This window comes from Amphiura filiformis, chromosome 14 (assembly GCF_039555335.1).
Source record: "Amphiura filiformis chromosome 14, Afil_fr2py, whole genome shotgun sequence".
NCBI classification, from domain to species: Eukaryota; Metazoa; Echinodermata; class Ophiuroidea; order Amphilepidida; family Amphiuridae; genus Amphiura; species Amphiura filiformis.
In genome coordinates, this window is record NC_092641.1 from 55,743,176 (window position 1) to 55,887,354 (window position 144,179).

Consider the following 144,179-nt stretch of genomic DNA (forward strand, 5'->3'; position numbering starts at 1 on the left):
AAAATTTCAGTTGATTCCGATTTTGCGTTCGCGAGTAATGCATGATTATGTGTATTACATACACTGCTCCATAGACAATGCGTTGTAATTTCGTTCTGGTGCACCAGAACGAAATTCAAATTTCACAATATCTTTGCTAAACGAATTAATCTGCAAGAAATATTTTGTACATAAACATTATGTAGCCAGAGGTTTCCAGTGATATAAAAATCTCAACTTTTTTGAGAAAAGTGGGGGATGAGGCTGTGGATCACATTTTGTTAATTGGACTTTGCTTTCTCATTTGACACCCTGTTTGTGAAAAACGAACAAGAATTGACCAAGATATGCGCCTCCAAAGCCTCAAACCCCAAAATCAAAAGTTGCATTTTCAACGATTTTCAATGGGAACGCATCGTTGTATTGCACACAAGCAGTCAAGCACCACTGGCCAATCAATAAAGCACACAGTGTAACAGGCACAATTGAACCGTTAAAATTGCAACTTTTAATTTTGGGGTTTGAGAGTTTGGAGGCGCATATCTTGGTCAATTCTTGCTCAATGTTCACGAACAGGGTGTCAAATGAGAAAGAAAAGTCCAATTAACAAAATGTACATTTCAGAATAATCCAAAATTATCAAGTTATTGAGCAGCAAGGATGAATATAACTGACGAGTTTCTTTTTGTGCCTGGTGTAGTTTTTTAATTGTCTCATTGGTGACAATCCAGGTGATAATAGAAAGCAATCACAATTCTTATTATTAAGGTTTGATGCTGCGACCACCACTCTCTTCTGGCCTTGGAATGATAAAATTTGTTATAACGTTTCTCTTCTTTTAGCTTCATTTTGATTAAAAAGAGATATAACCTCGTCACTCCTATCACTGTGAACCACAATGGACTCATCCCAATGGCATAGTTGAATAACCTCAATTAAACAAATATAGTGCAAAATTTGACCTCAAGTTGCAAAGTATGAGTTAAATAACTGTGGTATGTTGTGGATCCTAGCGTATGTAACATTGTTAAAAGGTCATTGCAGTTTATTCCTTTTAGTCTGTGGTCTGGATGCAAACTGTTGTTTTATTGGGTTAGATGGTTTTGCCAGTTACAATGTTTTTCTTCGCTGATTATTATTCTATAGGTGGTACAAAATTAGATTATGTGGTGTGTGCAGAATTGTCACCCCTGGGCAATTCAAGATTTCCAAGGTCAAAGTTTATACAGGGGTCAAAATTTGCGCAGTTTTGAATTTTGACCCCTATATTAACTTAAAACCCATACCAAAATATTACTCTGAAAATGTATATTCGAGTTATAATGTTAATTTTGAAGAGCCACAGCGGCCAAAAGAGATAAAATGCTCCAATTGTTGATACACTTGATAAAGAATATAGTTATCGATTTATAATAATATTAACAATACGCTTTACAATAACTCTACATGTAGGCCTATATGTATGCTATTCGCCCTATTCGGAACATACTGCAGTTACTGTCCGTTTTCCTATACACAATACACAATGCTCTTTCCCATTGACGCGTGACCTCTACAAATAGCCCTACGTTAAAAGTATGGGGATATGACTAGTTAACGTCGCTGTGTGAAAAATAACCGGCCAATATTAAAAGTACTCTTCTAAAGTTCTAGAAAATATAGTTTTTAACATGTCCTAAATTTTTAGCTAATTTAGATGTTTGGAAATATTCGTACTTTGGTGTTTTAGTTAATGTTATAGGTAATAGTACATTGCCTAGTTAACGTCGCTGTGTGAAAAATAACCGGCCAATATTAAAAGTACTCTTCTAAAATTCTAGACAATATAGTTTTGTAACATGTCCTAAATTTTTAGCTAATTTAGGTGTTTGGAGAGGGTCGTACTTTTGTGTTTTAGGGAGGATATGTAAACGACAGATAACACCAAAAATATGAAGAAATTATTTCCAAACCGTGTTAAGTCAACAATCATTATGTTGCTCATTTTCAAGAATGCTGGTTTACAAAAAGCACGCCATTGTCTCATTTCGTGAACAATAGTACACATACCATTGTTTCCTTTCGTTTCCTTTATAATCGGTTACCCAACTGAAGCTATAATACAAACTTTATTGCGATATCGCACATGAAAACAGTCACATGTGCACAGCCAGAGAAGATCCGATTTAATCAGTTGAGCTGTTTCAATGAGTGTTATCTTGGTTTAATAGCTTTTAATGGGGTTAAGTCCTGCAAAGGTCGAGATGAATTCTACTGTAGACAAGACTGCATCATGACAACTTTAGAAGAGGCAGACAGTGTTGACCTGCTCGGTCTTACTGTAAACAAAGACATGTCATGGACCCCTGTAGTGGACAAGATGGCAAGAACAGCCAGCCAACGTCTTTGTCTCCATCGTCGTGCGGCCCCCTACCTTGTTCCTTCTCAGAGAGCAACGATATACAAGACTATGATTCGATCCAAGATGGAATATGCATGCTCTGCATGGATGGGTGCTCCACCCACTTCTCTGTCTAAACTTGATGCTATATAGAGAAGAGCGGTACGCATCATTGGCATCTCAGAAGCAGATGGAAAGAACCATCAAATACAGCACCTGAGACATAGAAGAGCAGTGGGAGCTATCACTCTATTTCATCGGATTTTCTATGGCGAAGCTCCAGAACTCCTTCAACATCTGTTACCAGATCGTATGATTATTGATCCTCGTCTGCGGCGCTCTGTCAGATCCCACGACCAAGCTGTCAAAATCTCAAGATCCAACCTGGTCATCCACCAGAGGTCATTCCTTCCATCCTCATACCTTTGGAATGCTCTACCTGATCAACGGGAGGTTAACAACTATCTTGGCGCCAACCCATCAGCGCTATCATACCGATAGCAGCTTAATGCCTTGCATAGTTCAGACATAAAAGAAATCACATAAAGCTGCCGATCGCTACATGGTGGCTAAGACACAACTTTTCAATTTAGCATCATTCGTTTTAGGGATACAGCGCTATGCAAGCGCAATACCCTAATAGCATACATATAGCCTACATGTAGAATAACTATTGCAGTCAGTTATAATACTCACCTGTACGAGGTTCCAATGTTGAGCAGTCTCAGCAACAGGCTGACTGACAACGGAACACGAAGCACCCAATAGTACAGGTTTGATTGGAGGTTCGCTGAGAAGTTCGAAGAGACCTTTCATACCAACACCAGGTAGACACTGTAAAACAAAATATGAGCAAAAATAACAAATAAAACAACCATAATTTTAACTGCCTCCCATTTTAGTTTGCCCCTCTAATTTGTAATCCTGTATGTTGCAGCATTGTTTTTTGCATGGTCAATTGTTTTGCATGGTCAATTTATAATACCTATGTACGATATGTGAGGGTAGTGAGGGGTCATACTGCAGTTACTGTCCGTTTTCCTATACACAATACACAGTGCTCTTTCCCATTGACGCGTGACCTTTACAAATAGCCCTACGTTAAGTATGGGGATATGACTAGTTAACGTCGCTGTGTGAAAAATAACCGGCCAATATTAAAAGTACTCTTCTAAAGTTCTAGAAAATATAGTTTTTAACATGTCCTAAATTTTTAGCTAATTTAGATGTTTGGAAATATTCGTACTTTGGTGTTTTAGTTAATGTTATAGGTAATAGTACATTGCCTAGTTAACGTCGCTGTGTGAAAAATAACCGGCCAATATTAAAAGTACTCTTCTAAAATTCTAGACAATATAGTTTTGTAACATGTCCTAAATTTTTAGCTAATTTAGGTGTTTGGAGAGGGTCGTACTTTTGTGTTTTAGGAAGGACATGTAAACGACAGATAACACCAAAAATATGAAGAAATTATTTCCAAACCGTGTTAAGTCAAAAATCATTATGTTGCTCATTTTCAAGAATGCTGGTTTACAAAAAGCACGCCATTGTCTGATTTCGTGAACAAAGCCACACATAACATTGTTTCCTTTCGTTTCCTTTATAATCGGTTACCCAACTGAAGCTATGAATACCAGCTTTATTGCGATATCGCACATGAAAACAGTCACTTGTGCACAACCAGAGAAGATCCGATTTAATCAGTTGAGCTGTTTCAATGAGTGTTATCTTGGTTTAATAGCTTTTAATGGGGTTAAGTCCTGCAAAGGTCGAGATGAATTCTACTGTAGACATGACTGCATCATGTGCACAAGGACGACGCCTGGGATATATTTATTGGCATGTAACGTCATTGCCCGGCAGTATGCGCGCGCATTATGGCAATTTCCATTGTTCTTTGCCCTGCAGTGTGCGTACGCATCGTAGTGCTAAGGGCACGTGCATTTTAAATCGCCCGCCACATTTCATATAGTACAAGAAAGCCATTGAACAGTGTAGCGGCTCGTTCAAGCATATCGATAAACGAGTCCCTTGCCTTTGTTGATAAACAGTGATGTCAAGTGGTCTATAGGTAAGGAAACTAAATCAATACCCGGGATCAATACACGTGTAATTGCTATGCACGATTTGATATTCAGACGATAAATCTTTGGATACCGGGGTAGAAAATGATGAATATCTCCGTAATCTTTTGATTCTAAAGAAGCCAATTTCAAGGCTTGTACTTGAATATATGTGTTGAAAGAATATGATAGTCGTTTGCGTATTGAGAAATACAAAGAACCGTGCGTTTTGGACTCAAAAAATGACAAAAATTCTGATTTATATGTGCCGAACAAACACTCGGGTCACGGAAGATACATGACGGTACTATAGCGCAGCGTAGGCCACTGGTGTAGGCAGTCTAAAACAGATGACGTATACCATGCTCACTGACATCTACAGAGGTCAGTCACCAGGCTATTGTCAATAGCCTTAGTCGGATGTCCCTCGGGCCATTATTCGTCTCAAAACTATTAAACAGGTCGGAACAAAATGGCCATGCGTGGCCATGAAGATATCGGGCGATGACACTGTGGGGTGTAACCTAAAGCACTTACCACCCTATCCTTGACCGAGAGGTATCGTCTGCCATCTGGAGGCCCGAACTGTTCTAAATCTCAGGATACTTTCAGTTTAGGTCATGTATAGCGCACACCCCGCCGCACCGCTTAGCTGTGTATCTGGGGTGAGGGGCCAGCAACCCCCACTCTAAGCTGATGTGAACTACTGATTGGCCCATGTGGTTATATTTTATGTGCCTATATACGTTCTTGACCTGTGCCACTCCTCATGGGCTATTACTCCAGCATTTTATGAAAAAAATACAACTGATTAGGGTACGGTTTGCGGGTTTCACTTTCTTTCATCTCAAAACATATTAATAAAAATTATATATAAATCATTTCCTAAGCGTAATAAGGCCAGACTCTGCAATTATAAGTACCATATTAAGAAATCAAAAGCATAGCTTTACATTGTTCACTTACTGAAGTGTGTCATCAAATTCAAAACGTTTTCATTTTAAGGATAATATAAGACAGAGAAATATTTCGAATGATTCATTGTGTGTTACTGTTTATGATCGTTCCGTGTTATGTTTTGAATATTTTACTGACTATATAGGCCTAATGTTTCTGCCAGTTGTTGCCGTTTAACAAGGCAAAAACTGTCAAAATAGATTTCTACCGGATTTTGTCTATTGGCCGGTACAAACCTGCTTGTCGAATATATTGAATTTGGTTACATCAATATTTACAGCAATACTTATCCTTCAAACATATGCTACGTTTGGGTAAAAACTACATGGATTGAACTTTTCATTACCAAGGTAGAGGCAATATATTAACTGCTGAAATCAATAAGAAACAGAAGATTTTGCGCACTTCTTTTGCCAATAACTCAAATCAATATAGCGACTTTAGACTCACTTTCCCTTGATCATGACGCATTTTATTTAGTCACAAAGCACGATAGTTACCGTAATTGTTACATTTATTGGTAAAATAACAAAATAATAGTTTATTTGATGAGTTGACATAATGAATATATTTATAATATAATGACAACAAAATCACGGCATTCATTGACAACTTTTTTAATATTCAACGTCAAATGTTCAATAATTTCATTAGTTTATCTGCACCATGTACTCAACAACAACACTGCCACAGTTAATTGATTACATTTAAAGTTAGCAAGTCCACATTATGAAGATCTGAACACAATAGTACGTTGTTATTACTTCTATTAATTTAGGAATTAATTTTCTTAATCAAGTCTCATGATTGACCCTTCCACCACTTTGTCGGCTTTGAATAGCATTTGGATTTTCAAAATTATTCAAAATATGTGACTGGACACCAAGAATCAGCCGTAAAGTGGGCCCCGGTAATTTTTTTTTGTTTTATTTCGTGTTTAGAAAATATATATCATAAGCTTTAAAATGGTATATATTTTCCAGAAGCGGGGTTATGGTTTGTTTGTCGGTTCTACGTGTGTCTCTTTATCCACATTTCTGGTAATAAATATCAAACAGTCATAATTGGCGGTTATTTCAAATCATCCCCAAGTCAACGAGGTTTATGAATGTCCTCTCATTGTAAATTATTGGTAATACATACCTAGACAAAATACAACGCTTTGTTATCCACCACTTAAACAGGATTTAGCCAGAGCAAACAAAGACAAGAACTACTAAGGAGTCTATAGAAATAGGTAGAGAAGCTTATTATCCTCTTCAGCAATAGGATTATTGATTGGTTTAAACAGTGTTTGATCAGATACTTGTCGCACCGAATTGAGATACATATGAATACGACCTTCATGCACATTTTACACTGTAACTCAGAATACAATTTGCCGAGTTTACGGCTCATTCGTAGTGTCCACTCACATATACGAGGGCGGTCAGTAAGTAATGAAAGTTGTCTTGTGACCCATGGATTATTTTCAACGCATTTCTCTATGATCACATAAACATTGTACCTTTTGTCTTTCAAGCAACACAATGTAAAAAGGATATCGCACACTTGATATACGTCACAGTATTAGCATAAAACAACGGTATACAGTCACTGGCTGAAAACGAGTCGATTTCTTTAGGGAAATAAGATGCTGAATGAGGTATTGTTTTATTTTTTACATTTTTTCAGGAATTAAAGTATGGAGAATGCTGCCTTTTGGAATAGTAGTAGAACATAAACTTCCAGCTCATAAAACCACCTTTGTCGAGCTGTTAAGGTTTTAGTTTATTTATAATGTGTAATCAGCAGAGAGAATAAATTGTAATATCCTTGATGCATTTACTATCATTTATATATAATGTAAATAATATGGGACCAAGAATGTACACTTGGGGTACACCGCAGCTTATATTTTAAAACTTGAATTTAAAAAAATCAACAACATTATCTGGAAAGCAAACTATTTCAGATGTTGGCATTATATCATCGTAAGGACATTTTGTTGATGTTTTTAAGAATACTTTACCCGATTAAGAATATTGTAAATGATAAACATGTTAACCAAGACCACCATTCTCATTACTTTGTGATGTGATTTAAGGTGGTACTACACCCACTGATAAATTTTGTGACTAATTTTGCATTTTTCTCAAAAAATAACTACACACTGGTAACAAAAGTTATGTGTATTATAGGGGCAAGGAATCCAATTCAAGACAAGTGGTTCATTATATATGTTAAGAAATGAGGTACATTCTAGCGGTAGCGGTACCTCTTTTCTCATCATAATAACGTACGGTACCGCATGTCTTGAATCACTGAAATTCCAGTGTAGTAACTGGATTCCTTGCCCCTATAATATAACTTTTGTTAGCAATGTGTTATTATTTTTTGAGAAAAATGCAAAAATATTCACAAATTTATCAAGGGGTGTAGTCAGTGGCGTAACTAGGGTTAGTAGCGCCCGGGGCAAGAAACAAAATTGGCGCCCCTACACCCCCCCAAGAATATCTTAGACGTGGGCAATTCATGAAACAATTGCGCGGGGATCGCGCGAAATTTTGGACAAATAAGGCCTACCACTAATTAATTTTGGTTACTAGAAGTTGAATATCGGTCTTAAAATGTTCTTTCAATTGATTTTATGCTGAAATGCGCGCGAATCTCGCGAAAATTTTGACTTTCATCGCTTGGAGGGCGCATAATCGATGCTGAATTGGTCAATTTGGCGCCCCTAAGGGTAGCGCCCGGGGCATGTTTCCCCCCTCTGCCCCCCCCCCCCCTAGTTACGCCACTGGGTGTAGTACCACCTTAATAGCTACATAAAATATGTGATGTGATCAACCAAAATCAGTCGGAACTCGGAAATATTGATTTTGAGATATAACCAAACAAAGGGAATATTTCCTTTTGTTTTTTCTTGTTTTGGAAAATCTATAATTGCTTATATCTTTGAAAATGGCTTTTTCTGCAAAACGCAGCTTTGAAAATGTTTCTTATTATCCTATAAGAAACTGAAAATTTAATATTTCCGAGTTCCGACTGATTTTGCTTGATCGCATCACATATATCGATTTTGAAAGTGCCTACGACTCGATTTTTATTGTCGATATTTGAAGCCAGCTTTAGCTCGATGAAAGTACACACCTGGTTCACGAATATGTCAAATTACCGGTATTATGTTATATAAAATGCCAATCAGAAAACAAATTAGTTGGAGCTATTTAGAAGGGTTTTTTTTTCATTTAAAATATAAATCCATTTACTTGACATTATTTTACTTAGCTACAGCTCGATGAAAAAGTAAATGCCTGGATCATTAATGTCACCATGGTCACGTTTACGGTATTATGTATGTTCAGAGGATGATTTAAGCACTTCCCAGCAAGTCTTGCGGTTAGCACAGCTGTGAGTGAACATGACACCACTGCCCGCCCACTGCATACACACATGCATGGTTAAATTTGAATTTGGACAGATATATTTACAATAAAAACACCTTCAAAAAGTTGGTCGATTTCACATTTTATGTTATCTACAGAAGGTGTGAATTATCCTTCAAGCTTCATGCATACATCACTTTAGATCTGAAATCGACCAAGTAATAATGACACACGGGCAATTCTAAAACAACATCTTTTGCACAGAGTTCAATGGGATTTGAAAAGTAAAGTGGCAGTTGAAACTCTAGTGATAACACTTTTACAGTGCATGATGGGGCTTCCTTAAATCATCCTCTGATGTATGTTAATCAGTATGTAAAAACGAATAAAAACTCTACTAAAGTGCACACAGGTGCCTACAATTTCATATAATTACAATATCTGTAAAATGTTAACCAGAAAAGAAAATGTTTGGATTAATTTAGAAAGGTAGGTTTTAGTTCTTTTGTTGTTGCAAACATATTAATTTTTCTAAAATTGTTCAGCCAAAATTAATATATTTTGGTCCAAAAACGGTTGATTTTAGCCATATTTAAAAACAAATTCTCCAAAAAAACCAATTCACTTGAAAGAAAACCTGGAGAGAAAAGGCTTCGACCGATACCACAAACTATACCTTTTTTTGCATAGAATTCTCTGACCCCATCAGTCTAACTTTGTGGAGGTACTTCTTTAATTCCCTGGTCATTTGTCGGGCTGAAACTTGAATAGTATAGAACTATTTTAAGCACTGCACGAACTTTTATTCTCACTGCACGAACGTGCCAGGAGGCAATTCAAAATAAAAATAACATCAGGCTTAGGACATACTATGCCGATATTAGCACATACATGTGGCAACTTTCAAGAAAATTGTATACCGTATCATTTCACTTTGACCCTTAAAAATCTTATACTAATTATCACTCACTACTCCTATAGATAGGAAAAACAGTAAAATTAGATGGGAAGGGTAATATTTTTATTGTTATTATACAGGGTGTCCCAGACTGATTTATGAGCCATAATTTTTTTTCTGACATAAGTGTTTTTTTATGTTTCGATAGGAATGCGTGAGTTTTTGTATAAAAAAATTATGTTTTGATGACAAACACTTTATCTACCAAATTAAAATGCCAATTAACGCCCTGCGTTTGTGGTCCATAGTGCAGTTATGTCCACGGCAAATTAACCGTGACCTTTCCAGCCATAAACCCGTTTAGTGAAGATTAAACCGATATATGCAGTACTAACCCATTATAGTAATCTATTGTCCAATGCAAATTTATTACCACGTGATAATATTAATCCAATGAGCGATCGAATTGTCCGCTACGGTCGACTAATCCAATCGATAATGTCGCTATTGACATGTACGGACGGAGCTCCACTGACCGAGTTTTGGGGTATTTTTCACTGGTTTGCTGTCATTTACTCATCAAGGCGGTCACCCGTTATTATAAGGACTATGCTAATGATTTAAAGATTGACATGTAGAGAATAAACCACATACTTGATTGACAGAAAGTACTAAATGTGTACCTATCACCGTTTCGTGACACCAATCTTCCAAATACGACCAAGCCAGGGCTGCCCGGTGAAGCAAAATGTGCATTGGAATAACACGGGAGTTTGGACAGATGGTAGGATTTCTTTCTCATACAAATGTATGGTTCCCCGTTATTAAAGCTTGTATCGGGTTGAAAATGCATATATTTTGAAACGAATAAATAATTCAAACATAGAGCAAGTACTAAAATCATAGCTTTTATACTTTTTGATATATGACGCTAACTATAGGGTGCACAACTTATAAGTTCCCCCCTACATATTTTTTTTAATAAATCGAAAACTTTTTGACGAAATGCAAACCTGTAAAATGATATGGGTAGCCTTATTTGTTTTACACATGTGGACCAAATTTTAGCGTCACACGTCATTGCGTTTAGTCACAATGGTTCATTATGTAAAAAAAGGAGACCGTTTTAAACAGTGTTAAAGTTGCATCTGAGTCCATAGGACTCAATTCTCAAACAATACAGTAGGCCAGGGATATTCATGTGTTTGTAAAAGAAAACTTAATCTTTGGTATTCTTCTTCTTCTTGAAAAGCAAAGCAGGCGTTTTATTCTTTTCTTTTTAATGATAAATGTCTGAGATGGAAGGGATATGTACTGCAGTGAGAATAGACCACATCGCCAGTAGTTCATCACATGTGAAAAGTAATAAATTTTAATAATGCCACGTTTGCCCGAATTTCTTCGCGGTAGAGCAATAGGTTGGCTGGATGAAAATGTTCCGGAGAAAGAAATTGCTCGTCGTATGGGAGTTGCGTCTAATGCAATTCGAAAATTGAGAACAAAATTTCAGTTGGGACCATGTTAAAAATGAGAACCTTATCAATGAAAACACAACACTGCAAGAGCTAACCCGAGCAATCCAACATGTATGGAACAACATGGACCAGCAACGGGTCCGGAATTTAATAAACAGCATGCGGCGACGTTGCAATGCACTTGTCAACAGTGCAAGAGGGCACATCCCCTACTAAACATCTAGACTTTAAGTTTTATTTCCATTACAAACACATGGACAGGCCTAACATATTGTATTGTTTGACAATTGACTCCTATGGATTCAGGTGCAACTTTTAAAACTCCCTCTTTTTTTACATAATGAACCATTGTGGCCAAACGCAATGATGTGTGACACTACAAATTGGCCCAGGTGTGTAAAACAAATAAGGTTACTCATAACTTTTTACAAGTTTAAATTATGTTAAATAATTTTCGATTTATTTTAAAAAGCATTAGGGGGAACTTATAAGTTGTGCACTGTATAGTTCATCTCCTATATCTACAACACAGCGCTACCAGTAGAGGTCAATTGCCTATTGTGAGTGCCCCTGTGTTGTGTGCATACATGTAGTTAACAATAACTGCATGATGCAGGTATTTTAGATATATTATTGTTGTCAGCGTCCGTCAAGGACGATGCATAGCTCACTATACTGACATCATGCACATGAAACATGAAGTTACGTCGTAGTTCCTAAGAAAGCATATTATCCTAATTGTATTTCACGTATTAAAATTAGATACACTGTTCGGTATAGATTATTCTGGGACACCTTGTAGTAAAAAAATGTTTAGAACCATATATGAATTTGTAAGCGCTCTTTAGCATAGTTGATTAGTTCATTGAATTTACAACCGTGTGACAAAACAGGCGAAATAAGTACACTTTTTACACAAGATTTGTAATTTAAAGAGAATTTGCCATTGATCATTCTAATTAATAAATGTAGCTAGTATAATTATAGCCAATAGTGTGCTCTTTCATTTAATGACATCAAATTTGAAAAATATTGTAAGGAACACTTGAGGTTTTGACTTTAAAACCCAACAGTTTTCAACAGATTTGCCACATTCGCCTTGCTATAACATTGAATTGCGTTATCTGTTGACCTAATGTAAAAATGCGTTTTTAGGGGGACGTGTAATAGCTTTCGTTCGATACAAAACTCTCTGAAGGGAAAACTTGAGTCTTTGGCCCGCTACTTACCCGCCAGATGCGTACTTATTGCTTGACTACCATAACACTACTCGCAAATTTGGAACAATTTTGTGACTTTAGCAAGGAAAATTAATCTAATGTCGAATATATTCAAGTTCAATTTGTTTGAAGATCAAACATTGAACTCTGCACATGGATTGAAATTTCCATTACCAAGTTACAGGCAATACCAATGAGAAACAGAAGCATAATTCGCACCTTTTTTGCCAATAACTCACATCAATATTAGCGACATTAGACTCACTTTCCCTTGATCATGAAGCAATTTTATTTAGTAACAAAACACGATAGTTACTATATTATTGTTACATTTATTGGTAAAAATTAATAACAAAATAATATTCTTTGATGAGCTGAAATAATGAATATATTTATAATGATAACAAAATCACGGCGTTCTTTGACAATTTTTTTAATATTCAACGTCAAATGTTCAATAATTTCATTTGTCTATCTGCACCATGCACTCAACAACAACACTTCTAGTTAATTAATTATATTTATAAATGGTCCCAAGTGCACGTTATAATGAACTGAATACAATAGTACGTTGTTATTATTTCTATTAGTTTGGGAATTAATTTTCTTAATCATCTTTCGCGATTGACCCTTCCACCACTTTTCCGACTTTGAATAGCATTTGGATTTTCAAATTATTTCATCGAGTTAGAGCCAAGCTTAGACGTTATTGTCGCTTCATGAAAGATTTTTTTAAATATAATTAATCATATTAGGCCCCCCCCCTATTATGTTAAGTCATTCTATGAAAACTAAATTTCGTAAAATAAACTTAGAATAAGTGCTCATACTTTAATGATAAAAGGTCCTAATTTTCCCCACAAAACATTGAGATATAGTGATACATAGAACATGTATAGAATCTGTTAAATGTTATTAAAAGGTTTTGAAAAAAACATTTTAAGAACATTTCTGTGTTTACTGGGTTCAAATATTTTAAGATAATGTTATTTAAGTATTGACACAATATTTGGCAAAGATGTTTGCAAAAAATAGTTTACAATAACATTTTTTGAAAACATTTAAAAATATTGTTGTAGTGTGTTTTCATATAAAACGTTTTAAAACGTTATCATGACCTTTATATAACCCGACATTTTAATGTTATTAAAACGTTTTTACCTAAACCAAAAGCCAAAATATAACTTATTTAAAACGTTTTTAAAACGTTTTTGTGTTTGCTGGGATTCCATTTGACATCCATTATAGCCCGGCCCCTAATATGTATGATATTACCTTAAACTCCGTGCACACAGGGAGTGTAAATTTCAAAGTGGGTTACTTAAATGTGTGACTCCACTTGAAATTCACACTCCATGTGGGAGACAATAATTTATAAGGTTATGTACTTCCATACGGGGTGTATGGATTTCAACTGGAATAACCCAATGAAAAAATACCTGCCAATGAATTTGAGAAAAGAGTACTGCATTAGCAGAATGTTAGACTATGCCATAGTCCACTATGCCATAGTCGATTTTTGATTGATAAATAAAAAATATGTTATTAATCATGATGAACGCATTCAGTTGAACTCGAAATTATATCAAAATACTAGTAAATGGTTGTGAATTCTGAATTCCGATTTTAGAATATCCCAGTTTATTAATCGCGAAAGCCCGAGTTAAAATTCACTTGGGAAACCAACAAACAGAGGAGGGAGTACGGTGACTGAAAAGATCTGATGTGAAAATCTATCAATTGTGCACAAATTAAATAAATTAAATGAAGTTTTAAGCTTTTAAGCTTTTAAGCTTAAAAATGCAATAGCCAGAGTATGCACGTGGACTACGGAGAGGTCTAGCAGAATGTTTGCTTCGTGGAGTTCTTGGAATATTTTTAATTTAAAATAATAGTGATATTAGCATATCAATCGGTAGATTGTTTGTTTTTATCAAGCAGAAATAAATGCCATTAATTGGAAACTTAAATGTGGGAACATATACGCTCGTATTGCACAAAGGATTAGCAGTGAAATAGATTGTTAATTGCTTATCGGGAAATTTAATTAAACAGGGGCTAAAAAATAAGGTTTGCTTCACAAATCCGCGCGCATAGTAAGCCATGCTCTGTGGTGAAAGTCATTGCAAGTTAAAGCCTTTTTATCGAGTTTTTTAATCATTATTCAGAAGAAGAAAACTCCTCCATCCTTATAGTTTCTTTTACACACACATGCAGCAAGCAAAAACATAGTAGGCCTACATTGTATAGCACACAGCACACACATTTTGCCATATTGTAGCTAAAATAGCGAAATACGAGCTGATCAAAAAGAAATAAACTCGTGTTTGTGACGCTTTCGTATGAAATCTAGAAGGAATCCGCTGTAAATGAAAGTATCATTGAAAAGAGCAGATTCTGAAAAAGAATTGTTGAATTTGCTTACACCAAAGCGATATTTATCGAAACCACTAATGCAACATAAATTTATATTGCATTTGAATATATATCAGTCAACACATCAGTCAAAAATGGGTAGTATTATTCAAATGAGTATAACTTGGGTTTCGTGTATGCAAATAAAACCATTCTTTTTTAATTTAGACGTTCAGAAGCTGCTCTTTCCAAAGATATTTTCATTCACAGCTGATTCCTTCTAGATTTCGTACAAAAGCGCCACAAAATGGAGTTCACTTCTTTTTTTAATCACCTTGTATGGCGCAAAAACGAAACAAATTCGTGCGAAGAGCGTACAAAACTTTTTATGCTAAAATGGCCAAATATGAGGTTAATTTGGTCAGAAACCCACATAAATGCGTCAACACGAAGGGGGGTGATTGTATCGACCATTCCCCTTATCAAAATATTGGAGTGATTCATCCCCACCCCGCCCCGTATCTATATGCATCTTACACCAAACCCTCTTATCCGTACCTTGGAATTCCTCCAATCCAGTTGAAGCCAATATCCCGGTAAGACAGACTCATTTCTGTTGATATATTCCAATGCCATCTGAGCCGCAGACAATATTCCAGATCCATCCCAGGCCGCGTCTTGTCCACCAGTACTAAAGAGTCCTCCTAGTGTTATGTTTGTTAAACCGACACCACTGGAGAACATGGATGAAAATATCAGGAAGAACTTGAAGATTGGTGGTGACAAGGCTTTCTGCATTGCAAACCACAACATCTTTGCAACTTGCTCTAGGTCCTGTGAAAGCAAATTGTTTATATTGTAAGCTAAGCTTATAATTGGCACGCATTAGGCCCCATATCCACAGGCTGTTCCCTTGTGGCGTGTGCCCTTGTTCCGTGTTCACTTGTTCCCATGTGACCTGCCACACAGACAACCTATGGATACGGCCACTAAGCAAAACAAAGGTTCGTTGTCTGTGTGGCAGGTCACATGGGAACAAGTGAACACGGAACAAGGGCACACGCCACAAGGGAACAGCCTATGGATACGGGGCCTAAAACAGGTTTAAAGTATACGGTATACAAGTACATATAAATGCAGTCCCTTTGTTTTATGCATTTTCCTTGTTACTTATTTCGTAATACATAGCAGTGATAACTGCGAACAAAACATCCATTGCAATTTAACGATATTGTCATCTAAGATTGTATTTTATTAGTAGTGTGTTTCATGCATAAACTAACATATCTTACTCCTTATTCCAGAAAAATACCGTACTTATTTTTTCAGGATTATAAGGAGAGGCTTACCAATTTGGACTTACTTCCCCTTACTCTCAGGAGAGACAAAAGTTATCTCTTGTTTTTTTACAGATGTAGGGAGGGTCACTATGATGTTAATATCAATAATTATGTTAAATTCAGCCAAGGGAATGGGCAGGACCATCCCACCACTATTATCTTCCGATCCATTTAAACTTAAAATTCAACGTTGCAAAACCAAAGCGCACATGACTTTTTATTTTAATCGCATTGTGCAGCTTTGGAATCGGCTGCCCTTGTCTACAAGGACAGCCGGTTCCTTTTCTTCCTTCAAATCCGGGTGGTTGAATTTTTGAATTCTCATTTTACTCAAAATTTTTGTTCTTTGAATACATGCTCTTGGAGCTCTTACTGCAGATGCTCGAATTGCAGGCTTATTTAATTTGGGATGGGGCTGTGATGGGTTTTTGGGGTTTTTTTTCCCATAAATTGTTTTCAAAAATCGAAAGGTGGGATGGTCCTATTACCTGTTTGTCCCATTCTTTTCGCTGGCATTTTATTCTTTTTACTTTGTCTTGATTAGTATGTGCAATATTTATATGTAATATATTTGTCATTGTAGTTGTATATGAGCCAGTGATGAAGCATAATAAATAAATAAATAAAATTATCTATTATTTTGCAGTTATTTTACAAGTTTTACAAGTCTTCATATTAGCTATGAGCCGATGGAGATTTTTTTATCTTTGACAAATAAATTGTCTAGCTTACGCCTTTATTTCTGAAATTTTCTATATTCTTTCTTTCTCTTTTTCTTTCTTCGTACCATTATTATTATGAAATACCATTTCCCACACTCTTTCATACACGCCATGTTTTTCCCAATACTGAATACACACGGGTTTCGCCAGATCGGTATTTAACATACTATAAATTTCATTCGTTTCAAGAATGGATATGTGTTTAAATTGCCTATTCTGAAATTCAAAAATAGTGAACGATTTTTCTTTACAGGAGGACATAGAGTTACTCCTGACCCCTTTTTTCCAGTTTTCCGGAATCGCATGAATTAATTTGTGAAATAAGAAAATGTTCAGTGGATTTTTGATAATTTGAGATAGTTCATTTAAATGCATCACCTGCATCAATCCATTCCTTGAAGAAAAGAACTTTATTTTTATGTCTTATATTTGTATTGCCCCATAATACAGTATTTTTGTTTACAGAAATCTTTTTCCTTTTTCTGTTTTGCAGTGTATACCAAGATTTTAAAACCTCTTTATAGAACAGAGGCATTTTGTCATTCACGATTTCTTTTATGTCTTTCGCATTACAATTAAGCTCGAGTATCTTAAAAGACAAGCCACCAAGCTGTTTGAACCAATGTTGTGATATTTTCTTCCATATAGCATTATTGTTATTTCCATCTAAAATTCTAGCAATCCATTTTATTTTTAAAGCAGCTATTTGATGCTCTAAGTTTATCATTTTCAAACCACCATATTCCATATAACCTGTTATTGTTTTTCTTTTAACCTTTTCTCTTTCTGAACCCCAAAAGAAATTAAAAATTTGTTTGTTTACGTTCTTAACAACATACTCGGGTACATTTAGATTACTGGCATTTTTAAGTATTTGTGAGATACCCAGCGTTTTGATAATCGTTATTTTACCATAATATGTTAGTTTTCTCGCTTTCCAGCTAATTAAGGTTTTTTGCAATTTGGTCAATTTAGGTTTCCAGTTAAGATCCTCGGTAATCTTCTTATCCTTCCCAAAATATAAACCATATAAACTAAATTTTGGTTTATATGGAGCCGATGGAGATACTGCTCGTCATATAACACTAATATATTTTGAGACGTTACTGTGCGGTCCATGACCAGCGACAATCTTGTAAGCATAGTAATTTTACCAGCCCCGGGAACCACAGCTTACACACCGGTGTGTGATTTATCGTGACGATGTTTTACTTATTATTACAACTTACACACCGGTGTGTGAACACTTCTGGTTTATTTTTCTATAAAAAAAATCCTCATTAAAGTCGTTCTTTATTTAGTTTAACTCTAGTTGTTTTGACGGTTAAAACCGGTCTGTATAAATGTCCTGCCAATTGGCGCTTCCACAATGATAATATTTATCTGACTTTAATTCAACACCTGTATTGCACCTTAGTTGCTTATTGGCAGTAAAATGGAATGTTCCATTTAAAATCCACACTACCGCTGTGGAAGATTTTGGAAATATCTTCCACAGGGGGAGTATGTTTTTCAAATGTAATTTGTCAGGGTTAATCATTTTGAAACCCACACTCCCCAGTATTATGGCTTTACCTTTATCTTCCACAACTGGAGTGAGTATTTCAAATGGAAGTTACTCAACTGTCTATTCTATGTGAAACTCATACTCCCTCTGTAGAAAGTATTTCCTATCTTCCACAGGGGTAGTGTGGATTTTAAATGGAACAGCTGAATCTTTTAAAGAGCATTAAAAACTCACCTGTCAGAGCCGTCTCCGATGTGTTTCAAAACCAATAACTGTTTTCCGCTTGGTATTTAATGAAAACAATATCACTTCTTTAGTAATAAGAAACTCAAGCGTATTTTCTTAGTGCTCTTAAAGCGCAATGAACACGAACAGAGTAAGGAATTACAGACCGTGTGGCTTCTAATAGATATCAGCGTTATTTGATAGATTCTTGGTGACGATTGGAGTGTGGCGTCACAACTGCCACCAACGAAACTGATAACACTAATAGATGCAATGAGAAAGCATCATTTTATGTATAATGCGTTAACTTCACACCACGGTTCTTCTACATTATGCACCGAAATAATTACTTACATAAATCATTAACATAATTATTGATATTATATGATAGTGTGTAGGGAGGGGTGTTACCTTTCATGGAAAATATTTGTTAGAAATATCAAAATATCAAAACATCTTCTTGTATATTAGCAAGGCTATAGAAAGTATCTCTACTCATGTACTAGACATATTTTTGAAAAGTTATAACTGAATTTCAAAAAATAAAAATATGATTGAAGAAACCTCAAAAAAGGATGCGGTAGGGGACGTGGATGGAACATGTTTATTTTTCTTTTATTTGGCCTAATAAAGCTGCATGGCTTAGGGACCGTTCACAAACACTTGTAAGGGGGGGCCTGATGCAAAAACATTTTATCGCGAAAATTTTTCGGGGCCCCCCTTTACAGACCTCGAAAATTTCAGGGCCCCCCTTTTTTGACATGAAAATTATCGGTCAACCCCATAGAAAAGCATATAAACATGGCCATTGGTCATTTTATTCAGGCCCCCCCATTTTCAGGCCCCCCTTTTTGCATCAGGCCCCCCCTTACAAGTGTTTGTGAACGGTCCCTTATTGTGGAGTAAATAACATCGTGGAGTAAATAAAGCAATACAAACGAGAATAAAACAGTGGAAAATGGGAGTGGCTGGGAAGTAAGGGAAAGTGAATTAACATTGTCTCCTTTTTGAGGTTTTTTTTTCAAATCCTGTATAGTGATATGACTTCGTCAAAGTGATCAAGCGCACAAAGAAGATCAATTTAAAACGTCATACTGTCAATTTTGTCAAGGTTTGGGGTATCACAGATATTGGATGTGTTCCAATATCAATTTTGTTAAATTTATATCAGATAAATAACCCTAAAACTATATACGAAAAACCGCAAGCGTTTACGCCCAAACGACCTAAGCTAATCGTATATCTATCCTTTGCGCTCATTTTTGTGATTAAATTTTTACCCCAGCACCTTACCCGGGGTAGGATGACCATAGAGGGGGATGGTACTTGTTGTACTAATTATACATTTACCCTAGAAGTACGAAAAACCGCACGCGTTTACGCCCAAACGACCTACCCAGCAAACACAAAACGTTTTCGACATCATTCGCAAAAGGTTATAAAAGGTTGTCAGAAAACGTTTAAATGTCGGGTTATATAAAGGGTATATTAAGAGTATAAAACGTTTTCATAACCTTAAAAAACATTTTTGATAATCTACTGCTCAGCAAACAAAAATGTTTTACAGAAAACGTTGAAATGTCGGGTTATATAAAGGGTATAAAAACGTTTTAATAACATTCCAAAAACTTTCTTGAAAACTTGATACAAAACATTTAAAACAGAATGTTATTTTGGGTTGAAAAATATTTTGCGAAAAATGTTTGCCCAAAATATTTTCAATAACGTTTTAAAAACGTTTTCATGACCTTTATATAACCCGACATTTAAATGTTATTAAAAGGTTTTGAAAAAACATTTTAGGAACATTTCTGTGTTTGCTGGGTTCAAACATTTTAACATAATGTTATTTAAGTATTGACACAATATTTGGCAAAAATGTTTCTAAAAATAGTTTCCAATAACATTTTTTGAAAACATTTAAAAATATTGTTGTAGTGTGTTTTCATACAAAACGTTTTAAACGTTATCATGACCTTTATATAACCCGACATTTTAATGTTATTAAAACGTTTTTACCTAAACCAAAAGCCAAAATATAACTTATTTAAAACGTTTTTAAAACTTTTTTGTGTTTGCTGGGTAAGCTAATCGTATATCCATCCTTTGCGCTCATTTTAGTGATTACATTTTACCCCAGCACCTTACCCGGGTGTAGGACCGGTCATCAAAGATGACCATAGATGGGGATGGTACTTATTGTATATACTTATTATACATTTACCCTAGAACTACGAAAAAACCGCACGCGTTTACGCCCAAACGACCCAAGCTAATCGTAGATCCATTTTTTGCGCTCATTTTAGTGATTAAATTTTTACCCCAGCACCTTACCCGGGGGTAAGACCGGTCATCAAAGATGACCATAGATGGGGATGGTACTTGTTGTACTTATTATACATTTACCCTAGAAGTACGAAAAAACCGCACGCGTGTACGCCCAAACGACCTAAGCTAATTGTAGATCCATCCTTTGCGCTCATTTTAGTGATTAAATTTTTACCCCAGCACCTTTTCCGGGGGTATGACCGGTCATCAAAGATGACCATAGAGGAGGGGGGGGGAGCTGGTACTTATTGTACCTATTTGTACTTATTTTGGTATCACTGGATAGAGGAGACCCATAGCTATACATTAGTACCAAATATTAACATACCAAATATAGACGGGGATGGTACTTATTGTACTTATTATACATTTACCCTAGAAGTACGAAAAACCGCACGCGTTTACGCCCAAACGACCTAAGCTAATCGTAGATCCATCCTTCGCGCTCACTTTAGTGATTAAATTTTTAACCCAGCACCTTACCCGGGGGTAGGACCGGTCATCAAAGATGACCATAGAGGAGGGGGGGGGGGGGGCTGGTACTTATTGTATATACTTATTTGTTCTTATTTTGGTATCACTGGATAGAGGAGACACATAGCTATATATTAGTACCAAATATAACGGTATGGTGGTACATGACGTTTATAATTAATTGGAAATTAGGAAGGGGCTGCAACAGCCCCCCTTCGTAATCCGTGTTACAAAATATGGTTCAGTAGTTCTAGGGTTAAGGGATCGGATAGTAACGTATGCACAGTATTTTTGTGGGACCTGAGAGCACATTAGACACACCAAATTGATTTTGACTACGAGGAATATCCTTCTAATAACAAATAATTTTGACCTTTTGATATTCGCGATATAATACAAATGTTATGGGAAATTATTACAAATTGATATAACAGTCCTCGAAGTAAAATGTATAAATCTACTTAATGTGTATGTAGCTGGGAGGAAAGGCCATCCATCATTTAAAACATTTGACATTTCAATTGAAGATATACATTTTTTCCCCAAAGCACTACAAATTTTAGCTGTTTATGGGGAGAAAAGTATATATATTCTGCAATTTGATGTGTCGGATGTGCTCTTATGTCCTACAAAAATAATGTGCAGACGTTGCTATCCGATTCCTTAAAGCTCTACAAATAACTTTAGAATTACGATGTGTGCAAAAGACACTGACCAGGCTCACGACAAACATGACAATAATTGGTATAGGGTAAGATGGGGTAAGTGGGACAGTGGGGTAAATTGTGGGACACTTACTATAGTAGATCTTCATTGCAGCACTAAATCCACCAATACGATACCAAATGGTGACTTACCCCATTGCAAATATGTATGTTATAATTTCACTGCTCAATATTGGAGTTGTATTTGAGCTGCGGGAGATGCTTGAGACCAACAATACTTTGATGTGGCGGACGTCTTTGAGGAATTATACTTATTTATTACCAAATAATTTTAATATGACCATAGAGGGGGGTGGTACTTGTTGTACTTATTATACATTTACCCTAGAAGTACGAAGAACCGCACGCGTTTACGCCCAAACGACCTAAGCTAATCGTAGATCCATCCTTTGCGCTCATTTTAATGATTAAATTTTTACCCCAGGACCTTACCCGGGGGTAGGACCGGTCTTCAAAGATGACCATAGAGGGAGGGAGGGTTGTTACTTATTGTACTTATTTGTACTTATTTTGGTATCGCTGGATAGATGAGACCCATACCTATACATTATTACCAAATATAACTGTACGGTGGTATATGACGTTTATAATTGAAAATTAGGAAGGGGGTTGCAACAACCCCCCTTCGTAATTCGTGTTACAAAATGTGGTTCAGTAGTTCTAGGGTTAAGGGATCGGATAGTAACGTTTGCACCGTATTTTTGTGGGACCTGAGAGCACATCAGACACACCAAATTGATTCTGAATACGGGGAATGTCCTTCTAATATCAAATAAATTTTGACTTTTGAAATTCGCGATATAATACAAATTTTATGGGAAATTATTACAAATTGATATATTACAGTCCTCGAAGTAAAAATGTATAAATCTACTTAATATGTATGAAGCTGGGAGGAAAAGCCGTCCATCATTTCATAATTTTGACATTTCAATTGAAGATATACATTTTTTCCCAAAAAAAACTTACAATTTTTAGCTGTTTATGGGGAGAAAAGTATATATTCTGCAATTTGATGTGTCGGATGTGCTCTCATGTCCTACAAAAATACTGTGCAGACGTTGCTATCCGATTCCTTAAAGCTCTACAAATAACTTTAGAATTACGATGTGTGCAAAAGACACTGACTAGTCTCACGACAAACATGACAATAATTGGTATAAGGTAAGATGGGGTAAGTGGGACAGTGGGGTAAGTGGGACAGTGGGGTAAGTGGGACACTTACTATACTAGATCTTCATTGCAGCACTAAATCCACCAATACGATACCAAATGGTGACTTACCCCATTGCAAATATGTATGTTATAATTTCACTGCTCAATATCGGAGTTTATTTGGTATTTGAGCTGCGGGAGATGCTTGAGACCAACAATACCTTGATGTGGCGGACGTCTTTGAGGAATTATACTTATTTATTACCAAATATTTGAAAGTCTTTGCTGAGAATTAGGAGAAATTGAGAGATCATATATTTCATTTACCATAAAAAAGAACAAATTTACCCCTACCCCTTATGTGTCCCACTTACCCCAACACTTTGACAGTTGACAGTTGAGTCATTACATAATTGGCCCCGCCATTCTGTACTGAATTGGATTATCGCCCCAAAACTAACACCAGACATTGTTCTAGGATTATACTTGAATTATAAAAACATAAGTCCAATCTTTATTCACTGACATGAGTTTTATATCCAATAATATCCTTAAGTGTCCCACTTACCCCATCTTACCCTAAGTCTAGCTCTCTGGTGGCAATATTCTTTAATCTTAATTAAGATCTTCTAAAAACATGTTTTGTTCGTGACCTGCATTTAGATGTGCCAATGCTATATTCTACGGATTTAATGAATATATTATGAACTCTATGCCCTTAGGTCTAACGAAACATAATGGGATATAATAGTATACAACAACTAACAAATAATAATTACTTGAATATTATTTCATATTATGTGATCCGTTTCAAACAGGCCAAAGACGGCAATTGTGAAATTGAGGTACCGCCAAAAATAGTTTTTGTTTATAATATTCAAAAACTATGACTATCTAAGCAAAAAGATTATACTAATCATATCTGTGTTTTTGTACAGTTTGGTGGCTCTGAAAAGAGCCGTTCATTCTGTGGTTAGAAAACCTTTTCTGTCTATTTTATAGAGACTTGGTGGCTCTGAAAAGAGCCGTTTAGATAACTTTTTTGTCTATTTTATACAGACTTGGTGGCTCTGAAAAGAGCCGTTTAAAATTATGGTTAAAAATTCAATTATTTATAATAAGCCTGACTGGGCTTAAAAAACATCAAGGCCGCAAGACCGGCAGGGCCGAGACCGACGACTTTCATAGTGAGGACTTGCAACTAATGGCGTTCCAATATATCAAATAATAGAAAACTACAGAATATCAAGTCAAAAACTGAAGGCAAGATCAACTAGTATATCAATAAATGAACATTACGTTTTATATTTAACCTTTATTAGCCTATTAAATTCAGCTTCTCATTTATTATTGTCTGTCCAACGTTGTGGGCAATTTCAGTTGAAATCCATACATGACATCTACACTAATAAACATGGATTATAGATTTCAAATGGAGTCGCCCATTCAGTAAACCCCATTTGAAATTCACACTCCCTATGTTGAAGTTTAAAGGTCATGTCTTCCATATTGTAGCTAAGGGGTGTATGGATTTCAACTGGAACAGCCTAATGGCTTAACAATTAAGGTTACTTAAAATAAATGATTAGTCTATCCATGATGCTAGTAGAGACTCTCTAGTTTCATGGTCTATCTGATTTCTTTCGCTTTTACTTCTCCGCATTTTGAGTTCAATATAAGTCTTATGTTATTTATTACTATTATTATCTTGTTTGTTCGCTGATGACAAGAATGGAACCTTGAGTGAAACTCTTAAACAATTATGTCCCAATAATAATCCCATTAAAAAAAAATTAGAACAACGTTAAAGCCATATTATAAAATTTGTTGAGGAAGACGCCCTCAATATTTTTCAAAATTCTTTCTTTACACGATTAGGGCCCTATATTGTATTTTATTAAACCAACATCCCCTGCGAGACTGTAGGTGCTGTAGTTTTGCCAAAATCCGAGACTTTGAATATAAAACGCAGGAACCGTCGTTTTATTTTACGATGGAATTATTAGTCGAACGCATATACCCGGGGCGCATACACGATGTTCATGGCGTGCAGGACGGTGATCTACACAAACAAAAGGATCGTACTCATAACATGACCGAAGGAGTGATACGTATTGGCGACATCGGCGCTGGTTGGCGCTGATAGTAATTTCAAATTAATTTGCTTTGCTTTGCCTCCAATAGTTGTTCGGCTCAAATTTAAAAGGGGATATATCTGACAGTAAAAGCTAACATTTTATGGCAAAGAAATGCTAATCTATTTTGTATGAAAATGTTATAATATGGCTTTAATGAAACACTAGGCCTATTAATAAAATGCAATATAAAACCTATTGCAATGTGCAATGTCCTTCTAATATAACGAGGCGATGTAAACTCAACTAATTTACATCATGTACATGTGTTCTCCAGAATCACCGTAATAACCTTGCGAAAACATGGCGGACACACAATTGTTGGTAACTCCAAGAATCAGTCATTGCCTGACCATTTTTACAACGATGGTATTGAAATTAGTGATTTAGCTGACATTGCCGATTCATTAAATGAGTATTTTACCCACCATTGGTCCAAAGCTTGCAAATTCTAGTCCACATGTAAACATTCATCATATGTATTCTTGTTATTCTTACATATCAAATTATATCCTTTAAAAAAAATCCCAACAGATCCAGAGAAAGTTGTTGCTAAACTTAAACTTGGAAGTGTTGACATAAACATATGGTCTTCAAGGAAGTTATCCATATCTTGCTTTGCCATATACGTCTTCAAGATGTCCCCCAGTCTGGTATCGTTTCTGGTAAACTGAAAAGCGCTAAAGTCATTTCCATCTACAAATAAGATGACCCTAACCAGGGGCCCTAAATTCTCAAATATCGCGACCGATCTCCGTTCTATCTTGTTTTTCAAAGATACTGGAACGGCTTGTTTACAATCGTATTACTTGTCTGCCTAGTCTCCTTCACAATAACCAATTTGGCTTTCGCGCATTTAAATCATTCTACTGATATGGCCATTGCCCATCTTACCCAAACAGTTTACGATCGACTGTCGATCTGACTGTCGGTGTCTTTATTGATCTGTGAAAGGCTTTTGACACGATTAACCGTTAAATCCTTCTCAGGAAGCTTAATACATATGGGACAAGAGTCTTGCCTTGACATGGTGTGAAAATTATTTGAATAACCATCAACAGGTCGTGAACTTCAACTCTCGGCTCCCATCACATCTAGCTATAGTATTATTTGTGGCATACCCCAGGGCTCTATCCTTGGTCCTTTGCTTCTTTATGTTAATGCTATTTTCCAAGTATCTTCCGAGCTTCCTTTTCTCCTTTTTGCAGGTGACACAAATATCTTCTTCTCTCATCCAGACATAAAATCCCTGGTCGCAACCATGAACACATAGTTATAGATCAAATTGCTTCATGGTTTCATCCCAACAAACTTTCCTTGAACGTATAAAACTTCGTTAATGCTTTTCACCGCCAAAGCTATGAAGAAAAAACTTCTTGCTGTTCTCGATTGATAAAAAAAGTTATTCTTACACAAAATTCCTGGGTATTATTTATTTCTAGGGTCCAAGTTTCAACGTTATTTTTCGTTCTAAGTAGGCCTATGGTTCTTTTTTTTCGTTTGTACCGTTCGCCGGCAACCCGCACCGTTCGTCCCGTGTTGCCCCAAAACTTTTTTCAGGTTTTTCATTGATGCCACTCTTATCTATCTCGTCACAGGCACACTTAACGTGTCCTGTCTCTTGTCCATTATGTTGTTTTTGTTTCTGGCTCTTCTTTTCTCTGGTTTTGCCCCCTGGTGATCGCATTTTACTGTCAGCAGTGGGATGGTGATCGGCTTGCTTTGGTATTTTATGTATACAATTTTTTTGTTATTTCTGGCATTTGTCATTATATAGTCGTCTTAGGGCATTTAAATAAAGGCACTTAATTTAATGCCCACGTGACCAGATGGGCGCTGACATTACAGCGTCTAGACAGGATGTCTGGAAAAGTGACCTTTGGCACAGCAGGTGGTCTTCCTGTGCATTTCAATTGGAAACGCGGGATGCATGTCCAAATTTTTTTGCAACTTTGTAGTATTATTGTAAGAGTTTCCGTCGATAACTTTTTTTTCCGTCGAGCAAAACTTTTAAAATTTAGTTCTTGAAAACATACTAAAAAACAGAATCCCCCAATGTATAATTAAGTTGCCTATATAATTTTCAGCAATTTTGATGTTATTTGTCTGAATAATTCCTATCTCTTAGCATTGTAGCACATCTACTGATCACTTGGTGGTCTTGGTATAGCGGCGCCAATGCATGGGTCACGTGAGCGTTAAATTTAGTGCCTTTTATTTAATACCCTAGGGTAACTGTTATATCTTAATACTAATTATGGCGTGTCCGTCCTCTGTCCGCGCGCTATCGCGTGCGCGTGGCTCGCTAACGCGTGCTCGCGGTGCGTATAACGCGAGCGCGCGGTGCGTATCGCGTGTGCGCGGTGCGCTATCGCGTAGTGCTGCGGAGTACCGACGGGCGCAATGCGAGCATCGGAAAGCATTACAGTGATTAACAGGTGCATCTCATCGGACCAATAGGCCTATTTTAAAGACATGATTAACATACCCGTTTGCGTTCACATTTCTCCCGATTGAATTGACGGCCTACATCCAGACACTACTAAAATTTCGGGGTATTTTTGGGTCCTCCGATGTGGTTGCAGGACAGGGTTTGGAAGAGGCGAACGATGGGTTTTCAGATTAAATAGGTTCCGAAGTAAGCGTCACAGCTACAAAACAGAGTCGATAGTTGTGTCTTAATCATTGAGAGACATAATCGTATAGTAGTTTGAAAGGTCAGGACAAGTATTATAGGTAACGGGCGTTGGGTAATTAGAGATAGGCCTATCACGAGAACCGCCCAACCCGAGAACCGCGAAATCTAGTCATGTATATTATTGAAGTTGTGAAATATTTCTTGAATTGAATTGTACAATTAGGCAAATGCTTGTGCAATATTGCATGTTAATACTAAAAGCATACTTATTATTATTCTTTGCTATTTTGTGCTCTTCCTTAGCGATAACAAACATATGGAATAAAATAGTATGCAGACAAATAATTGAACTAAATAGTTAACCTGGAATTTGAATACATATTTCTACAATAGAAGACTCTTCAAAATATGCGCTGTTTTATCAATAACAAGCAGCAAAAACACTATCTTATGCAGCGATTCTGTAGAATATTATTTAAAGAACGTGGGGACATCTAATTGGGATATTGAGAAAATAAATTGATCTATTTCAAGGATTGTATTTAAATCATATGTTATGATAATAAACATCCGTCTCCCGAGCGATATGCAATTACTACCAGAGTCACCGAGATATATGAACTAAGTAAAATTTCAGCCTTGAGAGAAAATGCAGATTAGCCCATACATTCGTAGAAAATGCGCGTCAATCACGAGAATGGGTGTTTTTTTTGGTGCTGAAAGAGTCCTCTAAATGGAACTTCCTTGACTCTGATGCAAGAGGTCCCCAATTCAATTACCAATGGAGGCACATTTTAAAAAACGTATTATCCGCTCTCTCCATAATACTGCATTCGAAATGTGGGGCAGATGCAGTAAATGACAAAGACCTCGAAGGCAGTTCCGATCAGGGTAAATTAGCCTGGCTGTCTGTGACCACACTATACCCCGAGCATCATGGGGGAACAATATCTGATATTGAATGATTCTCACAGGTTAAATAAGATATATAAATAATAATAATAATAATAATAATAATAATAATAATAATAATAATAATAATAATAATAATAATAATAATAATAATAATAATAATAATAATAATAATAATAATACTAATACTAATACTAATAATAATAATAATAATAATAAAACAGGGAGAACAGCGTGGGCCATGCAGTGATTAAGGTCTTTGACTCTGGTGCAGGAGGTCACCGGTTCAATTTCCGGTTAAGGCAAATATCAGAAATGTATTATCCGCTTTCTCCAGTACTGCATTTGAAATGTGGGGCAGATGCAGTAATGACAAAGATCTCGAAGGCAGTTCCGATTCAGGTAACGACTGGCTGTCTGTACCCCCTACCATGGGCACCACGGGAGTACATATGGCTCATTCTTGTATTATGGGGTCCAATGGTGTCCGGTTATGACCGACACATAATTTGCCCTGAATTTTGAAAACTGTAACAGGTATTGGCTTATTTGTAATTTTTTATACAAAACAAGTGGGTTATTACTAAAAACTTTCAAAAAAGAAATTGTTAACAGCTATTTTTAATTTTTATTATATGTAAGGTCTCGAAAATCATGGACACCACTTGTGACAAAAAAAGATCATCTACATCTGGTTGCCTGTTAGTTTCATTTATATATGACCATTGCTTATTTTTTTGGTCTTATTGAGTGAATAGGATGTATACTAAAATTGTATTATGAAAGAAATGTTAGCGACAAAACATCTGTTAACAAAGACAGCGCTTACGCAAAGTACATATGTTGGTGTCCGCGTTATGCGCGACGTTATGACCGACATGTAAAAATGCAAAATGTGCTATATTTTTTTAAAATGGGGTAATTTGTAAACAACAAATACTTCAAATGATATATTATGACATGTTTAAATATATGACTGACAAATGGAAATTGCAAAATAAGTTGAATTAAAGTTAAAGCTGGATATTGTACGACAAACTGGACACCGAGTTATGACCGACACATGAAAATGAATAATATGTCATAATTTTTAAAAATTGGGTATCTGATAAACAATGAATACTTAAAACAACAGTGTGATATGTTTAGATAAATTTGCAGGTCAAATACACTTTTCAAAGTATGACATAATTACAGATAGCTTGTTATTGTCAGTCATAACTGGACACTAAATATTTTGGTGTCCAGTTATGAGCGACACCACAGAGCACCTTAAATACTCTAATTTGCCCAAACTTGATGTTATAGAAAGTCATCCACTTATCTATTATGCCACACTTGTGCTGGCCCCACATAAAATGGCAACTTTTAATCTAAACTGACAGAAATTGTACAAAACAGGCCCAATAATTAACTTTTGGGTCAATTTTTGACCATGTATTTTGACCAAAATGCAAATATGCTGTTTTGAAGGTTACAGCAACTTCTTATAATGTTATTTTATTTTTACATTATAAAAGCTCCTAAACCACATTTAACTTGCAACTTTTTAGCCATTTTGGCATTTATATTTTTTGTTTAGCAGGGGTTAAAACATGTTTGGTGTCCGGTTATGCGCGACATTTTAGAGTGATTTCTCCACAGTTACGTGCTTCGTACAGATTTCTGGGCAATCATCGCTTAAAATATTTTGCAGATTTTGAAAGAGTATATAATTCCACCCAATTTAAGCTAACTTTTGACATTAATATTCAATTTTGAAAATTTGACTGTATGTCACACCATTGGACCCCATAATACAAGAATGAGCCATATACAGTGCTTGACATTTGATTCACCCAGGTTAAATAAAAATATATATAAAAAATAGAACAATGAAATAATATTGCACTTAAGGATCTGTGTAAATGGAGAAAGAATAACACCGAAATAATTTCAACAATGAGAATTTAAAAGAGAAACATCCAACAAATCCAATTAGCATTAACAATCCCTATAAGTAGGTTAATAGATGCTACACTAATCCAATAATGTGACTTTCTAACGAGAATTGTCTTGAATGAAACATTAGGTATTGAGTTAAGGGATCTAAAATGAGCGTTTATTGGGTTTCGACAGTATTTTTTGTGGGACATGAGAGCACTTCAGATCTATCGAATTGCATTCTGAATACGAAGCATGTCTTTCTGATACCAAATAATTTTCATTTTTTGAAAATCACAATATAATACAAATTTTATGACAAATTATAAAAATTTGATATTTTTCAAATTTTTGATATATATAACAGTCCTCGAAGTAAATTATATAAATCTAATGATATACTCTTAAAGTGTATGTAGCAGGGAGAAAAAGCCGACGGTCAATTGAAAATTTTGACCTTTCATATTGAAGATATGGATTTTTTCCCCAAAAGACCTAATTTTTTTGGTGTTTTGGGGAAAAAAATCCATATCTTCAATACGAAAGGTCAAAATTTTCAATTGATCGTCGGCTTTTTATCCCACCTACATACACTTTAAGTATAAATCATCAGATTTATAAAGTTTACTTCAAGTACTGGTAAATATCAAAAATATCAATTTTAATGATTTGCCATAAAATGTGTATTAAATTGCAAATTTCAAAAATCAAAATTATTTGATATCAGAATGACATTCTTCGTATTCAGAATGCAATTCGATATGTCTGATGTGCTCTAATGTCCCAAAATAAATACTGTCCAAACGTTCATACCCCAGCCCTTAAGTGCTTCTCATTCTTCAAGCACGCTACACGTATATATATAACTAGATTTGGGCTTTTGGCAGCCTTTATACATAAAATACAAACTACATTATATCATAATTATGTTTCAAGGCCAGCTTGGCTGCCCTTTAATTTAATAACATTTTCAAAATAACTACCACTATTTTGACTTGAAATATGGGTTGATTTTTCCGAGACTAAATACATTATCTATTGATGTTGGTTTCCGTGTTTCTGATTTGAAAACACACAATAATTTTATAACAATAATATGACTGTGTATGAATTTTAAAAAAAACACAAAAAAAACTGATATTCGAACACTTGCACAAAATTGTCACTATTTTAATAGTAGAGGGTTACAATTTGATGTTTAAAAACACACTTTACTATGTGCAGAATAGCACACTATGTTCATCCCGGGGATGGAAAACGCACTTTACTATCTGCAGAATAGCACACCATGTTCATCCTGGGGATGGAAAACGCACTTAACTATCAGCAGAATAGCACACCATGTTCATCCTGGGTGTGGAAAACGCACTTTACTATCTTCAGTATAGCACATCATGTTCATCCCGGGGATGGAAAACGCACTTCACTATCTGCAGAATAGCACACCATGTTCATCCTGGGGATGGAAAACGCACTTTACTATCTGCAGAATAGCACACCATGTTCATCCTGGGGATGGAAAACGCACTTTACTATCTGCAGAATAGCACACCATGTTCATCCCGGGGATGGAAAACGCACTTTACTATCTGCAGAATAGCACACCATGTTCATCCCGGGGATGGAAAACGCACTTTACTATCTGCAGAATAGCACACCATGTTCATCCCGGGGATGGAAAACGCACTTTACTATCTGCAGAATAGCACACCATGTTCATCTCGGGGATGGAAAACGCACTTTACTATCTGCAGAATATCACACCATGTTCATACCGGGGATGGAAAACGCACTTTACTATCTGCAGAATATCACACCATGTTCATACCGGGGATGGAAAACGCACTTTACTATCTGCAGAATATCACACCATGTTCATCTCGGGGATGGAAAACGCACTTTACTATCTGCAGAATAGCACACCATGTTCATCTCGGGGATGGAAAACGCACTTTACTATGTGCAGAATATCACACCATGTTCATACCGGGGATGGAAAACGCACTTTACTATCTGCAGAATAGCACACCATGTTCATCCCGGGGATGGAAAACGCACTTTACTATCTGCAGAATATCACACCATGTTCATCCCGGGGATGGAAAACGCACTTTACTATCTGCAGAATAGCACACCATGTTCATCTCGGGGATGGAAAACGCACTTTACTATGTGCAGAATATCACACCATGTTCATACCGGGGATGGAAAACGCACTTTACTATCTGCAGAATAGCACACCATGTTCATCCCGGGGTGGAAAACGCACTTTACTATGTGCAGAATAGCACACCATGTTCATCCCGGGGATGGAAAACGCACTTTACTATGTGCAGAATATCACACCATGTTCATCTCGGGGATGGAAAACGCACTTTACTATCTGCAGAATAGCACACCATGTTCATCCCGGGGATGGAAAACGTTACTATCTGCAGAATATCACACCGTGTTCATCTTGAGGATGAAAAAAAAAACATCTTAAAGTGCGTTAAAAAATCTATAGATTATGACACCATGTTCATCCTGGGGATAGAAACACTCTTTACTATCTGCAAAATAGCATAGTATGGAAAATGTACTGTATATAACTAGAGAAAAGCACATCATTGTCATCTTTGGTCTTTTTACGAAGGGATCCCACACTAAATTTTGAAACAAATTCTGTATCAAAATATTTGTCAGATGTCACATTATTTATAGGTAGTCTTGTGTCTTCTTTATTCACGCAAACCACCAATTAGGATGCCATAAATTAATCAATTTACAGCACAAAAAGACTGACACTGACTCAATTTAAAAACATCAAGTTGATTTTGTGACTCCTTTGTTCTCGTAACCCACTAATTAGTAAGCTATAAATTAATCATAAGCTATAACTTAATTCAGTTTACAACACGAAAAGATTACGACACAGACTCAATTTAAAAATGATCGAGTTGATTTTATTATTTGATATTAGTACAACACTATGAAATTGTTTCCAACTTCAGAACTACTGAAAATACTGAATAATACGTATAACAAACACATTACATTGTAACACTGATTAAGACTTTACTGGAATGTCAGTCTGCGATATTATACACTACATACTACATTATAAAAGGCACATTTTAATGGCTCCGTATATCAAATGTTAGTAAACTTTTTAAAACAGTCACAAATTGTATAGAGATTATTTCTAAAAAGCTGCATATAATATAAATTCATTTCTATTTCTAATAATGTGATATAATAAAAATAACATGATATATAATACATAATGAAAATCTTATCAAAATTGCTATTAATGCTTTGTCATGTATTGTCTGAATAAGTAATGCAATGCCAACAAAACGTGAATCATTAATCAAATATAACATCAAACCAAACACATTTTGAAGCATTTCAAGTTCATCAGTAGTCTTATAAGGCCAAGTAATAAAAATCTGTCTAGCAACCCAGCTCACTTCTTTTTTAGGGATACTGATTTTCGCCTGTATGTAGTTAATATATTGACAATTAGCTTCTGTCCAATTAGCATTTTAAAGCAGATTTTGTGTTAATCGATGCCTAAATCTGCACAGAGCCATAAAATAAAAAAGATTTTCCACTTGCAAATTACACAACTGATGTCAATATAATGGGTGATTTTGCATTCTCAAAACCAAGAAAAAAACAGGGCCTCCCCTTCCTTTTTTCCAAAAAAGGCTGGACGCTAAACATGTTTTTTTCTTCTTGGCCTAACTGTCATCCACAGGAGACAAGCACTCTTTCTATCATGCCTTGTTTCAGTCTTAAAGGTGCATGACCCGATGAATGGCCTTATCCCACATGTCTTCATCAAAACTGCGATTTCCCCCCCCCCCCCCCGTACCATGTTTCGTTTAGATGGTGTGAACAAAACTGGCTAATTGTGGTATCCACAGTCGGAAGTATATACCATCTTATGGTATTGTAATACATACCGTATTTCGTCAAATAGTCGCCCCCCCTCAAATAAACGCTCCCACCACTTTTTCAACCAAGATGTTTCAAAAATTCCGATATTTCCATGCTATCTTGTGTAGTAAGTTACCACGTTGCTCACATGGTTGATAATAGCAGCAATAAATGGCGAAAATCTGCATCGGCAACCCGGAAGCGAACCAAAAGTCAGTGTCAAAAGTTCATAGTTCGTCATTTTAGCGTGACTTTTAAGCTTACCTAATGATTTTACGGGAATTGTCGTGCTAAAAATGACCTCTAATAAACGCCCCCCTTGGGAAAATGTAACGCCCCCGGGGGCGTTTATTTGACGAAACACGTATTTGTTTCTCGCATCATCACTGCGTCTTTATTTCTTGACATATTTCAACGAACGGAGTCCTAAATGCGAGCCAAAACATGCAGCTATTGGCTGCTAATTATGACATTATCTGTCTTTGTTTAGAATAAACAGGGATGAAAATAACTGGTACCTTAATTCGTCTTAATTCTTTTTGCCCATGTGTGATCTAGCTGTGCATCATGGGAAGACATGATTAATTACAGTGACTGTCACCTGTCATGACATACGAACAGTATATATCACACACTACCATTTCTAACAATGTAACAATACAATATAATAAAATGACACTATATACTACACATGACAGATTTTCACCTATACAAATGAATTATCGTTTCAACTGACATTTGCCTGCGATCACATATAAGTATATGGTATAGGGTATTCACTATACGCTCATTTGATCAGGCTGAGTTCACATAGGAGTATACTATGTGAGCTCAGCCTGATCGAATGAGCGTATTTCGTATAGCGAATACCATATACCGTACGTGATCGCAGCCTAAGCAGTTAAAATTGGCTATTCCTGTTGAAATCCATACACCCCCTATGGAAGACATGACTTCAATCTTCCATTCAGGGGTGTAGATTCCAAATGGAGTCACCCATTCGGGTAACTCCATTAAAAATTGACACTCCCTGTGTAGAAGATTAAGGTCATGCCTCCTATAGAGGGGGTATGGATTTAAACTAAAACAGCCAATTTTGGCACTTTAGCAATACAACACTTGTGAATACATCACTGCTCCCTATTCCAGAAAAATACAGAACTAATTTTTTTGGATTAAAAAAATATTATCAAGTTCTGTCAAATGAAACATAGCTCAATCCTAATCATTCATTTAATCCTAACTGGATATAAAAGAAAAAAAATCACTATTTTACTAATTTCTTGCAAAAAGAGCCAAAAACATGCATTTTTGGCATATTTTCTGACAATCGAGTCACAAAAATCAAAGACTTGGAACAAGTCTAAGCATTCAAAATCTTGCTATGCTGAAAGTTTACTGTTTTTCACTTTTTTGTGTTACTTTAATTAAATGGTTGGTTATAAGAATGAAACATGTCTTTTCCAAAACTTAATGCATAAACCCCGGCATAAACTGAAATTAGTCGTAGTACAAGTCTTTGGGCTTGATTGTCACAGTATATAAAAACACCCTAAAAATGCATGTTTTTGGCCCTTATTCCCAAAAATTGGCCAAATATTAAAATTTAGGACTAACTAAAGGATTAGGATTTAGCTATTCTCTTGGTCGGGCTGACGTCACAAAGGGGAAATAGCCTTGTAAAACCAGTGTGCGCATGTGCAGTTCCCCTTTCTCGAGCTGGTTGTGCAAAGGGGATGAAGGGGACAATGTTCCCGGGTGTCCGACCGAGTGAATGTTTCATTTGGCAAAACGGGATAATATTTTTTTAATCCCCAAAAATTAGTTCTGTATTTTTCTGGAATGGGGAGTAGTGTACTGCGTACATAGATCCTTAAGATCACACTAGCATGGATGGAAGACTTTGAGTTTAGAGCCATAAGCAGGCTATTTACACAATATAATTATTTACACAACAAATACAGATGCACCATTAATTTCAAGAGTCATTTACAAGATTCATCATACTGTTTAAACAAAATTTCAGAAGATTTTAGGTTCATTAAAAAAGTGCTGATTCATCCCTCACATTCACTTCTGTAAAGAAGAGGGCGAGATGGCCGAGTGGTTAAGGCGTTGCGCTGCCGGCTGGGAGATACGATCAGCGAGGGTTCGAGTCTTGGGCTTGCCTTAGGTGAAAATTCTCTTCCCTCCCAAAAAGTTCCTATGTGGTCGGGAATCCTTCAATTAAGTTCAGTTATTTAATTTCAGAATTTAATTGAAGAATTTCTTCTCGCCCCATACACTGCTTAGCATGCAGATATAGGTAGTGTATGTGCTTCGCCCGTGATTCGGAAGTCACGTAAAGCCGTTGGTCCCATGTACAGGAAGAGTCAAACCCTGTGCATGTGAAGTGTCAGAGATAATCGAAAAGAGAAGGGGGACCATCCCCAGTTCTGATATCTGCAATCAATCCTAGGTTCCAGGATCGTACATAGGTAAAAAACTGTGCAAGTTAAGCCGGTGCGACAATACTCAATTTGAGGTATGCACGTATATAGGAAGAAGAATGATAGCAATCTTTCTATGATTATAAGCTTGGATCTTTTACCGTTTCGGTGTACATAATCTTTAGTGGTTCTGAGGTCATCTACAAAATTGGTAAAAACACTTCTACCCTCATTTGTAGCTGACAGTGATACTCCTTATGTAGTCCTGTAGTTTAGTTTAACATGTAATAAGAGTTGAGGCAGAACTTTTGAATAACCATCCGCTACAGGGTGTATCAAAATGATTGGTACCCATCAATATCCCGAGAGCATGGCCAAGACTGCCACATTAAAATACAGGATAACATCAACCTATTGTAGATTTAAGGTCATAACACTAGAAGTTGCAGTCATTTAAAGAGGATCTAATATTGAATTTGAAAAAAAAGCAGGCATTTCATTAGACGATAAACCTGATCGGTACCAATCATTTTGATACACCCTGTATATCACTATGTGTATTAAAGACCCATTCAGTGATCCCAGCGCAAGTGTAAAAAAATGAAAAATGTTATAAATTGCTTAAAAGTGAAGGATAAGTCATTCAAATTGTCATTTGGTATTTTTGAAATGACAAATTTGGCAAAAAACAAAGAAAACGGCAGTACTGGCTAAGTTGAAGCCCCATTCAAATACATGTAGCTAATTTAGATACTGTCAGTATCTAAATTACAGATTCGTGTAAAATGTCTTGTTTTGTCTTAAATACACGGCTTTCGACTGAACCACTCGCAGGCTATGTTAGCACATCTATGACAATGACAAAGGTACCAAAATCTGCATTTTGATGATTTTTTACGATTGTCTGGATGAGCAAATCACTGAATGGGCCTTTATACTGCATGGTATAAAATCTTATAAAAGTCTTCTTATAGCACAAGCTGCCTATTATTTTATCTTTTTTAACTAATTAGTAATTAGCTGTCAAACCGGTAATTATGCTAGCAATTTAATCATCGAAAGACGTCATTGACACATACTTTTTTTAAAGTTGCAAACATTAATCAAAATATTGATGCAAGTGTCACCTCTTAATTACATGCCTGTGTACATACAACCATTTCTTTATCTCCAGTACCACAATGTTCACCTTTTTATCAGTATCTCTTATCAGCCAACAATTGCTTTTTCCATTATTTTAAAAATGTTGTTAAATGTCAGTTTTATCTTTTTTCCGTCTGTTCATACAAGTGATAATGCAGTATGTATTTAATTTGATCAACACTTGCTTAAGTGACATCGCATTGATTGAAATAACTCAAGTGAAATAATCAAGATTTACGGCAACAACATGTGAAAGATAGCATTAGGCCAAGTAAAAAATAACATGTATATCGTCCGGACTTTTTCAAAAATCGGTGAGGGAGGTCCTTATTATTATGTTATTTTTTTGCCATTCATTTCTGTGTAAAATTGCAATTGCAAAGTGTTTGTCAACACATCATAAAATCGATGAGGCCCCTTAACATTTTTGTTATTTCACCAAAGCCCTACCCCTAGCTTGAAGAAAGTGTTTGCAATGTGTTTATAAATGATAACCAAGAACTTCTGAACATGTCTTTTCATCACAACAATTTTAGAAACAAAGTAATGAAGCAAATAGGAAAAATAACAAAAATATTGAAATCTCCAAAAATCGGTGAGGGCGGGGACGATACACATGATTTTTATTTTACTTGGCCTTATAATGTACGTAACATTTCTTACACAAGCAGATACTGGATGATAAGATCACCTTGATACGTGTTTAGTTAGCATTTCACACGCTCCCTGATTGGAATGTAATTATATCTCACAGTTGTCATTAATAAAGTTGTCAATGTAATCCAGTGTTGTCAGAGCTATTCAAACCACACCTAAACATCGCAATTCATGTAAGCCATAATGGGCTCTTCCTGTTGAAATGCACACTACCCCTGTGGAAGATTATAGAATTATCTTTCGTAGAGGGAGTATGTTTTTCAAATGTAATTGGCCAGGGTTAATCATTTTGAAACCTAAACATCACACTTCATGTAAGCCATAATGGGCTCTTCCTGTTGAAATGCACACTACCCCTGTGGAAGATTATAGAATTATCTTCCGTAGAGGGAGTGTGTTTTCCAAATGTAATTGGCCAGGGTTAATCACTTTGAAACCCATACTCCCCCCTGTGTTATGGATTTACCTATATCTAACTGGAGTACAGTATTTCAAATGGAAGTTACCCAATTGTCTATTGTATTCAAAATTCATACTCCCTCTGTGGAATACTTTAGCTATATCTTCCATAGGGGTAGTGTGGATATCAAATGGAATGGCCCAATGTATGATTTCAGTCAAATTTCAATTTGTTATGCTTTCATAAAAAATGTGTAATATATTTTGTAATAATTGACAAGGATATTTTAAAGAGGTAAAATGGAACTCTTATGGAAGACTTATTACATTTTTTGCAATTACAAAATTTACGACATTAATGGACTATTCCAATTGAAATCCATACACCCTCTACAATGAAAGTCATGACTTTAATCTCCCACAGCGGATTTCAAATGTTGCCCATTCAGGTAACCCCATTTGAAATTCATACTCCATGCATGGAAGATTTAAGTCATGTCTTCCATTAGGGTTTATAGATTTCAACTGGAATAGCCCAATACATTATTTTCCTACAAACACAAAAAATTTGGCTGATTACAATTGGGTGTAAGTTGGACTTAAACTTTTAATTACTCACTTTAAATTACGGGTGCTTAGACTTTTGTTTGAAAAAATATGACCTCTAAGGCTAAAAAAATTGTTGTCTTAAAGCTCAGGCGCGTGTTCGTTTTTTCTTAGCGTGCCTATGTCAGCTGATACGGCAAATAGACGTTTGGAAAAAAAGGTATTTTATAAAGATTGTATAAAAAAATATTATAAAAAAAAATAGCAGCACACCCCTATGTAAACCAGCCATGAGTACCCTCTCAGCTGCATGTGTACATTTTGCAATAGACAGACAGCAACTGATGAACATCATAATTTAGTACTGTATCGGCATGTGTACAACTGTTTATCTTGTTAAAATAACTGTTGACCTGTAAATCTCCTCATTCAGTTCTCCTCCTCAGCCTTCTCCAATCTGAAACTGTAATAAAAAACACACAAGAAAAAAATCAAAAACAATTATTTTTGGATCCATAATAAATTAATATAACAAAATAATGATACAAAACAAAATTGAAATGATAATTTACCACTAAGACCCACAATAATCACAGCTTTATCTAACAACATTATTTAGTAACTTGACATAAAAATGATATCAACCTTGGGACACATTACTTCCAATAAATGATTGGAAGTGCATTACCAACATTCAGCTACTGTGTAAATATTCAGATGCAGTTAAGGGATCTGGAATGAGCGTTTCGACAGTATATTTTGTGGGACATGAAAGCACATCAGATATATCGAATTGCATTCTGAATACGAAGATTGTCTTTCTGATATATCAAATAATTTTCATTTTTGAAATTAAGAATATAATACAAATTTTATGACGAATTATAAAAATTGATATTTTTCACATTTTTGATATATAACAGGCCTCGAAGTAAATTTTATAAATCTAATGATATAAAAAGTGTATGTAGCTGGGAGGAAAAAGCCGATGATCAATTGAAAATTTTGACCTTTCATATTGAAGATATAGATTTTTTTTGGTGTTTTGGGAAAAAAAATCCATATCTTCAATACAAAAGGTCAAAATTTTCAATTGATCGTCAGCTTTTCTTCACACCTACATACACTTTATGTATAAATTATCAGATTTATAAATTTTACTTCGAGTACTGTTAAATATCAAAAATAACAATTTTTAATCATTTGTCATAAAATGTGTATTACATTGCGAATTTCAAAAAATCAAAATTAATTGATATCAGAAGGACATTCTTCATATTCAGAATGCAATTCGATGTCTGATGTGCTCTAATGTCCCACAATAAATACTGTCCAAACGTTCATACCCCATCCCTTAATGATGACCCTTATCATTCCCAAATCAACACCAAGTGATGTATTGGGCTGTTTCAGATAAAATCCATACATCCCCTATGGAAGACATGACCTTAATCTTCCACACAGGGAGTGTGAATTTCAAATAGGATTCTGTGATTTGAAATCTACACCCCCTGTGTGGGAGATTAAGGACATGTCTTCCACAGGGGGTATGGATTTCAATTGGAATATTACATAAATTTAACATGCGACTATTGACTAGTCACATCACAAAGCTGCACTTTGCAGTAAACATCAAATTTGAAATGTTAAGTAGAAGTTTAACAGCTTTATTTTTTTCATGCATGATTTCATCGATAGCCATGTTGAAAAGCATTTGCGGCAAACTCCCACTTTTGATGTGCCTCAAATAATGTGATTCCACTTTAAAGGAGTATTTTGTGATTCTAGCATTAGGTCTTTTTATGGTATGTTTCTGTATATCTACGAAAAAACTTATTCCCTAAATAAAATTTCAGTCAATTCCGATTTTGTGTTTGCGAGGTATGCATGATTATACACAGCCTACTGTGTTGCAATTTTGTTGTTTTTAAAAAAGAAAGAATATAAATACAAATTTGACAAAATTTTTACCAATCGAATGAATCTGTAAGAATTTTTTTCTATGTAAAAGTGGGGGGATATGAGGCTGCGGATTTATTCTGACAGTCACACAACACTTGTCAAAATTATATAGGCATTCAGATTTTATAGGTGACTTCTTCTTGTTCTTTAGTTTTACTTGCATGAAAAGCACTTTGCTGCAAACTCCATGCAGTGTGCAAATTAAGAAAAAAAATCGGGTCATCAGCGGATGACCAGATCATGAAATCTGGTCATCCGCCAAAATTTTTGGTCATATCATCCGTATATTATTTTTAATTTAAAATTTTTTTTTTTTTAAATTAAATTAAGAATTTTGCATATTAAAAACACATTTTGTTAAAAATCAGCCATGAATGATCCTAGCAATTAGCTCTAGGTCAAGTAACACTCTAAAAGGGAAAATATTAAATTTTTTGTATAAAGTATGGGCATCCGACAGATAACCTGCAGTGAATTTCTGGTCATCCGCCAGCAAATCTGGGCTTCAGGATGACCGGATGACCACTTAATTTGTACACTGACTCCATTGCCTTTTGATGGGACTTGCCGCATTGTGTGAATCCATTTCAAATGGTTCATAACAGGAAATTTGTTCCTGTTAATTTGACCTTAATAATAGTTTGCATTAAATGCTTATTACTTCAACAGGATATTAAAAACTTGGCTAAAGAAAAGCTTTCTTTGATAATATATGTGTAATTGACTAAACAGAAAGAGTAACAAAATGTTTAGTTAAATAGATCTGAACCAAAGCAGGTGAAAGGTCTATCCCTTCATGCTTCATGTCATGATGTGCCATATAAAATGTACACAAAATCATTCACTTAAACTTTTAATTACTCACTTTAAATTAGGGGTGCTTAGACTTTTGTTTGAAAAAATATGACCTCTAAGGCTAAAAAAATTGTTGTCTTAAAGCTCAGGCGCGTGTTCGTTTTTTCTTAGCGCGCCTATGTCAGCTGATACGGCAAATTCATTTTAAATTTTTTTGTAGTTTTTTGCCGTAAAAAACTAAAATCATGAAATTCTGAGACAAATTTGGAAGAAAGTTACTTGCTTCGATACCCGCATTGTTTAGGTATTAAACAATTGATATTTATACATCAATTGTGTACTTTTGAGCACTCAAAAATGACATCTTAATTTAAATTTTAGTTAAAAAAATCTTTAACAATAAAATTCTTTAATAAAACCTCATTCTGGCTCAGACTTTACATACATTTTTGATATGGAGCAAGCAGATAGACTGCAATGCATGATGGGATACTCCCTTTAGCTGCTGTGGATTTAAACAGTTCTTGACAAAAGGTATATAAGATAACATGACATATTGATACCGACAACAAAATTTATGCTCTAAAGTATCAAAACCTCCATTATTCCATCAACATCGAATTCAAAGAACCACACTGGTGTTTATCTTGATGCATATTAATTTTATGAAATTGAAATTAAATGTTTCTAAATCAGTGTTAGGCCAAGTAAAATAAATAACATGTATATCATCCCCGCCCTCACTGATTTTTTGGAGATTTTCAAATAGTTTTGTTATTTTTCTTTGCTCCTTTACTTTGTTTCTAAAATTGTTGTAATGAAAAGACATGTTAGGAAGTTGCTTATCATCATCAGGGCTCGAAAAAATGTTAATTTCCCAGGAAGCAAGCTAAATTTCCGACAATTTATAGCATGTTTTTATACACAAAAAGACACAATTTCCCTCCAAAAACCAGAATTTCCCTTGAAACATTTATTTCCTGGGAATGAGATTCCCAAATTCCCCACTTTTTCGAGCCATGTTTATCATTAAAATAAACACATCTCTTCAAGCTAATGGGGTAGGGCTTTGGGGAAATAACAAAAATTGTAGGAGCCTTCCAGTTTTTATGATGTGATGACAAAGACTTTGCAAATGCAATTTTACACAGAAATGAATGGTAAAAAAATAACATAATAACAAATAATAAGGGCCTCCCTCACTGATTTTTGAAAAAGGCTGGACGATATACATGTTATTATTTTACTTGGTCTTATTTTGATGCTGAAGTGAAAACAGTAACCTCAGACAGGGTTGCTAAAAGATTTCAGCCTGAATCGCAGGTCAAATAATCAAAAGTCACCCAATTTTTCTCTTTACCATTGGTTTCTATGGGGCAGGAAACTATCGGAAGTCGCGGGAGCCAATGTTGAAAAGTCGCCCAATTTTTTTTAACCATTGGTTTCTATGGGACAGGAAATTGTCAAAGGTCGCTGGGAAAATCTTCATTAAGTCGCCCAATTGGGCTACCAAATCGCGGGTTTGGCAACCCTGACCTCAGACCCCATCAATTAAAACAATTTCTCTTTTTGTGATCTTGGAATAACTACTCTCCGAAAATCAAATAAATTCAACTGAATTGTTATTTCCAGTGATCAAAAACAAACAAAATACATTAAAATCACACAATGTATCACAAAGAGAATATTAACGTCCCATTATTAGAAATGGACAATAGTTGATATTTTTGTAAATACAGGCAGCGCTTTTTATTATAAAGCGCGAGACCTTGTAATTAATGAGCCCGTACAATCGTTCACTTAGCAAAGAAGTCATACAAAATGTATTATCAACTTTTCCAATAAACACTGTGTGTTTTGTATCTGAAAAGTAAGCTACAGACTTGATAATTTCAGACAAGTAGAATAAAAGTACACTTTAAAGGGGGTACTACACCGAATTTTTGTGTGTTTTCTTTGCATTTCGTGAAGAAATGAGAAAAAAAAAATTAGACAATGGTATGCAAAATGAAGGGGCAAATCTTCTTGTTCTATTGGTGGCATCGGTATCAATGTAGCTTACATGCTTTTTAGAGTGCACACCAGTAAATACAAGTCTCCTACACCCTGGGAGGAAAAAATAAAATCTAGTGTTTCAAATGAGGAAATGTGCAACAAGACTTAATTTAAATACATTAGAAAAGGCTTAAAACCCAACTATTAGGCCCTGATTCATATTTAATCCTCATTTAGGCCTGGGAAATAGATAAATAGATTGTCTGTGAAAAATGAGCAGTAGCCAACTTTTTATGACGATTTGGCAAAAAGTTGCATTTTGAGGGCCCTATATCTTTGAAAGTAAAGGAGTTACAAGTTTTCTGATGCCAGATTTGAATTCTACACAAACAAGTACCCCATGATACATACTTTTCAAAGTTGTAAAGGGTTCCCTTTATACATTTATGGGCCTCCAAACATCGTCTTTCGCGTTGCAACACATTTTTTACGCTGACCCCCCCTAAATTTCAAATTGATGCCACGGGAAAACGAAATGGAGTATGAAGCTCAAATTTTTGTGATTTTACTTCCTCATCAATATCTACCACCACACAGAAAAAGAAAAAAATTGAAGAGGTGCTGCGGTGCACATCCCTGGAGTTGAAATGGAATGGGTCAGAAGCCAAAAAGTGGTACATCAGGCAACTGAATATCCTACCTTTGTAGATATTCCATGACATTACTATAGCCACTCTGTTTAGCCAGATGAATCAAGATTCCTGTAGCACGACGTCCTGACTTGGCACGGCAGAAACTACAGTTGCAAACACCACGACAGGGTGGACATGACCAATTCTGTAGAGCATACAAGTAATGAACAAAAGCTAGCATGATTACATGATATTATCAAGGATACTCGATTAATAACATACTATAGGGTGAATGATTGTATGGACCATCCCCCCTGGCAAAATATTTGGGGGATTCCCCCCACCCATCTCCCCTGGGATCTACGCCTATGAGCAGGGTCAACAATTAGCAAAATGAAATCTGAGCATGTTTTGGAAATTTGACCTTTGTCTGTGTTTTCTTGCAATTCTGTGCAGGTGTGTACAGGTATGTGTGGGATGTGAATGGAACTTACAGGATCCATGAGCGCAGCCCTTGCATCCTCACCATAGCGATTACGTAGACATGGCCCGCAGAATTGACCTCTGACCCCATAGCATAGACCAGAGCGGCACACAGTCTTCATATCGTTAGTCTTCTGCCTACATTGATGACAAGTTGAACCCTGTAAAAAATGAAGACATGCAATTTAGCTTAATAATAAAATCTCTCTTAATGTCATGATCCCATGGGTGCAGTTAAGAAGAAAATGCTAAATTAGTATGAAAATGTTCTTGAATCTAAGCCAGAGGATCTCAACAGGCAGCTCACAGGCCAAATCCGGCCCGCAAGCGAATTTCAAACGATAAACGAAGAACTGCCAAGTGATAAAATATTATAAAGGACCTGTAAACAAATAATATATAGGCCTGTGTACAAAAATGGAACAGAAAGACATTGCAGGTTGCACGTCATAAGGTGGTGTAATTTGTACCCAGGGGAGGCGCACTCAAATATATTGACATACGTCATGTGCCCATGAAAAGACACCAGTATTTTGGGCAAATCCTACACCCAATGACCCCGTTTTTCAGCAGCCTACACTGAATGACCCCCTTTTTTGAACAATTAGTCCTCAAAATTGAAATTTCAACGCGGTACGCTTGCATTTTCAGCAGAAAAATTAAAGAGTTTTGTCTATTTTGTACTGTAAAATTGGGTAAAAAGCTATTTTTTATTGTCAATGTGTAATTTTGGGCGCTCACATACAAAATCACCCCATTTTTGATTGCCAACACCGAATGATCCCCTTTTTTCTGAAAATTTCTACACCGATAGACCCCTAGTTTCATATGCTGGTGGGCACAGGTACGTACGTCACTTTCCTATTCGAGTGCCCCCCCCCCCCCTGGAATTTGTACTATATGGTCAAAATTGACAAAAAAAGGTATTTTTTGATATGTTGGATAAGTAATGCCTCTTCTTTTTACATATATTAGTATGTACACAGCAATCTGAAATTTCAAATGTGTTTTTCCATTGCACCTTCTTCACACAAAATACCTCAACAATAAATATCTGTTGGATATAGGATTTTGTCCAATGTGCCTGGATATGTTCACAATGTTCGTAATGTTATCACGTTCACGATATACAGAATACTGAATTTTCAACAAAAAAATCATTAAAAAAAACCTGATTTTCGCCAAAATTTCAACCATTTTTGGTGTAAATTTCTGCAAAGTTGGTCAAAATTCAAAAAAATAAAAAAATGAGTCCCAGATATTTCACGGCATCGCCAGTACGTGCATTTTCGATAATAAAGTTTTTTGGTTTATACGTTGGTAAAATATTTCCTCCAGTAAGGGATTCCGTACAACCACCCCTATGACGTCACAGGTTTGATGTACACAAAGGGTTTCCCCCAAAGATCGAAATGACCAAAAAAATGTTGAAATAAACATCAATAAAACTCGAAAAATTAGAGAGAATAATGTCTAAAGTGTATCTTATTATGTAGTGTTGGTCTATTTTTACCACAAAATAGCAATGAAATAGAAAAATAGAGTTCTAAAGATCCCGAATATTACGGCGAACGGTGGACACCGTAATGCTTGCTTACGTGTATTCCCGCGCCGAGTGTGAACATTTACAAAATTCGCAAAACCGCGTTCAGAATTTCTTCAATTAAAAAAAAATCACCAAGTTTCATAAAACCACAATACTGTAATAAACAAAAAATAGTATACTCTATTAAAATATTCTAAAATTGCATCTGGGACACATTTTAAAATGGAAATATCATGAAATGTCCATGCACTATTTTTGCGTTAAAATCGGCTATGCATTAGCTGGCTGCCTATGCACCGGTATGCACTGCAGTATACAGCGCGTAGTGCTATGCTATACTCGCCCGTGTGCTACGGCGCTGTATATCGCTGTGCATTGGCAAGTTGAGTTCGTCAAGAAATGACTTTCTCCATAGATGGAAGATCATTTAGAGGCCCTTACACGCCTATGTAGGGTATGTTCCGAAGCAATCAATGTAAAGGAAAGATTTGGAATTGTTGAGCAGTGTGCGAAAGAGATTTCTGCTATTTGGAACATAAATGTGTGGTTTGACTGTTGTGATATTCACCCACCCAAAGTTTGTCATAGGTGTTTTAGAAAAATAAAACACGTTCGTAGCGGGACTAGAACATATGTAAAAATCCAGACTTTGAAGTCACCGTTTTTAGAAAACACCCAAGAACAGGAGATTGCGGAGTGTGCAAGAAATTAAAAACTGTACAGAAAGGCACCATAGGAAATCGGTGGAGATTTCACAACAAAAAAATCAACGTACAACTGTTTCTTCTTTGACTTTGGACAAGCCCCAGGCAGAGGATTTACCATATTCATTTACTGACACTGACATTTTTAATTTATATTCTGTTCATTACCCATCTGATTATAGGCTAGACATTTCTTCACTTCCACAAAATCAACATCAATTTTTCACCTGTCCAATTTGTTTATGTGTAATTTCAAATCCCGTTCAAAGTAATTGTCAGCATCCATTTTGTTCAGACTGTTTAACTAAATTATTTCAATTCCATAAAGACTTTTCTGTTTCCTGCCCAGTTTGTTCCCAATTAATTCAATTCCAATCAGTTCAAATATCCCCCAATATTTTAATAACGCAATTAGAATCTGTACCAGTTAAATGTATCAAGTGTAATTCTGAAGGAGTAAATAAAGATCTCCAAAACCATCTGTGCTCTGCGACAATCTACGCATCACCCAACAAGAAAATAGTATCACCACCACCAGGAGCTGCACTTCTTTCACCTCTTTCGTTTGCAACAAAACTTTACATGAACTCGCCAGCAAACATGTTGCTGGCGAACCAAATCCCATCCAAAATTGCGGCTATGACCGACACGTGGACCTGGTTGCGGCTGAAAGCAGCAAAAGATCGTATGCTGCAATTGAAGACCAGGGGACAGGTAGGCCTATGAATCCTGTTGCATTTCTCACATTTATGTCACATTTAAAAAAATAAATAAAAACCTGTTCTACGGGCGGGCAGAACTTTCGAGTACCCAAAAAATCACCAAAATCTGTAAATAATTTGCAATATTGAGAAAATACAAAAAATAATTGTTTCTGAAATTTCCTAAATTTGGGTTGGTATTCATTGGTACCGGTACAGGAATTTTTTCCCCAATTTGTTCAGAATCTGTGTCGGCCGGGTCCGTAGAACAGGGTTTTCTTTATTCACCGCCCTACATGACTACGGTATTAAAAAAAAAAAAAAAAAAAAAAAAAAACATTGTCATTTGATGAACCGTATTCATCCCATTAACCGCCCATGCCACATTTGTGTGCAATTAAAAAAAAAGTGTGTAAACAACAATGTCAAAATAAGCGCCCACCCAAAATGACTTTGAAAAACACCCTGGGCGGTTGTTGGAATGAATACGGTAATTATGTAAATGATTTAAAAAATAAGTGCCCACCCAAAATGACTTTGTGAATTTAGTGCCCTGGGCGGTAATATTGGAATGAATATGGTAGGCCTACCGGTAAGGTTTTTTTTTTATGGATACCTGGAGTATTTTCATTTGATGAACCGTATTCATTCCATTAACCGCCCATGCCCCTATAAGCGCCCCACCCAGTTGATAATGTTAATGTCAAGCAAAATTGAACAATATAAAAAATAAGCGCCCACCCAAAGTAACTTACTTTGTTAAGTGCCCTGGGCGGTTATTGGATCGAATACGGTAATTATGTAAACAATTTTAAAAAAGATCTACATGATTGTAAGCCAAAGGATAAAAAAAAAAATCATACATTGTACAAATTAAAGTACCGTACTCATTCCAATAACCGCCCATGCTCTATAAGCGCCCACCCAGTTACTTTACAACAAGCAAACTGTGATATTAGTTTATGATCGAACTACCGGGTACAAGCAAATCTGACACATGGTTGGAAACATACACATTGTACGCTGATGATGATGAATGAATATTTTGCCCATTTTTTACATACATTGTATTGTACAATATGTAGGCCTAAACAATGTAAAAAATAAGCGCCCACCAAAAATGACTTTGTTAAGGGCCCTGGGCAGTTAATGGAACGAAAACAGTATGCAATATAATGAAATTTTACAAATAAAATGATTGATCATCATTGCACATTTCCTATCGAGATTGAACAAACACATATCTGGGTCATTCCATGAAGTTGAGCCACAAAGTGTGACATGATGAAAAAAAATTCAAATTGAATTAAAATAAATGTCTTGCATTCCAAGTGATTTCATACACTTTATTAAACATTATCCAAACTTACTCTGACAGAATATTATAGTGAATGAACATTTTGGAGAGAGTCACATCAACTCCCATAGAGTTAGTGTGGGAAAAATAAGGATGTAACTGGGACACCGTGTACCTGTTACATCTGATTTGATGCATCCTAATAATGGTATTTATATTGTGCATAAAGTATCCAAATTGTTATGGTTGGTAGAAAATGTCCTCGCATAGCAAACTTGTCATTGGCTAACTATATGTATTAATATTTTCATTCAATAATACATTTTGCTTGACGACCGATCAAGATGTAACACATGGGACACCATGATTTCAAAGGTGACAAACTCACACAAAATGAAGTTAAATGGCTGATCTCTTTTGGGTTTTGAAAAGTGTGTTGGACAAGTATTTTTACCAGGATAGTATTTAAATCTTGCATCCAGATTATCAGTGAAATATGGAAGAAAGTTCCTTAAATTTTCAGGATGTAACGTGGGACACCGCCGTCTCATCTTGTTCTATTTTGTGCCAAATCTGAAAAACGATCAAATCTATTGTCTTTAAAGGGTATTTAAATTATAACCATAGTCATATATTATGAATTTAATTTAATTTTGATTTCATTTGAAAGATATTATGGAAGCAAGACACATGTGCAAGATGTAACAAAATTTTTAAAGTGGGACACCGCACAGTTACATCTTGATCCTTGTACTTATTAGCTATATAACATGAAATAGGGAAGAGATATTGAAAATGTGACTTGTTCCTATGATTTTATATGTGTTTTTGACTAACTTTATCAATAAAAGAATTTAAAAGATACATTTCTTCAATTTCTAAAACTTATTTGGAAAATGTTCATATTTCATGTCACAAAATTTACCATATTTTACCCCGGGACACCATCAAATTTACCGAAAATAAAGAAATACATTAAAAATAATTTGCCCCAAGTTTGGTGTCATTTGAAAGCCTCTGATTTAGTCTGTAAGTTAAACTCAAAATCATTATCAAAGCTGGTGTGGTTTAATTAAGAAAGCCAATTTTATGATCACACATAGCAATAATGTGTGTGTGGCTCAACTTCATGGAAAGACCCATCTGTATTAGTGATAAACAAAACGCCCCCTAGAACTAACTTCTATGAACAGACTGATTAAAGTATCGGTTCAACTTTGCTGGGGTATTTTTCTGTAAAAAATACTGTTACTCGAGATTGTACGTAAATTAACCGAAAAAGAAAATAGAATTTTGCAGTTCTCTCTACAGGCCTACAATCACATAGGCGGATAGGCCTTTACATTACGCCAAGAGAAAATCATCGGGATTTTGAATTAATGATTTTGAAATCATTCTCATTTTTCTACAGCCTGCAACAATACAACAAGTGACAATCCCACGAAAGACATCAGAGGAAGTCACTGCAGCATACCGTCACCAAAGGTCCAAGTAAGTACCGTACTACAATTTTTCCGGATTTTTTTATTTTCGACTCAAGACCTTTTTTTTTGTTTGTTTTTTTGTGGTCTTCAATATTCATGTAGATGTACGGTTCAAATTATATTGTGTATGTGTAGTGTCTCTGCATGGTGCACAGGTACAATGTACATGTACGAGTCACTATATATTGACCAGTGGAATTGAACCACCGATAGCATGCTATACATGTATCTACCATAAGCCAATTGAATGCAACTCTATCCATGTTGTACAAACTTACAGAGTACATGATGTGTATGATTTCACAGGGCTGTGGTGGCATACAAAAAATGTGTTTCTCCCACTAAACTTGACCCCTACTCCCATCCAAAATATAATTTGTCATTAGTTTGAATTTTTTTTTTACAGATCCATCGCTACATACAGAAATTTGGTTAGCAAAGGTGCTGATCAATGCCAACTTGAGGATGAAGTGTCCAAATATGTCACCAAACTGGATGTAGACAGTTCACTAGCAATGATGAAGGATATGCAAGCTTCATGGCAAGCATTAAGGGACCAGAGAAGGTTTGTTTTTATGTGTCTGGGTAAATGTACATAATTTCTCTACAGGTCTCAGGGGCTGGAACCCTAGGCGAGATGCTGGAACCCTAGGCTAGATGCTGGAACTGAATTTTGAAATTTGGTATCACAGTTTTACTTTACGTCACTACCACTAACCAGGCCTGGGAAAAATGTGGTTTGTGGATGGGAAGCTCCTTCCCGTTAAATTTGGCGGCTTGGAGGTCGTTTTGAAGGGGAATTTTGATCATCTTCCAGGGACATTTTCATTTTTTCCAGCCCTGGTCACTACATATAAAATGTAGGGCTCCCTCCCTACATTAATACAATGTAGATAAATTTATACAAAGTAGTACAATTAATACCTACATACGTACAATGTAGGCCTACATCGTACATGCCAGCCCATCCAGACAGGTACAATGTATATTTTCCCAAGTACCGTAACAGTCCATCATCATCCATCATCTACATGTACCGGTACATGTCTCTCTCCAGTCATTTTGATGCACATGAGATTGAGAAGTATGTGAACAAAACATTTTTAATTTGTAGTTTTTTTCACAGATCTTTGTACCAAGGTGCCCTAAGACAAATTAATATTGTCAAGTTCCTTTTTCCACCCCCTAATACCAAACCATGCATTGTTCTGTACAGCAGCTATATTATACTAGTACGGTATGTAATTATATTGATACCAAGATCTTAATGTTGAATTTTGTACAGATATCTGAAAGTGCTAAAAACTGGCATGGCATCTGAAAATGCCATGTTAGCTAGGAGAGAAGAGATACTAGACAACAACATCACAGCAGAAATGGTCCCAATGGTGCACACTTGTGACACTGCTGAAGGCAAAAGTGGTTACCAGACTAAACCAACACCCATGGTTTACACCAGAAGCCTGAATGCCCTCGTCTCCAGTCATCTTGATGCACATGAGAAGTAAGTACGGTAAAGCATTTTTAATTTGTAGCTTTTTTCACAGATCCTGGAAACGCTTTAAAAAAAAAAATTGCCTTTATTTATCTTGGAAATTTCATGGGCTTGTCTCAAAGCTTGCGCGCGCATTTGTAAAATCCCACGATTTGACAAAAAACAAATGCGGAAATTATTTTTATTTCAAAATTTTTTTATAGTTTTTTCCAGAAAAAATCAGCGAAAATCAGACTTTTTTTTTTTTCTCAAAATACCATGAAAAAAAGTCGGGGATGAAAAAAAAATCGCATTTAGCATTTGTTTTTAAATTTCTCGTGAGCTTTGAGACAAACTTTTTTTTTTTTTTTTTTTTAAGCACAGAAGAAATGAGTTAAAATTGGGCCTGACAAGGGTTTGAAATTTGCTCAGTTTCTCTAATTGCTATGCCCTTGAATAATGTGCATTTGCCAATACATACAAGTGCAATTGTTTATTGCCAGGGAGGGTCTGTCACATCCAACACTGCTAGTCAGGTATTTAAATATAAATTTGTATTTTTTTCTTTTTCCTCTCTTTTCAGACTTGGCAATTTGCATTGGCACGATGGTCTTATACCATCAAAAGAGATATGGATCAAAATAGGAGCGGACAAAGGGGGCAAGCCAATTTCCACTATGAAATTCAATTTTCAAATTGTGAATGTGAAAGAGCCAAATTCATAAATAACACCATTAATTTTGCACTCTTTGAAGCACAGGATACTGTCACCAATGTGAACATTGCCATGGCACACTTTGGTGAGCAATTGGCAGACCTTAAGGCCATGGAGTGGAGGTAAGTTACTAGGCCTACATGTTATTGTTTAAAGTTGTAGCTGTAGGCCTACATGTATATGTACATCATAAACAATCCACACACATGTATACATGTACATGTAGGACATACAAGTACATTGTACTAGTAAAAACATATATCTGAATCGACCTGCTTACATGTATTATTACATGTACATATGTATAAATGTATGCCGGCCTATGTGTGTACAATTCCCAAATCTAAATATGTGTAACACTCCCTCCCCCAACCACCGTCTTGTAAAAGTGGGGAATTTGGGAAGCTAATTCCGAGGAAATGTTGGTGTTTGGAAGGAAAATTCTGGTATTTGGTGGGAAATTTTGTCTTTTGTATATAAAAACATGCTATAAATTGTGGGAAATTTAGCTTGCTTCCCAGGAAATTAACATTTTTCAAGCTCTACCCCCCCCCAAATGTTTTTGTATGTATGCACACATGATCCATTGATCCTCCATGCATCCAACTAGTTACTAAAGCGACCAAAAAAACCCTCCTGTTATACAGGCCCAATCGACCCAGATTCTTTTACCAGGATCCAAACACACATTAAAGATGGAACAATAAAAAATCCATATGGTACAATAGGCCTATGTTTAACGGTACTCAATGTAATTATCATGAAAATTTCTATTTCAGAGGAATGAAGACAAGGCTCCTTCTCTATGGAGATTGCGAATTCATCTGCAAGTCGTATGGCATCCTTGGATGTAATGGTTAGTATCACTAGCGTACCAGTACTAGAAATTATACTGCACCAATTACTATTATTCACAATAATCTTATTAGGTACCGTACAAAATGTATATTATCAAAACATGTTTTTACATACTGAGCACAAACCTTGCCATTCCAAAAGGGTAAGCCCATTATTCCGAAGCCCAGATGTTATTTCAAAATCAGAAATCAAGCCTTATTCCGAAAAGTAGTTGATTCTCATAGAAATTGATTCAACTTTTCTTTCATTTCAAATAGCATCTTATGCTTGCCCTTACTGCGAGGAAGCTACCAGGAGTGGCAAACACCACTTGCTGAAAGGGGACCGTTTCCAAAGCGATCACTTCTTAACATCAACCAAAACAATCAACACTTCATAGCTGATGGGGCTAGGAAGGAGAAAGCAAAGGTCATCAGCAAGAGCATCGTCAGAGAACCACTCTTCCCAATAGAGCCTGAAGGCGTAAGTATTGGTATACAATGTAAATTGTATGCCTTCTGTCCAGGGTTAACATTTTGGTTGGAATCCTGTTTCAACCAGAGAACCATATGTACCTGGCAGAAATCCAGCACTGTGAATCTTTTTAGCTTATCACCAAATGCTAGACACATGATCGGAGATAGCACGCCACAGGATTACCTTTGCTGACCAATCGACCAAGCTTTTCGTGCCTGTATGCCTATTGTACATTACCGTGTCCGTATGTATGTGATGCCGGATGATGAAGCAATCAAATCATTTTGGATTTTTAAAAACAAAAAATGTAATTGTGGTTGCACACTTTGATTTGTGCATTTTTTTTTTGAAAATGTACATGCTTTGCATTCAAGGCATTTACATGTAATAGGCAGAGGGGTTCAAGGTGTCATTTGGATGCCCTGTTTTCAAATTGGACACTCTAAAATTATGATTTTTATAATGGAGTGAATAGGAAGTGGACACCCTGATTTTGTAGAATCTTGTACACTATATTATAAAACCACATGTGTCAAATAATGATCCACCTGTAAATTACTCCCCTCCCCCCCCCCCTCAATAACCCTGATTTTAATATGCCACTGAATTTGTACAGGGACACTTCTTTCTTTATATTCAGATTGTTGTTCCATCACTTCATCTTGGGCTTGGCATCTACAAGAAGCTTTTCGACCATCTTGAATCAGATTGCCATGACATTGACAGCCTCATATATAAAGGGATGATGATGGACGGGGAGGAAGTAGACCAGGCAGATTCGAATTTCGAGCAACAAGTTAACAAGCAGATACCAGAAAATGAACGACTGGAGAAGAAAATAAACAAAGAGAGAGCGAACTTGAAGACGTACTGGAAGACATACCGCTACAGCTACTTGATGACTCCAAGTCCGAGGACGTGCAGGTCACTGTTTCTCCTAAAGTACTTGGTTTAATTGCACGGAAAAACCAAATCCAAACAAACATCAAATCTTTGGTAAGTTGATTTCAAATGTATGGCTACTTGCATGTATGCAGATTTTACACAGGCTAGGCTAGGGAATACAAAATGCTACATGATATTTTTTAAACAATTTGATAAAATTTTTCCCTACATTACATTTATTTATGCAGGAAGAATCCAAGAAGAAGGTTGGCCTCCAATATGGCAAAGGGCCAGTTGCCAGTGGGTTGGATCCGTTACTGAAGAAGCATAAAGTTGAAAGACAGGCCTACCATGGCAAATCATTTGTCGGAAACCACGTAAACAAGTTATGCAAGGTAAGTTCTTATCATGACCAATCATTCACCGCCAAACAAAGTGAAAGGTAACAACTTAATCAAAGATACATTTGTAGGCACCCAGGACATGGAAAGTTAACATTGTAATCAATAGGCACCCAGGATATGGAAAGTTAACATTGTAATCAATAGGCGCCCAGGATATGGAAAGTTAACATTGTAATCAATAGGCACCCAGGATATGGAAAGTTAACACTGGAGCCAATGGCACCCAGGATATGGAAAGTTAACATTATAATCAATAGGCACCCAGGATATGGAAAGTTAACATTGGAGCCATGCATGGTGCTCTACATGTAGCCTACATGTTTTAATTACAGCTCTACGGTGCCTTATTATGTTTACAAATTTATTGTTGAATGGTCTGACTCTGTACCGGTACAAATTTCTCTATGGTTCACACTACATTTGTACATTTTTACTCCAAGGCCAGGCCTAAAAAAATTGTTTGATTGGCGTAAGATTAAAACAAAAAATTAGGGTAGGTAAATGTAGGCAGGGTTTTTTTAGGCTGCAAATTGCATTTGAACTTCTTTACTTTTTTTTTTTAATTACGGGGTAATTAATTTTTCATTTTTAAAGTCAGAGTTGGGCTTACTTTTAGGGTTGGTCAGGTTACGCCATCAAACAACTTTTTTTGGCATTTTTAAAGCCTTCATTTTATTTAGATACTGACTTACGGTATCTCGATTCTGCCCTGTGCCACACAACAAACATGATATTCCATTGCTGCTTTTATATTTTTCCATGTTCCCATTTCCAATTTGTGCATTCGGTATTCATGTGCATTCATGTATTCGTACATGTGAAACTAGCACATTTTACAGATTTGTAAAACAAATAACATACATCTCGGAACGAATTGTGTATCATCACTCCAAGGATTCCAGATTATAAATTTCCAATGAACATATGGTATGATCCTCTGGTATAATAATTTGCAAGTTGTAAAATTGATATTTTTACAAATGATGTACATGTAGGTGGCTCCAATCAAGGATCTGGTAGACCATGCAGTTGACACCACAACCATGATGTATAACAAATCTGATGATGGCGTGCGGTGGCAGCAATAAAGAAGGCTAAGGACATCAAAGCAACTTATGAACCAGTTCTGACTTCATATGCTGAGGTGCATAACAACATTAACCATGGTAGACAGCTCAGTGATGATGAAATTATCCATATAGGTGAGTATAGGGAGGTGTGAAATATTTCCAGGGTTGATCCATGGCATCACTTGCAGTTGGGTGATAAAATCCAGATGTCCTTTGGGATAGGAACCCAAGCATCAAATACTCCCAGCTCCAGTTTGATTTTAAAAAACACACAGGAAAGTATAGCATATCACTCACACGCTGCGTTGTATACTGCAGTCCATACCGGTGCATACATTGTTTGTACCCAAGAGATGCAATTACGTTGCTGCTGAGTAATACTATTGTTATTTCTTGCTCTTCCGTTTGTTGTGTTTTTGTTTTTGTTTTGTAATCCAGGAATCAATTCAAATCAACAGTTGCTGTCAGGATGAATCTCCATGGCAGAATCTCCAGTTGGGTGATAAAATCCAAGCATCAAATACTCCCCGCTCCAGTTTTATCACACAGGGAGTGCATTGTAGCATAGCATTATGTGCTGTATACTGCAGTATAGTAGAGTATATTGTTACAGAGTTATACTATTGTTATTTCTTGTTCTTCGTTTTTTTGTTTTTGTTTGTAATGCAGGAACATCAATTCAACAGTTCCTGTCCTTATACAGGAGAGATCTCCACGGCAGGATCTCCTTAAAGATGCATATACTTGAAGACCACACTACTGATCAAGTTGCAAAATTCAAGACCGGTCTTGGGAAGCTAAACGAAATGGGTGGTGAAGCAACACATGCAGACCAGAACAAGGATGCCCGCCGGGCTTATAACCTTCAGCACCAACCTTTAAAACGGCTACATTTCCTCATGAAAGAGCACCTGGTTAAGCTCCATCCAGATATCCGTGCAAAGTCACTAAAAAATAAAAAAAGAAAGTATGAAGAATAGTGCCAGGTTGTCCACACATGTGCATGTACAATTTAACAAAAGCAGTGAAATTTTTTGTAATTTATGGGACTGGAAGAACATTTACTCACATACCAGTACATATACTATGCACACATGAGTATATTGTACTCCCCCATGAATTTACACACAGTATACTAACAGTATGTATACATGCCGAGTGTAATGTTCCACCAGGACCAAGAATTTATGTAGTTGATGAGGGTCTTAATGGAAAGACCGTTTCAAGTGCACCATGTTGATAAAATTTTCACACATGCATTCAGGAGTGCCTATTCTCTTTTGGCAATCTGCTATTGTTCTACATGTGTTTGTGTGTACAACTCTTTTAAAATGCCATTATCATTGGCAAATCTTACATGCATGACTGCATGTACAAGCTTGTAAAAAGCTGAATTTAACAAAGTGTACAAAAGGTACATGTACTGTACAGGTGAATGCCGTGTTTACATTTTGACATTGAAAACAATTATAATTTTAACAGGCATTTATAATCATTTTTCATCATGACGTGGCAGTATGAAGCAGCTGTTTTGCTCGCACATCTATGCAGCATTTTTAAGCATGCGGGTGTGTACAGCAGCGATTTGAGCAAACGCTAGCGATTCAAGGCTGTGCCAAATGAAATGCGCACTGACATCACTAGTCCACATCAGAGTGAAAAATGGTATACATCATGTACATTAGTTCATACTACGCATGAATGAATACAAGAGAAGACTGCAGATCTACACATTAATTGCATTCATAAACATGTACCTGCTTCAGCTTTTAAAAATCTTGATAAATAATGTCTGTTGTGGTTTGGGCTTACAGGGTGTATAAAACTGATTGGTATGGAACCCATAATAATATCCAAATGCAGCATAACATCCACCTGTTTTTGTATGTCTAAAAAAGGGCATGAAACAATTAGTCATATCAAGATCTAATTTTGAATGTGGAAGAAGCAGGCATTTCCTTAGACACCAAATATGATGGGTAGTTTGGTACCAATCATTTTGATACAAGTTACAACCTGTACATGTACAGTATGTGCAGTACATTTGAATATTATCCTGTAAATATAATGTGATCCAGAAATTTTAAATTTTAAAACATTGAAAGAAAAAATAGTGAATGTTCAATGTATGAATATGTTTAAGTACACAATATACCTGTGTTGTTGGCATCCGTTTGTCTTCGCAGACTATATAATTAATAATATATGCAGTAGCGCCATCCGAGGTGGTTGAGGAGCATTGTCTGGTGTGGCTGAATAAACCAATGCGAGACTTGCACATTTTGTTGGAGACCAGGCATGTGAAGACTGATCTGCGTATGGTTGGGTTTGCTTTGATGTTTCACACTGACCGTTGACTTTGCGCCATGCTGGTTTGTCATCATTTTTGTCATCGTTTTTCTGTCGCTAGCATTACATGTAGATTCCCATGTGATCCAGGAATGCATACCTGTGTACCGGTATAAATAGTAACCACATGAAAATTAAATCACATACTGGAAGGCATTAAAACTTTATACTGTACATGCATGAATATTATAGGAAAAATGTACAACCACAGGAGTATTTGAAAGCTGTACAAATGTATTATAACTAAAAAAATTCAAACATGATAACATTTTGTAAATAATCCTGTACACATTCTGAAGCTATTAGTACAAAAATTGAATTTATTGCAGACAAAAATTATAATCCCAATCCAGCGCACAGGAGAATTTCATAAAAAGTTAAATATTCTATTTCATGGTAAAATGTACAAAAAATGTACATGTATAATGGTGCTATCAGTGCCCGATTAGATAATGACAACTCTTTTGTTGTGTTACTTTTTTTTCATTTTAAAATAAAAATGAAAGGACATGGTATGATGAGCCATCAGTACGGACCGGTACCCATCGGGCACCTATATCACTATAATAAGGGTGTATGAGCATATTGTATGTTGTTGTTTTGTCTATTCAGTGGCGTAGCAAGGGGGGCACATGCCCTGTGCACCGCCTTTTTGGGTACTGCATTGCTCCTGGTTGAAAAATTTTGGGTCAACAAATTACGTTTAAAAATTTGTGATCCCCTTTTTAGATTCTCGAGCGCATGGAGTAAACAAAAGAAAAATTAACAATTATTTCAGAATCGGTTTTTTACAAGTTTGGGGCATCATTCTGTTTCTTTGCCCTGGGCGCCACAACCCCTTAGCTACCCTACTGACAATATTAAGGTAAGCAGAGGTTGTTTTTTTATCTAGAATCATATGCACTGTACAATAAAATATTTAAATGTTTTATGTTCCTTTCATCTTTGTGTCAGTTTACTCCAGTATTTTGTAATGTATTTATTTTTTTTCTGTTACGTTTTGACTGGCCACCGTCATGACCATGTAGGCCTACATAGTCAAAGCAAGGTTGAAATATTCCAATCAAATGATTTGTCAGTCTACAGATTCCAAGTTTGTTACACGTGAACCAAATTTGAAAACAGCCCACCGGCCCAACTTTATGCCCCCCAGTCATGCCAGTCTGAACTATTGCCCCCCCCATGTAAAAACTCAAAATTACGACAATTTCTAATTTTTTGATTTTGCCCCCTGAAATTCACTTTGCCCCTCAATTACCCCCAAAAAAAAAATTCCTGGTCATATAACTTTGTCAGGGCTGTCAACTTTTTTGGAATTGCTTGGCGTGAGACAGAGCCGTACCGGGATATGTTGACTACAATGTTCATTTTGACCCATGATTATTTGAGCCATAGAATCTGAAAAGCGGGGAGGTAGGAGCAACAAATTATTTTGATGCGTGAGATTTTACTCATTATCCAGCATTTTGTGTGAGATTTACTACCTAGGAGTGAGATTATACGACCTTGGCGTGAGACCGTGAGAAAGTGACCCAATGCGTGAGACTCACGGCCAATGCGTGAGAGTCAATGAGAGTTGACAGCCCTGACTTTGTATGATAAAACCACAATTTTGTTGACGAGAATCTTTGCGAGAATGGATTCTCAGATTCTCATGAATGTCTGACCCTGCAAGTTTGTTTTTAACTGAATGCACTGGGTGCATTTAGTGCTGCATTTCCACTGACTGACAAAAGTTTGCAGTGTACCCATACCCACCCCGCACTCCGTGCATCCGCAGGTATTCTTGCTTGTTAGTGAACTTTAAAAACGCCCCCTTTTACATCTCATTTCGCGAAGTTTTAGGGAAAACACCCCTTTTTTAGCCATTTCACGAATTATTTGCCCTTCGACAATAACCCCTATTTTCCCTAAAACGTGAACGATATTTCTAATATACCCTGGCAGAAACCTGTCGTAGGCTGCTCTATGAAAATAGCCTTTTTGTCAATTTCGCGAACACATGGTTTGAAAAAACCTGTGTTTCCCAAATCGTGTTTCTTCTCGAAAACACACCTTATTTCCCGAAATTTTCGACGGGCATTAATACCCGCGGATGAACAGAGTGCGGGGCCGGGACCCACCTCAACCTGTCAAGAACTAAATTATTGCCCTATTTTAAAAAATTTGGCTCCTGATCAAAATCTATAATGACACTCACACCCTGGCACTCACATACTAGTCCGAATAATCAGACCCAGAACAAAATATTAATTTCTGACATGATCACATACAAATATTTTTTATAAACAACATGGCTGTGTGGACACATGTAGTAGTAGTCATGATTGATACATGTACATATGTGCAGTGCAGTGTGTACTGCACTGCATGAAGGCTCAGCATGCTCGCTCATGATGTTACACATGTCCAATGTGTCCTGCGCATCATGCTTACAATCAATGATCAAATCATACACCTAAAACATTTTCTCATTTTTTTTTCACTCTCTAGCATGTGCATACCGATGCTAATATTCTTTAGAACTTACATTATTTGTCAAAAAGATTGGTTTACTGCTAAATCCAGTGGATTTATGACCACGAACATGACAGGTGCAACGTCTAGACAACAGGTGATCGAATCGAATGCTAATTGCTAATTGATCACACGTGGTAAAAAGTCAATCCATAGCCGAGAAATGTATTCAAAAATCAAGGCACAATCTTTAACATATAAATATTCTAGCTCATAGTTTACTAAAAATATAATAAAAACTACGCAACAAGGCATAATAAGTATAATATATAATACATTTCTTGATCTATTTGATATACTCATCTAGTTATTTTTATATTGTTTACGCGCGGTAGAACAATCAGCCCGCCGTAAATAGCTACTCAAAATACGCCCACACGGCTCATTTATGCGCCCAAATAGATGGCAATATTCCGCCCGCTATACAGGTTCACTGTATTAACGAAACCGCCAATGCGCCCAAACGCCGATTGTTAGTACACCCATTCGGTGTAAAGTATGGCAACACGTGTAACGGCAAGTCGTAAACAAGACGTCATCAGTTTTATGAATGAAAGTGGGCGTAGACGCGACGTAGACCAATAATCTAAAAAAATCACTATGAATTCACTTTTTTTGGCCCCGGGATATTATAAATTTACACAAAAAGCAGACATTCTGAAATTGTTAATAATATAAAAGCTTTTAAAAGTCTTCGCAATTCTCTTTTACGGGAAATAACTGAATTTAGGTCATTTTAGCAGTTTTAACACCACGGATTTCTTATCTGTACAAATTGAAGGGTTTATAAAGCTGTAATTTTTTCGCCTACACATCCAATGTTTATGTCAGTAAAACTTTAAACTCTCCTAAACCTTTCTTTATTTCTATTCAATTCATCTTTCAACCATTTAGACTGCCCGAAATTTTAATAAACAGAGAGAAATAGACGCATCAAGATAACACTATTCGTTTTCGACGAATTGTCAATCATTATTAGTGATGGGCAATACACGATATTTTACGTATCGCAAATTTAGTCATGGGCAATCTTTTTTCTTGCCGAAAGATGCCGTGATTTTTATCTAGTTTTTAAAATAAAAATTGCTGTTTTTTTACTCAATAATTTTTGTTGTGATTGCTAGAGTGTTCCTTTAAAGTCCCATTCAGTGATCCCAGCAAAAGTATAAAAAAAAATTAAAATTGTGTATAATCCCTTGAAAGTGAAGAATAAGTAGTTAAAATTGTCATTGGGTATTTCTGGAATTTAAAATTTGGGGAAAAAAAACGGAAAAAAAAACACATTATTGACAAAGTTTAATACCCATTGAAATACATGCAGCTAATTTATATACTGTCAGTATACATGTATAATTACAAATTCATGTAAAATGTCTTGCTTGTCTTTCATAGATGGCTTTTGGTTGAACCACTAGCAGGCTATGTTAGCACATCTATGACAATGACAAAGGTACCAAAATCTGAATTTTGATGATTTTCACTGAACAGGCCTTTAAGGTTAAGAGCCAATCCTCTTTTTGATGGCGTAATGCAGCCCATCAGATTGTCTGAAATTCTCAAATCCAAAAGGTTAAAACCTCTTGACAAATGCAAGACAATGAAGCATCAATTTTGATTTTAATTTTTCCTTCCTTTTCATGACAATTTATGTAATTTTGTATTTCATTTTGTGTCTTATCAAATATATTCTACGGGCCTATTCTGTTATTTAATTTCAATAATTTCATAATAATATTGGGAAGCATATTATGCATTTGACTTGACTTAATTTTTATATCAGTAATTGCAAATTACTACAAATTCACACTAAATTAAGTGACCTCAAGTTTTAATTTAAAAACTATCTTTTGTCAACAATTACATAAATTTATATGAAGAGGTTTATTGACATGTAATTAGCATCTCACTCATTTTGTGGCTATTCCAGTTGAAAACATGCACCCCCTATGGAAGATATGACCTTAATCTTCCACACAGGGAGTGTCAATTTCAAATGGAGTTACAAGAATGGGTGAATCCATTTGAAATTCACACTCCCTGTGTGGAAGATAATGTCTTCCATAGGGGGTGTATGGATTTCAATAGCCCAATGGGTCCATTTTTGTAGCTTAAGGGTAGACAAGGTATTGTTGGTCGAAGCAACCTAAAAATCTATTTTCATTATCTAGATCAATATATTATTGAAAATTAACACCTTGATGTTTTGCAAAAATTAATTCTACAAATCGTATACTCTGCAAACTTGCTTAATTTATTGTTGTTTTAGTTATGTACGTTTTACAAAAGTGTTGTTGTTTCAGCCCTCTTCACAATGTAACTCAAGAACCTCAGCACCTATAAAAGTATATCTGTGATATTTTAATTCTTCTACATGCTCGCTATGAATTGAGTAATGCAATTTTTGCCAAAGCTCACTACTAGGCCTGGCATTTTCGGGTAATTTTGTACCCGGGTACCTTTTTTTTAAAGTTTTTTATTTTTCGGTTTTGTAGTGTCCCTGGACCTAGACCTAAATGCTAGGATCATTCATGGTTGATCTAAAAAAAATGCATTCAAAATGCATTCAAATTTAATGCATTTGAAATCATTAATAGACTATGACATGAATACAAATTATCAATTTTCATATTAAAAATACAAAACATCTTGAATTTTTTTTTTTTTTTTTTTTTTAATTTCGGGTACCCGGGGCAGGGTATTTCCTACCTGGGTAATGTAATCTCGAGCGGGTACCCCCTAGCCCGCCTCGAAAATGCCAGCCTTACTCACTACCATTCGTAAGATGCTGTGAACTACCAAATCACAACAGTTTAAAATAATTAATAACCTTAAAAGGGCATTTTGTGATGCTCAGCCTCATCCCCCCACTTTTCTCAAAAAAAGTTGAGAGTACTGGAAACCTGTTTATACAAAAAAATTCTTGCAGATTAATTCGTTTAGCAAAAATATCTGGTACACCAGAATGAAATTACTACACTAGTCTATGAAGCATTGTAATACACATTCTTATGAATTTTGGTAAATTCATGTTACGCATGCATTATTTGTGAATAAGAGAACAAGGGATCAATACTTTACATAAGAAAGGGCAACATATCTATTTTTTTTAAACAGAGATCAGATGATAACAGCATATTAAGTAATCAAAAGAGGGCGGCATACAGGGTTAGCTAATGGTGCATCGCAGTACGGTCTGCGATTAGACGCATCGTTAGATGGGGCTCGTGCATTAATAGACGCATCAACATCTCAGTAAACATGCATTATTTTGTGATACACATTTATTAACCCCATGAGAACTACCTGCCGATTGGTCAAAAAGAAGTTTCATTATCAATTGGACCAATCAGCAACATTGTTAGAATAATTTCACCACACAAAAAAATTGGGGTGAATTATTTGCAAAGCTCCATTCCGATTGGTGATTAAAGTAAAGATATCATGTAATTGACCAATCAGAGGCAATGTTACATCGGCAGGTAGTGCTCAGTGGGTTAACCTATAAATACTACTTACAGTGGCAGTGGAGTCATATTCTTTGTCCTTTACAGAGTCTGCCACCATTTCTAGTTCTTCTTGTGTGATATCATCTACAGGCCTTGGTGCTGACGGCTCACTACGGCGCACTGTGTGTACCTTCCTACGCTTCTTGGGGCTGGCGAGTTCTTGATCCTGTTATGAAATAGTGACAAAAGTACATGTGACCGTTTACCTCTCAAAAAGTCTGTAAATTTGTGAAAATGTGCATGATACAATGTCATCTTCAACATGTCACAAAGTGCACAGTTAGTTCAACCAATCATAACTCCACTTCTGAATATTGTGTGAAGTCAAATGATACAGCATCTTTTGTAAAGCTTATAAAACTTTTGGCATGATGGTAATGTTTACACATGTCCCAACTTACGCCTAAATGGAATCGGCCAAATTTTTTATGTCAGGTCAACAGCGCAATTTTGACATAATCTTGTATACATTAAGTCCACCATAGAACTCCCAGAAACAACCAAAATAGCCAGTGGGGTTTCTTTCACTTTACCTAATGCTATTTTGGCTTAAAATAGACACAACTTGTCCTGGCAGTTGTTAATAATAATATTTCAGCATTTTGAGTTGAGAATAACAAAATCAAAATTTGACAGATGGTATATTATGGCTTTAATGGCATCAGGGTCTTAGCTAGCCACCCGTCTGGCCGTCATTTTAGACGGGGAGTTTGCTCCTGGGACGGGCAAAATTAATGCCTTTGACAGATGCTATATTATAAATTGTATGTTTTGAGAAGCTAATTGACTTTTTTAGTAGACCCAATTTGTAACACAAGGCCATATCAACACATATTTGAACTCTTTGAACCCACAATGGGCTATAGACATCTGGTAAATGTTTTAAAGGTCAAATTAGGACAGGCAATTTTATTCAAATGACGGGCAACTCTCAATTTCTAGCTAAAACCTTGAATGGCATGCTCTCAGTTCGAGGCTGTGCAAGAGGTAATTACTCAACCTGTGTGGCCCTTGTCAACTACAGTGGGAATTTCAATTGAATGAACACAGCCTGACATAGCGCGACAATTTATCGCATACACTGCACGATGTATGGCAGCGTGTGCAACTGTGTGTGCGTAATACATACATGATTCCAACCATGGCAACTCACTCGTGATTGGTTAGTTGTTTGATCGGTCGGTCGTGTACAGCTGTTAAAAGCTGTGTTTAATCAATTGAAATTCCTACTGTAGGTCCTCAACTCTGACAACAGTGTTTTACTCGCCAATTATTGGTTCAATTCCAGTTCACTTATTTTTGCTCTTCATGCAGTCTAAGTTTTCTTGTATGAATATTGCGGACACTCATCAGGATAGTAAATTATGATAATTTGATTACTCAGTCTCACTTTTTTAGGCTCCATGGCTGTTCCGAAGACCCCCTATTAGAGATCATGCCGAGTTCTTTAGCCCCATTTGACTCCCAAAATTGCCTGTCTTTAGCCAGATTTTAGGAAAATTTTGAATTTTCACAGCTCCACAACCTAGATATTTGTCCCAATTTTAGTTTATTAGACACACCCCTAGCAAAAGTGAGCTCCACTGGGGTCTGACCCAAAGAGTTTACTTACTTCATAGACTTCAAAGTCGCTATCCGAGTTGCTGCTGCCATCCTCATCGGAGTTGCCATCCGAACTCTTGGCTTTCCTCTTGCCAAATAAACCAAATTTGATCTTCAATTTCTGAGAAGAAAACGGGTAAGACCAAAACATTAAAATAATAATGATAATTTAATTACACTTTCGGTCAACAAAAAGGTTTAAAATACCAGTGGCGGGGGAACAGGGGCAGTGTTCGAAATAAGCACTTATCCTCTTGTCCAAAAATCACTGGGGACAACCAAATTGAGCTATGTACTTATCCCCTGGACAACCACTATATTTTACCTCCAAAAATATGACACATTTTGGGGACAACCAAAATGCTTTGAGGACAAGCAGAATTTATGCTTTAGTTGTCCTCCGGACAACCTCCATATTTTCCTTATTTCGGACACTGAACAGGGGTCACATCTGACACGTCTGCGCGTCCATGGATTCCATATTTTTTATTTTGGCCGTTTTGGACTCCTTAAATCACAAGTGACCAAAAATGTTTTTACCATTTTTATGGAGAATTTTCCAGTTCCAGAAATATAACAAATATACATCAAATTTCTGTAATTTTTTTTTTTTCATAGGGGTTAATTTCCGGATTCCGGAAAAGTTACATTTCTGCAAAATACAAACCTGTCCTGGCTCCCTTGAGAACACCTCTTCTTCCCCTTCCTCTCCTTCTCCCACATCCACCTGTAATTCCTCCTTCCTTTGCTTCTTCCTCAACCTCATACTCCTAGTCTTCACCGCAAGCTTGCCATTAGGTGTGCTACGAGCTGAACGACCTGGATTGCGACGACGGGCTTCACCGGAGACTGGTGTTTGTTTGTCTTTCTTAGGTGTTCTCTGTATAGGTTTGGATTTCAAAATATGGAATTATGATATAGTTTTGTCTTTTAAAAAGAAATCTACAATACGGTACTTATTTCAATATTATGTTTCAAACTCCTTCACTCTCTGTTGGCGCTAGAGACCGACTGATCAGATCGGTAGCTTCCGAATCGGACCGATTATTAGCTTATCGGTAGTGATCTTCATCCGCCGATGTAATGCACCGATCACCCAATATCATGAAAGTAATTGTTGAAGCTTAAGGTGGCTGTGTACTCTCAGACATGCATGTAGTAAAAGTGCAATAACTTTGTAATTATTCAACATAAAACATATAAAAGTATACATTTTTATGAAGGCAAGACATCAATAAATCTTAATATAAATACAGATTTGGGGTAAAAACAACAATTTTGAAGAAAATCACAAAAAGTGAGTTTTTGGCAATATTTGTTAGGTACATCATAACAAAAAGACACTCTTTCCAAAATATTTTATTTTGTTTTTAGCTCAATCTTGAGGCTCCATTCCAAAAACGTTTTTTTTTTTTTTTTGATATTGGCCTTATTTTTTGAGATATTGACCATATAAGGCATCAAAATGAACTTTTAAAATTCAAAAACGCCTATTTGCACAAAATGATGCCCAAAATCTGAAATAGACCAAAATATAAAAAAATGAGAAAACCATTTCTTGAGTCGATCATGCTTTTTACGATGATCATATTTGCTTACCTATAGATGCTGTATTTATTGAGTTATCGTGTACCTAAATCGTCATTTTACCGAGAAAATGAACATTGAAATAATGGCCGTTGAAGTTTAAAGTGGTCACATTTTGCACTTTCATCGAATCTCACAGGAGAATGCGACAGTTTTCGCTTTTTGTAACTTATATTACGTGAACATCGGGTAAATCCACAGCCCCTTGAGAAGTTTGAGCGAAATCCATTCATAACTTGATATTTAAATCGGGGAAAGAACTTGAAAAAACCCACATTTTATCAGCTAAAACGGAGCCATTTGACCACTAGGTTTTTGTGAAATCAGTGCTTCCGTGGTGTTTCCATAAGATGCGCCGGCGCATGCAGATAAGCGTTGCGTATGCGTCGGCGTATTTGTGCGTTAACAAATTGCGCGACATACGCGATGAGTTGTTGCTTGCGCGTGTACCTTGCTGGTACAACAAAGATTTTCTTTCCTTTTCAATTTCAAACACGAGTGGAATAGTGAAATAAAATCCTTAAAATATTGCAGTTGGAGTTTACAAATCTGGATTTTCATTCCTTGTATTTATAAAAAACATAACAAGGTACAAACATATCATAAAAACTCAATTTTGAGAAAGAAACAATGGCTAGAGTACACAGCCGCGTTAACAAGTATTCATTTATTGGTATATTTCTTTGAATTAGACTAGTTAAATCAAGCGAAATTTAGCAAAAGAACAAACTTTGTAGGCGATAAACCTATAATCATCTACCGTGATTCAGGCACGCAGCTGAGATAATCAGGTAATTCCCGCATGCACATACGTGTACGTACGCCGTACGGCCAACAGATGAACATGTATTGTAGTTCTTACTTCCGGGTTGAACATGTGCGTGTCAGATTGGAGAGCGCTATGGGCCGTGTGCAAAACTCAATACTTCCGGGTTGAACATGTGCGTGTCAGATTGGAGAGCGCTACGGGCCGTGTGCAAAACTCAATGCTGACTTGAACGTATTACACAATATTAAAATGGGGCGATCGAATAATTGACGGACTCGGATATCAGGGGAAAAGGTAAATTGAACTTAGAATAATCATGGTCAAATTAAGTATTGTAAATGAGCACGGAGTGTACAAGTACCCTTTCAACATACGGGTGAAATTTACTCATGGCGATGGCAGCCATTGTTTACAATTGGGGAATTGGTAATCGGTGATTGAATCGGCAGATCAAAGAGGGAATTGATCGGCCAATTGGCCGATTCAGATAAGGATCTGATCGGTCAGACACTAGTTGGCGCAGATGTATAGACTAACTCCATCACTCGTCTACACTGCTCAAATGTAATTGTATGCTTCGTAGTGGTGACTGAATAACTTACAGTTCATATTGTGGTGGACTCATGAAAATATTCTCTTGAGACTTTGGTTATAAAAATGCCACACAGCGCAACTACTAGCAGCGCCTCTGTACCGTACCATTTGTACCGTGCCGTTGTGAAAAGATTGCACTCTGAAGTTCAAAAAACAACAAACTCGGGTCAAAACATCAATTTGAACACAACTGCGCAGTCTCAGTGCAAGTTCAAAGTTCAAGTGACAACTGTCTAAGCGCCCCTTATACAATGCAATACAAGTATTACTAAATTCTAAGTCTCAATAAAATGACCTTTTAACCCTCCCAGTTCAATATTTATGCTGATTTTAACTTCAGATACACCATATTTTGAATGTGTGTAAATTTCCATTGGTCGATATGATAAGTCTGTAGGCAAATTACCATGTGTCCTGAAAATGTTAATCGTGTGTTGCTTGTTATTACACTTGAACAGCATAGCTATTCATTGAATAACAAGTACCGTCGGATCCGTAGCGGTCGCTGTGGGACAAGGAATTCAATTTTGCAGTGTTGGTGTCTTTGAAGCAGGTTCAAGTTTGTAAAATTTCAACAACAAAAAAATCGGAAAAAAAAAATGTCAAAAAAAAAATTTAGGAAAAAAAAATCCGGAAAAAAAAAAAAAAATTAGGAAAAAAAAAATTTAAAAAAAAAATTTAGGAAAAAAAATTTGGGAAAAAAAAAAAAAAAAATTCGGAAAAAAAAATTTCTGAAAAAAAAATTACGGAAAAAGAAAAATTCAATTTCCTTAATTCTCTTCAAAAAAATCCCAATTTCCTTAATTCTCTTCAATTTCCCTTAACTTCCTCAATTTCCCTCATTTTCCCAAATTTCGGGACAAAACTCTTTTTCCAGTATGGGGCGGTATAGGCCCTCCCCTCACCAAGTATCATAGCCATGCGACAAACAATGTAGACGTAACAGCATATTTTAGCGTTTGTTACTAACGGACTAACGGACGAACAGACGGAGAGACATGGTGACTTATAGAGCTGCTACCCGCAGCTGAAAATGAGTGAGAAATTTCCGCGTGGGTGGAAAAAAAATTAGGGTCCACAATGTAACATTTTCTATCTGCAAAAAATTACAAAGCCCACCCTGGGTGCTAGATACCTTACCTTGACTTGCTTCCTAAGCATTGGTATTCCAGGCATGCCATTAAGCTCTGATAACAGCTTCTTCAACTGAAAATACAAGTTTTTCAATATATTACATTAAATAGGATTATATAATAGAGGTAAAAAAAAGTTAGGCCACAAAAAAGAAATATTCTATGGGCTTGACCGACCCAGTTTGAGTCTTTGGGACCTGAAATACAGAGATGCCGCCCACTTATTGCCAACAAACCTGAAAATGAATATCCCAGCGACAATTATTATTTTTGATGTTTTTCTTTTTTTCTGGCAGGTATTGGAGTTGTCACCAGTAGCTTTCTTTTCACCCATTTTTCTTCACAAAAACTGAGACTTCGGTATCTAAAGGAAGCTCATATTTTTCTCATTACCCCAGTGAAATTTAACGCCAAGACATTGTTCAAAATGGTGTGAACAAAAATGTAGTGATTTGTGGAAAGCACACTGGAAGTATGGGGTATTGTACACATTGTTGCTTCTAACAGTTCATATCAACATCGCTGTCAGAGTAATACAACTCATTATGTTATGTTTTGATGAATCCAAGTGTGTGAAAATATTGGATCCAAAACATAATAATGATAAAATTGTATGGTTTACGCCCAATATTTATTGGTCTCGCTATGAGTTTTAAAATATTGGACTCGACTACGTCTCGTCCAACTACGCCTCGTCCAATATTTTTAAAACTCATAGCGAGACCAATAAATATGGGCACAATCGATCCAATTTTATACCAAAATTTGGAAACATATTGTTTTAATGGTAGCTCTAAATAAGGATAGAAAACAGAACATGAACATTTGGACCACACCTCGTTCAATTTAACAAATTTAAATATGTGCAATGTATTTAATTGTCAATATTTCCCAATATCTACTCATAGCTTTATTTTCATCAATATTTCTGTATCTACCAATGTACCATAGCTTTATTTTCTTCCATATTTCCCAGTACCTATAGCTAAATTTATTTTCACCAATAATTTCCATACCTACCATTATTAGTACCATAGCTTTATTTTCATCAATATTTCTGTACCTATCATGTAGCTTTATTTTCTTCCATATTTCCCATTACCTATAGCTTTATTTTAGTCAATAATTTTCATACCTACCATAGCTTTATTTTCTTCAATATTTTTCTGTCTCATCTGTTCGTATGTTGCCTCTGCTTCTTCCTGAATTGAGGGCGCTGCACAAGCTCCTGCCATAATTCCATCACCAGCCTTAAAACAAATTTACAAACAATTGGGAAAGACTTTTTTAAAAATACTACCAAATACAAATTATGTAATTCATAAAAATCAATTAGGAAATAACCTCAGCAACATCTTATCTATTATAGGCTATATATGATCAGCTCCAACAAAACCCGGAACAAGTCGCCAGGCATGTTTTCTAAAGATGACATTCCGATAAAAAAAATCAAATTTTGGAATTCTTAATTTTAAATCCTTGAAAGTACTTATTAAAAAGAGGTTTATTTTTATCAATAAATGACAGTTGAACTATGATAATCCCTATTCAATCATGTGTAACTTAGGCAGGAAACTAATTAGCACATTACTCAGACTAGCAATTTGGGAAAAATATCAAAGTATCATTATTTTACAAAATTATCAATTATCTTAAAAAGTATTGATGATATAAATTTTGGTATCAATAAAAATATCACATGGCCCATTCCATTCAACTTTTTCAGATATTGATGTGCGAACATAGCACCTCTTCAATTTTTTCTTTTTCTGAAAAACGATGTTGGAGGTCCATGAATGGTAGATTTTGATGAGAAAAGTCAAAATCCGAAAATTTGAGCTTCATACTCCATTTTATGGTCCAGTTTTCCGTGGACATCAATTTGAAATTTAGAGGGTCATGCGTAAAAAGTTGTACATAGTCATTATACGATGTTGGAAATCAAAATAAAGTGTACAACTCTATGGAGAATGCAAACCTTATTGATGTGTTGAAGTTATCGAGTCCCAAAGCCAATATCTCTCAGAAATGTTGTCCAAGGACATATCTTCAACATACCTGAAGTTGATGGTGGGGCAAAATGTCTGACATTGGTTTTCAGGGGGTCAAAATGTACAAAAATGTACAATTGGGGTTTTGCATGGGTAATATCTCAGCTAAAAGTATTCTAATAGGCTCAATTTTGGATACGAGTAATGTAGGGCTCTGACTGGCAAAAAAATGGACAATAAAATTATTTTTACTTTTGGAGTTTTGACCCCCCAAAGTTGGTCCTGGATGGACGAAGTTGCGTTTTGAGGGCCCTGTATCTTTTAAAGTAAAGGAGTTACAAGTTTTCTGATGCCAGATTTGAATTCTACACAAATAAGTACCCCAGAATACATATTTTTCAAAGTTGTAAATGGTTCCTTTATACATTTATGGACCTCTAAACGTTGTCTTTTCGCTAAGCACACATTTTTTACGCTGACCCCCTAAATTTCAAATTGATGCCACGGAAAACGTAAATGGAGTGTGAAGCTCACATTTTCGGGATTTTTGTTTCTCATCAATATCTACCACCACACAGAAAAAGAAAAAAATTGAAGAGGTGCTGCGGTGCACATCCCTGGAGTTGACATGGAATGGGTCACATCACATTTAATACACTACAAAAATCCGGGACAAAAATGTTATTAGTTCCCAGTTAAGACTTTGTAAAGAGCTCTACAATTCAATGAAAGTCGTCACGTCAAAGAGCGCAAGATAAATGAGCTATTTTTAGCCATGCGCCAATCCACCATCTTCGGGAAATTCCCCTTGCAGGTCAATGCGCAATGCTCTTGCTCCAAAAAAACTGACCAACGTGTTCAGAAAACTCTAAAATTTCATTTTATAAGGGTGTAGTATGGGTGTAATGCCCTCAGACCGTTATTTAAACATTTCTGACCAAGAAAATACTCAAAAACTTCACATAATCTGACGCCAAACTTCTGCAAATATATCAGTGAAAACTTGGCACTTCAAAATGGGGCATATTTGGTATCAAACGATATCTCGCTAGTGACAGTCAGCAGAGGCACTGAGGGGTGGTGCAATAATTATGTGTACCGTACCTCGGTCTGGTGAATTATAGGGGGCAAAGATTTTTGGCAGGCCAAAAGGGGGCAAGCATTTTTGGCAGTTTGAAAGGGGGTAAAGCAATTTTGGCAGGTCAAAGGGGGCAAGCGATTTTTGGCACATATATTTTGGGCACCATTTCTATATTACGCCTTAAAAGGTGTAGGAAAACGTTAATAGGAACACATTCAAATATATGCAAAATTTCCTGCTCACTGCGCTTGTATGAAAAGACAATTTACGGTTTGAAATTCGGGTTCCCCAAAATCTTGCATACAGTGTAAGGGGGGGCAAAGAATTTTTGCACGTCAAAGGGGGGGCAAAAGTTTTTGGCATGTCAAAAGGGGGGCAAAGATTTTTTTTTGGCAGACCATTTTGAAAATTCACCACCCTGGGGTTTGTTCGAGCATATTCTCTAACACGTAATGCTTTAGCATTACTGTTAGAGATGGCTACTATGTCATCCTTGTGCATAGTCCGGTGCACAGAATTGTACCGGCACGTAAACATGCTTCATAGTTCACAAACACACTTCATAAGCGTGTCATTATAAGCTTTATTCTATTTCATGTATTACGCCGTACCTTTTTACATTTTCGATACTTACGATCCTAAAAATTGGAAGCAAATATAAGCTAATTTTTGCTGACTGCACAGCCGACGAAAAGATGGCAGAAATTTAACCTCAACCTGTAGGGGCATTTGACGCAGGTAAATTAGCAGGTACCTTAGATTGCTGCCCTCAGTCAGGCGGCGGATGACATGCATGATAGAGAGAGACGGCAAAACTGCTCAGCCGTATGCACATGATGGCACTTTCCACACAAGTGCGATGAATTTCGCAGCTGCCGTGATCACTGGTACGCGCCATTCAATTTGCACACTGAGTGATCGGAGCCTAACCAACACGGCGAATTACGTCAGAGTGACTCTCATCCAGTAATAATCAAATTTTACAGTATTTAATTAATTTGAAGGGTATTTTTGTAGGGTTCATTATCGAACCCCAACGGTTTCAGCTTGTATTAATATTTATTAACATAGGCCTACTTGTTTGTGATATTTTAAGCGTTTGTAAATTTCAAAATAATCCCATTCAATTACACTGCTGACAAAGCAAATTTACTGAATTTAGAGATTGCACGGCGTTCACCACCTGCATCTCTCTGACCTTTTACTTGAATTACTTCCTGACAAAATGGTGACGCTAGCCGATCGCCGGAAATTATTGGAGCAATTTTTCCAGAAATAGTAATGAAATATTTACCTAAATGCACCTGAAATGACACATAGAACTGAGAATTACGTCAACAACTCGCATAGTAACAAATTGGTAGGTAAAGCTACGTACAATGAGGTATTTAGGGGGTATTTCAGAATTGCCTATTGTTATTACAATGACATTACGTAACGGTAAGCTTACGTAATTTGTTTACCGACCGATATTCCGGGCAAAGGAACACTAGCCACGAATGCGAGGGCATCCGTGAGCAAATTTGTGGCTAGTGTTTCTCGATCAACCTGGGGTGGGGTACACACAATTATTCATTGCACAGCCCTTAGATTATTAATACACAGATTGGAATTTTTCATGCCTGTGGCTGTGCCCTCTAAGCGTACTCGAATTCAGCTGACGCCGGTACAGCGTACAGACCTGGCGACATCGCTTATCTTACGCAAGAAGTTTCTTTTCTGTACGCTCGCGCTGTTTGCGCTATTTTGAGTTTGCTCACGCGGTATACCTGATCTCATGTACCAATACCTTGTGTATTGGTACATGATTCGGCGGGTATACTTCAGCAATAGCGAATAAGTGGTCGTTTTTTACTCTTTTCAAAACGTCACATGTACACCAAATACAGCCCCCGAAATGGTCTACTTTTAGCGTGCCTTAACTCCGAAACAGTTTTGTCAAAGTTAAAAATGCGATCCCCAACCCTTTGCTTACCTTGGACGAATTTGCAGTATTTTCCGCTAGCTCCGTGTTGGAAAATGTCCGGTACTTGCCCGGTACAAACATAGAAATGGCCACATTTGCTTCAGTCCTGGTATGAATATTTCTTCCGTAATCCAATGGTTCCAACGTGGGTATCACGATGATAGTCTCCTACACAACCAGATTGTGTCGGCCTGACGCTCGTCGATCCTAAAATTGAGGACAGCGTGAGCTCTTACCTGCGTAAAAGTCTGTTCGACAAAGGCAATAAGGATGATTGACAGCGCCGTTCATTGGGCGGAGCCATTACGGTATGACAGCAGACAGGTTGCGCTGTTTTCTGACCTTGACTGTTCGTCACGTAGACATACCGTGACCTGGGTACACGATACAAAGCTGGGGGATGCGACTGCAGCGCCATTTTGACACGCTGGTATCTACTCTTCAGAAAAATTACTTTTGGTGACGTTTTATATCAAACAATTTTCGATAACGGATTTCTACTAGGATTTCAATTTTTATTAATGAAAGTGCATGTAGTTTTGAGGAATAACACGGGATGTTTGAGTTTTATTTCAACTGGTGGTGTAGGAAGGTGAGTGAATTCGTGAATGAGGCCGGGATTGAGGTTTCGTTGCTTCAACGATCCGATAGTAGGATACTAAACGTAGGCTAAAATGTCTAATGACGCCATGTTTACATGAAAACATTAGCTGTTGCGAGGTCAGTGTCGTTGAATTCGTTACCTAAATTCCTTTCAGGATATTCTGATTTCACTTATTTATGATGTGTACGAAAATTCACCATATAAACTCAAAAGTGTGAATGCAAGCTGTTACATGTATTGCTGACAATAGAAACATTGTTGCAAAGTCATTAAAAACAGGTATGTATTACAGACGTTCTTTGGCCGAAACGAGATACAGGCCAGTTAGGCAGTCTACTCACGCGGTACCTGACTTAGCGTTGATCCCCTGAGGCAACATGCCATGTTTCCGCAGTATGGCACAGCCCCTCACAGAGGGTATGCACCACTGAGAGTGCATTGCAGTAGTACAGGCATGCAGGCAGTGTTCGAAATAAGCACTTATCCTCTTGTCCAAAAATCACTGGGGACAAACAAATTGAGCTATGTACTTATCCCCTGGACAACCACTATATTTTACCTCCAAAAATATGACACATTTTGGGGACAACCAAAATGCTTTGAGGACAAGCAAAATTTATGCTTTAGTTGTCCTCAGGACAACCTCCATATTTTCCTTATTTCGAACACTGCATGCAGGGATCTATAATTCTGTTCTCTCGGTCGGGGCCACGTCACATCCATTCATGCATTGGAGTGAAAACAACTTATCGCATATTTTTATTTGCAGGGAGTCGAACCTGGCACATGAATAGTGTGATAGCTTGCCTTGTGATACACTCCAGAGTTCAGTGAATTTGAATGTTGTTTTCATTCCAGCGCTATTGTCAGCCGATTCATGCCCGGTGTCCGACTGACAGAATACAGTGATTTTTTTTATTTTAGAAAGGATAAAATTCAAATTGAGAAAATATTCTTGAACTAGCATTGACAAGCGGTTAAAGACAGCATTGCGTCCTATTATTATTGCATTGGATTATAGAGGATTATGCCAATACATCTGAAGTAAATTGATTGCTAAAGTTCAAGCATTCACAGCAGCACCGTTATAATCAATAATTACAACTTTACACATATAGGCAGCATTGCGGCCAGTGACTAACCTACACACACAGCTAACACTAGAATTTTATTTATTTATTTTTCAAGTAAAACTATGGTAGGCCTATTACTTTTTTTTTTTTAATTTTAGGCCTATTACTTTGTTAATGTTATGTATTTTATAGTACTGATTTGGGAGTGATAAATACCGAATTGGGTGGAACTCTGCTTATTATTTTAATATTTATTCATCTATTTATTTGTTATTTTAAATTTATTACAAGCCGACGACGGATGTCGGCTTGTTCTGTCTCTTCTCAATTCTTCTTCTTCTTCTTTCTTTCTTCTGGCAACTCGTGACATTTTGCGTGACTTGCCACGTTTCGCCCTAGCTCTCTTATGCTTCGACAGATTTCAACCATACTTGAGCCAAATGACCACTGGACTAGGCCAAACCTTACATTTGACTTTGACCTGACTGTGACCTTTGACCTTGACCTTATGGTCAAAAATGTTGATTTCACAAAAAATACTACTCCTTCCACAAATTACATGCAATGATCATGTGACTCATGCATATGAATCAACATGTGGCAGTGCTTAAAACTTCCTAAAAAGAATTGAGGTCAAAGGTCATTAAGGGGTCATTTCGGTCAAAATCTGAAAAATTTGTAAAAATATTCAAAAAATCACTGTCTGTACAAATTACATAGCAGAGAGTCGACATTAACACACATGCATTGCTATTAGCCAGGGTCTTTAGGATGCCTACAGTTTCGGGGTCAAAGGTCATTAAGGGGTTACTTCGGTCAAAAACCAAAATTATCAAAATGTTCAAAACATTTTTATTTCAAAATGTAAACAGACCAGAATAATATAACCAACATACATGAATTAGTGTTCCCTGATGTATGCATGGTATTTTTATTTTGGGGGTCAAAGGTCATTAAGGGGTCACTTCCTGTTTTTAGCTGAATAACTTCAAGAATTTTTATCTCAAGAACTGAACATGTTAGAATTTTTTTAATTAAAATTGGAACAATGCATTTTGTCGGTGTACATAAGGTTTTTTTTTCATTGAGGTCAAAGGTCATTAAGGGGTCAAAAGGTCAATCAAAAATTTAAAAAATCAAAATCCATGTATAAGTTCCGATTAAGCTGAAATTCACCAGGAATATTTCTTATGACATCCTAAGCACAATGCAAGAGCAGTTGACCCCATCCGTAACCCAGGGGTCAAGTTATAGGGTCAAATTGCGGCTTGTATTCAGCGTCTGTTGACTCTAGTTTATTATTCTTATATAGTAAAAAAAATGTATTTAAATTTATTTTTCTGTTTGTATATTATTTCACTTGCTCATTTTTAATTTTTAATTTTTAATTTAGATCTTTTCATTTCAACATGTTCAATGGTGTTATTTTAATATTGATAAAATTTAATTTATTTCTTTTATTTTAGGTATCATTACTTATTCACTTGAGAGGGGAGGTTACTTATCTACTTATTTATCTATTTATTTGTTTATTTAATTATTTCACTCATTCATTTTTTTCTTTTCTATCTAAATAATAGACCTATATTAAAAAAAACCTCATGTTAAATTCTTCATGTCATCATACCCAAAGTATGCCTCTATTATAACTATAATAGTTATTGATTCCTATCACTATCAATATTACACATCAATAAGATTTAAATTTATAGCTGTTTGGACTTGACAGAAAATGTTGTGGTAGTCATATAATCCTCTATAATCCAATGCAATAACAATAGGACGCAATGCTGTCTTTAACCGCTTGTTAGCATTGCAGTGCGAGCTTGTTTACAAATTCTCGCGATCAATCTCATATCTCATGCAACATGATATCAATCGAATGCATGAAAGATGCACGAACAACTTTACTAAAACCTGTCACCCCTTTAGAAATATAATATTCTATAGTCTCAGTGTATAAAATGAGTCCTACCTTTCCTCGTGGTGCCATTTTTCTTATAATTTTCTTAGCTATTCAGTGCGTCAACTTCTCCAAACGAACCTGTTTCATTCACAATTTCGCGGCCCGGAAGTCACATGGGTCGTTAAAGGGCAAGGTGGACGACTCCATAATATGTAAAGGTGAAAGCATTATTGTTGCACTGTTTGATGTTAAAGCTCATGTCGGTTTTTCGCCTTTAAGCGTGGGATTTTATACAAATACATGAAATTGAATGTAAAATTCATTAAATACAAATGAAAATGCTATATTTTTAGCTGAAATTAATCAAATGAATATTTGAATTCTGGATCTAAATCATAAATTTCATAACCTTCCTCCTAGAGCAACTATTGATCAGTCTTCATAACTTTTCACCAATGACGTCAAGGTTTAAAGACCCAAGATGTCAACAAATAAAACCAGTCTCTGCTCTGGTTTAATGAAAATAGTTCAAGGCAGATTAATACCAGCTTCATGTTTTATCCTAAAGTCTTAGAAACTTGGCATTAGTTTTTGCAATTGTTAAAACACTGACACTGCTTGAAAGGTGTGGGTGGGGGTGGGGGTGGGGTGTGTGTGTGTGTGGTGGTGGGTCGGTCTGAATTGTCAAAAAGTGGGCGAAAAAGAACAAAAAGGGATTGTCACTACCCAAATTAATCATTCCTTTTTCCAATGTATTTTAACTATTTTCAAAATATAAGAATTACTCAAATCGAGTCTTTGCAATCGAGTGCAGTAAATAAATTAAACGTGCCACAAAACTTTAATATTTTTTTTTTTAAATTTATTTATTGCTTTATCATACATTCTTTAAAAAAAAAAAGGAGTCGGATTAATTTACTTTTCTTGTGCTTAAATTCTAATGTTATATTCCCATCTGCTATTCAACAAGACTTACTGCCCATTCCAAAAAATACAGCACTTTGTGAGACTAAAAAATATTATCAACTTACTAACTGTCAATCAAAGTTAAATTTCACTATTTCGCCAAATTTATTAATTAAACACTAAAATATGCATTTTTATGATGTTTTCCACATGCTGTGATAAAGTCTGAAGACTTTTATGAAGTCTAATTTTATGCATTCTAGTTTTTGGAAAACACGTTTCATTTTTTAAAACCAATCATTTAATTAAAGTAACACAAACAACTGGAAATTTCTGCATATAGAGCTACGTTTCATTTGGCAGAACTCGATAATATTTTTGAACCCTCAGTAAATTTTGACACTCTTTCCCCTCTGACCATGATTACCAGGACAAAATTAGTCTCATTGTCTAGGCTTTTCCCCCCTCTGACCGCATAGAGTACCAGACTAGAAAAATGCTTAAAGAGGAAGCCCTGCCAGAGCAGTTCTTTTGAGGTGAACCAAACCTGCCTGGTTATCAAATTAATCAGTGACAAGGTTATATCTGAATTTGACAGGTGCTAATTGATGTAATAACATTCAAATTCAGAGATAACCTTGTCACTGCTTAATTTGATAACCAGGCAGGTTTGGTTCACCCAGAAGAACTGCTCTGGCAGGGCTTCCTCTTTAAAAGTAATATTCTCAATTAAACATTTTTACTCAGTGTGAATGTTTACCAAAGCTTTTAATATTAGAATCATCTGAAAAATACTATACACCACACCTTACAGATACGAGATTAATTAAAAGTGTAACTACCATTTAACCAAACAAATTTGCATGCAAATAAAAGATATTACATTTATACAACATAGAATTGTAAATAGTACAACTTTATATCTTCTTACATATTCAAGAATAAGCACCTTTGGTTTTGGTCATCTTCGACATACATGTACATATTGAATTTAAATACAGGGATCTAGGAGTCATGCTTTTCTATATCTAGCCAGTGCAAGTGATGTAGCATCATATCATATGTGCAGTGACAGCACAAGGATTTTTTTTTCTGGGGGGGGGGAGGGCATTGAGTTGGCAAAGTGAATTTCAGGGGGGAGGGCAAAATCAACAAATTTTGCGCAAAATTAACGCAAAAAGGTGACATTTTCGTAATTTTGTTGTTTTACTGGGGGAAAACAGGGGGGCAAGAGTTCTGACTGGGGGAATTTTCCCCCTCATGCCCCCCCCACCACGTGGTGCCGCCACTGCATATGTGCATGGGGGATAGGAAAATTGCCAAAAATGGCTTGTGCCCCCCATCAGACCTGATGCCTTCCCCAAATCTTGGTATGTGCCCCCCCCAATATGATGACCCACTCTACGCCACTGTATCTACCAGGATTTGAATGACTTGAACCTGAACAAATTTGCATATCATCCACTGTGAAATTGATTCACACATGGACAGTATCTCAAAACTCTACAACTTTGTATGTTTTATGTGCTGGCCTTAGGCAGTGGCGCAAGTAGCACATTGAAAGTGGGGGCAGGTTGTTCAGTTCCCCGAATGGAGTCTGATTTAGGTGTGCAAGGTGCGGTTTTAGCGTTTCCCCCCTAATTTCCCCCGAATGACCAACAAAAGTGGGGGGGGCATGTGCCCCCTGCCCCACCCCCCTCTTTGCGCATGCCACTGGCCATAGGCATGTTAAGATTCGACATAAAAAGTCCAAATTTTGAGCTAATTTCTTAAGAGGTATCTCTGGAACCACTGAACCAATTCTAGCCTTGTTTGGATTCATTTTAATGTGTTTTTCATTCTGATTACAAATATGGTCATGTCAATGTTCAACACTGAAAGTTTTGAATTTTTAAAGAAAATGTGAAACTTGTCATGTGCAGTCGACACCTGTGTTCCCAATGTGGCTACTGCATAAAAGAAAAAGGTTTCTCAGCAACAACATGATCAAGGATAAGATCAAACATGAAAGGACTCATACCAAAGAGAATCCATATCAATATAAATATTGCAACAAGTGTTTCGCGCTGTCACATCACAAGACTACCCATGAAAGGATTCATACGAAGAGAAACCTTACCAATGTCAATATTGCAACAAGTACACTTTGTATTTCTGAGACGCAGATGCAAGTGCTGATAAATGCCATTTTCACAAACTCTTTGAGGTAAGGCCGGCCAACAACAACTGCAAGCTTGAAATTGAAATCCTACTTTAAAAAGTCCAAGGTAAATTTTTTAAATTATAATCAAACGTTGCACATAATATCTTACTCAAATTTCAAGGTAATTTTTTTAAACAAAACATCTCAAAAAAAGTAACTAAACCCCTTAAATAATGGCCATTATTCAAAAACGGGCTATTGTATTACAAATCTGTAAAATGCATTGGAAGCAGAATTTATTTCTGCGCATTTTGACACCTCATTTGATACAATAGCGTAGAAAACAATAAAACACCGGTCAATTTAATGTAGTGAGATCCATATTTGAAAGTTGCACTTTGCTTCCATTATACTGAATACTAATCAACAGAATTTACTGCAACTTTCAAATCTTGGGCTACATTGATTTAAAATGTACGCTGTGACGTCAATATTTAGTTAATTGCTACCAATGAGGTTTCAAAATATGCAGAAATAAATTCTGCTTCCAATGCATTTTACAGATTTGTAATACAATCGCCCGTTTTTGAATAATGGCCATTATTTAAGGGGGGTTAGTTACTTTTTTTGAGATGTTTACATTTTGTATGATCAACAGTAGCACATTATTTTCTTATTATTTTCTTTATTTTTGACCGGTTGTATTTGTATATCATAAATGATTGGTTGCTACATCTCCACTCTTTTATCATTTCTTTTTCTGTAATTACAATGTTAGATTTTAAATGCTTATAAAACATCCAACTTAAGTAGTATGAAGTAACAATTTGAACAATTTATAGCGTATTTTTAAATTTGACATCTTTACATCAACTTTTGACCTGTCATGCCAGTCTGACACAACAGACAATAGCAATAAACCAACAGCTTTTATTTAACACTAAGGAATCGGATAGCAATGTTTGGATAGTATTTTTGTGGGACCTGAGAGAACATCAGATATGCCAAATTGTAATCTGAATATGAGGAATGTCCTTCTGATATCATATAATTTTGATATTTTGAAATTCACAATACATGAGGATTCCGCTCTCAACCGTTCTGGTTCTAAAACTGTTAGGCTTTATGTAAATAAGACAATTTCACGCTCAGTGATTTTCACACTGGATCTCGGAGCTTGTTCCTTTGTTATGCAAATCCTTTCCTTATTTTCTGTGCACAAGGTCCTTCCTATACAGGTGAATGCAAATGAAAAGAGTATATCGCACGAGTATAACGTGCGATGTAAATCGCACGAATATAACGTGCGATGTAAATATCGCAATAGTACGTGTCAAGGAAAGTAATGTAATAATAGTGAATGATATTTTTGACATTTAACAGTATAAATCTAATAATGTAGCCTACTTGTATGTAACTCGGAGGAAAAGCAGACCATCATTTGAAACTGTTGACCTTTCATATTGAAAATACACATGTTTTTCTTAAGGGCTGGGGTATGAACGTTTGGGCAGTATTTATTGTGGGACATTAGAGCACATCAGACATATCGAATTGCATTCTGAATACGAAGAATGTCCTTCTGATATCAAATAATTTAGATTTTTTGAAATTCGCAATTTAATACACATTTTATGGCAAATCATTAAAAATTGATATTTTTGATATTTAACAGTACTCGAAGTAAACGTTATAAATCTGATGATTTATACTTAAAGTGTATGTAGGTGGGATGAAAAGCCGACGATCAATTGAAAATTTTGACCTTTCGTATTGAATATATGGATTTTTTTTCCAAAAACACATACATTAAAAAGGTCTTTTGGGAAAAAAATCCATATCTTCAATATGAAAGGTCAAAATTTTCAATTGACCGTCGGCTTTTCCTCCCAGGTACATACACTTTAAGAATATATCATTAGATTTATATAATTTACTTCGAGGACTGTTATATATCAAAAATTTGAAAAATATCAAATTTTTATAATTTGTCATAAAATTTGTATTATATTGTGATTTTCAAAAAATGAAAATTATTTGATATCAGAAAGACATGCTTCGTATTCAGAATGCAATTCGATAGGTCTGAGGTGTTCTCATGTCCCACAAAAAATACTGTCGAAACGCAATAAACGCTCATTCTAGATCCCTTAACAGACCTACAAAATTGTGACACGATCAAGGGAAATGAGTCACATGTCGCTAATATTGATTTTGAGATATTGGCAAAGAAAGTGTTAAAATTCTTTTGTTTTATATTGTTTTCAGTGATTGATAAATTGATGTAACTTCGCAAACAAAAGTTGTATCAACATGGGGTTTTCAATTTCTGAAAGCTCTAAACGTCCGCTTTAGAAATGTATGTATAACTCATTTTCGACCAGGGTCGACATGTGACTCATTCCCCTTGATCACGTCACAATTTAGATCTTTTGGGAAAAAAGAATGAAATTTGAAATGTGTGTCTGATGTGCTCTCAGGCTCGGCCTAAAGCACACTATACAAACATTGCTTTCCAAACCCTTAACTCTTCAACATACTTCACTGCTCTTTTGTCTCCATAATAAAGTGCTAGGGGCAGCTTGATAGACTGAGAGGTTGCGGGTTCCAACCCTGGTGGTGCCTAGTTTGTTCTCGTGGAAAAATTGAGTTAGCTTGAAATTCCCCTGGACAAGGAACTTACTGCTAACTTGTTTCGTTGTTACCCGTACGAAACTGATCCTAGTTCGAGCGGATCCTGGTTGCGATGGTTATTTGTGGAATGTCTAGGGTGTGCACTCTTGAAGCAGCAAAGTCCCAGATTTGTTGTTTAATGGTTTATGGAATGATGTGGGCCGTTAGTGGTCAGCGACAACCTGTAAAGTGTGCTGAGGCTTGTAGATCTACGTCTAGGTGTTGTGACTGCGCTTTTTTTTTGTTATGAAAATTTGTAGAAGGAAGATGAACATTGAAAAAACAAACAAACAAAAATGTTAGCCTAATAATGAGAATCAAAGTTCATCGCGTAACATTGATGTTCCTGGTATTTCTATAAGTCTAGCTAGATCTTCAAACTTCTCAATCTCCATATCTAATATTTCCTTCCTTGTCAAGTAGCCCTTGTTTTGGGTATCAAAAATCTGAAATACCTGAAAAAGAGAAAAACAATCATATTAAAAATCAGACAGTAGTATAGTACACAGGGCCATCAGCTTTCATGGTCCGAGGGACAAAATTAAAATTTCGGGGGCCAAGCTGAAAAATATTTCCCTGTTGCATCATTTTGATGGGTATTTACAAGACTGTAGTCTTTGTGCTACTAAAAAAGGGCTTTATTGGAAAAAAGTTGGTGTTTTACACTTACTCTTCCCAACTTAGTCTTTTGTCAGTGGTTTCATTCCACATACCCCCCCCCCCCCATTCCACCTGCTGGCTACACTATACAGTACAAGCATACATGAATTTCAATATGATGATATTATCTCTTGTCAGGGACTTGACTAAAATATGTTAACTCATAAGGTTAGCAGCTGAGTACCCAGGACCTTTTCAGAGGGGTGAGGGGGACAAGGCCCGGGGGACAAGGCAACTTCAAGGGTGGAATGATTAATGGGCTAAAAAGTACAAAAAGGCATACAAATCTTAAATATCAGGACAGCCAGCATCCACATGCCCGTGGGGAGAGGGCCAAGACTTCTCAAGGGGAAAGCTGTCCCCCTTCTTCCTGCCACTGGGGCTAGGGCACCTGGGAAAGAACATTGAGGGGAAATATGCTGATTTTGCTGAACACCTGATGGGGGATAACACTACCCATGTACAACTTAATAGGAACATTCCATTCCCTGCAATGGTAATCATTTCAATTTGTTCGTGAAGTAATAATTGTTGAGTTTGTTTTTGCTCACTCGCATATTCAAGATGGCCACATGAGGAGCTTGTGCTATCTGTCTTCCACCAGGAGCCTTGGCAAAGCCTAGCAAGAACCATGGCAAAGCTGAGCAATGTAAGAGCAATGTCATTTTCTTCAGAAAGGGGTGGGTCATGAATATGTCGGTGTCCGGAGTAAATTCTTTATGAATCCCCCATCGCGGGCAAACAATTTTTACGACCCCCTCTATCTCGGGTCGAAATTTTTTATGACCCCGCCTTTCAGCCTACACAGACTCAAGACAAATTATTCATTGACGGAACTAAGCTAAGGCGCAGAGCGCCCCAAAACTTTAGTGCGAAGAAAGTGTGCAGAGTGTGTTAAAATTTAAATTGTAAGTGTAAAGAAGGTGCGTGAAGCGCACACAAATTTTGCATCATATAGCTAAAGATTGTGCACACATTTTGATTGTAAGTTAAAGGAATGCGCAGAAATTTTGAGTCACCAGCCCTTAATAATTCTATAACCCCCCTATTTATGGTGTAAAAAAATTTAAACCCTGATATTTTTGGTCAAAAAATTGTATGACCCCCTCAGTATATTCATGACCCACCCCCTTCTGAAGAATATGACATGCCCCTAAATTATATTGACCTATCTTAGCTAGGATTTGACAAGTGCCTGTCATTTTTAATCAAGCTGTCTGTCCAACCTTTGACCCTGAAAACAGTCAGTCAGTTCAATAAGATATTGCTATAAGGGGGCTGGCATTTTCCTTGGAAAGGGGGTCCCAAATTGACAAAAAGTCAGCATCAATAAAATTACGACCCCCCCTATTTGGCAACAAACATTTTATGACTCCCCACTATTGATTCACCCTTAAACAGGCTAAAATTGTATTGAAATCAGTATTTTTGAATAAAATAAACACACTATCGGTGGTTATCTTGTGACTCCCTACATTTTGGTCATCCCCCCCATTTTTCTTTCCAAAAATATATGACCCCACCCAGTACATTTGGGACCCCCCCTTTCTGAAGAAAATGCCAGCCCTCTAAACTTGATTTATTAGTCTGGTCTTGTTTTGAGTTCACACAACTTGAGCAAGAATTATTTTTATAATTTAGCATCTGTCAAAGAATGTTTCCCGTCCTAGGAGTTAACTTCTTGTCCAAAGTAAAGGGCGGACAGGTGGCTAGCTAAAGACCCTGATACAGGCCCTCATGCGTGGGCTTTGGGGGCGCGAGCCCCCGGGGTAAAAGTAGGGGGCGGCAATGCAAAACGAAGGGGCAGCGGAAGAAGGGGCGGCCAAAAGAATTAGTAAAGAAAAATTGGCGGAAAAAATTTGAAAATGTGTACTATACATCAAAATGTGTTGCTTTTGGGGCGCTATCGCCTATAATCCCTTTTTTTTTTTGCTCTTCACTTTTTCAAACCACCGGAAAAAAATTGGGTCAACCTTTTCGAGCTGGTGAGGAAGGGGCGGCAAAATTGAATTTTCTTCGCCCCCGGTAGGATATGGTACACTATATAGGATACTATACATACCTCTTTAGCTTCTTCTGGTATATCAGACCCACTACTCTCCTCATCATTAAGTACTAAATCTTTGAAATAGAGACCAAATCTACCAAATGGTAATCTGTCTTCACTTCGTAATATAGATAAAAAGTTTTCTCTTAGATGCTCTGGGTTCCTGTGTGCTAAATCTATTACCTGTATGAAACAAACAAACAAATTACAATCACAATTTTGGTGTTTGCCAGCAAAGGACACACACTCGCACTTCATAAACCGTGGACCGCTCTACAACGGGGGACTGTCCTTGGTTCAATGAGGTTTGCAAACTACCACAATTGCTTGTCTAATATATTTACAAAATATGTTTTCTATCGTATGTGAGATATAACGTCTGCAGTTGTTAGGTAAATCCCATATATTTTTTCGGTCAACATAACAAAAAAATTCTTGGGCCAAATTTTTTTGTATCAACTTCAAAAAACTAGATGAAAATATTCAGCAATGTTTTTTTTATTTTTTTTTTTAAATTTTGACTAACTTTGAGATATTTGCACCAAAAATGTTCTAAAAATGCTCAATTAAAAAAAAATCATAAAAAAGCCTGATTTTTGCCCAAATTTCAAATATTTTTTCATATATGCAGATTGCAAACAACCACAACCAACACGTTTACTCCTTTTTTGTGGTTTTCAATAACTAGAAACACTATTTTCCAAAATATTGCAACATGTATGACCTGTCAATGGGCCTATCTAAAATGTTTCTAAACTTTTTTTCACATTTTGCAGACACGTATGCATTAAATACCCCATATTTTCATGATTTTGTGATTCCCACTGATACATGTACTAAAAAAAAATACCACGTTTTGTACATATTTAGAAAATGCATTTGTTACACTTTTTGTTGACTTGTTGGGGGTGGGGGTGGGCCCTCTCCCCGACCCTCTCCAGAAAGTTCAACTTACCCTATCACCATGTTTATATGTCCACATTAGTTTAACATCTTTAAGTGTAGTATAGTCTAGTGTAGCATTGCCGCAATCTGTATCGTTAAATTCAGGTTCTAGATTGAATAGAATAGTAGTGGATATACTACGCCCATACGCTCTTACTTGATGCAAGTAGCCTGAAAATAGAGAAAAAATGTAGATTTATATAAAATGCTGTAAAATTATCAAATAATGTTATTAGTAATTAAATTTCACTTTCAAAAATTGTTTTCATTAATGTTGTTGCTTAAAAACACAAATGTTTTTAAAGGAGAAGCCCAACGAGCACCATGTCCAGTTCTTCTGGGGTGAACCAAACCTGCCTGGTTATCAAATTAATCAGTAACATAATACTAACTACGGTAGATACCATTTGTAATTTACATTAGCAATGTAATAAATACTTGCTATCTACATACAGTAGATAACATTTGTAATAAATACTTGCTATCTACAGTAGATAGCATTGTAAGACATACTTGTTATCTACAGTAGATTGCATTTGTAATGAATGCTTGCTATCTACAGAAGATACAATTGTAATACATAGATAGCATCTTACTATAAATAGGGGAATGTTGTATGTATCTATCTATCTATCTATCTATCTATCTATCTATGTATGTATCGTGTATAAAGGCTTCGTCAGTTTCGATCCAAATGTCGCCAAATTCATACGGAGATCGAGGAATATACCGAAACGGTAATGCGAACATTTGGTTGAAAACGGTCAAGAACTGGCTGCAAAAACAGTGAAAATATGGGTAAAAACGGTGTTTTTGTTATGAAAATCGGTTACCAGCCTACGCGTCACTGCAGCTGGCAGGCAGCGCGTCGACGCTGCGTGCGTACGCGCGACTACGCCAATGCGTGCGTGAACGGCGGCGCAGAGCCACGGGACTCGCGAGCCAGAGACCAGTGGACGGACATGATAAAAGAAGGAAAAATAAAGGATAAAAAGGTACATGGACGGGTCCAGGGATTATGATAACGGGTAAACACGTCCGCAGACACGCTATGAGAGGACGTAATAAAAATACGAGAAAAAGATGTACATTGTATAACAACATGAAGCGGTACTATAAAGAAAAATGAGATTAAAATGAGGACAAAAAAGGTACGAGTAATAGGCCAACGGGTTAAAGTAACTAAATGAAACGGGAACGAAACAAAGAATGAAAGGAACTAATCAGGAAATGTAAGAAAAAAATAAGCTAAAATAATAAGAACAGAATTAAATAAAAAACATGAAAAAGGGAAATAAAAAAAAAGCTAAAAGGGAAATGTAAGAAAGAACAGATTTAGAAAATAATGGGAACGGGGTTAAATAAATAAATAACATGGAAACGGGAAATCACAAGCTAAGCAGAAGAAACTAATAAAGAAAATGTAAGAAGAGACAGATTTAGATAAATAAAATGTACCTTTTCAATGATTCTACCTGTTCTGTAATTCTTCCTGTTATAGTGCACGCTCCCGTTTACTCATCTAGCGGGGACCCGCGCGAAGCGCGGGTATCCCGCTAGTCTTACTATAAATAGGGGAATGTTGTATGTATCTATCTATCTATGTATGTATCGTGTATAAAGGCTCCGTCAGTTTCGATCCAAATGTTGCCAAATTCATACGGGAGATCGAGGAACTTACCGAGACGGTTATGCGAAAATGTGGTTGGAAACGGGCAAGAATTGGCCTCAAAATCAGTAAAAAAGTGAGTTTTTCGGACAATTATATAGCGGTTGTTTGTTTACGGCCTATGCCAACCAACGCGTCCACATGTCTAGCATAAACCGCGCCGTCGTTAGCGTCGTCGGGCGTATGTCTAGCATAAACAGCGTCGTTAAGCGGCGTCGGCGTATACGACGCGCGCCACTTGACTTGCACGCATAGCCAACATGCGCCGGGGTTATGGTGTACGGGATATGGGATACCAGGATTAGGCCTACGAAGACATAAATATCGTAAGGGTACGGGAGGGGAAAAAGAAAAGAAAGAAGGACATAAAAAGGTAGGCCTACTTTGGATGGATTACGGGTACTGTGCTTTAACGGGATGGGGTTACGAGATTACCAAGATGATAAAAATCGTAAGGATTCGGAAGAATGAGGAATTTTCAATGAGTCTACCTGTACAGTAATTCCTCCTGTTTGAGTGAACGCTTCCGTTTACTCATCTAGGGGAGACCCGCGCGAAGCGCGGGTGTCCCGCTAGTTATAATAAATACTGTCTTGCTATCTACAGTAGATAACATTGTAAGATATACTTGCTATCTACAGTAGATAGCATTTGTAATGAATACTTGCTATCTACAGTAGATAACATTGTAAGACATACTAGCTATTTACAGAAGATAGAAATTGTAATACATAGATAGCATTATAATAAATACTGTCTTGCTATCTATCTACAGTAGGCCTAGATAACATTGTAAGACATACTTGTTATCTACAGTAGATAGCATTTGAAATAAATACTTGAGTAGATAGCATTTGTAATACATACTTGCTATCTACAGTAGATAGCATTTGTAATACATACTTGCTATCTACAGTAGATAGCATTATAAGACATACTTGCTATCTACAGTAGATAGCATTGTAATACATACTTGCTATCTACAGTAGATAGCATTTGTAATACATACTTGCTATCTACAGTAGATAGCATTATAATACATACTTGCTATCTACAGTAGATAGCATTTGTAATACATACTTGCTATCTACAGTAGATAGCATTATAATACATACTTGCTATCTACAGTAGATATCATTTGTAATACATACTTGCTATCTACAGTAGATATCATTATAATACATACTTGCTATCTACAGTAGATAGCATTTTATAATACTTGCTATCTACAGTAGATAGCATTGTAATACATACTTGCTATCTACAGTAGATAGCATTTCTAATGCATACTTGCTATCTACAGTAGATAGCATTTGTAATACATACTTGCTATCTACAGTAGATAGCATTATAATACATACTTGCTATCTACAGTAGATAGCATTATAATACATACTTGCTATATACAGTAGATAGCATTATAATACATACTTGCTATCTACAGTAGATAGCATTTGTAATACATAATTGCTATCTACAGTAGATAGCATTATAATACATACTTGCTATAGACAGTAGATAGCATTTGTAATACATACTTGCTATCTACAGTAGATAGCATTTGTAATACATACTTGCTATCTACAGTAGATAGCATTATAATACATACTTGCTATCTACAGTAGATAGCATTATAATACATACTTGCTATATACAGTAGATAGCATTTGTAATACATACTTGCTATCTACAGTAGATAGCATTATAATACATACTTGCTATCTACAGTAGATAGCATTTGTAAAACATACTTGCTATCTACAGTAGATAGCATTTCTAATGCATACTTGCTATCTACAGTAGATAGCATTTGTAATACTATACTTGCTATCTACAGTAGATAGCATTTGTATACATACTTGCTATCTACAGTAGATAGCATTGTAATACATACTTGCTATCTACAGTAGATAGCATTTCTAATCATACTTGCTATCTACAGTAGATAGCATTTGTATACATACTTGCTATCTACAGTAGATAGCATTTGTAATACATACTTGCTATCTACAGTAGATAGCATTACAATATATACTTGCTATCTACAGTAGATAGCATTTGTAATACATACTTGCTATCTACAGTAGATAGCATTTGTAATACATACTTGCTATCTACAGTAGATAGCATTATAATACATACTTGCTATCTACAGTAGATAGCATTATAATACATACTTGCTATCTACAGTAGATATCATTTGTAATACATACTTGCTATCTACAGTAGATAGCATTAAGATATCATTATAATACATACTTGCTATCTACAGTAGATAGCATTATAAAACATACTTGCTATCTACAGTAGATATCATTTGTAATACATACTTGCTATCTACAGTAGATAGCATTATAAGACATACTTGCTATCTACAGTAGATATCATTTGTAATTAATACTTGCTATCTACAGTAGATAGCATTGTAATACATACTTGCTATTTACAGTAGATAGCATTTGTAATGAATACTTGCAATCTGCAGTAGATAGCATTTGTAATACATACTTGCTATCTGCAGTAGATAGCATTTGTAATGAATGCTTGCTATCTACAGTACATAGCATTTGTAATACACACTTGCTATCTACAGTAGATAGCATTATAATACATACTTGCTATCTACAGTAGATAGCATTTGTAATACATACTTGCTATCTACAGTAGATATCATTTGTAATACATACTTGCTATCTACAGTAGATAGCATTATAATACATACTTGCTATCTACAGTAGATAGCATTTGTAATACATACTTGCTATCTACAGTAGATAGCATTATAATACATACTTGCTATCTACAGTAGATATCATTTGTAATACATACTTGCTATCTACAGTAGATATCATTATAATACATACTTGCTATCTACAGTAGATAGCATTTGTAATACATACTTGCTATCTACAGTAGATAGCATTATAATACATACTTGCTATCTACAGTAGATAGCATTTGTAATACATACTTGCTATCTACAGTAGATAGCTATCATACTTGCTATCTACAGTAGATAGCATTATATATACTTGCTATCTACAGTAGATAGCATTATAATACATACTTGCTATATACAGTAGATAGCATTATAATACATACTTGCTATCTACAGTAGATAGCATTTGTAATACATACTTGCTATCTACAGTAGATAGCATTATAATACATACTTGCTATAGACAGTAGATAGCATTTGTAATACATACTTGCTATCTACAGTAGATAGCATTTGTAATACATACTTGCTATCTACAGTAGATAGCATTATAATACATACTTGCTATCTACAGTAGATAGCATTATAATACATACTTGCTATATACAGTAGATAGCATTTGTAATACATACTTGCTATCTACAGTAGATAGCATTATAATACATACTTGCTATCTACAGTAGATAGCATTATAAAACATACTTGCTATCTACAGTAGATAGCATTTCTAATGCATACTTGCTATCTACAGTAGATAGCATTTGTAATACATACTTGCTATCTACAGTAGATAGCATTTGTAATACATACTTGCTATCTACAGTAGATAGCATTGTAATACATACTTGCTATCTACAGTAGATAGCATTTCTAATGCATACTTGCTATCTACAGTAGATAGCATTTGTAATACATACTTGCTATCTACAGTAGATAGCATTTGTAATACATACTTGCTATCTACAGTAGATAGCATTACAATACATACTTGCTATCTACAGTAGATAGCATTTGTAATACATACTTGCTATCTACAGTAGATAGCATTTGTAATACATACTTGCTATCTACAGTAGATAGCATTATAATACTTTGCTATCTACAGTAGATAGCATTATAATACATACTTGCTATCTACAGTAGATATCATTTGTAATACATACTTGCTATCTACAGTAGATAGCATTAAGATATCATTATAATACATACTTGCTATCTACAGTAGATAGCATTATAAAACATACTTGCTATCTACAGTAGATATCATTTGTAATACATACTTGCTATCTACAGTAGATAGCATTATAAGATATCATTATAATACATTTGTAATTAATACTTGCTATCTACAGTAGATAGCATTTAATACATACTTGCTATTTACAGTAGATAGCATTTGTAATGAATACTTGCAATCTGCAGTAGATAGCATTTGTAATACATACTTGCTATCTACAGTAGATAGCATTTGTAATACATACTTGCTATCTACAGTAGATAGCATTGTAATACATACTTGCTATCTACAGTAGATAGCATTTCTAATGCATACTTGCTATCTACAGTAGATAGCATTTGTAATACATACTTGCTATCTACAGTAGATAGCATTTGTAATACATACTTGCTATCTACAGTAGATAGCATTTTTAATACATACTTGCTATCTACAGTAGATAGCATTTGTAATCTATACTTGCTATCTACAGTAGATAGCATTTGTAATACATACTTGCTATCTACAGTAGATAGCATTATATACATACTTGCTATCTACAGTAGATAGCATTATAATACATACTTGCTATCTACAGTAGATATCATTTGTAATACATACTTGCTATCTACAGTAGATAGCATTAAGATATCATTATAATACATACTTGCTATCTACAGTAGATAGCATTATAAAACATACTTGCTATCTACAGTAGATATCATTTGTAATACATACTTGCTATCTACAGTAGATAGCATTATAAGACATACTTGCTATCTACAGTAGATATCATTTGTAATTAATACTTGCTATCTACAGTAGATAGCATTGTAATACATACTTGCTATTTACAGTAGATAGCATTTGTAATGAATACTTGCAATCTGCAGTAGATAGCATTTGTAATACATACTTGCTATCTGCAGTAGATAGCATTTGTAATGAATGCTTGCTATCTACAGTACATAGCATTTGTAATACACACTTGCTATCTACAGTAGATAGCATTATAATACATACTTGCTATCTACAGTAGATAGCATTTGTAATACATACTTGCTATCTACAGTAGATATCATTTGTAATACATACTTGCTATCTACAGTAGATGCAACTTTCTCTGAGCTATCTACAGTAGATAGCATTTGTATATATACTTGCTATCTACAGTAGATAGCATTATAATATATATACTTGCTATCTACAGTAGATAGCATTTGTAATACATACTTGCTATCTACAGTAGATATCATTTGTAATACATACTTGCTATCTACAGTAGATAGCATTATAATACATACTTGCTATCTACAGTATATAGCATTTGTAATACATACTTGCTATCTACAGTAGATATCATTATAATACATACTTGCTATCTACAGTAGATAGCATTATAATACATACTTGCTATCTACAGTAGATAGCATTTGTAATACATACTTGCTATCTACAGTAGATAGCATTATAATATACTTGCTATCTACAGTAGATAGCATTTGTAATCTATACTTGCTATCTACAGTAGATAGCATTTGTAATACATACTTGCTATCTACAGTAGATAGCATTATATACATACTTGCTATCTACAGTAGATAGCATTATAATACATACTTGCTATATACAGTAGATAGCATTATAATACATACTTGCTATCTACAGTAGATAGCATTTATATCTATACTTGCTATCTACAGTAGATAGCATTATAATACATACTTGCTATAGACAGTAGATAGCATTTGTAATACATACTTGCTATCTACAGTAGATAGCATTTGTAATACATACTTGCTATCTACAGTAGATAGCATTATAATACATACTTGCTATCTACAGTAGATATCATTTGTAATACATACTTACTATCTACAGTAGATAGCATTATAATACATACTTGCTATCTACAGTAGATAGCATTATAATACATACTTGCTATCTACAGTAGATATCATTATAATACATACTTGCTATCTACAGTAGATATCATTATAATACATACTTGCTATCTACAGTAGATAGCATTTGTAATACATACTTGCTATCTACAGTAGATAGCATTGTAATACATACTTGCTATCTACAGTAGATAGCATTTGTAATGAATACTTGCAATCTGCAGTAGATAACATTTGTAATACATACTTGCTATCTGCAGTAGATATCATTTGTAATGAATGCTTGCTATCTACAGTAGATAGCATTTGTAATACACACTTGCTATCTACAGTAGATAGCATTATAATACATACTTGCTATCTACAGTAGATATCATTGTAAGACATACTTGCTATCTACAGTAGATAGCATTTTTAATGAATACTTGCAATCTACAGTAGATAGCATTTTAGGCCCTGTATCCTTAGGCTGTTCCCTTGTGGCGTGTGCCCTTGTTCTGTGTTCACTTGTTCCCATGTGACCTGCCACACAGACAACCTATGGTTACGGCCACTATAAGCAAAACAAAGGTTTGTTGTCTGTGTGGCAGGTCACATGGGAACAAGTGAACACGGAACAAGGGCACACGCCACAAGGGAACAGCCTATGGATACGGGGCCTAATAGAAACTTGTTATCTACAAATTTGGTTTTGCCCCCCCCCCCACTAAAGGCTGGCTATGCCCCTGCTGTTACCGCCAATCTCACCTGCTGGTACATAGATACAATCTCCAGGGTTGAGTGTAGTCCAAGTCCATTGAGCCTTCTCTACATCCGGATACTGGTACATATTGATCATATCTACATCTATAGTGGAGTGACCTGTCCCTGTCCATGGGTTCTGCAATGTCAATAAATAAGTCTTACATATCAGATAGGCTATACAGATCTACATCCGCATATCAATTTGTATTAAAGCCATATTATAACATTTTCATACAAAATAGATTAGCATTTCTTTGCCATAAAATGTTAGTTTTACTGTCAGATATATCCCTTTTATTTTTGAGCCGACCAACTACGGCAAAGCAAAGAAAATTGGAATTTACTACCAGCGCATATGTCGCCAATACGATACCATTCCTGCGGTCATGTTATGGTACGACCCTTTGTTGTGTAGATCACCTACCCACACGCCATGTACGTACTGTGTGTTATGAACATCGTGTATGCGTTCGACTGATAATTCCATCGTAATAATAAAATGTCGGTTCCGTCGTTTTATTCAAAATCTCGGATTTTCACAAAACTTACATTTTTGCAGGGTATATTTTTTTTAATAAAGTACAATATAATTGTGTAAAAAATGTATTTTAAAAAAATCAGTGAGGGCATCCTCCTCAGCAAATGTTATGATATGGCATTAAGCACTCTTTTTAAAAGTCATAGTTCATTGAATTTACAACCGTATGACAAAACAGGCGAAAATATTAACTTTAAATTAAGATTTGCAATTTAAAGAGAATTGACCATTGCTCATTCTAGTGATGCTAGTATATGGACAATATAAGTGTGCTTTTTCATTTTATGACATAAAATTTGAAAAATATTGTAAGGAATACTTGAGGTTTTGACTTTTAAAACCTACATTTTGGTCAAAAAATGTGCTTTGATAGGTAGTTTCCAACAGATTTTCCACATTCGACTTGCTATAACATTGAATTGCGTTATCTGTTGACCTAGTGATGAAAAGTGTTTTTAGGGGGAATTGTTAGGTTTCGTTTGATATTTGGCACCAGGAATCTTTTCTTTGGAGCATTGGGGGCAAAGTGAATTCCAGGGGGGGAATCAACAAATTTTCATAAAATTGTTGCAAAAAGTGTAATTTTTTGTAATTGTTTTATTAGGGGGCAACTGGGGGACAAGAGTTCTGAATGAGAGGGGTCATTTTCTCCTCCATGCCACCCCCCACCAACGCTGCCACTGAGTGACCTGTCCCTGTGTATAAAAGATATGCCATGGTTTGTTCTAGCTTTAAAAAGGCAAATTTCACATAATTATGGGATGCTGTGACAATCTTCTTCCACCATTACCCAAACCAAACTTGAGTCCCCCCCCACACACACACCCACCACACACACCCCTACACTGAGCTACAATTATCCTACCTCTTCAACCACTTCGAGGTATTTTGCAAATATAGGGTTGACCATGATGAAATCTTTGCGCCCTGATTGAAGACAATGTATTTCATGGAAGCCATGGTAATGAATCTGTGATATGGTTCCACCGCTACTCATCCACAGGTTACCTTCTTGGATATACTTCCTAAATGTGCCGCATAATAAACTCTTCGGAACCTGCAAGTATATATAAATAAGACATTATTTATTAGTGTTTGAAAAGAAAAACCAGTATCAATTTCTAAATAGAAACAATTGAGCAGGGTAAAATAAAAAACGCAGTGAATTATAGACATTCCACATTTGATATTCGCAGGGGTGGCACATCATCATTTTTTGGTGGGTATGTTTCCTGCAGAATTGGAGATGATGGGTGTTTGGCAGCTGTGCCATACCTGTACAAAGGGGCCTTTTAGAGCTGCAAATGTTCATCTGTTTATTTTGTTTAAGTTTAAATTGTTTACATAATTATTTGCATCAAACACCCTTTCTTCCCAGTGGCGACACCCCTGTTCCCCCAGTAAAAACCCAAAATCACAAAAATTTACACTTTTTGTGACAATTTTGCGAAATATTTGTTGATTTTGCCCCCCCCCCCCCGAAGTTCACTTCCCCCCCCACCACTGTTTCTTGCAACCAACCTGGACATCCTGTCTCATCTCATCTGGCAGCAAGTTGACCAGGTACCAATCCTCTTCATGATATTTATCTATGAACGTAGACATTGGTACCTTCTTGAAGCCAAGGTGGGATCTATCTTCTTTCTTCATCTCCACCACTACATCTACATGTCCATAACTTTGACAAGAAATAAAATGACATTATGTTAGAGACAAAATAGTGAATTGACAAGGCAGTCAGGGCAAGCAATATGCTACTCCATTTATAATCCACACTCCCCCTGTGGAAGATTTTGGAAATATCTTTCACAGAGGGAGTATAATTTCAAATGGAATGAACACATTAGGCAGCTCCATTTGAATTTCATACACCCTCTGAGAAAGATTCAATCTGAATCTTCCACTGAGGGAGGGTGTGTTTCAAATGGACCTACTAAAAATGCTCATTCCATTTGAAATTCATTCTCCCCCTGTGGAAGATATTTCCCAAATCTTCCACAGGGGGAGTGTGGATTTCAACGGGTTATTGTATTGTTGTATTTTGAATGAAATAAAGACTGATTGATTGATAGCCCAATGGCACTTGATCAGTGGCATAGCCCTCCCCCAGAACATCATACACTTCCTGTGGGACGGATGTGCTGGTTGCCAGATTCATACGCGTTAGAAGCGGGGGTGCGGGTGGTGGTGGATGGTGAGACACATCCACCCTAAATATTTGCAAGGGGTAGATGTCCCCCCTCACTAAAAACATAACAGAAGAAAAAATAAAGCAGTAATTGCCCTGTGCATTTGCCTTTTAGTATAAAAAACACCTGTGTTTTGGGCCCAAATAGGCAGGTCCGTATTTACCAGTTTGGAGGCCCTGGGCCAGGCCAAAATTTGTAGGCCCCCAAACACACCGTAAGGAAGGCATGTGCACACAAATAGCTAAGTTTTGGTTTACAAATAGGGGGGCTATTATAAGATCGACTTTTTGCATGCGAAGCGTGAGAAAAAAATTCAATTTCAGACAATTTTGGCCCCAAACAATGTGAATTTTGTTGTGCAAAGGGGCAGTGCATGCGAAATTTTGCAATTTTAGCATATTTTGGTTCAAAACATTTTAGGCTAAAAAGAAACATGCACATGGCCACATTGGGGGCCCCAATTTTTTTGATCACGCATACGTGGAGACCATTTATGTGAGTGGCCCCCTGGGCTCTTGGAGGCCCGGGTGGGGAGGGAGGGGGATAAAAATGCCCTCACCAAATGTGGTGCCACTATACTAGCCCCTCTACTTACTACTTTTTTAAGGTAGTCATCAGTCCAATCTGTAAATGCTGGTGAATTATTGGTAATTTGGCTGTATACAACTGGTTTGTTTTTCTTGACAAAGTCCTCCCAAAACATTGCAGGATCTAATGCATCATTATACTGCTTCACTCTACCGTCAGGTTTACGCTGCCAACCTGCAATGTAAAAAACACAAAATCATTGTATTATGGTATAGCACTGTCAGACAAGGCATTAGCCAGAGCTGTCCTTAGGGTGTCCAAAATGGTCAAAAATAACTTATTCTACAAAATCAGGGTATACACTCCATTATAAAAATCAGAATTTTAGGGTGTCCAAATTGAAAACAGGGTGTCCAAATGACACCTGGACACCCCTCTTGCACAGGTCTATCGGGTATGCCAGGTGTATGTGCAGGCTTGGGTTATAGCCCCATCTCTCTTTGCCAGGAATTTTTTCAGGGGGAATTGAGGTGGGGGGGGGGCAAAGTGAATTTCGGGGCCGCAAAAGTGGAAATTTCTCTCAGAACACTGTTGGGCCTTATGTAGCACTTGTTCAGTGCCTGTATGGGACCATGACAACCCATCTCTGACATTACAAAGTCCACCAGTCCTATGCAAGTCCCTCGCGGAACTACTGAGACCTCGGCCCCTCGTCGGCTGTTTCCTAACATTTTTAGGCCTGGGGATATATATCTTCAATACCAAAGGTCAAAATTTTCAAATGATGGACAGCTTTTCCTCCCAGTTGCATAGGCCTACACTTTCCTCCCAGTTGCAGGAACTTGCAGTATATATCATTAGGTTTAGTTTACTTCAAGGACTGTTATGTTAAATATCAAAAATATCAATTTTGAATAATTTGCCAAAAGATTTGTATTATATTGCAAATTTTTAAAAAAAATATAAATTATTTGATATCAGAAGGACATTCCTCATATTCAGAATGCAATTTGATATGTCTGATGTGCTCTCTGTCCCACAAAAAATACTGTGCATGAGCAAACATTGCTATCTGATCCTAAACCATATTCTAAAGAGACATTTCATGATCCACAACTTCATCGCCCCCCCCCCCCCCACTTTCTCAAAAAAATCGTGTTTTTGACCAAACATCACATTTTTTACCCAAAAAATGAAATTTTTTACCCAAAATCACATTTTTTACCAAAAGTCATGTTTTTGACCAAGAAAAGATTCTGAAAACATAATAATGATAAAATTGGATGGTTTTTTCACCCAATACAAAATTTATTGGTCTCGCTATGAGTTAAAAATATTGGACTCTACTTCATCTCGTCCAATATTTTAAACTCATAGCTCGACCAATAAATTTGTGTATTGGGTTCAAACCATCCAATTTTAAATCAATATTTACCAAATGGTCTTAGATGCCCCTGTATTACAAGTGTGCTTTTACTTCTAGCCGTAAAACGAGGTGGGAAGACGACATTGACTCTCTGGTCCTTAGGAAATTTAACCTTTTCTTCTTCTTGTGCTAGTATTAGAGTTACCATGGTAACCAGCAGAAAATATTGCGGTACTGTTCTCTTGCAGCATGTTAAAAATTGTGTCAGTGACATCATCTTGCAATCTGAAAAAAAAGTGTAGTGAAAAGTGGAGTTACAAAAAATGGCAAGATACACAGCAAGTGAGTATATACAGTAAAGGACAAACTCAAGATGACAGTACTAGGATGACATGGACAAAAATACACCAAAGTAAATGGAAATTAATATTAGGACCCAGATCACTGTATCAATAACATTAATAAATAAAAAAATACATTTAAAACCCTTTAAATAATCAAAGAAAATATTAAAAACACACACAAATTGTAAATAAAAGAACCCACAAAAAAAACGTGAATTTAAAAACAAAACATAGTCTGAAATTAGAACAAAAAACCTCATAAAATGACTAAACAAACAAACAACATTTTATAAAATTTTCAAAAAGATGAATATCGTGTAAAAAGAGAGGGTATGAAATAATGAATAATTCATTCTTGTCAACCAGACTTTCCATGGGGAACAGTGGGTATCAAGGTGGATGTTACATATCCCTCTCTGTATTTTAGGCCCCATGCGCGCCCATGTCACATGGGAAAATGCAAAACATTCCAAATGTCCCTCCCCCTCTCAGACTGCCAAAAATTTTTGCCCCCCAGGCCCCCTCCACATGCCAATTTTTTGGGGTCCCAATTTGCAAACCTTAATGGTCTATTATATATTTTATATTGCGTGCACAGCAAGCAGGAAAATCCTATTAGGTGTTTACAAAAAAATCAAAACATGTTTTACACATGAACATTTTAAAGAAAAAATTTGGTAAAAGGCATGGGAAAAAAACCTGTTGAATTCTGCACCTTCAGGATGAATTTTAGCAATAGATGTCATAGGGGTATTTTAATTGTATCCAAGTTGTTGAAGCATTAGGAATGAAGTAAAACAGCCAATTTAAGAGAGAAGTTAACTTACATTTTTCAAAACTGGTAAAAAATGAAATATCACTGATTTATAAAAAATCATTTGATTTAAATTTGCGATTTAAACCATGATTTGAATCCACTGATTTAGATTGTGTCAACCCTGATTTTAACAGTATGTTATTGCTGCTTGAATATCACCAATGATGGTTTAAATAATACCAATGTTTTTACATATTTTAAAATTTATCATATTATTATCTAATTATGTTTTTTTATTTATTTTGTTTTTGTTTTTGATGTAATGGGCATCCCTTTAATTTAGTGATTTCACTATTGGGTTTGTCCAGGCTTTCTAGCCTATTGTTAAATAAATAAATAAATAAATAAATAAATAAATAAATAAATAAATAAATAAATAAATAAATAAATAAATAAATAAATAAATAAATAAATAAATAAATAAATAAATAAATAATCTGCTAACAAAGTTCTAAGTTCAATCAGCTTTTTACAATAACACTATTTCAAAAAATGAGTTGTGTTTTAAAAGACCTAAACTATGAATGAATAAATAAATTATACATTTTTGACATGGCCTTTTTAAACCTTCAACATAATTTTTATAAATTTTGAGAAAATTAGGATATCACAGTATTTTATGCAATAGTTTTATTATTGTACTATATATTGTAAACAAGAAAATGTTTCAATTCCAACGTTTTTATCAATATGAATGAATAAATAGTCCTAAAATTAAATATCACTAAATTTAACATTGCAGTGATGGAATGCACACTCTAGCAATCAAGTATTAGTATAAACAATTATAATTCTGTATAAATCCCTTAAAAGTGAAGGATAAGTTGTCATTAGGTATTTCTGAAATGAAAAATTTGGGCAAAAAAACAACAAGGAAACAGCATTATTGACAAAGTTGAAGCCCCATTAAAATACATGCAGCTAATTTATATACTGTCAGTATATAAATTACAGATTCATGCAAAATGTCTTATTTTGTCTTTCATACACGACTTTCGGCTGAACTACTTACAAGCTATGTTAGCACATCTATGACAATGACAAATCTACCAAAATCGGAATTTTTATGATTTTTACGATCGTCAGGATGAGCAAATCACTGAATGGGCATTTAATATTATAATAAATGCTGCAGATCATTATTTAGCCTAATTGAATTTATAATTTATATACATTTTCATTTAATACCAATATAGTATAGAGTTGCTAATTCGATCAACAATGTTTAATTTTTAAATATAAGCCTATATAGAAAGTACTATCATCAAATTGAAATCTTACCTGAAATTCAACTGCAAGTCAGATGTAAAAACTCGAAACTTTACTACACGATATAAATACACTAGCGAGAGTATCACTCATTCAGCACAAAAATAAATTATATCATACACTGATTTGTCTATTGAACATTTTGCCACCTTGCCACGTGTAGATAAAGACTCGAACGACCTACAGCTGTTGTTGACCTTCAAATTATACCGAAAATTATGATAATTAATACATTTGTGCTAAGCAAAATCGATATTCGACTGATATTACTACACGTCAGAAAACTTCCCTCAACTCCAGCTGTTGCGCGTTTGCGGCGCTGTGATGGACTTACGTGTTTCTATGTAATGGAAATGTTCGGCCTATTAAATAATTAAAACACGTGTTTGAATTTTGGAAGAACAAGTCATTGAATTCTGCACATGATGGAATAATTGTATGAATGACTTTACAAATTTAATAGCGACTCTTTAGCGAGATTGACATGACATTAGTTTCAGATTTATTTTTTCTCTTTAGGGAAACTTATTCAGTGTTTCTAGTGTTTACTCGCTTAGCTAGTTCATCAAGACTCTGATCTACTGAAGATAGCAACATATCCAGTGGCGTACCGTGGCCGCCCCAACCCCGGGGGCTGAAGAAGAAACAATTTTGCCGCCCCTTCCTTAACAGCCCGAAAAGGTTGACCCAATTTTTTCACGGTCGTTTGAAAAAGTGAAGAGCAAAAAAAAAAAAAAAAAAAAAAAAGGCTTTTAGGCGCTAGCGCCCTACACCTTTTTTCAAAATTTTTTATGCTTTTTCAATTTTTGGCGCCCTTTTTTCTTTGCTAATTCGTTTTGCCGCCACCTTCGTTTTTGCCGCCCCTGTTTTTGCCGCCCCCTTCTTCCGCCGCCCCTTCGTTTTTGCCGCCCCCTACTTTGACCCCGGGGGGCTGGCGCCCCCAAAGCCCCCCCAAAATACTCGCATGATATCCGTGCTCTACATTCTGGTTTACCCTGCGCACCCTGTGTTTTCAATACAATTCTAGTTTACCATGCGCATCCTATTTTTTAGGATTAGGGTTATAGGTTTATACTTGTGCGCAGGGTAGGTCTATACCAGAATTATTCCAAAATGTAGGCCTATCATGAGTGAATCTCGCTCTACTAGTAGGCCTAGTTTGAAAAAAAAAAGTCTTGAAATAGAAACTATAGTTCATTTTACTTTTTTATTTTCTATTTCCATGACTCCATGAAACTGTTCAGCTTTTTTTCAGAGAGTTAATAATAACCTCGATGCGGGCCTCGATGATGAAATGAGTGCAGGGGGGAGAAGTGTGAAATGAGTGGGGGAAGGTAAAATTCATATGCCTTAAAATTGGGCAATTTATGCTAATAGGGTGAGATTTTCAGTGACTTCAGCCGTCGGGCTATTACATGCATGTATACAGTGACAGAACTAGGCCTATAGCAGTTTTGGGGAAAACCAAAGGGTAGATCAAATTTGGTTGATCTCTGCACATACTACACCAATGTGGTGGACTTACGTGTTTCTAGTGTAATGTAACCTATTATAAATAATTATAACACGTGTTTGAATTTTAGAAGAACAAGTCATTGAATTCTGAATATGACGGAATAATTGGTATTCACGAATGACTTTACAAATTTAATAGCGACTCTTTAGCGAGATTGACATGACATGATCGTTTCAGATTTATTTTTTCTCTCTGGGGAAACTTATTCAGTGTTTCTAGAGTTTACTCGTTTAGCTAGTTCATCAAGGCTCATGATCTACTGAAGATAGCAACATATCCGTGTTCTATTCAGGATTTGGTACAATTCTGGTTTACCCTGCGCACCCTATTAGGGTTAGGATTGGGGTTAGGGTTAGGTTAAAAATTATTCTTGTGAGCAGGGTAGCCCCCCCCCCTATTATATATACCAGAATTATTCCAAAATGCATGTGATTTTATTAACCTCGCTCAAAAGTCTTGGAATGGAAACTGTAGTTCATTTTCCTTTTTTATTTTTGTGACTCCATGAAACTGTTTAGCTTTTTTTTTCTGAGCGAGTTAATAATGTTCCCGATGATGAGAGTGGGGCAGGGGAGAAGTGTGACATTAGGGGGAGGGGCAGTGCCGTGCGCAGCACATTGAAAGTGGGCGGCAGGTTGTTCGGTTCCCCCGAATGGAGTCTGATTAGGAGTGTAAGGTGCGGGCGAAATCAGACAACAAAAGTAGGGGGTGGGCGTGCCCCCCCCGTTTGCGCACGCCACTAATTAATGCCTTAAAGTGCTAGATTTTCAGTGATTTCAGCCGTCGTAATGGGGAAGGTCATTGCATGACTGCATGCAGTGACAGAATTATAGCAGTTTGGGGGAAAGCCAAAGGGTAGATCAAATTGATGCAAGTTTAGGGAACAAACGAAAAGTTTGATGACATCCTACAAATCGTTGAGAAAGTGGAAAAGTCAGATTTGTAAAAACCTAGTAAACATATTGGTGAAAGTTGATTATTCGGGATGTAACTTTCAATGTTCCACACTTAGTTCCAGGGAGGAAGGGGTCAGCCTCCTAATGATATCATCAAACTTTTGGTTTGTTCCCTTAGTATATAATCTGGGGTGCATTTCACTATAAGGGTCTGTGCATTTAGTGTGCAAGAATTACGACCCCCCAATAAAAAATCCAAATGGTGTGGTAATATATTTTCCCCCTCGTCCTGCCACAAATGCTTGCCCCACCCCCTTCATCAACCTGCCAAAAAAATCTTTGCCCCCTCCCCCTTTGCACATGCCAACTATATTGTATCCCATTTTGCAAACTAGATATATATTGCCAGAGCGGCGATTAGGAAATTTCCATACTGTTTTCATAAGCTTTTTTGAAAGCATTTTATTTAAAAAGCGCCCATGAATGTATACCAAAAAATCGCTCCCAGAACTCTCGAATAATTTTACTGCAATTAAAGCACTTAGGACTTTGTCTTTTTAGTACACCATTGAGCATTCCAAACATTTACAATCATGCATATTTTGAAGAAATTAGCGTCCCTGTGGAGCAAATCACGGTCGATCCTTCATGTAATTATTTTGTGTAAGCTAATCCTAACTCTAACCCTAACCCTAAGCCTAATCATAATCCTAACACTAACCCTAATCCTAAACTAACCCTAACCTTAACCCTAACCTTAACCCTAACCCTAATTTTGTGTAAAATTACATAAAGGAATAACCCAAATCACATATTATGGCTTGCAATTATTTTAAGGGATCGGATAACAACGTTTGCACAGTATTTTTGTGGGACATGAGAGCACATCAGACATATCAAATTGCATTCTGAATACGAGGAATAAGCTTCCGATATCAAATAATTTTGATTTATTTTTTTTGCAATTCGCAATATAACACAATTACAAATTTTATGGCAAATTATTTTTAAAAAAATTTATTTTTCATATTTAACAGTAAAATTTATAAATCTAATGATATGTACCGGTACTTAAAGTGTATGTAGCTGGGAGGAAAAGCCAACGATCATTTGAAAATGTTGACCCTTTTGTATTGAAGATAAACATTTTCGCAAATTTCAAAAAATCAAAATTATTTGATATCGGATTCTTCGTATTCAGAATGCAATTTGATATGTCTGGTGTGCTCTCAGGCCTCGCAAAAATAATGTGCAAAGTTGGGTGACTGACCACTTAAAAGTAGAAATTTGTGGAAATATTTGCATAGATCCCATGATACAATCCAAATTACACAGATGAATTAAAAAACTCAATTACACTTTTTTTGTATAATTTACAGTAGGTATAAGTTTATTACAAAGCAAAATAATACAGACATGACAGAGCCACATGATACAAAGTGACCACACATTTGAGATGTGATCACGCAAAATCAGAACTCAGAAATATTAAATTTTCAGTTTCTATAGGATAGTAAAAAGCATTTACAAAGCTGCATTTTGCAGAAAACCCCATTGGAACTGAACAACCAGTTCCAAAGATATGAGCAATTAAAGATTTTCCAAAACAACAGGAAACAATTTAGGAAATATTTCCTTTGCTTATAAATATCTCAAAATCAATATTTCTGAGTTCCGACTGATTTTGCCTGATTGCATCACATTTATGTATCTTTGAAATATATCAATTTTAACAATTTGATCGCTTGAGTTTCATTTCTCTCTCTCTTTCCCTTGTACTCAATTTCCTTGATTTGATGGAAGCTTCATCGGAGGGCTATTATTAATTTTGTAGTATTTATTTTTCAAAAAATGTTTTCATGATCTTAAATTTCCTTATTATAACCCAACATTTTTAAACATTATGTTAATTTTACAACATTTTTAGTAGTTTTGAAATGTTTTTAAGGTGTCGGTCCTGAGAGTACATCAGGCACAGCAAATTACATTCTGAATACGAGGAATGTCCTTCTGATATCAAATAATTTTGATTTTTTGGAAATTCTCTGTACATTTTATGACATATCATTAAAAATTATTATTATTATTATTATATTATTTTTGAAATAAATGTATAAATATAAAAAATATAAATTTTAACAGCCCTCAAAGTAAACGTTATAAATCTAATGTCATGATATCGAGGATTCAGAACCAGAAAGCCGTAACTCACTATGACCAGCTCTCACAAAATGAGCTCCTTGTTTTGGTCTTCACATATCAATATTTCCTTTACAATGTCTTTTGTTTTCTATTGAATTTTGTCATGATCAAAGAACTTTATCTTCTGTGTGCCCTGGCGACTTTATGCTCTTTTTGTGGGAGCAGGTGATTGTGAGTTCAGGCTTTCTGGCACTCAACCCATGTACTTTTAATAAGTGTATGTCGCTGGGAGGAAAAGCCATCTACCATGTGAACATTTTGATCTTCCAAAAAATATTTTAGGTAGTTTTGTGAAAAAATGTATATCTTCAATAAGAAAGGATTTAACATTTTCAAATGATGGATGGCTTTTCCTCCCAGCTACATACACTTTAAGTACATATCATATAATTTACTTCGAGGACTGTTAAATGTCAATCAATTTTTAATACTTTGTCATAAAATTTGTATATATATCGTAAATATTAAAAAATCAATGATATAAGAAGGACATTAATGCAATTTGGTGTGTCTGGTGTGCTCTCATCAGGTCCCACAAAAATATGTGAAAAGCGTTACAAGTTTACTATCCGAGCAAAGTACAGTGGGTTGTTGTCTTGCTGTGAAAAGAGATGGTGAAACTGACCATGTTTATGTTGCATATTTTACATGTTGTTTTTGCTTTGGGCCTACATACATGAATTACACAACAATAACTTCATTTACACTTTCAAAAGTACCGGTACACTTTCTTTCCTATTTTGTGTGTACTGTACTGTGTAGGCTACACATAAACTGAGCTCAAAAGAAACTTATAATTTTTACAACTTGTGAATCACAAGGTCATATCTTAAAATACTGTCGATCAAAATGAACCAAAATTACACACAGGATTACCTTAATACTCTACTCAAAACACATGTCAGTAACCAAGCAGTTGTCCAACTGACACAACAGCAAAATGCACTGTCATGGGACAGCTTCCTGGACTTCCTTCACTTTCACAGCCCAACATTTGGCACCCAGGACAAAAAATCTGTGAGAATGCACACAAGATCCTTGTACAGATGATAAAACGTTTGGTGCTGCTTTCTGCTTTTCATACACTTTTTTCATGAAACAGGGCTGGGCTGTGAATGTGGTCCAGGAAGCTGTCCCATGTCAGTGCATTTTGCTGTTGTGTCAGTTGGATAACTGTTTGGTTACTGACATGTGTTAGGAGTAGAGTATTGAAGTAAATCTGTGTGTAATTTTGGTTCAATTTGATGGACAGGATTTCAAGATATGACCTTGTGAAAAATTATAAGTTTCTTTTTGAGCTCAGTTTATATGCATGTAATGTGAAATTGTGAATCTCATAATTACCTTAACTTTCAATTTCTTTTTATACTATGTATGTGGAAACCTGTTGAAACACACACAAATATTTGAGACAGATTTGAGCAAATTATGACATTCAATTCAAACAAGTCTTACTGGTTATATAGCAATCGTCATGTTAAAAAGGGCATTTCATGATCCACAGCATCATCCCCCCACTTTTCTAAAAAAAAGTTGAGATTTTTATATCACTGGAAACCTCTGGCTACACAATGTTTATGTACAAAAAATTTCTTGCAGATTAATTCATTTTAGCAAAGATGTCATGAAATTTGAATTTCGTTCTGGTATACCAGAACGAAATTACAACACATTGTCTATGGAGCAGTGTAATACACATAATCATGCATTACTCGCAAGTTTACACACAATCGGAATTAACTGAAATTTTGGGAATAAGCTTTTTTTGTGGATATCTGCTGAAAAATTTTACATCCACATCAAAACGATACACTTGTCAGCTGCTACCTGTGTCTCATTTCACACCATAGCTAAAAATATAAACCAGACTCATCTCAAGTGGAGATCACTTCAAATAATCCCCAAGTCACATGGTTAAGGAATGTTCTCTGAATTCCTAAACCACGTGACTTGGGGATGATTTGAAGTGGCCTTCACTGAGATGTGTCTGGTATTTATTCCTAGTTCAACAACTCTTCCTATACCTTTGTACAGGAGCCAACCGTTGTTAAAGGAAATCTGTACCATATACTAATCAATGGCTATATAGTTGCAGTAATAATAACAAACGACAAACAGTAAAAGTCCTACGCTTATATCGTCCAAATAAAGGAGAAATTCTTAATTCCTTACGACGATCAGCCGTCAGTTTGAAATCCATGGTGGCTGCCATATTGCTATTGATGTATTTTTATTACGCTGTAACGGTACCCCGATTTTGAAACCAGCGAAATCCGTGCCACAAGCCTCGTCCCTCGCGAACTTTGGTGACACGAAGCGAATACTACCAAAGTTCAGATTCAACATTCGTTCAAAAGAAAACGCGACAATTTTTACCCATAAAACTACAGAAGAACATAAAAAAATGTATTTTAAGTAATATTTATGATCAACAATGTCTTTTGAGAATGAAAAGTGTAAAAACAGCACTAAAAAACAAAATTCGCTGTGGGGGTCGCGAATGCCATAAAGCAACACACACTCGCCGAAGGTAGCCGAGGGCCTGTGTGAAAAGTTACACTACCACTTGTGGCAGAAAGGATTCGCAAGCAGCTATCATGGCGGCTTCCATGAATCGCAGAAACGAAGGATTAAAAGTGCTTTTTCTTTGTTAGGAATATTCCGAAATTCATATAGACCGTCTGGTATGTTTAATTTAGGGGTATATATATTAGCCATTGATTAGTTTATGGTACAGATTTCCTTTAAACCGTGATGAACCAACACTTTTACTGTAGCGATATACGCGAACGCGAGCGAGACTACACGTTATGCGAGAGCGCATAAAATTTGTCATGCCTAGAACCTTTGTGCGTATGCCAGCTTACAAGTTGAATTCAGTATTTTTCAGGTAGCGGCTAAACATTGTCGTTTTATTCTGTAGTTTTTATTGCTGATATCAAAAGAGAAATCATCAAAGTTTTTGTAAGGCTATTCCTCGTAAAATAATCGTGAATTATACGATATTTAGCTTCTTTTCGTTGTTGAAAGGGATTCAATCATGTTTCACCGTTGTTGATCCAGTCGCTATGGTAACGCCACAGGGTCACCAATATGACGTCATGTCTACGATACCGAATAGTCATGTTCATAGTGATTATTCACAGCTTCATCAGTTCTCCAGTACTGAATACCACTTCCTATGTATGGTACTCAGTTTCCTTGATTTGATGAAAGAGAGTCATTTAAGTTTTGCAGAAAAATGGGCTAAAAAGTACAAAAAAGGCCAAGAAATCTTCTGGGCAGCCAGCATCCCACAGGGAGGAAGGTGGGGCAAGACTTCTCACAGGGAGCTGCCCCCCTCTCCTGGCTACACCACTGGTGCAAAGCTAATCAGTCCAATTCACTTCCCATAAGTACTCAGTTTCCTTGATTTGATGAATGTGCATCATTTAAGTTCTGCAGAGCTAAGTCAGTCCACTTTTGTTCTTGTTCCTTCATCGTTTCCACTCCGGTCCCATTGTCAATATCTAAGTCAGGTAGTTCTACTTGTGGAACTGAGATGTCGTCATGTGGTAGTCTATCCCACCTCCATTCATCATCTACGATGTCCAGGAGGCGTCCATCTCTCATCACTTCCGAGTCCATGCTGAGGGATCTGTAAAAATGAATCATTCATACTCATTAATATTCATGAAGTAAATGATAATCTATCCCACCTCCATTCATCATCTCGATGTCCAGGAGGCGTCCATCTCTCATCACTTCCGAGTCCATGCTGAGGGATCTGTAAAATGAATCATTCATACTCATTAATATTCATGAAGTAAATGATAATCTATCTCTCCTCCATTCATCATCTACGATGTCCAGGAGGCGTCCATCTCTCATCACTTCCGAGTCCATGCTGAGGGATCTGTAAAAATGAATCATTCATACTCATTAATATTCATGAAGTAAATGATAATCTATCCCACCTCCATTCATCATCTCGATGTCCAGGAGGCGTCCATCTCTCATCACTTCCGAGTCCATGCTGAGGGATCTGTAAAAATGAATCATTCATACTCATTAATATTCATGAAGTAAATGATAATCTATCCCACCTCCATTCATCATCTACGATGTCCAGGAGGCGTCCATCTCTCATCACTTCCGAGTCCATGCTGAGGGATCTGTAAAAATGAATCATTCATACGGTACTCATTAACATTCATGAAGTAAATGATAATCTATCCCACCACCATTTATCATCAACGATGTCCAAAAGCAGGGTTGCCAAACCCAGCGATTTGGTAGCCCAATTAGGCGACTTTTGAAGATTTTTTCCTTGACTTTTGACAATTTCCTGTCCCATAGAAACCAATGGTAAAGAAAAAATGTGGGCGACTTTTCAACATTGGCTCCCTCGACTTCCGATAATTTCCTGCCCCATAGAAACCGATGGTAAAGAGAAAAATTGGGCGACTTTTCAATTATTTGAACCCTGTCCAAAAGTTGTCCAGATCACTTCTGAGTCCACTTAATGAATAATTACCTCCATTCATCATCAATGAGGGAGGGGGTTACCTTGGGAGGTGAGAAATGTTTGCCCAAATGTATGTTAAAATAACTATTGGTCATCGTGCTGCATTTATCGTGGTAGGTGCACGAGGCGGGTTGCCCTGTGAGGCTGGGAGTCACTCAAATTAAGAATGTGTGTCAAAATCGCCCATTTTAACAGTGTACACAGTATAGGCCTACATGTATATTACGTATGTATAAATTCAAGTTTTTCTATACCATTTTAACAGTATCTGATAAAACTGTTTTGGTATCTAGTGCTGTTTGACCAGTCCAGAGGACTGGGGTTCCCCAGTAATCAAGAACATTTAGCCAAAATGTATACCAATGCAGTACATTAAAATCACCCATTTTAACAGGGGAACTGGAGAAATATGCCCCATGTCCCATGCAAGTATGCATTTTAGCATTGTGCCTATTGTTGCCTCAGAAAGTGGAAACTTTCACTACAGGCAGAGGCAAGGGCTCAAGGCAGCCAGCCGTGTAGGGAGTGTTTTACACACCCAAATTTGTATACACACCCCGTTTTTGCCCACATGGCCTGTACTTTTGTACACAAATCTTAAATTTACACACCCATACCTTCAAATCCTGCCTTAAGACCCTGGGCAGAGGGAACTAAAATTTGATGGAAATCATGTCATTAGGATAGAAGCTAGCTCAAGCAGTTACCATCCTTCCATTCATTCATAAACAAACGCTTAAAAGCAAAAACTGCACACACTTTGAGAGATGTATTATGCATTGAGGATGTTTTGCGTGCTTGGACCGTCACAATCAGTGCTGTACGGTGCAAAAACTGATTGAGGAGCCAATGGCTCCTAACTTAATCAATTTAGGCGCCCAAATTTTGCTCCGAAGTAAAAAAACTGAGCCGCCAACTCATTGTATTCCAACCGCTCGAAGTAATTCTGCCACAGTGGTTTAAAACTACATTCAATTTGAAATTTTTTAGGGTTACTTCCATTTCCAGTTCCATGACCTTACATAATTTACCACTAGTAAGTCCTAACTTAATATTAGTACCGGTATATAGCTGTTGGATTCCCGGACTTTATTGTTTCATGTCCTCCTTCTCCTTGTTCCCAAAAAGTTCATCAAATTCAAAGTTCTTTTTGACTTTGACACCACCTTCACTTACAAAAAACAATAAAAACTTTTGACCTATCCTATCCTATTCGCTGGCGATTAAAAGCTTCAATAGTTGGTCGCCATTGGTGCCAGGGATTAAATGTTTAGGCGCATCACAAAATATTTAGTCGCCAATGCGACTAAAATGGTCGCACCATACAGCACTGGTCACAATGGAATTGAAAATTTGTAACTAAATAATCTAACGTCTTATGTCTTTCTTTCGTTGTAAAAATATTTCTCTGTTTTCTCTTTTTTTTCTATCCACTGGGGGAAAAAGAGAGTCTAAAACAAGAGAGGTATGGTCAATGTGTTATATGGTGGGACCCCAAAATAGTGGGAGGCGTTACATTTTTCTCTCCTCTTTCAGATTTAACTTGTTGGTACAGAGCTATTCTTTGTCCAATTGCATAAAGTTTGGGCTCATTAGGGCCTATACAGCTTGATTATTCTACTTTTCAAATATGTTTCACAATTGGAAATTATCATTTGTTTAATTAGGGAAAAATATCAAAATGTTAACGAGGATAAACCTGGAGGATAAGCGGTAGAGGATAAGCGGTAGAGGAGTATGTGTAATCTCTATGAGAAATGTTGTGAAAACATGATATCTTTTTGAATTTTAGATTTTATCATTGCCAAATTCTGTGCTATACATGCAAATCATATCTCAAATCAAAGCTTGTTCATTCATTATTCATATTCAACTATTAATTTGATCTATTTCATGTTTACAAGTACTCACTGAGAACCGCAAGTCACAAGACCCACAATTTTCCCTATTCTGTACACACAAATGCCTAGATTTTCAGTCACAACACGCGTTTTGGCTTTAAATTGTTGTATCTTGAGAATTATACACCCTAAGATAGGAAAAGTATACATTTTTGGAAAGCATTTTACCCCCGGAATCCAAATATGCAGTTAAAATAAATGTAGGATACACTCTAAAAAAAATATTTTCAAAAATGTAATCAACATTTGGTGGCTTGGTGCGTAAATTTAGGTACATTTTCACACCCTGTATCACCACTTTGGTCAATCATAACATAGCAAAAGTATACATTTTATTAAAGCTCATAGTGTTGCCTGCCACAAAATGAGATTACATTAGAGGTATTCCATATCAGTAGCAAATGCAATAAATTATCAATTTTCTAGTAAAATTAATTTTGTTCATGATATCACCCTATATATTTTCTTACACACCCTGTATACCAACATCAATTTTGCATTGTTGGATTCCTTGGAACTTAAGCTTTCCAAAAATGTATAGTTTTGTTGGTGTGAGATGTACATAGTTTTAGACATCACATCAATTTAAGTGAAAATGAGGGCAAATGATCAAAATCAGTGCTTGTAACGCAAATGTGCCCCACCATATGACACATGACCGTATAAAGACAGAGAGAGAGATCGAGGGAATATGGTTTATAGCCAACCAACGCACTTGACAACAAGCCGGTTGACCCATTGGTCTTCAGCATGGCACATACATACATGTACGTAGTAGGCGACCTTGTTGTCACTTCTACATGTACACGATCGCAATTCACCAGCGCGTACCCGGACCACGGAAGTAATAAAAAATTAACTTTATAGTACCCAGGGTCTTAGCTAGGCACCCGTCTGGCCGTCAATTTAGACGGGAAGGTTGAATTGCTCCTGGGTCGGGACGGGCAAAATTAATGAGGCTTGACAGCTCGACAGATGCTATAAAATATTATAAATTTTTTGAGAAGCTAATTGATCTTTTTATTAGACCAGATTTGTAGCCTAGAATGTGAAGCTATCGGTCAACAAATTCTTGAGCAATACAGTACCGTAAACATGCATGGTAATAGAATAAGTTTGTATGTGGGTGTTTATATAAATATGGAGGCCAGTAGTAAAACATGGGCCTTGTTTTGCATTCTCAAGATTGTAGAAAAAATGTAAAAGCCTGCTAATTTTTTTTCATTGCATTTAACTAATATATTAAACAATAAATCAAGACTTTTTTTTTTACTTCTGTTGACATAGTAGAATTTTACGGGCGAAAAGTAATGGAGTCATGTTTTTGTGAAAACAGTGTGACATGAAAAGAGACATTTTAAATTCCACATTTCCCCATATAATAATTAAAACCTTACCTTGTTTGCTATGGAAACATGAACAGAGGTCCATTTTTATGATTGTCAACAAGATTTTATCAAATGTTGCGAAGTTTGTGTTTTTGTTTTTGCCGATTTTCACACCACTCCGTAACATTTCGTGTCAGCAATGTTACGGGTGTGTAATGAGTTTTTCAATCGGTCACCAGTTTAAAACGTAAGCTTTCTGTATTGTGAAAGTTGAGTTTTGAAACAAATATGACAGTACCTTAACTTAAAAAACATGGAATGTGCCTGTAATCCAAATCAAATAAATATTCAATGATAAATTGAGATTTTAATAACTTTGGTGTCACTCACTTTCGTTCACGGAGTGAGATTTTCTTTGCGATGTAGAAGCGTAAACATTGTTTCTTTATGAATGAAAGTCACATGATACACAGGCCCGGATGATGACCTCTTACGACCGTGTGCAAAAATACCCACGTGGAGACACCTTTTTTTTTTTTTTTTCGCGCTTATCACTGCTTATTGCCTTCGTGTCGAAAGCGTTACGGGTGTGTTTGTGTTACGGGGGTGTACAACATTTAACGTGTGTTTATTGTTTTGTGACGTTTCTAGTGACAAATTTGAATTTAATTAGTTCCAAGACTTTAAACAAAGCGTTGTAGTGCATTGGAAGTAAAATTACTTGAGAAAAATCGCAGAAAGATGTCACATTCCAACACACGGACTTGGTGTCAGTGTTATGGTGTGGCCATTCTGAATTTTTCTCGGGCTATCCCTTGACAAAAATCTTGGAAATTTCCCTCTATAATTGTTTTTATAATGATCGAATAACTCATGAGATTCGACTCGTAGAATATTTCTGTGAAACACCATTTTAGTCACGAAAGATCATCGCCGAATCACGGACTAGTTGGTAACAGAAAACTTCATCCGTAACTGAAATTGGCATAACACAAATCTCATAGTTACGGCGTGTTCGATATGAGCTATTTTACAGTGGTTTTTGTAGATAAATATTTGTATAATGTGTATCAGTGCTCTATTTTTATTAATATTGAATGAAATGGGTAATGTATTTTTGTCTTACTGTTAGCCAATGCCCAAGTTTCAACAAATACAGAGTTTATTTATCACGCCGTAACCTTGACCCCATATCGTTTTTTGGACTCGACCATTTGATAGCAGAGGGGTGTGTTTGTTGTCAAAACATGGCGATAGTGTGGGCAAATTATTTTGCGTGCATAGAAACTTCACTTTTTTTTACAAAGCATTGATAATTATTGATATTATTTATTTATTATATTTATTACTTATCATGTTTATGTTCAAATAAGAATATTTGCTTTTCTTTTAATCCAATTTGAACTTCTAACATTTTGTCCCCCCCTTTAGCTTCATGACAATTCAACTTTCCAAATCTATTAGTTTTCTTTACATACCTGTTCAGTGTTCACCATGGTGGAAGTTGCACTTTTTATAGTAAACAACTGCATAATATTGTGCTACATGGATAGCTATTTAATTAATTAGACAAATATGATATATAATGCGACGAAAAAACCCACCCTGTTTTACTTTTATGGGCGGGCGGACCTTTCAACTTCAAGTAGGGTCGGTTGGGCAAAATTTGGGGTTTTTTTTTTCCTGGAAGCCAAAATTACAATATCTGCAGAAGGTATACACTATAAGTAGTTTTAGGTGGATTTTATCTTTCCATGTTAATGATTATTTTGAAATAAGTGTTGAAATATTTCATACAAGTTATTATAGATAACCCAAATGTGGTGTTTTATTAGTATAATCAGAGAAGATGTAATAAAGAGGAGGTTGATCAAGCTATCCTCAAACAAATTATGTGTGAGACCGCTCACTCAAAGTAAATGATGAATCACCCTATTTAGCTGCTTTACAATAGAATACCACAATAGGGTTTGACCCGGGATGGGTGTGATACACAAGTTGCGGCTAACTGATTTTAGGGATAGGTCAGTGTGTGCATGTCATCATGCCATACACACCATGCATGCAGACCCTGTCATCTTGTCAGATTTCAGATAAAATATGACTGAAGTTCCATGGCAAATTATAATTTTTGCTACTTGTTGCCACTTTCAGACTCTATTATTTATGATAAAGAATGTTATCAATTATCAGAATATCTTTATTAGGTTGGCAGGAAATGACAGGAAAATACATAAAATAATAAAATAGAAATGATCAACAATCATCACCTCTCTAAAAAATCCTAAAAATTTCTTCTTTAGAAATTTATATATTTACAAAAAATGGTGGATTTGGAAATTTTACAGCACTCGATTTCTTTCTTGTATTATCCACATGTGGTATCCCATCCAAGCAGCAGGTCCTTAACACACGCGTTTCATACTTTTTAACAAATTCTCTATAGAAACATTGGAAATATTTTCAATTCTGAAGTGAAAATTGGTCAACCATGGGCGGTCACACACATAACATCATAGGATATTTCAAGTGGATGTCTAACTACTTGAGAATAAAGGACTACACTGCAAGATTCTCATCTGTGTGACGCCGATGTCACATCAATGTCACTTCATCGGAAACTACACCTCGGTTTTCCATATCGCCGGTCCGAAATAGCCGGGTAGCCAGCCTCCTAGGTTTCTACAGAGTGACTTCATGTGCGGTGACTTCGCAGGGAGAGTCACACCGGTGTGACTACTGTGGCTGGGCCTGGGTGCTCAGTACCGGCGTTTTGGGTTGACGGTTTTGCTTTTATTGCCATATTTTTTATATTCTCTTGATTTATTCAAATAATATTCTTTATTTCTTGCTTTTTTTAGGGGATTAGGGAGGGGAAATTGCAAACTGGACTTTAAAAATAAGGGAAATATTAGATGAATAAAATAAATTTGTTAGTAAAAGAAATGAACATGATCAGTAAACAAAGTATAATTCAATAAACTAATATGATGAATAAAATACATTTTTGTTAATTGGTGGTTATTTGAATAACTAAGTAATTAAAAAATTAAGAAATAAATAAACAGGAAGAAACCAATAAACAAAGAATGGAACAAACAAAGAAACACTTCGAAAGAAAACAACTTGACAAAAATTGCAAATAAAGAAGTTAAAAGTAGGAATATTATAAAAAGCATGTAGGCCTGAATTAAAATATTAAATGTGTAAAATAAATAAATAATTATAACAATAATAATTCATTACAAGCATTAATATTTGCGTGATAAAAAATAAGACACAATTTCAAACAAACACTGCAATAGGCCTATATTGATGTGACACCGATTTATAGGCATAATTTGATAACGTAAAAAAATCAACATGAAAAACGAATCAACCTAATAGGCCTATAAAAATACCATTTTGAAAAACGGAAAAAGAAAATAGCACAAGCCAAAGTTTTGCATGAACTTACGGCAGTAAAAGTATAAATTTGCAGTAGACCTTTCAAGAAAGTGACAAGAAGAAAAAAAATGCATGCTTGACCTATAAATCAATTTTAAATATAACAGAAAAATTCTTGCTTCAAAATAAGTAAAGTATTGGCAAATCAAAATGTACTGAAAATGCTAGGCCTATAATAGGCATACTTAGCGAACTTCGGCTGAAAATTAATATCTCTTTTAAAACATTTAAAAACACAATTCGTTTTAAATAAAAAAAGTTTCAATAGGCCTATACGTTATCATGCAAAATATGAAAAAATAGGCCTAATTTGATAGCAAAACACGTCATCTAACCACTGAAGTAAACAAAGCAATGATAGGCCTAAGTTTTGTGGGAAAACAAGCAAACAAATAAACAAAATAAAAACGTCTGAAATGAAACAAACAAATAAACCAAGAACAAGAACTGCAAATAAAACACACACAGTTGATGAGATTATTAAACAGGCAGCACGAAAAGAATTATAATATTATAAAAGAGAACAATAAATAAATGCAAAAGCACGATAAAAAAACAAAGACGGCAGTAAAACCACAGCCCCACTGCACTGTACAGCATGCATCAATCAATTAATTATAAAACCAACTCATTCCATTCATGAGCGTACATACAAGCAGTAAACAAGCATGATACGCGTATTTGTCATCATCAGCGTTTTTGGTAGATATACGCAGCGTCCCCAGAGTGTTCGAACTCATAAAAAGCTTGAAGTTCGCCGACTGGGCACCGAGCAGGCGACGCATGGGGCACTGGATACGGAAGTCACTTTGATGTGACTACAAGATGTGGACCACTGTCGGAATCTAGTCGGTGGTGTACATCATGAGTCGCCGATCGGCATCGAGCAGGTAACACATCGGAGGCTAGCAGTTGTAGTCACTCCGTGAGGACACTGCTGCATAGTACCCTACTGCCTTGTTTCCGATGTAGTCACTCTCCTGTTGTGACTCTGTCGGCCACCATAGGGTAGGTTATTCTGGAGTGACGGCGGTAGTGACTTTAGAGTTCCAGTGCGATGTAGTCACTCTGCCGCCAGGAATTTTGCAGTGTATGAATAGATGCGACAGGATTACCTACGGGATTATCTCAAGGATATAATTCCGTTGACCCTCCTCTTTATTACATCTTCTCTGGTATAATAAAGCAAACTGTTGTTTTTATTTAACTGTTTCTACATCAACATTACAATGTTTACAAGATATGTCACTTGCAGAAAACAGCAAAATTAAGTTTATAAACCACCTGAATGATTCAGTTCTACTTTGAATAATATCTTGAGTAACATGATGCTGTAGCATTTTAACTTCTCTAAATGTCTTTCAACTTTGACGCATCAAGCTAACACTAAATTTAAGGCTTGGTGTCAGTGTGACATGCGAAATGATAAGTAACCATACAATAGTTAAAATTATGTATAATGTTGCTCAGTCAGAAAATAGTCTTGTGAAAATAATTCCGCCCTGATGTGGTTACGCATTTCCTTGCATTCTGTGGTACTACATTGTACTTTAATGTCAGCGGTACTACTTTGGTGTCAGCGTTACAGGTGTGATTAAAGATAACACAAGATGTAATAGCTTGGCTTGTTGAGAGGAACCATAGTCAAACTGAGCAAAATAACTACATTTATCAATGAAGAAAATAAATCTTAAGTATTCAACTATTCTGAAATTTAATCAAAGTTAAATAGTGCAACGTACATCGATCTGTAGAATAAATATTTGGAAACTAGAATAAATATTTGGAAACTTATATCATTATCATCCCCAGGTAGAAGTTAATTCTGGCCACTTTGTTTGTATTTTACATTATTGAGCATGTTAACTAATATAATATTGTTTAGTTGTAACACATTTCTCACATAATATTACTTAGTTTTGGACTTGCTATTATAATAGGTAGTGTAGATAGATAGCTTATGTAGTTCATGATGTCACTCTGTAACAGTGACACCAGTGTCAGCGTTACAGGTGTAAATGTTTTTTAACATTGAGCATTGGATATATTTATGACATTGTAGTAGTATTTTTGAATCTTGCCAATCACTAATGAATGCATCCTTGATTATTAAACTTCTTTTCAAAGCAAGGATAATACTTTGGTATACATTACAGTAATTTTGAAACATAATTGCCCGAATCGGACGTAATTTGACAAAATATTGGGACATTAAGTTCTCATTTTTCACAAGTATTGTCAAAGGATTAAGGATCTTTTTTTTTTCCAAAGTAAAGATGTCGATAACATTTGTTAAAAACCAGCAAATCATTATCATACCTCAACTATACATTTGTTACAGCTCCAAGACAAATAAACAATTTGGTGTCATTGTTACAGGTGTTAATTTGTGTCTTATGTCTCACTTTATTGTGTTGCCGTCCAAATAGGGATTATGTTTCATTAAAGCGGATTATTTTTTTGTGAAATATGGGTTTCAGGGTGTAAAATAATGAAAACAAAATTCTCATTATAATAACCCATTTTGAAAATTTGGTCCCAATGTCACACTCTGGCCTCCATATTTATATAAACACCCATGTACAAGTATGTGCAGGGAGCAGAATTATGCACCCCTGCCCTGCCCTATACCTGATCTCATGTACCAATACCTTGTGTATTGGTACATGATTCAGCAGTATACTTCAGCAATAGCGAATAAGTGGTCGTTTTTACTCTGTTCAAAAGCGTCACATGTACACCAAATACAGCCCCGAAATGGTCTACTTTTAGCGTGCCTTAACTCCGAAACAGTTTAGTCAAAGTTAAAATGCGATCCCCAACCCTTTGCTTACCTTGGACGAATTTGCAGTATTTTCCGCTAGCTCCGTGTTGAAAAATGGCGGTACATGCCCGGTACAAACATAGAAATGGCCACATTTGCTTCAGTCCTGGTATGAATATTTCTTCCGTTAATCCAATGGTTGCAACGTGGGCATCACGATGATAGTCTCCTACACAACCAGCTTGTGTCGGCCTGACGCTCGTCGATCCTAAAAGTGAGGACAGCGTGAGCTCTTACCTGCGTAAAAGTCTGTTCGACAAAGGCAATAAGGATGATTGACAGCGCCGTTCATTGGGCGGAGCCATTATATTACAGCAGACAGGTTGCGCTGTTCTCTGACCTTGACTGTTCGTCACGTAGACATACCGTGACCTGGGTACACGTACAAAGCTGGGGGGATGCGACTGCGGCCGCCATTTTGACACGCGGTATCTACTCTTCAGAAAAATTACTTTTGGTGACGTTTTATATCAAACAATTTTCGATAACTGATTTCTACTAGGATTTCAATTTTTTATTAATGAAGGTGCATGTAGTTTTGAGGAATAACACGGGATGTTTCGAGTTTTATTTCAACTGGTGGTGTAGGAAGGTGAGTGAATTCGTGAATGAGGCCGGGGATTGAGGTTTTGTTGTTTCAACGATCCGGTAGTAGGATACGAAACGTAGGCTAAAAATGTTTAATGACGCCATGTTTACATGAAAACATTAGCTGCTGCGAGGTCAGTGTCGTTGAATTCTTTACCTAAATTCCTTTCAGGATATTCTGATTTCACTTATTTATAATGTGTACGAAAATTCACCATATAAACTCAAAAGTGTGAATGCAAGCTGTTATTGCTGACAATAGAAACATTGTTGCAAAGTCATTAAAAACAGGTATGTATTACAGACGTTCTTTGGCCGAAACGAGATACAGGCTAGTTAGGCAGTCTAGCCCTGCCCCGTATAATGATCAACAATCCAGATTTAAGCTTCCACCGTTCCACCGCCAAACACTAACCTGCAGCTGCAGGTGAAAATACGATAGTCTTTTTTACTTACTTTTATTAACTGTGAGTGTGATGGACGTCTAATGTCCTGATATAAATACACGACGATTAACGACAGCGGACTAGAAATTTTCCTCGAAATAGCACCATTCACCTGCTCCAAATGAACTCGGCTCAAATCAACTCGGCCCAAATCAACTCGGCCCAAATCAAATCAACTCGGCCCAAATCAACTCGGCCCGAACCAAACCAACTCGTCAACCAACTCAAACTGATAGGGGCTTTGCAATAATTATGCGGGGAGTCTTTCCCCTTCTTGGCCTTGATTGAGTTGATTCCTTCCTATGCATTCATTTTTGCATTGCTTTCTTTCCTTCTTCGTTGTTTTCTTTCCTGTCTCTCTTTGTCTTTGCAAGTCCAGAATTAGGGTAGGCTATGTAAAGCCTAGGCCTATATTGATTTATAACATCAATCTCTTATTTTATAGGCCTACTGCGCCAAGAAAGTATCCTTACACTTGGAATAAAAATCAATAATAATCACAATTTCAAAACCGAACCATATTGGTGTAAATTTGCTTTTCTATCTAATTCTGCACATTATTTATAAACCCCGGGATGACACCACATTTGAATCCAATGTGACTTCAAGAAGTACCGGTAAAGTTAATGACATGCAATTGAATAGACGAAGGTCCGGTTTTAAAAGTGACAAATTAGCCTATACAAGGCGCATAAAGATTTCAACAAGCACAACAAAGAGACTACACAGTTTCTTCAATGAAGCCTTAAAGCAATATTTATTTAGGTTTTATACTTCTCTGTACTTTTTATAGGGGCCTACCTTGCATTTTATTTGTCAGCTCTTTTATATCAGTTTTCTTTTGTTCCTTTTGTTTTAAATTAAAGGCACACGCAAATTAGCCATTTACCACTCTCAAACGGGATATCTAGTCCGTGGAGTTTTGAAGTGTAAGGATACTTTCTTGGAGCAGTATAAATTCGTTGGCTGTGTAAATGTAATAACCACATAGATTGTACCATACGTCAATGTACGTTGTACGTCAAACTCGAATGTGACGTACAATTCTTCGATAAGTAGGCCTACACGGACTGATGCAGGTATTTTATAAATTCGTTGGCTGTGTAAATGTAATAATCGCATAGATTGTACACTAACGTCAATGTACGTTGTACGTCAAACTCACGTGTGACGTACACTTCATCGATAATACACACGGATTGATGCAGCAATGGCCAAGTGGACCAAAAAACGTGTAAGATGATACGTGTAACAAGATGGCATCTTATACGTGTAAGATTGCATTTAAAAGGGCATTTCGTGATCCACAGCCTCATACCACACTCTTCTCAAAAAAAGTTGAGATTTTGGAATCCTCTGGCTACATAATCTGTATGTACCAACTATTTTTTGCAGATCAATTCGTTCAGCAAAAATATCGTCAAATTTGAATTACGTTCTGGTGTACGAAATAACAACAGTAACTATGGAGCAGTGTATTACGCATAATCATGCATAACTCACTAACGCAAAATCGGAATCAACTAAAATTTTGGGAATAATCTTTTTTCGTGGATATCTATACTGAAAAATGTCATAAATAGAGGATGTCAGGGTCACGAAATACTCCTTTAAGTGGTAGTAGTAAGACTAAGAGGAGCGGCTTGAGCCGCGAATATTCTTATACAAACTAGTATAGTAGCATAAACCAAAATGCTCATATAAGTAGGAGATGTGAGACCATAATGGTCTCAGGTTATAGCCAGCTGTCCTGGTCTCAAACTTGTTATCAACTCCAATTTGTTTATCTATAAACCTGTCACCAACTCCAATTCCTTTACTTTTGACAAGAGTATGTACGTGCAGGGACAAGGCAGATAATTGGGAAGTTCATTGCATGTGGGTCTGAGAGAGCAAGGTAGATGGTCATTGTGTGTGTCTGGATTTATAGACGAATCCAACGAGCCAAGTCATGGTCAGGATTTGTTCGGCCATGACGGGTCCCCGCATGCACCAAACTGGTGTAGTGACTGCCCAATTGGGTGGATTAAATCCCTTAAAATTCGATGTTAGATTCTTTTTGTGTTGTAGGCCTACACTGTCATTATTCTTTTGTCTACGTAGCACAGGTGATGATAGAATGCAGTTTAAAATACCCTCCAAGGCAGCATTATTTCACATTTTAGGTAAGATTGAGCCGACGGGGACCCAACTTTGGCAGCCATTAAGGTGTAGGAATGCGTGAAATTGGATTCGTCTATAGGCTGGATTTGACAGTTTGTTGTTGTGTGACAGCTTTGATTGAGTTGATTCCTTCCTATGCATTCATTTTTGCATTGCTTTCTTTCCTTCTTCCTTATTTTCTTTCCTGTCTTTCTTTGTCATTGCAAGTCCAGAATAAGGGTATATTGATTTACAACATCAATCTCTTATTAGTCAAGTATGTTACACTATCTGTTGTCACATCATTGAAAGGTGTTCTCTTATAAAGTTCTCTTATAAAAAGACACAACCCACAGTTCATATTGCACTGCGCAATTTCAATTATGGGAAATTTTAGCACTGCTGGAAGGTACGATCACTACGATGTGCTACTTCATTATGTAATAACCGCACCCAGCGTGACAATATATACGTAATCCCTGTGTTAATTTAGGACTGATTTTTAATTTAAGCTTAAATTTAAGTTAACTTGACAGATTCAGTTTTTTTATTAACTTGTTGAAAACCGACGCCCCTATTTGGCGCCAAAACTAGCATTAAAACTTGTTCCGTTAGCAGTAATTCGAACAGGGCCTATTTTTCTTTTGAAATCGAATTGTATAATATAACATATCTATTTTAGTTATTAATAGGTTAGCATCTTTCATTTAAATCAGAACATGCCAACCTCACGAAGAACATGGTCCCTAAGGACACCACATTGTCTTCAGTAGCCATATATACTTTTAACCGGAACTCATCACCTTTGCACCTTTCGCGCAGTGATTTGGTGTAATGCGCCCTTCATATTATTCACAATTGCTTTACCTCACTTCCTACACGTGAGAATGGTGAGATTGTCCTTTTTGAGGACTCTTTTTGTTGGTATTATTTCTGATGTATCACCATGTTTATGTTTGTTTGTTTTTTGGGTGTTTTTTTTGCTATCAACTGAAGCAATAATTTAAAGGCTTATATCTGCACGAATGGTTGAAAGTGGGTGTACATCTACAACTATATGGTCGAATCCAACCAAAAGTGTCCACGGGCCAAAAATAAAAGTCCGAAATAAAAATGTCTCCACAATTTTTTCCTTTTGCCCATTGATTGATGACATATTGGCCTTATAGGAACCAAAAGTGCCATTACTAATCTTGAAAAATAAATCCAGGACGTGTGATAGTATATGTGATATCAAAACCCAATGTTACCTACGAATACCACTAGGATGCTTTCACTATCGCAATACTAATCAACCTAAAACATATGGAATATTCCCATTAACGCTTTTTTCGTGTAATGTAGACCACAGGGTGTCAGGAAAATGCTAGCTCAACCAGAAAATATTTGTTTTTATTTTTATAACGCGATCAATATGATCTTAGTCAATTTATGCTAGTTTATTTTTGAAAATGAAGTTTAGGTCAGTTTCTGTATTTTATTTATCAAATGAGTATGAATCAATTTACACATTGTATAAGAACGAGTAGGATATATGTTTTCAAGAATATTAGGAATTATACGCATACACCTAACGCTTTATACAATGAAAAGGTGAAGAAACCCGGGTATTCGTAGGTAACATGAGCGATTTAACAATATCTATATTGAGTTTAGAGGTTTAAATTTTGCTATTATGGTAATGAATTAATAAAATGGTAGTTTTAGATCTCTTTCAGATGGTACGTCCAAATGAATAAACGCTATTACCTTAGATCAAAAAAATTTTGATGCTTTTAGCAAGATTTTGACCACTTCATTTTGATATACAAGTAGTTAATCAGCAATTTTACATAATAAATAATTGTTGAATGAATCCGTATATGGGTGATAATAGTGTCCTGGGGTACCGCTTAAAGTTTTTGACAATTAATTTCCATTGGTAGGGACACTTCATTACACATGTCATGTATTATGCTGTATTCGTAAGTAACATTTCAGTATTTGTAGGTAAGAATTAGACTTTTGGTGGATATCGCAATCAAAAGTTCATTTTGTAAAGCACTTTGAATGTATTATTTTCTTTATGTGCGTTTATTGATACTTTAGACCCTATCGTGTATTAATAATGTAGGTTCACAGCGGTTGAAAGAGGATTGAAGTAAGAAACAAAGGCACTAAAGTGACTTTAATTTGCTTAATTGCACACAAATCGCTTAAAACCGTTATTTCAGACTTGTGAAGTCCATCTTGGAGTCAGTTACGTCTTGTGGCCTTTCGTTTGAAGGCAACTACGATTAGCTTTATACCAGTGTCCATCACTGTGTTGTCTAGATCATGAGACAATGAGAACAGTCGTTTTTTCCATGGTATTCGTAGGTAACCTTAGCAAAAACGTCAAAAGTTACCTCCGAATAAATCAATTTGGACACAAATTACTCAGAAACCAGAAGGTCGGTAAACATTTAAAATGAAGCACACATGACAGTTGACAAATCCAAGTATTTATCCCCTTCTAATCTTCTTTGAATCTGATTTTTCTTTCAAATGAGCAGACCGTCGTCTATTTCAGTACATATTTTTCAACAATTAAGCCGTATTCACTTTTGCATGGTGGGCATGTATGTGAATTCGCAACTTTCATTGACATATGATTTGATAGCAAACATACTGGCCTTCGTTATGTACCAATATGGGCATTGGCATGAATGGCGGTGTTTCACAATACTGTCATGATGTCAAATTGTATTCGTAGGTAGCATTCGGTTACCGAAATTTACCTACGAATACTTGCTTTTATTGTTGACCTCTCAGAAATATTTAAACGCAGACTATTGAAACTTGGTAGAAATAAAGAGTGTATTACCCTGCACCTATTGCTTAACTATTGTTTACTATTCTCTCACTTTGTGGAAATGACACAGCTTTTAACATGTATTCGGAGGTAATGCATATTTTTACCAAACCTACCTCTGTGCCATTTAGAATTTCTGGCAGCTAAACACAATAATAAAGATGTCCGAATGCAATGCATTTCAGTATTGGACATATCAAAGCTTGTATCAATTGCGCATTTATTAGTGATTTCCATTTTTAAAGATATATCTAGTGCTATGAAAAATTGTATTCGTAGGTAATGTAAAAAATACCACTCAAAAAATTATCACAAAAAATTCATAATTATGTACAAATATGTGAAAAATTGAACAGGTAATCTTTGAATACACACCTTTCAGGAAATCAATTTAGATTAAATCCAATGACTTCTTTTCATAACTGATTTAGATGTTTTTAAAAATACCTTAAGAAATATTTTGAAAAAATGGGTAAAAATACCATGTTTTTGGGTCTCTGTGTCTAATTTTTTCACAGAAGGGGGTCTTATTATATATGGCGTGAAGCGTATGATCAAGGCGAATAAACACAATACAAAAACGAATGCCAATTGATTAATACTTTTAAGTTATGGCCCTGAACATGCCGTGTACACTTTTGGTTGGATTCGACCATATGATATGACCTTTTTGTCTGAAGATAGCATTTAGTAGAACGCGTGTTAGGATAGCCTTTTTGTTTTGATGTTTCATGATTTTTTTAACACACACGGATGCTGATATTTTATAAAATCGTTGGCTGTGTAAAATAATGTAATACGTAAACGACAATGCACGTTGAACGTCAAACTCAAATGTGACTAACAATTCTTCGATAATATACACGGATTGATGAAGGTATTTTATAAATTCGTTGGCTGTGTAAATGTAATAACCGCATAGATTGTACCATACGTCAATGTACGTTGTACGTCAAACTCGAATGTGACGTACAATTCTTCGATAACATACACGGATTGATGCAGGTAGTTTATAAATTCGTTGGCTGTGTAAATGTAATAATCGCATAGATTGTACAATGACGTCAATGTACGTTGTACGTCAAAGTCAAATGTGACGTACAATTCATCGATAATACACACGGATTGATATAGCAATGGCCAAGTGGACCAAAAAAACGTGTAAGATTATACGTGTAACAAGATGGCATCTTATACGTGTAAGATTGCATTTAAAAGGACATTTCGTGATCCACAGCCTCATCCCCCACTCTTCTCAAAAAAAGTTGAGATTTTGGAATCCTCTGGCTACATAATGTGTATGTACCAAATATTTCTTGCAGATTAATTCATTTAGCAACAATATCGTCAAATTTGAATTACGTTCTGATGTACCAGAACGAAATTACAACAGTGGCTATGGAGCAGTGTATTACGCACAATCATGCATAACTCACTAACGCAAAATCGGAATCAATTGAAAATTTGGGAATAACCTTTTTCGTGGATATGTCATAAAAAAAAGGATGCCAGGATCACGAAATACTCCTTTAGGTAGTAGTAGTAAGACTAAGAGTATGAGCGGCTTGAGCCGCAAATATTCTTACAAACTAGTATAAAAAAATACGTTTATGGGACCTTTGGACGTCCAACCGATCGATTTGAACGTACCATTGGCCAGGAGAGGAGGCATCTCTGTAGACGATAAATCAATATGACCTTCATCAAGTGAGGATCAGCCAAGCACGAAAAGTTTCTTGTTTAGCGCAACTGGCACATTATCATGATTATCTTTAAACATTTCTTACTGTAGGCCTAATCATAATACAGGCCTGCCTCCAGTGTAATGTGCGAGTAGAATGATTTTGATATTCTTCTTGATTTGATTAGTATTATTACTATTTCTTTTCTTTTAACACCTTTACATCATAGGCCTATTATGATACAGTTACCATTTTCCATAAACGCCTTCCAGTTTGCAAAAGGCGTATAGAAAATAACGAAATACCTGTGTGATGGTTGAAGGCTCTGATATAAACTACGGGGACAATTGACTGATGGCATGAATAATTATATATATCAATGAAGAATACTTTGTGGGAACAAGTTAATTTAATGATTATGATTCTCAATATTTATTACAAAGTATTGGTTAGTACTTTTATGTATTTTCCAATTGGATTTAAACATGTTTAATACACACCTGCATTTGTAATACTTGTTGGGGAGTAAACTTAATATTCTGTGTGCGTGGCTTGAACCAAAGGTCTGTAGTGCAAATCTGTTTATTTGTCCAGCGTTTATAATGAGAACGTGTACTCAACCGATGCTGTCAAAAGACTTTTGATTCTGGATTCTTGTCCGAGTATCTAATAACAATGTACCATATATGCCTACTGTGTATGCGATGGCATACCATAATTCTCCACTGATGTATAGAAGAGTATTAACAAACTTTAGTACTTCTCGGACCTAAAGATTATAAGGGATTATACACCTGGATGATGTTGTATTCATACTTCCACCTACCTGCACCTACTGCGATGTCGCCCGAAGATAGCCTTTCGAATATGCTCCTTGTGTGGCATGTAAATAAACTAATTAGGTATGAAGCATGCACGCAAGGTTAACATCGTAACACGTCTGCACATGTCCGTAGGTGCTAGGCCTAGTATGAACTTTCATTTAACATTCTAACCAAGCACATGCGCCTCAAATCAAACCTTCTACCTCTCCTCTGGCAAACATAGTCCAAGGGTCCCTTAAACGTACTATAGCACAAACCAAAATGCTCTTATAAGTAGGAGATGTGGTCTTTATAGCCAGCTGTCATGGTCTCAAACTTGTCATCAACTCCAATTTGTTTATCTATAAACCTGTCACCAACTCCAATTCCTTTACTTTTGACAAGAGTATGTACGTGCAGGGACTAGGCAGATAATTGGGAAGTCCATTGCATGTGGGTCTGAGCAAGGTAGATATGGTCATTGTATGTGTCCGGATTTATAGACTTGATTTGACAGTTTGATGTTGTGTGACAGCTTTGATTTAGTTGATTCCTTCCTAGGGTAGGTGCAGGTAATATGGGACAGCAGGTAATATGGGACACCTGTTTTCATTTTAACAAAAAGTAGCTTAGAGAAGGTAAACACTTTAAGTTGATTTGCTAAGTGTTTAGAGACATCAATTGTGCTTCTAGAAATGCAGTTTTGGAGTCTGTGTATCAAACTCTTGGAAATCAATGCCAAAAGAGTGAAATTGCCCAAAAAATTATGTCGTTTTTTTGGCCTGATATAAAATCAATGACGTCACATTTTATGATTGTGTATCCAAAAACTCTGGTACTGAGGGCATTTGTCATTTTTATGATCTTTAGGTGATGGGTTAAGCTTATCAGCAGGTAAAATTCCACTGACAAGTGGCACTTTCCTTTTATAAATGATTATTTTCTCTGATTTTCAACTGAATGGGTGCAGGTAATATGGGACACATAGGAAATTGTGTGCATTGTCAATGCGAAAAGCAAAACTATTTAGAAAATTGAAATTTCTTGTAGAAATTTGCATTTAACATTCAAAATCATGTAACAAAAATGTTTTTAGAACAAAAGAGTGATTTTCTGAACTTTTTGATTTTCACCATAGAGATAACACAGTGTCCCATATTACCTGCACATGCAGGTAATATGGGACACTTGACGATGACGTCATTTTGACGTCATAGCGTCCAAACAAACATAAAAACAAGGTAACATTGCCTGTTTTATTAATCTTAAAGGACAGGTTGTTCATCATAACAATCTCTTGTGGGCATATCTTCTTTAGTTTTTATGCAAATAAGCTAAACGTCCTTAATGGTCCCATATTACCTGCAGGTACCCTATATGCATTCATTTTTGCATTGCTTTCTTTCCTTCTTCCTTATTTTCTTTCCTGTCTCTCTTTGTCTTTGCAAGTCCAGAATTAGGGTATATTGATTTACAACATCAATCTCTTATTGGTCAAGTATGTTACACTATCTGTTGTCACATTATTGAAAGGTGTTCTCTTATAAAGTTCTCTTATAAAAAGACACAACCCATAGTTCATATTGCACTGCGCAATTTCAATATGGGAAATTTTAGCACTGCTGGAAAAACCAGGTGCGATGTGCTACTTCATTATGTAACTTGAACCGCACCCAGCGTGACAATATATACGTAATCCCTGTATTAATTAAGGACTGAATTTTAATTAAGCTTCAATTTTGGTTAACTTTACAGATTCAGTTATTTTTTTATAAATGTTGAAAAGCGACGCCGCTATTTCAACGCCAAAACTAGCATTAAAAATTGTTCCGTTAGCAGTAATTTGGACCCAGGCCTACTTTTCTTGTGAAATCGAATTGTATAATATTACATATCTATTTGAGTTATTAATAGGTTAGCATCTTTCAGTTAAATCAGAACATGCCAACCTCACGAAGAACATGGTCCCTAAGGACACCACATTGTCTTCAGTAGCCATATACTTTTAACCGGAACTCATCACCATTGCACCTTTCGCGCAGTGATTTGGTGTAATGCGCCCTTCATATTATTCACAATTGCTTTACCTCACTTCCTACACGTGAGATTGTCCTTTTGAGGACTCTTTTGTTGGTATTATTTCTGATGTATCATCATGTTTATGTTTGTTTGTTTTTTGGGTGTTTTTTTTTGCTATCAACTGAAGCAATAATTTAAAGGCTTATATCTGCATGAATGGTTGAAAGTGGGTGTACATCTACAACTATATGATATGACCTTTTTGTCTGAAGATAGCATTTAGCATGTTTAGTAGAACGTGTGTTAGGAGGATAGCCTTTTTGTTTTGATGTTTCATGATTTTTTTCAACACACACGGATGCTGATATTTTATAAAATCGTTGGCGGTGTAAAATAATGTAATACGTAAACGACAATGCACGTTGTACGTCAAACTCAAATGTGACTAACAATTCTTCGATAATATACACGGATTGATGAAGGTATTTTATAAATTCGTTGGCTGTGTAAATGTAATAAGCGCATAGATTGTACCATACGTCAATGTTCGTTGTACGTCAAACTCGAATGTGACGTACAATTCTTCGATAACATACACGGATTGATGCAGGTATTTTATAAATTCGTTGGCTGTGTAAATGTAATAATCGCATAGATTGTACACTGACGTCAATGTACGTTGTACGTCAAAGTCAAATGTGACGTACAATTCATCGATAATACACACGGATTGATGTAGCAATGGCCTAGTGGACCAAAAAACGTGTAAGATTATACGTGTAACAAGATGGCATCTTATACGTGTAAGATTGCATTTAAAAGGACATTTCGTGATCCACAGCCTCATCCCCACTCTTCTCAAAAAAGTTGAGATTTTGGAATCCTCTGGCTACATAATGTGTATGTACCAAATATTTCTTGCAGATTAATTCATTTAGCAAAAACATCGTCAAATTTGAATTACGTTCTGATGTACCAGAACGAAATTACAACAGTGGCTATGGAGCAGTGTATTACGCATAATCATGCATAACTCACAAACGCAAAATCGGAATCAATTGAAAATTTGGGAATCACCTTTTTCGTGGATATGTCATAAAAAAAGGATGCCAGGATCACGAAATACTCCTTTAGGTAGTAGTAGTAAGACTAAGAGTATGAGCGGCTTGAGCCGCAAATATTCTTACAAACTAGTAGCACAAACCAAAATGCTCTTATAACCTGCTCTTATAGGAGATGTGCTCTTATAGCCTGCTGTCATGGTCTCAAACTTGTCATCAACTCCAATTTGTTTATCTATAAACCTGTCACCAACTCCAATTCCTTTACTTTTGACAAGAGTATGTACGTGCAGGGACTAGGCAGATAATTGGGAAGATTGCATGTGGGTCTGAGCAAGGTAGATGGTCATTGTATGTGTCCGGATTTATAGACTTGATTTGACAGTTTGATGTTGTGTGACAGCTTTGATTTAGTTGATTCCTTCCTATATGCATTCATTTTTGCATTGCTTTCTTTCCTTCTTCCTTATTTTCTTTCCTGTCTCTCTTTGTCTTTGCAAGTCCAGAATTAGGGTATAGTGATTTACAACATTAATCTCTTATTGGTCAAGTATGTTACACTATCTGTTGTCGCATTATTGAAAGGTGTTCTCTTATAAAGTTCTCTTATCAAAAGACACAACCCACAGTTCATATTGCACTGCGCAATTTCAATATGGGAAATTTTAGTACTGCTGGAAAAACGGTACGATGTGCTACCCGGTACTTCATTATGTAACTTGAACCGCACCCATCGTGACAATATATACGTAATCCCTGTATTAATTAAGGACTGAATTTCAATTTAAGCTTCACTTTTGGTTAACTTTACAGATTCAGTTTTTTTAATCAAAAAATGTTGAAAAGCGACACCGCTATTTCAACGCCAAAACTAGCATTAAAACTTGTTCCGTTAGCAGTAATTCGAACAGTGCCTACTTTTCTTGTGAAATCGAATTGTATAATATTACATATCTATTTTAGTTATTAATAGGTTAGCATCTTTCAGTTAAATCAGAGAATGCCAACTTCACGAAGAACATGGTCCCTAAGGACACCACATTGTCTCCAGTAGCCATATACTTTTAACCGGAACTCATCACCATTGCACCTTTCGCGCAGTGATTTGGTGTAATGCGCCCTTCATATTATTCACAATTGCTTTACCTCACATCCTACACGTGAGATTGTCCTTTTTGAGGACTCTTTTTGTTGGTATTATTTCTGATGTATCATCATGTTTATGTTAGTTTTTTGTTTTTTTAGGGTTATTTTTTGCTATCAACTGAAGCAATAATTTAAAGGCTTATAGCGGCATGAATGGTTGAAAGTGGGTGTACATCTACAACTATATGATATGACTTTTTTTTTTCTGAAGATAGCATTTAGTAGAACGCGTGTTAGGATAGCCTTTTTGTTTTGATATTTCATGATTTTTTAACACACACGGATGCTGATATTTATAAAATCGTTGGCTGTGTAAAATAATGTAATACGTAAACGACAATGCACGTTGTACGTCAAACTCAAATGTGACTAATAATACTTCGATAATATACACGGATTGATGAAGGTATTTTATAAATTCGTTGGCTGTGTAAATGTAATAACCGCATAGATTGTACCATACGTCAATGTACGTTGTACGTCAAAGTCAAATGTGACGTACAATTCATCGATAATACACACGGATTGATGTAGCAATGGCCAAGTGGCCCAAAAAACGTGTAAGATTATACGTGTAACAAGATGGCATCTTATACGTGTAAGATTGCATTTAAAAGGACATTTCGTGATCCACAGCCTCATCCCCACTCTTCTCAAAAAGTTGAGATTTTGGAATCCTCTGGCTACATAATGTGTATGTACCAAATATTTCTTGCAGATTAATTCATTTAGCAAAAATATCGTCAAATTTGAATTACGTTCTGATGTACCAGAACGAAATTACAACAGTGGCTATGGAGCAGTGTATTACGCATAATCATGCATAACTCACTAACGCAAAATCGGAATCAATTGAAAATTTGGGAATAACCTTTTTCGTGGATATGTCATAAAAAAGGATGCCAGGATCACGAAATACTCCTTTAGGTAGTAGTAGTAAGACTAAGAGTATGAACGGCTTGAGCCGCGAATATTCTTACAAACTAGCAGCACAACCCAAAATGCTCTTATAAGTAGGAGATGTGCTCTTATAGCCAGCTGTCATGGTCTCAAACTTGTCATCAACTCCAATTTGTTTATCTATAAACCTATCACCAACTCCAATTCCTAAAACTTTTGACAAGAGTATGTACGTGCAGGGACTAGGCAGATAATTGGGAAGTTCATTGCATGTGGGTCTGAGCAAGGTAGATGGTCATTGGGCTATTCCAGAAAATAGATGCACACCCCCTATAGAGGAGTTCGGATATCCGGACTTTTTGGCCAGTCGTGACTGTTGGAAATCCAGACTTTTAAAGTGCCCGAAGGCAAAAAAATCCGCCAGAAAAATAGTTTAAAATCAGAAATCCTCACTTTGAGAGCTCATTTTCAACATTTCCGTGATTTCTCCTTCATTTGATTGGATTTCCAAGCTTTTTCCAGTTACATTTGCAACTGGAAATCCAGTCGTTTTCAGAAAGCAGACTTGGAAATCCGGACATTTCTTTGATTGAAAATTCACTCCTCTATAGGGGGTGTGCACCTATTTTCTGGAATAGCCCATTGTATGTGTCCGGATTTATAGACTTGATTTGGCAGTTTGATGTTGTGTGACAGCTTTGATTGAGTTGATTCCTTCCTATGCATTCATTTTTGCATTGCTTTCTTTCCTTCTTCCTTATTTTCTTTCCTGTCTTTCTTTGTCTTTGCAAGTCCAGAATAAGGGTATATTGATTTACAACATCAATCTCTTATTGGTCAAGTATGTTACATTATCTGTTGTCACATTATTGAAAGGTGTTCTCTTATAAAGTTCTCTTATCAAAAGACACAACCCACAGTTCATATTGCACTGCGCAATTTCAATATGGGAAATTTTAGTACTGCTGGAAAAACGGTACGATGTGCTACCCGGTACTTCATTATGTAACTTGAACCGCACCCATCGTGACAATATATACGTAATCCCTGTATTAATTAAGGACTGAATTTCAATTTAAGCTTCACTTTTGGTTAACTTTACAGATTCAGTTTTTTAATCAAAAAATGTTGAAAAGCGACACCGCTATTTCAACGCCAAAACTCGCATTAAAACTTGTTCCGTTAGCAGTAATTCGAACAGTGCCTACTTTTCTTGTGAAATCGAATTGTATAATATTACATATCTATTTTAGTTATTAATAGGTTAGCATCTTTCAGTTAAATCAGAGAATGCCAACTTCACGAAGAACATGGTCCCTAAGGACACCACATTGTCTCCAGTAGCCATATACTTTTAACCGGAACTCATCACCATTGCACCTTTCGCGCAGTGATTTGGTGTAATGCGCCCTTCATATTATTCACAATTGCTTTACCTCACTTCCTACACGTGAGATTGTCCTTTTTGAGGACTCTTTTAGTTGGTATTATTTCTGATGTATCATCATGTTTATGTTTGTTTTTTGTTTTTTTAGGGTTATTTTTTGCTATCAACTGAAGCAATAATTTAAAGGCTTATATCTGCATGAATGGTTGAAAGTGGGTGTACATCTACAACTATATGATATGACCTTTTTTTTCTGAAGATAGCATTTAGTAGAACGCGTGTTAGGATAGCCTTTTTGTTTTGATATTTCATGATTTTTTTAACACACACGGATGCTGATATTTTATAAAATCGTTGGCTGTGTAAAATAATGTAATACGTAAACAACAATGCACGTTGTACGTCAAACTCAAATGTGACTAATAATTCTTCGATAATATACACGGATTGATGAAGGTATTTTATAAATTCGTTGGCTGTGTAAATGTAATAACCGCATAGATTGTACCATACGTCAATGTACGTTGTACGTCAAAGTCAAATGTGACGTACAATTCATCGATAATACACACGGATTGATGTAGCAATGGCCAAGTGGACCAAAAAACGTGTAAGATTATACGTGTAACAAGATGGCATCTTATACGTGTAAGATTGCATTTAAAAGGACATTTCGTGATCCACAGCCTCATCCCCACTCTTCTCAAAAAGTTGAGATTTTGGAATCCTCTGGCTACATAATGTGTATGTACCAAATATTTCTTGCAGATTAATTCATTTAGCAAAAATATCGTCAAATTTGAATTACGTTCTGATGTACCAGAACGAAATTACAACAGTGGCTATGGAGCAGTGTATTACGCATAATCATGCATAACTCACTAACGCAAAATCGGAATCAATTGAAAATTTGGGAATAACCTTTTTCGTGGATATGTCATAAAAAAGGATGCCAGGATCACGAAATACTCCTTTAGGTAGTAGTAGTAAGACTAAGAGTATGAACGGCTTGAGCCGCAAATATTCTTACAAACTAGCAGCACAACCCAAAATGCTCTTATAAGTAGGAGATGTGCTCTTATAGCCAGCTGTCATGGTTTCAAACTTGTCATCAACTCCAATTTGTTTATCTATAAACCTGTCACCAACTCCAATTCCTTTACTTTTGACAAGAGTATGTACGTGCAGGGACTAGGCAGATAATTGGGAAGTTCATTGCATGTGGGTCTGAGCAAGGTAGATGGTCATTGGGCTATTCCAGAAAATAGATGCACACCCCTATAGAGGAGTTCGGATATCCGGACTTTTGGCCAGTCGTGACTGTTGGAAATCCAGACTTTTAAAGTGCCCGAAGGCAAAAAAATCCGCCAGAAAAATAGTTTAAAATCAGAAATCCTCACTTTGAGAGCTCATTTTCAACATTTCCGTGATTTCTCCTTCATTTGATTGGATTTCCAAGCTTTTTCCAGTTACATTTGCAACTGGAAATCCAGTCGTTTTCAGAAAGCAGACTTGGAAATCCGGACATTTCTTTGATTGAAAATTCACTCCTCTATAGGGGGTGTGCACCTATTTTCTGGAATAGCCCATTGTATGTGTCCGGATTTATAGACTTGATTTGACAGTTTGATGTTGTGTGACAGCTTTGATTGAGTTGATTCCTTCCTATGCATTCATTTTTGCATTGCTTTCTTTCCTTCTTCCTTATTTTCTTTCCTGTCTTTCTTTGTCTTTGCAAGTCCAGAATAAGGGTATATTGATTTACAACATCAATCTCTTATTGGTCAAGTATGTTACATTATCTGTTGTCACATTATTGAAAGGTGTTCTCTTATAAAGTTCTCTTATCAAAAGACACAACCCACAGTTCATATTGCACTGCGCAATTTCAATATGGGAAATTTTAGTACTGCTGGAAAAACGGTACGATGTGCTACTTCATTATGTAACTTGAACCGCACCCATCGTGACAATATAAACGTAATCCCTGTATTAATTAAGGACTGAATTTCAATTTAAGCTTCACTTTTGGTTAACTTTACAGATTCAGTTTTTTTAATTAAAAAATGTTGAAAAGCGACACCGCTATTTCAACGCCAAAACTAGCATTAAAACTTGTTCCGTTAGCAGTAATTCGAACAGTGCCTACTTTTCTTGTGAAATCGAATTGTATAATATTACATATCTATTTTAGTTATTAATAGGTTAGCATCTTTCAGTTAAATCAGAGAATGCCAACTTCACGAAGAACATGGTCCCTAAGGACACCACATTGTCTCCAGTAGCCATATACTTTTAACCGGAACTCATCACCATTGCACCTTTCGCGCAGTGATTTGGTGTAATGCGCCCTTCATATTATTCACAATTGCTTTACCTCACTTCCTACACGTGAGATTGTCCTTTTTGAGGACTCTTTTTGTTGGTATTATTTCTGATGTATCATCATGTTTATGTTTGTTTTTTGTTTTTTTAGGGTTATTTTTTGCTATCAACTGAAGCAATAATTTAAAGGCTTATAGCGGCATGAATGGTTGAAAGTGGGTGTACATCTACAACTATATGATATGACCTTTTTTTTCTGAAAATAGCATTTAGTAGAACGCGTGTTAGGATAGCCTTTTTGTTTTGATATTTCATGATTTTTTTAACACACACGGATGCTGATATTTTATAAAATCGTTGGCTGTGTAAAATAATGTAATACGTAAACGACAATGCACGTTGTACGTCAAACTCAAATGTGACTAATAATTCTTCGATAATATACACGGATTGATGAAGGTATTTTATAAATTTGTTGGCTGTGTAAATGTAATAACCGCATAGATTGTACCATACGTCAATGTACGTTGTACGTCAAAGTCAAATGTGACGTACAATTCATCGATAATACACACGGATTGATGTAGCAATGGCCAAGTGGACCAAAAAACGTGTAAGATTATACGTGTAACAAGATGGCATCTTATACGTGTAAGATTGCATTTAAAAGGACATTTCGTGATCCACAGCCTCATCCCCCACTCTTCTCAAAAAAGTTGAGATTTTGGAATCCTCTGGCTACATAATATGTACCAAATATTTCTTGCAGATTAATTCATTTAGCAAAAATATCGTCAAATTTGAATTACGTTCTGATGTACCAGAACGAAATTACAACAGTGGCTATGGAGCAGTGTATTACGCATAATCATGCATAACTCACTAACGCAAAATCGGAATCAATTGAAAATTTGGGAATAAACTTTTTCGTGGATATGTCATAAAAAAAAGGATGCCAGGATCACGAAATACTCCTTTAGGTAGTAGTAGTAAGACTAAGAGTATGAGCGGCTTGAGCCGCAAATATTCTTACAAACTAGTAGCACAAACCAAAATGCTCTTATAAGTAGGAGATGTGCTCTTATAGCCAGCTGTCATGGCCTCAAACTTGTCATCAACTCAATGCACGTTGTACGTCAAACTCAAATGTGACTAATAATTCTTCGATAATATACACGGATTGATGAAGGTATTTTACAAATTCGTTGGCTGTGTAAATGTAATAATCGCATAGATTGTACACTGACGTCAATGTACATTGTACGTCAAACTCACATGTGACGTACAATTCAGCGATAATATACACGGATTGATGCAGCAATGGCCAAGTGGACCAAAAAACGTGTAAGATTATACGTGTGACAAGATGGCCTCTTATACGTGTAAGATTGCATTTAAAAGGGCATTTCGTGATCCACAGCGGAATCAACTGAAATTTTGGGAATAACCTTTTTTCGTGGATATCTACTGAACAATGTCATAAAAAGAGGATGCAAGGATCACGAAATACTCCTTTAAGTAGTAGTAGTACGACTAAGAGTATGAGCGGCTTGAGCCGCGAATATTCTTACAAACTAGTAGGACAAACCAAAATGCTCTTATAAGTAGGAGATGTGCTCTTATAGCCAGCTGTCATGGTTTCAAACTTGTCATCAACTCCAATTTGTTTATCTATAAACCTGTCACCAACTCCAATTCCTTTACTTTTGACAAGAGTATGTACGTGCAGGGACTAGGCAGATAATTGGAAGTTCATTGCATGTGGGTCTGAGCAAGGTAGATGGTCATTGTATGTGTCTGGATTTATAGACTTGATTTGACAGTTTGTTGTTGTGTGACAGCTTTGATTAAGTTGATTCCTTCCTATATGCATTCATTTTTGCATTGCTTTCTTTCCTTCTTCCTTATTTTCTTTCCTGTCTTTCTTTGTCTTTGCAAGTCCAGAATTAGGGTATAGTGATTTACAACATCAATCTCTTATTGGTCAAGTATGTTACACTATCTGTTGTCACATTATTGAAAGGTGTTCTCTTATAAAGTTCTCTTATAAAAGACACAACCCACAGTTCATATTGCACTGCGCAATTTCAATATGGAAAATTTTAGCACTGCTGGAAAAACTTGGTACGATGTGCTACTTCATTATGTAATAACCGCACCCATTGTGACAATATATACGTAATCCATGTATTAATTAAGGACTGAATTTTAATTTAAGCTTCAATTTTGGTTAACTTTACAGATTCAGTCTTTTTATTAAAAAATGTTGAAAAGCGACGCCGCTATTTCAGCGCCAAAACTAGCATTAAAACTTGTTCCGTTAGCAGTAATTCGAACAGGGCCTACTTTTCTTGTGAAATCGAATTGTAAAATATTACATATCTATTTTAGTTATTTGATAGGTTAGCATCTTTCAGTTAAATCAGAACATGCCATAATAGCCAACCTCACGAACAACATGGTCCCTAAGGACACCATGATATTGTGTCCGGCCAGTAGTAGTCTGTGTTACCAGGTTTGCACTTCCCTGGTGTTACAGACCGTGTACCTATATTATCCATAGGGAGAGAAACTACTGGGAACCACACACTCTCGGACACCATATTATATCTACATGAATGGTTGAAAGTGGGTGTACATCTCCAACTATATGATATAACCTTTTTTCTGAAGATAGCATTTAGTAGAACGCGTGTTAGGGTAGCCTTTTTGTTTTGATGTTTCATGTATTTTTTTAACACACACGGATGCTGATATTTTATAAAATCGTTGGCTGTATAAAATAATGTAATACGTAAACGACAATGCACGTTGTACGTCAAAGTCAAATGTGACTAACAATTCTATGATAATATACACGGACTGATGAAGGTATTTTATAAATTCGTTGGCTGTTTAAATGTAAGTAACCTCATAGATTGTACCATACGTCAATGTACGTTGTACGTCAAACTCGAATGTGACGTACAATTTTTCGATAACACACACGGATTGATGCAGGTATTTTATAAATTCGTTGGCTGTGTAAATGTAATAATCGCATAGATTGTACACTGACGTCAATGTACATTGTACGTCAAACTCACATGTGACGTACAATTCAGCGATAATATACACGGATTGATGCAGCAATGGCCAAGTGGACCAAAAACGTGTAAGATTATACGTGTGACAAGATGGCCTCTTATACGTGTAAGATTGCATTTAAAAGGGCATTTCGTGATCCACAGCTTCATCCCCACTCTTCTCAAAAAGTTGAGATTTTTATACCACTGCTGGAATCCTCTGGCTACATAATGTGTATATACCAAATATTTCTTGCAGATTATTTCGTAGAGCAAAAATATCGTCAAATTTGAATTACGTTCTGGTGTACCAGAACGAAACTAACAGTGGCTATGGAGCAGTGTATCACCCATAATCATTTATAACTCACTAACGCAAAATCGGAATCAACTGAAATTTTGGGAATAACCTTTTTTCGTGGATATCTACTGAACAATGTCATAAAAAGAGGATGCAAGGATCACGAA

The 144,179-nt window shown here is 36.0% G+C and overlaps 4 protein-coding genes across 4 annotated transcripts in view; 1 reads left to right on the plus strand and 3 right to left on the minus strand.

The window, feature by feature from the left end:
• LOC140169512 (gamma-aminobutyric acid type B receptor subunit 1-like) overlaps nucleotides 1-15,331 on the minus strand; it is a 42,655-nt gene extending 27,324 nt beyond the window's left edge. The window contains exons 1-2 of the mRNA XM_072192773.1: nucleotides 15,254-15,331; nucleotides 3,056-3,193 (exon numbers count right to left, since the gene is read on the minus strand). Of these exons, the coding sequence (XP_072048874.1) occupies nucleotides 3,056-3,193; nucleotides 15,254-15,331 (216 nt within the window). The remainder of the gene's footprint in view (nucleotides 1-3,055; nucleotides 3,194-15,253) is intronic.
• Nucleotides 15,332-38,718: 23,387 nt separating this feature from the next.
• Nucleotides 38,719-80,199, minus strand: LOC140170326 (cell division cycle-associated 7-like protein). Its single transcript, XM_072193694.1, has 9 exons — nucleotides 80,086-80,199; nucleotides 72,535-72,645; nucleotides 71,403-71,468; nucleotides 67,980-68,192; nucleotides 67,323-67,433; nucleotides 65,721-65,876; nucleotides 45,756-45,905; nucleotides 45,330-45,466; nucleotides 38,719-40,340 (listed from the first exon to the last, which is right to left on the minus strand). The coding sequence occupies exons 1-9, from the start codon at nucleotides 80,101-80,103 to the stop codon at nucleotides 40,307-40,309; spliced, it is 996 nt and encodes a 331-aa protein (XP_072049795.1). The 5' UTR covers nucleotides 80,104-80,199; the 3' UTR covers nucleotides 38,719-40,306.
• Nucleotides 47,014-60,627, plus strand: LOC140170325 (uncharacterized). Its single transcript, XM_072193693.1, has 11 exons — nucleotides 47,014-48,708; nucleotides 51,404-51,483; nucleotides 51,883-52,041; nucleotides 52,762-52,980; nucleotides 53,534-53,787; nucleotides 54,445-54,521; nucleotides 54,781-54,985; nucleotides 55,620-55,975; nucleotides 56,113-56,259; nucleotides 57,264-57,470; nucleotides 58,008-60,627. The coding sequence occupies exons 1-5, from the start codon at nucleotides 48,577-48,579 to the stop codon at nucleotides 53,673-53,675; spliced, it is 732 nt and encodes a 243-aa protein (XP_072049794.1). The 5' UTR covers nucleotides 47,014-48,576; the 3' UTR covers nucleotides 53,676-53,787; nucleotides 54,445-54,521; nucleotides 54,781-54,985; nucleotides 55,620-55,975; nucleotides 56,113-56,259; nucleotides 57,264-57,470; nucleotides 58,008-60,627.
• A 5,772-nt stretch (nucleotides 80,200-85,971) lies between the features above and the next one.
• On the minus strand, nucleotides 85,972-104,886 carry LOC140170327 (bifunctional peptidase and (3S)-lysyl hydroxylase Jmjd7-like). The gene is made up of 9 exons (XM_072193695.1): nucleotides 104,706-104,886; nucleotides 102,333-102,548; nucleotides 100,971-101,131; nucleotides 99,702-99,863; nucleotides 99,046-99,237; nucleotides 97,646-97,778; nucleotides 89,401-89,561; nucleotides 88,461-88,628; nucleotides 85,972-86,193 (listed from the first exon to the last, which is right to left on the minus strand). The coding sequence occupies exons 2-9, from the start codon at nucleotides 102,538-102,540 to the stop codon at nucleotides 86,056-86,058; spliced, it is 1,323 nt and encodes a 440-aa protein (XP_072049796.1). The 5' UTR covers nucleotides 102,541-102,548; nucleotides 104,706-104,886; the 3' UTR covers nucleotides 85,972-86,055.
• Between the last annotated feature and the right edge of the window lie 39,293 nt (nucleotides 104,887-144,179).

What these genes read in the sequence shown, in the direction of transcription:
- LOC140170325 (XM_072193693.1), top strand. Translation starts at nt 48,577, where the DNA reads ATGAACTCGCCAGCAAACATGTTGCTGGCGAACCAAATCCCATCCAAA. An exon ending in AATTGAAGACCAGGGGACAG is followed by an intron (nt 48,709 to 51,403) that starts GTAGGCCTATGA and finishes ATTTTTCTACAG; the next exon opens with CCTGCAACAATACAACAAGT. An exon ending in CATCTTGATGCACATGAGAA is followed by an intron (nt 52,981 to 53,533) that starts GTAAGTACGGTA and finishes CTCTCTTTTCAG; the next exon opens with ACTTGGCAATTTGCATTGGC.
- LOC140170327 (XM_072193695.1), bottom strand. Translation starts at nt 102,540, where the DNA reads ATGATGTCACTGACACAATTTTTAACATGCTGCAAGAGAACAGTACCG. An exon ending in AGATGAGACAGGATGTCCAG is followed by an intron (nt 99,238 to 99,701) that starts GTTGGTTGCAAG and finishes ATATACTTGCAG; the next exon opens with GTTCCGAAGAGTTTATTATG. An exon ending in CATATAAACATGGTGATAGG is followed by an intron (nt 88,629 to 89,400) that starts GTAAGTTGAACT and finishes TGTTTCATACAG; the next exon opens with GTAATAGATTTAGCACACAG.
- LOC140170326 (XM_072193694.1), bottom strand. An exon ending in GGGCTGCGCTCATGGATCCT is followed by an intron (nt 45,467 to 45,755) that starts GTAAGTTCCATT and finishes TATGCTCTACAG; the next exon opens with AATTGGTCATGTCCACCCTG. An exon ending in GTCATGGAATATCTACAAAG is followed by an intron (nt 40,341 to 45,329) that starts GTAGGATATTCA and finishes TTTTTATTACAG; the next exon opens with TTTCAGATTGGAGAAGGCTG.